Source organism: Dipteris shenzhenensis, chromosome 1 (assembly GCF_047967505.1).
Source record: "Dipteris shenzhenensis isolate YYH24624 ecotype China chromosome 1, Dip_SZ_1.0, whole genome shotgun sequence".
Lineage (NCBI taxonomy): Eukaryota > Viridiplantae > Streptophyta > Polypodiopsida > Gleicheniales > Dipteridaceae > Dipteris > Dipteris shenzhenensis.
In genome coordinates, this window is record NC_141596.1 from 70709787 (window position 1) to 70853965 (window position 144179).

The 144179-nt window shown below is 42.4% G+C and overlaps 2 protein-coding genes across 2 annotated transcripts; both read left to right on the forward strand.

The window, feature by feature from the left end:
* The first annotated feature begins 17797 nt into the window (after positions 1-17797).
* On the forward strand, positions 17798-110543 carry LOC147906312 (uncharacterized). Its single transcript, XM_087377962.1, has 15 exons — positions 17798-18194; positions 18807-18934; positions 19034-19157; positions 25770-25926; positions 26030-26108; positions 26219-26259; positions 26376-26492; positions 40625-40708; positions 40841-40903; positions 72654-72708; positions 73210-73275; positions 80844-80891; positions 109528-109563; positions 109738-109812; positions 110019-110543. Exons 1-15 carry the CDS (start codon positions 18035-18037, stop codon positions 110097-110099), a joined length of 1314 nt encoding a protein of 437 aa, XP_087234088.1. The 5' UTR covers positions 17798-18034; the 3' UTR covers positions 110100-110543.
* Positions 110544-122006: 11463 nt separating this feature from the next.
* On the forward strand, positions 122007-123557 carry LOC147906313 (cytochrome P450 77A2-like). The gene has a single exon (XM_087390348.1). It carries the CDS (start codon positions 122007-122009, stop codon positions 123555-123557), a length of 1551 nt encoding a protein of 516 aa, XP_087246474.1.
* Positions 123558-144179: the final 20622 nt, after the last annotated feature.

Consider the following 144179-nt stretch of genomic DNA (forward strand, 5'->3'; position numbering starts at 1 on the left):
ACAATTAAACATTGTGTATACACCTGAGATCATGATGAAGGCTAGCACCTGCCTACTTTTGAGAACTTTCTTCTACCCTTGCCACTCCCCAAGAATTCAACCTCTCCCTATCAACAAGCATCATGGAGGACCGAGGGCCTAATGAAGAAGTACTAAATGAGGATATGCATCCCAAAGATTTCTTCAATCAACGACACAACAACATGGAGCACCGTGGAGGATCAAGGGTTTGATTATGGAGTACAAAATGATGATCGACATCTTAAATATTTATTCAATCAACGACACAACAATAACAACGATGTCGAAAATGGAAGAAGACACTTTGCTAAATTGGAAATGCCAAAGTACAATGGACGAGGGGATCCTCTGAGATTCCTTTAACTCTTTGATGTAGCATGTTGTGCTGGCAATGACCAATCAAATGAAACTAAAGGTGCCTTGCTTCCCATGGCCTTAATCGACGAGGCTGCAGAATGGTACCTAGACCTTCTCATAGAGGAAAGAGCCACATGGGCACTACTATCCAAGCAATTCAGAAGGACGTTCCAAACCAAAAGGCTATAGGATGACCCCACCCTCCAACTAGGAAATATGGAAATGCACAAAAAAGAGAAAGTTAGAACATACTTCAGAAGAATGAGGAGATCGGTAGTTAAGTGTGGTCCTTGCCCTAATGACAAGTACTTCATTGCATGGTTCATCTCTAGACTCAAAAATTCCATTCACAAAGATATGAAAAAAGTCAGCAACTATGTGCATTTTAGTGACGCTAATGAAGCTGCAATTGACATCAAGGATGGCATGACTAACTATGGCAATGATAGTGATGACTATATATCAAGTCATCACAACAAGAAATCTTACAAGAAGGGAAGCACTTTCACAAAGGATCGCACCACTGAGGATTGAGTGGAAGCCATGGCCTTAAGGGTGAAGGAGGAAATGATGCAAGCCATTGAGCAAAAGTTGTGCACCTCTCAGTCACCCCAACGCCCAAGAAGAAAGAATGTATGGTGCCCATAAAGTATGACCAACCACACGGCCAATGAGTGCCAGTAGAAGTGGCCCAAACCCCAAGGTTATGGTGTGCCATTTGCAAAGTTGTAGGCCATGAAGTCAACACATGCTTCTACAATATGAGGGTTGCATGATCTCGGTGGGTTGCATGACCTCAGTTGCAACCGTAACAATATGCACCAATTTTAGTTTACAAGTAGCGAGCATGTGCAACCAATGTACAAGTGCCACGTCTGAATCCCATCCCTGTGAGGACACAAGTTCCTCAACCACTGAGAAATCCCAATCCTTCACAGTATCCTAGAGCCCTTAATCTTGCTTTAACAGTCCCAATGCAACAACTCATATTGAGGAATTGCAACCGCAACATGAGTTTGAACGTACGTACCTCATGTACTACATGGATGGTGCCAAAGGACTCATTCTGGTGTATGCCAATCAAGTAAGACCAACCACATATCAAGAACCCATCAAGTGTTTCGAATGTGGATAAAACCATTGGATTGTTGAATGCCCACACGAAGGTATCCCAAGTACTTTCCAACTTGTGTGTTAAGATTGTGGAGTTGGGCATGCATGCATGGATTGCCAACTTAGAGCAAAGCCTCAACCGCCCCATGAAGCAAAGCCGGATGTATCCCTTGGAATCATTGGCATCAAGAGTCACAATGTGGCAACACAAGCTATAGCATCCCATCCAGTACTAGTAATAACAAGGAAGCAGAAGGAAGTTGCATGTCAAAAACTAATTTTTGCTTAGAAAGCAAAATGCTCAAAAGCCACACAAGCCTTGCTAGTCCCGAAACAAAGTGCGGCGATGTTAAATACATCTCCCCCCAATGTTCTTCAAGAAGCAAAGGAAGTCTACCCCAATCTTGAAGTGGAGAAAGCTTGGTATTAAGCCTTGAAGGGATGGGTTAGAGATAAACTATAAAAACTCGAGGTAGACCAAAGGGTAGTGAACCAACACCGCACATTATCAACATGGTGATTGAAGCCACCACAAGGGTAAGGGATGTACATGCAATTGGATGGAGCTACCCTAGCCACCTTAATCACCTGCCCCACCATGATGTCAATTGGAACCTTATTGAGAATACGATGTGGGAAAATTTCAAGCGTTGAATAGAATTGGCACAATGTTTCCCACCACCTGAAGACGAAGGTGAAATTTGGTGCTAGGGATGACATAAAAAATGTCACCATCCTATTAGAGCATATAACTCTTTGGCCAATACCTTGCAATATTGGGCGGAGGGGAAAGTGTCAATATTCTTGCAAAGGATCTCTATGAAGAAGGGGGCCTCCCACCAATGAGGAATGCCACATTCACATACGCCTCACCAACCACACCATAATGAATCTCTAGTGCTTAAATTTATTGTTTACAATCTTTGAGGCTTTTCTGCAACTCATTGTTTATGTCTGATGTGGCATGGATCTGCTCATCTTTAAGCAACATGCTTTCGTTTAAGAGCACCGTTTCTTTTTTTAGATAATCACAAGAGAATTGCATTTGGGAGAGGGATAGCTCAACCTCTTCCTTTCTACTCAAGGCATCAGATAGCTGAAGGTCTTTTTCTTATAGGAGAATTGTAGGCCATGCTTTCCTTGAGCTTATGAATCTCATTCTCTACCCTCTGTAACTTGGTTTAGAGTGATCAGATCGTTTGTCTTTCCATTTCTCATTGTTGCTCATTTGATGCCATGCTAGCAAACAATTTTGACCATTGTTGCAATTGCTGACTATGATGCTATATGATTTGGAATGTGGTATTTCCTTGCTTGTATTGAGTATATAGTTTTATCCCATACCCTGACCTTTATCATGAATGGCAACTTATTGTAGAGTGTCACTAGAGATGATTTGTGGTTGTGGCAATGGAGCTGTAGAGTCATCAACATTGTTGACTTGTGATTCTTGAAGAGATACACTATTTGGCCCACTTGTAAAGTCATTGTGAAGCATGGATACCTCTTGGATTTCTTCCCTCAAGTTAAACTATTGTGGCATCAGTTCTAAACTGAGTTGCAAAATTCTTTAGTGGAGTTCCACATTGTCAACCTCAGGAATTTGCTTGGATTGTTGTCCATCCATGTCATCCATACTGAGAGTGGTGGATATGTAATTTGTTAGTAGCAAGAATGTGTATTGATCCCAATCCTATACTTTTTCCTTGCCAAGGAATGTAAGATTTTTTATAGACATGTAAATTTTCCTTACTCCAGTATGATTGAAAATTTCAGCCACAAACTTGGCTGCTTCTCTGCATAATGATCTAGAATCATATCATGGCATATTCCCCCACCTTCTAACTTTGTGATTGGAGCCTTAAGATCATAGAGGCTAAATTTGGAACATTATAGAAGGAAAATGTAAGTAAAAAAGGGGGAAATTGATGGAAAAAATATGGAAAGAGGTTTAAGATCATAGAATCTAAGGAGGGTAAAGCTTAAATTAAATCTACAAAAGTAAAACTAAATAGGAATGTGTTAAAGGGAAGGGTGAATCTGGGGGTGTGTAGGGAGGAAGTGTTAGTGCATTTGGGAAACCAATGAGAGCTTTGAGGATTGAGAAACTTTTGGGGGAGAAAAAAAAGGATAGAGAAGGAAAAATAATAGGAGTCTAGGATAGGAAAAAGGTACCAAAGCATAGTATAAAAGTAATGAGAGTAATAAGGAATAGCAAGTAAAAAATCTAATCAAGAATTTTAATTAGAATAAACCTTTAAGGGGAATTATAAATATAAAAGGGGGAAAGTATAAATTATAAATATAGAAGGAGGAGTGAATGGAGCTCCCACACTTGCGAAGTGGTCAAATGTCATTGGAGACATCCTCATGTCAGATGCAACTACCTCATTGTAATAAGTCTGCCCACAGCCCTTGTGAGCCACACAGATAGAGATGAAGAAGCCAAGAAGAGATGGAGAAAAAAGAGGGTGATGAATTGGTATAGTGGAAAGAGAAGGATGAGGAATTGAGGGAGGAGGGATGGAAGAAAGTAGAGGGATAGTAGAGGATGACAAGGAGAAGAGCATGAGATAAGAGAGGGTCGAGTTGTGAAGAGAGTTTGGGAGGTTGATAACAAAGCTAAACAAAGTGGAGAAGTTGGAAAACAGAGAGAGCACTATACCAAAAACACAATGTTTAGAGAGAGAGAGAGAGAGAGGGGGGGGGAGGGAGGGAGGGAGCAAGAGAGAGCATGCGAGAGAGAGAGAGAGAGAGGCCTCGTGGGCCTATGGGACAAAAAAGTACACTAAAAATAAAACTCATACAAGCCTCAGTGGGTTGAAGCAAAGGGCATTCTAGGGCCCTTGCTGAGTACTAATCTCAGCTAACAAAATCATAATTATGAATAATAATAATCAACTGCAACTGCATAGTGGACTAGATCAATCTATCCAATATAGGTACAAACTGAAAAACAAGTCAATCTTGGTGCTTAGACTCAAAAACAGAATTAGAAACTAAAGCCTGGTATAACGATGGCTCTTTGATGGGCTACGAAGATGTCTCATATCTATGTCTGTCGAGTTGCCTCACGTTGCGGTGGGGGGCATGGTCTCCTCACTCTCTCAACTCTCTGAGCTATGTCCAAAGTGACCCCTCGTCTCTATTGGTCACCCCCGAGGAAAGCTATGATAGGTTGGACCTCAATAGAGTGGACTCTGGGGACTCTCTGTCATGCATGTGGTCTCTGCATCCCTCTCTCGATGCTACTATGTCAGTTGCAAATCCAGATTGCTCTCATGTTGGCTCCTCCTCCACTCCATTGTGCCATGGGGCTGACTCAAATACATAGAAGTATGTAACATGTCACTGTGGCTAGTCATCCTCTATGTCATGTGGTGGTCTGGCCATCCCTGCTACACTCTAATTTGTCACAGTACTGTCTCCCTGTGTCGAAGGATCTCCATCAGATAAAGCCCGATACAGACCTGGTCATGGAACTAGATCAGCCGTCGTGATAAAGGGTTGAAGCCACTCTCCTCTAAGTAGAGACAGTGGTGGCACCCCCGAATCTCATAGTAGGCTGGGTGAACACAAAAGAAATGCTCCTATGTCTTAACTAACCCCAGTGTACATAGTGTGCAGACCCATCGCTCTCTAGGTATACCTGCTACTCTCCTTGCCTCGATCCTCATGGGACAAAACCCACATCTGACCAATGAGCACCCTCGAGATACTGGGGTATGATGATGAATCTCTCTCTAGTACCGATCCATAGATCTTGGCCAATGTGTGGCCAATCATGAGGGTGCGATATTTTCTAGTGTCCATGAGGTCTCCTGCTTTGTCTATCAGAGGTAGAGAGAGAGAGAGAGAGAGAGACTCCACAACTGTGGGATGATAATAGCTTTGTGTGATAAAAAAACAAAGAGACTAGGAAGGACAGTTTGAAATAACGGCCCCTACTAAATGAACTTTTCATGATAATTGTTTGGCCATAACTCTACCTATTCCTTTATAATATTCTTTCTTACTAGCTCCACTACGTGTTAGCACTTGACAAAGAAATGTCAATGGCACCACTTTTTGAACCGCCTAACCATGCTTTGACCCACTTGTAATTACACATTAAGGGCTCAAAGGGAGTTACATGTTAATAAATTGGTAGTGTATGTAGCCAACCAAGCAGGGTCTAAGGCCAAGGATTCTAAAAAATCTAGATACCCTAAAAAATCTAAGGCTAGGGAAATTGGTTGGGAAAAGGGAAATCCATTAATGTGGTAGCTAGGGATATTCCTAATAGAGCCCCTAACAAGGTTAATCAAGATGGCTTAAAGCAAGAACAAAAATGGCCAAAGCAGGGGCCAGTTGACTCGCTCATTTGACATAACCATGAGGAGCAAGTTTTGGAAGAAAAGTTGTCTACCAAAGAACTCATTCCTAGGTTTAGATGTCTCCAACGAGTCAATTTCAACAAGAGAACCTCTTATGTTCCATCGAGAAATTCAAGGACACACAACATGTTTTAAAGAGTACTAAATAATCATTTGGGTTTTCAGCCCACAAAAAATAGGCAATTCATCATTTTTTGTCTACAACAAGGATAATGCAACAAGAAGAAGAAAGATCACAATACCTAAGGAAATTTTTTAACTATTGGGGATTTTGCTCTCAGTGGTACATCAAGTTGTTGATGAGAGCAAAGAAGACTACCAATACCAAAGTAAGGAGGTACAATGCTTGAGTGTCTCCCTCCTCAACCTCCTTAACCTCTTCTAGTCTCTAAAAGGTTTCCTCCTGTCATGTTCACTTGGCATTAGCTTGCCTTAGATAGCAATCTCCATGAGGACCTCATAGTAGCACCAAGATCCAAACTCCCAAGTCTCTTAGTAAATCAAGAATGGGAAAAATCAAAGGATGAAGTGAAGCCAGAATTTCTACCAGCCGCATGGCTCTAAATAGTCTAGCGATATGTTTTTGGTGACCAATTTTCCTTCCAAATATAATAATGACATGTAGATCATAATGTGGTACAAATGGTTGATATGGAGGAAATGGAAGCCATGGATGAAACATAGAGCATTGAAGACATTCCTATTAGAAGTTATTTATGATGTAGTGGAAATTTTGATCTCTATTGGTAGAAATATTTTATAGCAACTTCATCTGATACTCTAGTGAAAAGTTATGGATTTTTTAGGTTTAGACATACCATCATAAAGTACTGTTGAGAAGGTGCACTCAAAATATGCCAATTCTACAAACTAAATTCTAGCTATATGATGTTGAAGATTTTTCCAAAAATGTTAGCCTTTTCATTGCTACTATTAAAGAATTAGGCCAAAAGTTAAGACCTCTTGAACAATTTCCATAGAACTTCAAATTTGTGAAGTGTGGGCCTTCATCAAAAGCATGTGTTAGGGCCATATGCCGATTGATGGTGTAACCCAAGGACTACCACATGCTAGTTATAGGGCTACCATGTGTCCACAATATGAGTTGCCATGTGGCTTCAAAGTGGACTACCCTATGGCTTCAATGTGAGGGATGCCATGTGGGGTCAAATCTTACAAGCTGAGGCTGAAAACATTATTTTATGTTTTCTCTTCATCATCATCACTACAGAGGTGGGTGTCTACATGTGCTCTATAGGGTCATGGGAGATGGGAGGTGGGTACACACACACACACACACAGAGGTAGGGACATGAGGGGAATTGGAGAGTGCAAAGAGGGGGTTCGAGGAGGGTGAGTGTAGCAAAGAGAGGAGTTGAGGGAGAATGAGTCATGGTGGTGAAGGGGAATAACAAGTCGTGGGGTTGTGCAAAACTCCCAACGAGGTGATGTAGGTGAGTGTGAGAGGGAGTGTTGGGTTGGGGTTAACAAACAAGTTGTGATGGGTGCATAAGGAGAGATAAGTCAGGGGTAGCACGAGGATATGGAGGCAGTTTGGGCATTGGCAGAGGTGGAGGTGGAAGCTGCCATTGTGTTTAAGGGACTTGGTGAACTTTATGGATTGAAATTGGCACATTGCTGGTCTTATGGATCACACGAATCACTAGGTCCAAGGTCCTTGTACCAATTAAAATGACTGAGGTGTGCCATCATTTGTTAATGTTGCGGGGCATTCCCACCAATTGATTTGTAAGTTAACTGTCCAGCACCAAGTTCTTCCATGGATTACCTATTCATACAAAGCACCTGCAACCATAACATAACATGTACTAGCCATCCTATGATTATTCACCACCACTATGGGCAATTCCACAAAACCTATTGCAGGCACGATCTATCCATTCATTGCGTGTACCATGTCAGGACTAGGTTTACGTATTACCTTAGACGTCAGGAGATGGGTGCACACCTCATAGGATATGAGGTTATGATTTGCCCCTGGATCCACAAAAGCTTTTGTAGAGAAAATAGTCTAATTGCATTGTTGAAAGTCCACCTGTACCCTAGCCGGGAGCAATAATGAGATCATCCATGGGGTTTAACCCTTCCATAGAGCCTTGCAAATTGTCACTAGCCCTAAGTTTTTTGCCTTGGCTTGCTAGGCTCTAGCTTCTTCTATCACTTGCCACTTCACAGGTGCAACCTCTTTCTTCATTTCTCTTTCTTGATAAATGGCTTGCAACATTTGAAGTGTTAGGGGACCATAGTAGCATTTGATCTTACTACCATTGATGTAACCATACATCTCAACTCCATTAAGGATCACAATTTAGCATGACCCTTGTGGTGTGATTTCCACAACTATATGGACCCATACCACTATATTTCATCTTAAATTTTGTATTTCTTATGCTATAGAATAATGCAAGGTTGCTTTCCCATAGGTCCTTATTGAGTTAGTGGTCAAACTACTTCTTGAGGCAGAATTTCTCGACCATAATGCCATACGCCGCTCTTAACCTTGTCTCCTCGAGCTTTTCCAGCTCTAAACTTTTTGGAATTACCTCATCTAATAATCTATCTCTAATCACAACTCTAATGCTGGAAACCATGAATTCCATTGGCATGACTTCTTTGACCCAAACCGCTAGGTTACAAGGCATGCAATTGGTAGTGCACTACCTTATATGCCATTCAATATGCCCAAAGTGCCACGGTGAGTTTATGTCCCCACTCATTACGACTAGCCTCCGCCATACATGTTAAAATCTTATTTAAGCTCTCAGCTTATCCATTTGCTGACGGGTAGCAAGGTGTGGATTTCCTATTAGATGATGAGGAACTTGCTCTCATCAGTATGAAAATTGTATCATTAACAAAGTGTGTCCCTCGATCAATCACAATTTCAAGTGGGAGGCCGAGGTGTGATATGATGTTCTCATACAAGAACTTAGCGGTCGTTCTCGCATCAGCTTTCTAGTGACCTTGGCTTCTACCCACATTGTAAAATAATATCTGGCCATAATGATATAGCAGGTCTGAGTTCCTTTAGCTGTTGAACTAATTGACCCCACAAAATCAAAACCCCATTTTCCAATAGTTCTATAAGAACTCTTGTTAGAGGCATATAGTCTTGGCTGTAAGGTATGGAGACTCATTGGCAAGTATCGCAGCACTTTAAACTAAGCAGCATTTGCAAAGAGCATGGGCCACCATAATCCTACTTGCATTTGAGAGATCTCAACAACAGAAGTGGAATAGAAGAAGGTGAGAGAAAGGGAGAGCCAGAAGAGAGAGCCACACATGTTTTGGTGGGTGCAAGACACCATAATCTTCTATGTCATCCATATATAATTGTGTTTGGGTATTGTACATAATCGGGATTAAGGTACAGTGGCCGGATTCTGTGCTAGCTGAATAGCACTCATGGAATCACTATGCAATGTCAGTACACCTGTATGAATCCCCAAATCTCCCACTAGCCAATCAAGCCATATCGCCTCCTTGCAACTCTTTATGGCTGCAACATACTCAGCCTCTGTGGTAGATAAAGCAATGCACTTTTGTGCATGATACATCCACGAAAATGCACCATCTGCAAAGGTGAACTCATAACCAGAAGTGGATCTCCTGCTATCCACATGCCCTACATAGTCTGAATCTATGTACCCAAGTACACGCATCTCTCCTCTGCCAAAGCATATGCACATCTCCTTGGTACCCTTCATGTGTCTCATGATACACTTAAGTGCCTCCCAATGCCTCTTTCCTGGATTATCCATGTACCGGCTAACAACTCCCACTGCAAATGCAATGTCTAGTTTAGTAGCATACATAGAACTCCCAACTGCTGATGCATAAGGAACCTTGACCATCATGGCCCTCTCCTCATCTGATTTGGGACTATTATCCTGACTCAGTTTCACATATAGAGGCAATAGAGTACTTATTTCCTTCCCCTCCTCCATATTGAAACGTTGCAACAATTTTGTAACATACTCCTTCTATGAAAGCCAAAGGACTTTCCTACTCCGATCATGCGTAATGCGCATACCAAGTATATGACCTACAGGACCTAAATCCTTCATGCCAAAGGCCTCATGCAACTTGGCCTTCAATGCATCTAGCTCATAAGTGTTCTTGCTAGCCGATAGCATATCATCCACATAAAGTGCCAGGAGTATGAGGCTATTATCCTTAGGCCTTTTAATGTAGGGGCAGTGATCAATCTCACTTCTTCTGAAACCTTGGGACTGAATGAAAGCATCAAACTTCTAATACCATTCTCTAGGCACTTGCTTAAGTCCATAGAGACTCTTTTTCAGCTTGCAAACCAAACATTCTTTGCCCTTTTCTTCAAAGCCTTCTGGCTATACCATGTAACTTTCCTCATATGCAGATCTCCATGAACTAGAGTCCATGGTCATTTGCCATCAATGATCAATTCTTTCAATGAAAAAGTAATTCCCATAGGCCCATATACTAACATATACATGTGCTTATAATAAAGCTGAAAGACAAAATGTAAATGATCATAGATGCAAGTTAAAAGGCAAAATGTAAATAGAGAGATGCATGAATAAACAATTTAACTTTTATGCCAATCACATCCCAATGAAATCTCTTGCTCCTCCCGAGTCACATGGGATCCATAAGAGTGTGCCTTGCTTATAGCATCTTGGCACCAATCTCTTAAAATGTCCTTGTTAATTAATTTACTTGTTGGCCATTTATTGAATGCTAAAGAAAACACCTTATATGTTTTCAAAAGGCCAACAAAGAGTGTAATTTGAAGATGTTATCGATGAAGAATCTCCAACAATTACAATCTTTGTTGAATATTTGAGAACAAACACAAATTTTATTCAAAGATGAAAATGAAGATGAGCTCACTTGCATGTATAAGCTTGTGTTATGTTGTTAAGTCACCAAAACACAATGCATTTGATTCAAAGTCCATGAATCAATGCTACTTTGGACTATCTTGATGAAGAGGGCTTTGTTGAAAAGAAGCTTCATCTACATCAACAAACGTCTTATACAAGAGGAGCAAAGAAGAAAAGGGCACAAGATCGTAGCAGAGGCCAACATAAAAATGTAAATGGGTAGACTATAAAGATAAGAAATTCTTTATCTAGAGCCGAATGCTCCCTAACCTCACTAAAATTTGCTATGTAGCATGTGGGACAATCATTTCTTTGTGCCTTGCTTTATGGGATTACAATAAGAATTATGATTATCACTAAACAATTTCTTGAAGAGCTTTAAAGGAAGCAAGTTGTATTTTACTCATGGATTCATTGAACCCATGAAAGAGCCTACACATATTATATGGGTACCTATGGTTGTCCATAGTTAGACCAAAGACAAACACATACAGAAGAGTACAAGGATTGAGGGGATTGATAGTATAATTGCACCCATTTTTACAACCATACATCACTACAAATAAAGATAGATGAGCACGTTCATTGTAAATGCATTTGCGGTTTTGACTATAATTGTCTACATTATAGCATCCAATTGTACATTACAGTTGCAGCTTTGACTGCAATTGTCTACATTATAGCATGTTTTTTCCCTTATCAAAATATGATTATGCTAGAGCATCCATAGGGAAGGTTGAGAATATCATGTTTTCTAGCACTATGCAATGATATCTATAAATATCCATAGCAAGGAGATGAGATGAGGTAGATGTAGGCATAAATTCTCAACTTTTCAGAAGGATGCCATCCTTCTTTTGGACGTGTCTACTACATGTGAGATGTGTCTGTACAATGGATAATAGAGATGGCCAAGATGGATACACATGTTGCTTGCATGGTGGTGGCCATAGCATGGAAGACTATGTCATGCACCAACCTTTTTGTTTTTTACAATAGGAATCATAGATATAGAATAATATGGCTGGCAACTAGAAGGGACCTTGACAATAGAGGAGCATTTACTTATTCATCATGGGACAACCCACACAAAGTGTGCATCACAATATGTGGAGGCCAAGTAATTCTTCAAAGAGTTAAAGCTTGAAAAGGGGTGGACATAAGATCATTAACCTCTCATCTATTTATTCACCTTCATAGTAGCATAACAATTCTAGGCCACCTGATGAAGCCCCTAATAGGATTTTACTAAGGTTAATAACTCTGTCTGTCTGTCTCTCTCTCTCTCTCTCTCTCTTTGTGCTTGTGATTACACCCCTTTAGTTATAGCCTTAGGGCCCTTTCTATTTTTCCCACGTACCACAAGGCTAACTAGGACATTTGGGAGGATCCCTTTATAGCTACACACATTCAGGACTTGGCTAGCCCCCAGTGAGCTTCCTATGAACTTCAACTTCTATAGAGATCACTCCTTATGGAGGGATTCATAGACCCTCCAAGCTAATTCTTCGAGGATATTAATTGGGTAGTTCCATGTTTCATTATCATGGCATTGCCCTTTGACTCACTTCAATGGTCGCAAAGCAATTTTCTCATTCTTTTGGTTTTTCCATCTTTCTAAGAAGTTTTCCACCCTAAATAAATCACAGATTAGACCACTCCATCCCTGTTATGGCTATCATATAAGCTCTTTTTTCCCCTTATTACTTGCAAAACCAACAACTCCCATTGCTCCAAAATTGCCTGTCTTACTCAAGCACTTCTCTTACTCTTTTTCCACTGCTTATTTGACAATTCTAAAACATTACTAGTCCTTTTCGAGTAAACAGTAGGTCATCACACTAGGTGATGACCTATTGTCTTACCTAGTGTGTTGTATCCTAGTGGGGCAAAGGTGGATACACACACACACACACACACACACACACACACACACACACACTTACTATTCTCATTTTTCTTTTGCATCCATTTAATTTCTAATTTTCCCTTTTCCTATTTTTTATAATTCCTTTTCCTTCTATCTCACAAACACTCCCTAATTTTTCATGATTCCTCCTAAATTTTTTTGAATTTCTTTCTTAAAGCTCTCTCTCTCTCTCTCTCTCTCTCTCTCTCTCTCTCTGTGTGCATCTTTAACCAATTTTCTCCTATTTTTTCCTCTTCCTTCCCCATAATTTTCCCTGATTTCACTTGATTTCACCCCAATTGTTTTTATCATATTTTTAAAACTAACTTCTTTTCCAAATTGTCTTTAGGCCCCTCTTTTAACATCTTTGAAGTCCACATTGAGTTGTTTAAGTCTGTGTTTAAGCTACTATTTTATTGTGACCGTGATAACAAGGGAGGGGTGTTTATGACACCTATCTTCCCAATTAAAGTTAAGTTGGTTCTTACCATGTTTTCTTGTTGGATGGTAGTAGGTTTTAGACTCTCCTCTTCAATAAAAGAGATGCTTATCAAGACTTCACCAAGCTCCTTTTTTTTTGGGCAAAAATGTTTCTTGCAAAAATACTGTTGTCATTTCGAGGTCATTTCTTATCAATGTTCTTACATACTTTATTCCGTAGGTGCTTTACCTACATATTCAAACTCTTCCTTAATTCTATAAAGTTCTCTTTCTATCCTTTATCGTGACTCTTTTGTCTTTTCACTATGCAAAAGGGGTTGTTTTCTTGTCCTCACACACGCACATTGACACACAAAATCAACACAAAGAGTGATCTTGCCTTGCCACTAGCCATCTTTGCGATTGCCTTAGAGCTATTTCTCCTCCCATTTCAACAGTTTTGCCTTTCCCAAGCTGCCTCTTCCATTGATATTCCCTTAGATGCCATGGAATTGACATGTCTTGAATGCAAACCATCTTTTGCATGGCCTTCCTACATGACGAGGTTTGATGCAAACCATCTCTTGTAAGGAAATTCTTGGAATATAAGGCACTGTGTATGGTGTGCTCATGAGTGGCAAAGCACTTCAATAGATTGAGATGACATCTTGGGGGGGCCCTCCTATCAATCCTTGTGTTTACATTGGCAGATTGTCCTTTTGATCGTATTTAGTCATGCTAGTTAGTTTTAGCTACTTAGGCCCCTTCTCCCTTGAATCCCTTGTTTAAACTCTATTAATACACGTATAATGGATGCCTTGAATCCCTTGTTTAGACTTAGTTCATACACATATAATGGATCCAATGTTAGGGGTAAGTAGATTGCATATGTGTAGTATAACCTGTCAAGAGTTTTAGCTACTCTGGCAAATAGATACTAGTTTGTTGTTGCTTTCTTGGATTCCTTTCAATTATGTAAGTACTATGGACCTCTTGTTGTCTCTTGTAGAGCTATTTCAGAAGCTGTAGGTGAGGGCCATAAGCATAATAAATAATCATGTACATGTCCCTCTTGCCCCCGACACACACACAAACAAGATTGAAAATGTATCATAGTACTTTTGACAAAATGCTATCAATGATGCCAATTCAATAGTTAAACCTAGAACCCAATGCTCAAAACTCTAAATAACTAGACTCATGATCCTAAACCTATAATTAGTGAATGTAGAATCCCTGCACTTAGAACCCAAGCCAAGTGAGCTTGGAAAGTATTGATAAGGAGTGGAGCAAAACTCGAAATAACCCAAAACTTGGAACTTCTTATCTCAGAATTTACTCCTTTGATTGCCTTTGCCCCTGCTAGAAAGGGTGAGGGGGTAATGATCTAAGGGCTCTTCCAATCCAAGAGGAACCTAGAACCTAAAACGAGTGAAACTGAAATCTAGAGTAGGTGAATCTAAATTTTGAAAAATATAGGATCCAAAAACTAGATCTTGAAGCGCATGAAATTCAAACTTCCAAAACTTGAACTTGGGATAAATAAGTAGGCAACCTTCTTCTCTTTAGTGCAAATCAAAGTTTATATACTTGTGTGTTTGTGTGTGCATGCATGTGCATGAGAGCATGCACACAAGTGTATGTGTGTGTGTATGTACGCATGTGCGCACACATGTGTGTGTGTATGTGTGTTCATTTTTTGACACTAGGGACTCTATGGAAGGACAATATTTGGAGACCCTGCCCTGTCTAAGTATCATTTCTTCCATGCTTCTCTGCAGCAATCATTCTTTGATTGCCTACATGTACGGGATTTGGATTATCCTACTTTTTTTGTCCTATAATGAGATATTTTGATGTTGTAACTACTTGTCCCCTCTTTTTTAGGGGGACAATCCTACAGTTTCTTGTACGATAATACAAATGGTTTTCACCCCCAAAAAAAAAGGTTGTGAGAGTGTGTGTGCATGTGTGCATGTGTACGTGCACCCACCTATTCACATTCACATACAACAATGCACCTCCATTCTTTAGCAAGGAGACAATCCTACAATCATCATAGATCTATTTTCCTAAACTCCTTAAGGTGAATAAAACTTACAAAGACAATGCTCTATCCTACAATCTCAATCCTTACTACATGGAATTAACTTTAGCAAGGAAACAATCCCACCATCATCACATATCTATTGAATAAATCAGTGAAGAAAACTTACAAAGATAATGCTCTATCCTACAAGGAATTCTCTTTATGGATTGTGAAGTTAAGCCTTCTCTTGTATTCCCATTGGAATCCCCTCCCCTCAAACTTCTTTATAAGTGAACTTACACATCAAATGTTTTGCTACAAATGTATAAAACATGCATGATAGTATGACCTATTGGAATAAGCATGAATATAGTAGCAAACTATATATACAAGTGTGCCAAACCTATCAAATCTAGTAATCATGAAGAAACCATTGGTTGAGTTTGTAATAGTGAACATTATGCCAGAAAAGGAGGCTTTAGTGCTTCCATTGAAAATTTGGTAAATTCAAGGAATTGTATATGTAGATGTATGTATATGTATATACCATCTATCTTCAACCTCTCTCTCTCTCTCTACACACACACACACACACACACACAATAATTTTGACTAGTAAATGTATCTCACATACAGACACTTATTTCTTTACACACACACACACACACATGTATACTTCCCTAATGATGAATTATTCTTCTATGTACACCCAGTGAAATCTCCCCTTTACACTCTTTTTTAAATCACCCCACACACCAAGGCCACTAATCCTCCCATACCTCCACCAATCCCTTCTCAACCCATGCTCTCATTCGCTCCTTATTGCACTTGTGATTTAAACGTTTTCTAAATTATCTAAGAATCCATAAGGTTGTCCATATTCCTAGGTAAAGCGATAACAAGCCGGGGAAAATAGGCATTACCTGTCTACCCAAACATAACTATGTTAGTCTAACACCTAGTTTGTTTGGATGGTGGTGGCTCGTTAGTGGACCATGACCTTGGAACCTGGATAGATTTGACATCATTTTTCAATATTGTGTTTGTCAAACTCAATATTAATAAAAATTCGTAATTTTGGTGGAAATTTTTGTCAAACTCTAGTTGTTGCATTTTTTAACTTAAATGTCTCAAAGATTTTTTTCTTATATGTTTCTCCTTTTTTAAAATTTTTATCCAATTGATGGAATTAATTGTATGGCTCAATTATCGATGACTTTTTAATCTACACAACACACACACACACATGCGCGCGTGTGTGTGTGTGCATGTGTGTATAAACGCACATGCACACACACAATCTCTCTCTCTCTCTCTCTCTCTCTCTCTCTCTCTCTCTCTCCCTCTCTCTCTCTCTATCTATATGTACTTATGTCTGTATGTACTTACCATGAAGCCAACCAAATCATATGGGAGGACCTCTTACAAGCTACAACTCCATGCATTCATGACTTGGTTGGTCTTAGTGAGCTTCCTATGAAGTTGAGCTTCTACAAAGATCGCGGCTTACGGATCTTAAAGGAGGGCTTCATTCGAACTACTCGGCTATACTCAGATCCACCTTCCCTATTCTTTGAGGATATCGATTGGGCAATTCCACGTATCATCGCACTGACTATGCACAGAGAATGGACAGGCCGAGCGAATTTAGAAAAGGTCGCATCTACACTCTATGTGATCTATAGAAGATTGAGTCAGAGGAGCACTTTGCTTTCAGATGCCCTTTGTACTACGAGATTCGAGGTCATTACCACAGTCTCTTTGGGATGGATTCAGACCCCTTTTCAACCTCTTGTCTTACCTAGTTTAGAGATGTTTGACAACTTTCATCTGTGATGCCATATGACATAGAGATCATCTGCTCAAGGTCCAAGATGAGATCATGGTGCTCAGCTAGATTCCTCTTAGAGTGTGATCATTGAGTTTTTCCAACTAGATAGCACGGACCAACATGCCCCAAGGACACGGCTTATTTGAGGCTTAAAGCGAGAGAACGACAGATCCATCATTGTTTTGAGGCATAGACTAGGCTCGGGGATCTTCCCTACCCGATAAGTGCACTTGTCCAATGTAGGGCCACACATGTTAACCATTGCCAATGTCTCATGGGTTTTATGCTATGTAGCTCGATACATGAAAGAGACCTCCTATGGGCTTGACCCGTCCTCCTACATCTAGAGGACCACCGCCGTCTCATAGATCCTTCGGTCTTCGAAGAATTTTAATAAACTCTCTCTCTCTCTCTCTCTCACTTACTCACTCACGCACTCTCTATTTCTCTCTCTTGTAGACAATGACTAATGAGGTGGTGCCCTCTAGCACTCACACACACTTATCTTTCTATGTGTTCGGTTGTTGTTTATAAATTTTAAGTATGTTCTCCTTTTCTTCTAGTTGGGACACAGGAAAGTTGTAAATCACCTTGAGATATTTTAAGTTGTGCCTATACCGCTACTATGTATAAGGAATTGAGACCTTATTTGGCATATCTTGAGACATGAATTGAATCTGAAAAACGTAGCATGGAAAAGCTAGTCTCGATAAATTATGCAAATGTAATTTATCAATCCACATCCAAGTAAAGCCTAACCAAACCCGAAGTACTGAGGTTTAGGAGAGAGTGTAGGTTAAAGAAGGAAGAATATGTGACTGAATGTGCTTTGAGCAGGAAGCTTATATAAGCACGGTTTTAGCCAGCATCGTTCTTTCTCTCTCTCTCTCACACACACACACACACTCACACACAACACAAGACATACAGTGTGAGTGAGCCTACCTGCCTTGCCCTCTGGCCGTCTTCGCGATCGCCTCAAAGCTACTGCTATTCCCATTTCGACAGCTTCGCCTGGAATCGAGCTGCCTCCATCGATTTTCTCTTGGATGCCGTGCAACCTACACGCCTTGAACGACAACCATCTCTTGTATGGCAAGTACGGTGGGCCTTGTGCCCATCACTCGTGCTTACCTTGCCAGATTTTATGACAATTACCCCTACTCGGCGCTTTGCGAAGACATCGGCTTGCTTAGCAGCTCTTTGAAAGATCACTACACGCGAATGGAGGCTGAGATCGTTTCAAAGTCAGGTGACGATTCTCGTACTGGAAATTGTTCAGAATTGTAGGATGCACGGCTTAGGGGATCGTAAGCGACTTCTGAAGGTTGCCTAGAAAATTGGCGGATCTCCCTGCTTCTTAATTGGATACAGTCTCTCTTTTGCGTCCTCTCGGGTCAGATGAGATGAGAAGCGAACGTGGATTCCAAGCTCATTGGTTTGGAGTACGTTTTGAAACCGTGAGATAGAATGCAAGGGTGCATGCATACTATTCAAACCGCGACTGAATAATTAGCCTTCTGCTCCTAATGACGTCCGCGATGGGCATATCGTAATGCAACCCATATATTTTTCCAAAGAAGTAAAGCAACCCATATTCCGCAGCTCTGACTTCGCAGATCCATACAAACAATGGGCTGGACTTATATTGTTTGATCAGCATCTAATTACCTGAAGCTATGCCCGGCCTCTGTATGAGTTAAAACTCTGCGCCTGCCTTGTGATGCTTAAATGCGGGCGGCCTTAAAACGTTCTTTGGTTGCTGTTCATTAGATTTTATAATTACTAGGTGTGTAATTGTCGAAATGTTTTCTCGTTTGTGCACATCTTCTATTTTCATACCGATCTCGATGTCTTTATGCAGGGAATGATCAGGTAGTGTCTGAATTGGAGTTTCTTCCACCTCACAAAATCGACGAGAACCTATGGAAAAATCGCGAGCAGGTTGAAGAGATACTGGGCATACTTGATGAGGCAAACTTGCCCTCCCCCGTAAGGCTTTGAATCCTCAAGCCATGCAGCTTAAATTTATCAGGATATGTCAGCTCTGTGAACGTGGTTCGTCTACTAACAGATACTTGGATATGTCAGCTCTGTGAACGTGGTTCTTCAGCAATGAAAACTGGTCTTTCGGAGATTATTAGAGAATTGACGTCGTTATTGAAGGAAATCGAGGAGTACCAAACCAAAAGCTCTGAAAAAGTTTTCAACATGGGTGAGTCATCGACATGTACCAGAGATCAAGTGCGGTCAACTACAGTTTTAAACCTGAAATCAATTAGAGCTCAAGCAAATGGAATTACTAGGATAATATGTAAGACTTATTCCTGTAATCGTGTTTCCTAGCCACAAGCCGGTCCCAATTGCTGGAATCACGTGATTTGTTTACCTGTAGAATGAGGTCGAGTCGTGTACATTCCACGTGATATGACAGGTTAATTTATGTTTCAAGGTTGCATGTGCCTTGCGTCCTGTTTAATTTAGAGTCTAAAGAGGATGGGCCTAGGATGCCAATTGCTCTAAGAACCCTGTGTAAAGGCAATGGCTGGCTTTGCTTGTATTATGCTGGGCAGGGATTTGCAAATGTTCCTTCTTGTGGAATTGCTTTGTTTCATGACCGTACAGTTTGAGGACTGTGCAGGCATAAATCACTGTCAGGAGGGGGCCTGTATTGAAATTTGCATCTTTTTCTTTATGCAGTTGTAACGCTAGAATTTTTATTACTCCCTTTTACCTTGCTCCCCTCTCTGCACCTCCTTCCCTGTCCTCTTCACTCAGCAAATGGATCATGGCATGTGATCTGTGAATTGATCTATCATTCGCATGTTTGGAATTGTAGACAAAGAGAGAGTAGCTGGAAGATATGAGTTCCAGCGGTGAATGAGACTGCTATACAATAGATGGATGTATGGGCAAGGAATGGAGGACAAACTCTTGTATTCCAAAGTAGCAAGGTTACAGAACGAGTGGAAGTACTACCAATATTAGTAGCATAGACCAGCAACACTAAGAATGGTGGAGGATCCACTAAGCGGGGAAGCGGTGCGCACGTGTCTTCTGTAAAGGGGATGCAGCCACAAGGCAGAGGTAAAATAACCTCAACTAGAAACATATGATTGCTCAGAAACCCCACTTGTTCTAGGTGCTCGTCTGCTGATGAGTCGATTCATCATTGTCTTCGGGACTGCAGGCATGCGAGAGCCATTTGGATGGGAATTGCCAGGGTCCTCAGTCCTTTTGCTCCTTCTCGTTTCTTCATGATGTGGGGATCAGTGGCTTGGTTCTCCCTTTCAGGGCCTCAGATCTTCTTTGAGTGGCAGGATGCTTCTTGGGCCATATCGATTCAACGTCACCTAGTTAAGACTTGCTCTCTGGAAGATTTGCCTATCTCCCTCTATAGACCGGTACATACTGATGTCTATAGACCGTACATACTGATGGGGATACCGCTTGGGAGATACTGGAGCATCACTGCTTGGCAGATTTGGAGGGCTAGGTGTACAGAGGCCTTAGACGGATCTCAGGTCCATCCCTCGCACACCTTGGCCAGTATTTGGGTTGACACCGTTCACACATTGATTGCTAGTTGGGCAAGCATGTAGGGTTCTTCCCGGGCAGCCTCAGCTAGGAGGGTATATTCCTTAGGAAATGGAGGGGTGCCCCTTTTTCTTAGCGACTACAACAGGGTTGAGGTGGCACTTTCAGCCTCAACCTTGCTTTCTTTCCAGCTCATTTTGAGTTTTCTGTTCCCTATTTTAGGGGGGTTTCCTCATGTACAGCATGATGTATTTCTGCTTTGAGCTGGCTCACGTGGGTATTTTTCATACTTAATAGAAGTGGAAAAAAAATGATCATCTCCTCCCTAGGAAAAGCTGCAGCAGCTTGAAAGCAGCAAAAATACCTGCAGAAAAGACGAATTCATCTGCAACAACCTCAAAATGACTGCAGCAGCTGGTAGCTGCACAAGACAAGTCCGCACAGATCCGTACAGGTTCTGGACTGGTGCTGTACAGTAATCACGATGACTGGAAACGGCTCCAGGAGATGTGTAAACACGTGCGCAGCAGCAGAAACAGGCTGCAACAGGTTGATCCGCAGTTAACACCTCAAAATCTGCAAATCTGTAGGTGTTTTTTGCAAAAACAGGGACAGAGCAGCTCCAAGAGCTCTCCCAATGCCAAAACTAAAAGTGGCTAACTGTAAACGAGTTCTCCAACAGGGTTTCTCACGATGAAACTGACAGTTTTCATGACAGAAGTACTTCTCGAGGGTGGGGACGGCATGGGGGAGCAAGAGACAGCCTGTCCTGATACGAATTGATGAGAAATTGAAGAGGTGCACAGCCATCTTCATGCCTGCCACCAAGCACTGTGATGCAATCCAAGCAGTAGAGCTGTTCTTCAAGCATGATAGGGATTCCAGATTCCTATTTACTTTTTGATCAAGCATTCTACAGCCTGGCATCCGCCCACTCATGGACAAACAGAGGTGGTTAATAGTCTTGGTTCAGCTTATCAGAATTTATTGCCAGCATAGAGTTAAAACTTATCTTGGCTAGATGTCCATTGGCAAAAGCCCCTTTGAGGTATGTCATGGTTTTCAGCTTACTTTGCCTATAGATTTGGCGTTGCAAGCCTCTCAGTTCAAAGCTGCTTCTTCCAATACAGCCATTGGCATTGCCAAAGCAGAAGCATTTTCCAAGCATATCAGCTTGTGCATCATACTTTGGAGTAGACTCAGAGAGCATAGGCAGCCTGTTAGTTTTGAAAGCGACATGATGTACTTGTATTGGCCTAAGGAAAGATTGAAGGATAATTCACATGTGAAGGTCCAACCATGCAGATTTGTACTTTTGAACAATTTTTAGCAAGTTCATACCAATTCCTACCTTCTTGATTTGCCCCCTAGCCTCTGCCTCCATCCAATCTTCAATGTAAAATTTCCGAAGCCCTACTATTTCCCACTTCTCTGATTATTTAGTTTCAATTCAGTCTTCTCTTCCCTCACATCTGATTTGTTTGGATTATTAGTTGGGTCATTGGACCAACCATAATAAACTAGTTAGATAGCATGTTTATCTAGTTAAGGTTCTTCGATGGACCACCTTGTAATGTAATGGCCTTGCCATGTGGCCATCATGATGATGCAGGTCACACCAACGTTATGGTAGGTACTCAAGGTTGAGCTTAACTACCTCACATTATAGACTTTCCCCTTTCTAGGAGAATATCCCCTTGATCGTAGGAGGCTCTACCCAACTTGGAGGCTACCTACTTCAGAACTCTAATATCTAGATCCACCTATTTCTTCAGATGTATATGTTGCTCTACGTCCACACCAAAGGGATTTCACAGATGTGGGATGGATCTTCAGCTATTGACCTGACCCTCATTGCTAGATTTCAGGGGTTGGATGGTGGCAACCTCTAGAGGAGGTTTCTGCCCACCTAGGAGAGCCTATATCAATGATCGCTCACTCAAGCACGAGGGTTTAGAAGAAATTCAAGATCCTATCTTAGTAGATGAATCATTTTGATGCATACACTCTTCTGCATTCAACTCGTGCGCTACCAATGGTCTTGAAGCTTTGTATTGAGGGTTTCTTCTCTTGTTGCATCCCCTCTAGGATGTAACCTTAAACACAGTTCCAACCCAATCAATGAAACATAATAAAGATTAATAGGTGACTCACTTCCAAGCCACTCCTGAGCACGTAGGCTAGAGTCCAACTCCTACAAGCCTATGCGCATAGCTCGGGCGTTTCATACCACCAGAACTAGTTCACAAGGAACCTTCAGCATAGTATCTCAAGATCCGCCTTGTAGAAGACATGAGTCTAGGCTCAAGATCCAAACTAGACCATCCAGTGGTGTCTGCACCCTGAATATCAACACAATTGACTTGGCCACTCTTATATAGAAGAATGTCTTGCTTTCTGGAAAGTGTCCTGGTTAAACATAGCCAACTAGCCCTTTGCTAATGTTCAAGTTCTTTAGTCCCGTGTTAGCGTGCTTCCCTTAATCCTAGGGCCCCCTAAGCCTGTTGGATTAAGTCCACTAATCTGAGGATTAGCATCTAGGTACATACGATTCTTCCCCTCTTTTAAGCGTTTACTTTTAAACAAAATTGGGAAAGTTCTTGTGCAAACTAGCAATCGGCTCCCAAGTTGAGTCCTCCTCACATGTATCCCTCCACTTAACTTTGAACTCTGAAATTAACTTATTCCTAAGTTTCCTTTTCTTGAAATCACTCTTTCAGGCTCATGTGGAACATAAGTAAGATCCTCCACCTCCACAAGTGATTGGGACGAAAGGACGCTATCTCCAGTCCCTAGTTTATATGCAACCTCATTAATCTTTTTTAAGATTAAGAACGATCAAGAGCTCCTAGGGGATAACTTTTCTGCCAACTTGGTCTGTTGTGTCTTTGAATCCTTTGGTATTCACAGCTATACTCACATTCCCTAAAAAACCTTGCTGGGCGAAGGCCGTCTATCAGCATAAAACCGTGCTCTATCTTGAGCACTCTTGATAGATTCTCATGTAGTCACTAACATCTCTTACATATTTTGCAAGAAATCTTTAGGTGCATCCAGTTGAACACCCTTCAATCCAACCGTCATTGGGGACTTGGGTTGATATCCATACGTAGGCATAAACCGACTAAAAACCAATAGCTGTACGCTTAGCACTATTGTAGGTAAATTCCACCATTGGGATGTACTTCTCCCAATCAGATGGCCGCTTGGAGACGTATGCTCGAAGAATATCTTCCAAGGTTCTGTTTGCCCATTAGACTTAGCTTGATCATCAAAACTTATACTAAAACTGGTTCCTAACTTTTGAAACACTTCCTGCTAGAAGTATCCAGAGAGCTTCGGATCTCTATCAATGACTATATCACAAGGCAATCCATACAACTTGAACAATTGCTCAACAAACTGATGAGCTAGTTTAGTAGCCCTTTGTGGGTAAAATCTAGCCATCTTCGCCAATCTATCCATCACAACCCAAATAGCATCATGCCATCGTTGGGTTTGTGGTAATCCCACGGTGAAGTCTTTGGAAATACACTCCGATAGGATGTCTAGACGATGCAAAAATCCTCGAGTCCTAGGGCGCTCAGTCTTATTCACTTGGTATTGTTGGCACTTTACCACGTAGTTAGTAATCTTGGGCTTCATCTTAGGCTAGTAAAACGCCCATTTTCCTAAGTCGTAGGTCCGCTGACTTTTTGATGACTTGTGGTTGGAGTGTCATGACATTCAAATTTCATATATAATTTCCTCCTAACCTCAGCATCATTAAGAACATAAACCTTTGTGGCCATGTATAAGGAGTAGTGTTGACACGTTGTGGCCTCTTTTCATCGTGTTCTGGATCTTAGATATGGAGGGCTGTACCTGGGTTCTTCTTCATCAATTTATGATGAAGATAGACATAGTTTTACAGAGTTGTACATCTCTTGAGGCCAACAGGTATCTTTTTCGAACTCTCTTCACTATCAAGATTTACGTGTTCTGAATTTCAAAATTATGAGGTTAAAATCACAATGGTTTGTTTTCTTTCGACAATAAGATTTTGCGCATGTTTCGAGATGCATCTACACAGACAAATGTATCAATTTCTAGAGTTTTACAATTGCTAGAAATTGATTGGAAACTTGAAACGATTCACATGTTATAATTTTTCTAGCAACTATGCTTAGCTCTTTTCTTCAACCTTGAGATAGCTTCCAAAGTTGAACTTTCAAGAGTCATAGTAGCTAGTCCCTGCTATGCGTGATGGAGTCTATGGTTTTCAACCTTCAGAGTGACTATCATAGATTGAACTGCACTCTGTTGTGTTTTTAGAGGATGAGTTTGGGAATGTTCTTGGATTCATCTAGGTATATGCTTCTGCCGTATTAGCGGACATGCAAATTTCACCTTGTGAAGTTTTCGTCCATATTGCAGCCTGCTGGAATTGCGATAATTCTTTCGATCTTAAATGGTGCGTTACCTTATCAGCTAGATTTAGATGCTCGTTTGGGAGAGATTAAAGTAAAATCGTTTAGATTTCACAAGTAGTTGTAGCTTGAATGAAGCGATTTTGGACTACTTTTTGATTAGCCTTCTCATTTAGTGCTAGCCTTCGTCATGGTTGAGTCTGCCCTTCACCTCCGGAGTGCTAACAGAAACTCAATACGAAAACTTTGTATAAATGGATGCTCAAGTATGCGTGGTCGTGTGGATTTGTATGTGTGAGAGCACTTTTTTATCTTATGGTCCACACCCACTGTTGGGCGCTGATGACATCAGTGGGGATGTCATAGTAGCTAGTCCCTGCCATGTGTGATGGAGTTTATGGTTTTCAACCTCATGAGTGGCTATCATGAGATTGAAACTGCAATATGTTGTGTTTTTAGCGGATGAGTTTGGGAATATTCTTGGATTCATCTAGGTATAGGCATTGATAGTATGTAGGAGTAGAAATCACACTAAGCTAGGAAAATAAGGGAATGAATGCACCAAACCTTTCCAAGTATGAAGTACCTATGAGAGAGAAGCTAGGAATGCACTGATCTATCGATTAAAGAATGGGAATACTATTCTTGAAATGGAGGTAGTGTTAAGCTTCACCAAATCTAGAAGCTATCAACAATGTGCATGCACAATGAAGTGTCCTTTTTTATAGTCCTTTGGTGCTAGGTTCAATGGCCCAATGTGTGGTAAAGGCCTACTAGTGCTAGTTCATCTAGACTATGTTGCTTCAGTTTGGATATGCCTTAATAGTCAGCATAGAGTTATTAAAGGTGTTAAGATAACATCAGAAATATATTTCATGCAGTTATGACATACATGCCTCAAGACTTCCGGGGATCGCTTATCAAACAACAGCGTGAGCGATCGGAAAGGAAGCGGCAGGTAGAGCTTGATTCCCTATTGAGCAATGGAGGAAGCATTCGTGACAAGTATGCTCTCTTATGGAAGCAACAAATGGACAGGTAGGTGGCGAAAATACTATACCAGTACTGGATTTTCTTGGAGTGGCAGTCATATATCCTGGAATTATATGTTTTGTGATCCTGCTTGTGATCAAACTTGTAGGCGTAGGCAACTCGCACAACTTGGTTCTGCTACTGGAGTTTACAAGACTATAGTCAAGTACTTAGTAGGAGTACCACAGGTACCTTTCTTCAATGAAGTATTAACTTCTGTCATGTCTTCATGGAATCTCAGGAATTTTAAAAGGTTTTTTATGCATGTGTTTTAAAAAACATTATTGCCAATTTCCAGGTTCTGCTTGATTTTGTTCGGCAAATCAATGATCATCAAGGGTGGGTTCCTCAAAAATTTTTAATGGTTTTCTGGCATTGAATTGTTTCTTCAAGGGGGAGCCTCAGAGCATTTGTAGTAAGAACAGTGGGCATCTTGTTGATTTCTTTATCCACAGGCCTATGGAGGAGCAGCGTGTAAGATATGGACCCCCTCTTCATCAATTGACAACTCTTTCTGTCTCTATTCGAATTTTTCTAGTGCTGTGGTGGAAATCCTTTGATCATTACATTATGTAAGTTTCTTGCTTTCTTCATCAGGCTTATAGCTTTCTCTTATAGTGAGGTTCTGCATATTTTGACACATTATATTTATGACTTGTTTTTGTAGTAAGAGTCGTGCCATGTTGATTAGCTGTTGTGAAATCAAGTTGAAGCGATTGGGTTGTTCTTGTCGTTCAAGTATGCTTTACCATCCTGTCAATGATTGTGCTTCCACCAAAATTACTTCCTCCATGCAGAAGCATGAGAATTATTTCGAAACACAGTTGCAGTAGTTACCAAGGTTAGATCTACAGAACGTCTTTGAGTTTCTCAAGATCCTTTCATCCAATAGAGTTTCCTGGGTGGAACACCAAGGTTAGATTGCTGGGAAAGAATGTATGGTTGGTCCTGCTGCATCCCTGTTTGAAATCTGCCTATTGGGCACATTCACTTACATTCGGCTTATATATCTGGCTGATTGCTGCTCTTCCTACTTTGCAGCATTGAAATGCATCCTTCAGTTGCCGCTGCTGCATATCATCTATGCAATTGATTCATGCTTTAGACAAGCCACTCTGAAGCTATCAATCAAAGCTACCTTACTGGATCTGAATGATTTTTGTGCTTCTCACGCTGCCTATAGCAGGCTATGGCAGGACATAAGTCTGGGCAATTCTAAGCATGAAGGTCAGATGCCATCTTGTATATCTTGTATCCGAGGCGTGTTGAGATCTGTCAGACATAACAGAAAGGCAACTAAATTTGAATAGTTGTCAGCTTTCTCTGTTCTTGTGGTACTCTTTATAGACTAGGACAACACACATAATGAACTATTTTTTAATCAAGAATTGTGTCAAACTAACTTTAAGGCAAGACTCATACGTAAACAATGCAGTGATGGAGCTGTAATGAAGGTAGAAAGGAGTGAAGTTAGTGGCATCAGCACAAGGGTTATTTTAGCAAGAGGGGGATGAAACAAGAGGACTCACCCCCACTCATTTGTACCTGTCAAATCTTCCCCTAATTTATCATGTGTGTGTGTGTGTGTGTCTCTCTCTCTCTCCCCCCTCCCCCTGGAAACCGGCCTTCAGTTTCCGAAAGGGCAGTAAACCATAACAAACTTGCATACATTTCAATTAGAGCCACTTCAATCTTATTACAGCTACTTAGAAATAGGTCCAGCAAAGCCGAGCGCATACTGAAACAATATTCAGGAGCTAGATTGCCCCTGAGTGCAACACCAGATTGGCCCCAAAATCGTTGGCGCCCCTTTCAGTATTTCTTTAATTTATTAGAAGGCAAACAATACAACAAGGTCACTACCTTGCACTTATCCAGAACCTGCCAACTGAATCTTATCGTGGCAGGCATTCAACAAGCTGCAACACAAGCCAATCCCTGGTTTACAAAGGCATCCAGCCTCAATGCATAATTCCATAGCACAAGGCATCCAAAATCCAGCACATATCTAAGTGCATAATCCATGGCCAAACTGGCAACCATAAGAAAAACAAATTCTCAAGCAAGCTGCTCTAGGAATCCACATAAACTGACTAGGCACTGACTAACATCAATCCCTCTGGCACACAAAGTTTACACACAACCTGTTTCCAACAACTAGCCTGAGCCACTCAGCTCTACCCAGGCTATTACCCGTGCCAAACCTTCGCTGTCCAGCTGTGGATATTATAGCTGACCGGAATACAGAAGGAGATCCTCCATGTACAAGCTGGCAGTGCATTCCATACATTGAAACCTTGCTGTCCAAGCTGACACACAGCCCTAGACCTAGCAACCAACTTGCAGGTTCAGAGAAAAACATGAGAGAAAGAATCGATCCCACAAGGGCTCACCCTTGTACTTTGCTTCACCGGCAACTCCACTTTCCAAGCCAATCATTGGCCACAACCTGCAGTCCGTACATCAGCAGCATTAAAGTCATCCGTACAGCAGCAGCATTAAAGTCATCCATACAGCAGCATTAAAGTCGTCCATACAACTTTAATTGATCCATATGAATTGTACGGATTTTGTACAGCAACCTTTCAATCTGTACAGCTTGTATGGACGCCTTGGAAGGTGTGTAGACAGCAAAACCAAGGCAAAGGGGCAGCTTTGGAATGCGTGCCAGCCAGCAAATCAGCCGTACCATCACAAAAAAGACTTTTGCAACCTTAGAGAGAAGGGGGAGAACCACATTTCTGAGTGGGGTGGTGAGAGAGGGGTGCATGCAAGACCATGCACCTTGGGGGATGCCACATGGCTCATTAAAGCCCCTAATCCTCCTTACCAATGACACTATTGGTTTGCCCCCACATTAAAGCTCTAACCCTCTTTTACCAATGAAACATTGGTTTTCCTTGGGCCCAACAATTAGACCCCTCTAAGCCTTGCCTTGACCTAGCATTTGGGCCTAGTGGGTGCACTTCGAACTAGACTAGGGACTTCTAGGAAGTTGGCGCTTCCTCTAGGTTAGTCCCTTGCGGCCAAAATGTCCACGAGTGTAGTTGCACAAAGAAGTTCACGCCCCCGTGACATATCCTCCTCTTGAAACATTGCAAACATCCTTGTTTGCATCCAAATTTTTGCTCGGTTCTACCAAAACTTGTAGCAAAAGTTCCAAGGGCAAAAGCAAGCATTCAATGCATGCAAGCAAGCACTACTCAAGATGCACTATCCCAAGGGACCCACAACTAGTGGTACATCATGAGTACACAATGCATGGAGACATGTATGTTCCTCTCGATGCTTTACCCACTTATGACAATCCCAAAGGACCCATAATTTGTCGTATGTCAGGAACATACCACATACGTTCACAATCCAAACCCCACACATATCCACAAGAATAGCACAGAAAGTGAATTGATACCTTTGCATGCAAGCTTACAATAAATATCATCACAAGCATGCACTATGTGGCAGTGACCGCAGTTTACTACTTCCTGTTTTAATTCTTAGCAGGTAGGGCATCCTACTCCTCGATAGCAGTGACCGCAGTATGCTATCCTTACTAGTGTTGCATATACATGATTTGCAGAGCCCGAAATAGCAAACCATAGATGAACCACAAAAACCTTCCATATGCTATCCTTATTAGTGTTGCATATACATGATTTGCAGAGCCCGAAATAGTAAATCATAGATGAACCACAAAAACCATCCATAGATCACTGCAACATTTGTGTGGAGTGACTAGTGCACTCATGGTAGAGGTCTCGTGGCAGAAATATTGTCAGCAAGTAGTACCTCGGGTGAGACTAGTAGTGTCACCAAGCAACCTCTGGATATCCTGTGAGCTATCTGTATCATGAGGGAGAGGAGGTGCTACCCCCTTCTTGACCATCAGGCAATGCTCCAGACCTACGCTCTGCTGAGCTTGAAGGAGCCACAACCGCAGTTGGCTCAAGCTGAAAACCTCTAGGTAGAGCTGCAACAACTGAGTGAAAGTTGCCAGCTCACCCTCCTCCATCCACATCGCATCTAATATCTTCACATATTGACGAGGGGGGGGGGGAGGGTTGGGGCATGGAGGGGGGGGTCACCCTTCTTCTTAATAGCCCTGAGTTGGGTTGAGCGGGGTACTTCAAAAGGGCTTAGATGGAGCTGATGGATGTCCTGAAACAAAGGGCTTTGTTGCTCCAACCCTGACAAGCAAGTATACATACTCAACCATTGCTTCAGCTTGTACACCATTCCCAATTGAGAAGATGTGTTGGAAATACTATAATAGGCCTACAAAATTTTGGGATTGGAGGAGTAGATCTTTCAGCTACAATAGGAGATGAGAGAACTCAAGCTTTGACTAGCAGCAATGGAGGAGAAAGTCCAAGAAATGGACAGTACTGGTAAGCAAGAAATAGTGTAAGAGGTAATACAAAAATACAATACATCCCCTCTTGCACCATAGGTTGTTTCTATTGCTCAAGAAATGATTACACTAAAGAAGCGTGAAATCGTGGAATATAAAGCAAGATCCAACAATGCTTTGGTTCTAGGAATTGTGAAACTGTTGGATGGATGCCATATTGAAGAGGGTTACGTAGAAGATAAGTTCAACATCCTCATAGAAAAAATACCCAATGTTGGACGGGGTTATGTACATATATGCGAGAAACTACTAGTTTAGTACTATTAGTAAGTGCTAATATTAATAAGTGCTAGATAGTACTATTAGTAAGTGCTAATATTACGGCAACAAAGATAAAGATTCTAAGGTGTACTCATGAACTAAAGGCACAAAAGTTTGGATTATAGAAGAGCTCACTACGAACCAGCTTTTTTGTAATAATGCTAGAGATGCTTCATACACTCCCATCTTAGGGCTTTGATATACAAGCTACTTAATGGGCCCATATAATATACAAGCTACTTAATGGGCCCATATATTTTTTTGGCCTTCTACAGACATTAATCTCTCTCTCTCTCTCTCTCTCTCTCTTTGAGATCTCCTCTCTTGAAGACTTTAATGAACTCTCTCTCTCTCTCTCTGACATATACTCTCTCTAGGATTTTAATAAAATTTCTTTCTTTCTTCTCTTTTCAACATGGGAGAGAGACCATTGGTGGTGAGCTACCTCACGGCATAGAGAAGGAGGGGGACCTGGATAGGTTGAACATTAGCAGTGATCCATCACTTATTTTCTTCCTTGACGCCAGTTCTCTCCAGACCCAAAGCCTCTTTCGAACTCATCTTGTTTGTCCTCAATCGTTCATCGGATTTGGTCCCATTTCTCTTGCTCGCATAGCGATAGTGCGATGTATTCTTTATTCTCATCATAGACCTTGACTTTAGACCTTAGCTTGATAAATAGTGCAATGTGACCTTATTAGGATAGACCAGAGGGGACACTTAGACCTTAGCTTTCATTGCCCAGGAGACTTCGCGGGTCTTTAGAAACCCAGTATAGCTGCTTATGCTTGGGCGCCGATGACGACATAAGTGTTGCTTTGCTTGCTAAATATGTCTTCCTTTTGTTTTTCATAAAAGTTTTTGTTTACCTCTTTTTTCTTCTCTTCATTTTCTCTTTTATTTTTTGTGTAGATTTTTTATCTTTAGAACAACAAAAACTCTAAATTTGTATGATTGGACTTATTCTAGTCTTACAAAGGTATATATTCATTATATCTATTCCCCCCCCCCACTCTTATAGGCCCTTCAGTCTCCATAGATGTTAATATACTCTCTCTCTCTACATTGACGAGCTCGAGACAGTGATGCAGGCATAAGGTGGGGTAAGCTGCTCTCTCGCAGGCACGTTGATCCAGATATTACTTTATGCAGATGACGCGGCTCTCTTGTCTTCCTCAGCAGAGGGGCTCCAGAGACACCCGGATGCACTATAGTCCTTTTGTGAGTCTCATGATTTGAAGGTCAACTTGGGTAAAAGCAAGGTTATAATCTTCAATACATCTCGAGTCGTCATGCGTGATGAGCATTTCACATTTGATGGGTCCCCTGTTGAGGTAGTTTCATCATACATTTATCTGGGGGTAGTCTTTTCCGGACCCACCTTCACCATGAGACCCGCGATGCAGGCACGCCTGAGCAGAGGATATGCTTCATTGGCTAAACTAGAGAGACAGTGCTTCCGCTCTCATTTTCAGGATCCACGGATCAAAGGGTTGCTTTTTGACTCCTTGGTCTGCCCTGCAGGGATGTATGGCATCCCATGCTGGGGGCCAAATTTGTCGAATACAGAGTGGGCCAGGGTGGAGCGGCTATAGGTTCTCATGTTATCACGGATGATCCACGGTAAGCCATCTGTTCCTCACCAGATCATTCGGACAGAGTTTGGATCACCCCCATTACAGCTAGATGCTGCATTTCAGGTCATTACATATGTGTACCGAGTCAGGGAGTATGGGGATTACACATCCGGATGTAGCAGGATACCGTGGCTAGCACTGTCTTCTTCTATGGCACTTGCAGCAGGGGGAGATCAGAGGTGTTGGTATGCACGCCTAGAGAGATGGTTTGCAGGACTAGGGCTCCACATGGACAGACTACCTCATTTCCAGTATAGCATGGATGCTTCTTTCTCTCCCCTCCTATCACACGAGGTCAACCAGGTTATCTGTGAGGATCTACTACAGCTACACACATTCCGGACTTGGTTGGGCCCGAGTGATCTTCCAGTCAAGCTGGGCTTCTACAGAGATCACTTCCTACATATCACAGCGGAGGGTTTCATTAGTCCACCAAGATACACGCAGATTCACCTATCCTGCTTGTTGAGGATCTTCCTTGGACAGTTCCGGGTCTCTTCACACAGACTTCGTATTGAGAGCGGCCGAGCATAGCGGTTACCCATGAAGAGGTGCATATGCACACTGTGTGACATGCATGAGGTTGAGATAGAGGAGCATTTCATCTTTAGGTGTCCTGTTTACTATGAGATCTGAGGGCGTTTCTACTGCCTCTTCAGAGATAGTTATGGGATGTTGGCCCATGTCCTCTCCTACCCAGACCAGCGATACTTGGCTGGTTTCATTCATGAGATGCTCAGACACCGCGATAGGATACTCCGAGCACGGAGACATGAGCAGACTTCTCCCTCGACTGATACCTCTCAGAGCTCTATCACGGAGTTCTTTCAGCCAGATCACATAGACCCCCACGAGGCGAGACCTCGACATGATTGTGACTCGGAGCTTGTGACCCGACAGCTCAGATAGAGGGTTGACTCACATATCACACTTGGGGACATCCCCTCCTTGTTTAGGGTCGGAGCCCGACTGACGGGGTCACAGTGGCCTTGGTTAGACGCAGAGCCTCGACCAGGAGACGTACCAGGACTGCACCTTTGAGGGGGCGACATCGTTCTATTGCTGACCTCATGCCTCCACTTATACTGATGTGCTGTTGATGACGATGGTTATGATGATGTCGACGATGATGCTGAGATTGATATATATAGTCGGGATATGACTATGTTGTACTTAGGACTTAGTATTGCCATTTTGCATTTTTTGCATTTTGCATTGGTGTGGATGCTCGTTTAGTAGCTCCACTATCATAGCTCATTGTATCAGGTTTTTCACAGTCTCATAGACCCATCGGTCTTTCGAAGACTTTAATAAACTTTCTTTCTTTCTTTCTTTCTTTCTTTCTCTATCCCCCCCCCTCTTTTTCCCTTGGAGCCTCAACGTCACTTTATGCACTCCTTGGGAGCTGCCTTGTGCCCTCCCTGAATGGATGTATTATCGGTCTCCCGTGGACATTAATAGATTTCCTTTCTTTCTGTAATATGTTAACATTAGAAAATAGTTATGCTTTATAAGAATTTTGGAAAATCTTCATGCACTCCCAAGTGATGTGTAAGCTAGTCATTGGTCCCATATATCGTTTTGGTCCTCTATGGATGTTAATAAAGCTCTCTCTCTCTCTCTCTCTCTCTCTCTCTCTCTCTCTCTCTCCCTCCCCACCCTCTCTCTCTCTCTCGGCCCATTTGCTCGTCCTTGCTCAACCATTTTGTCTCTTTTCCCACTCAGCATGTCTGTTTGTTGCTGCTTAGCTTGTTGTTTTGGTCTAGTTGATTGTCTTTAGAATCATTTCTCAGTTGTATTTGTTGTGGTAGTGTGAGTCATAGGTCTAACTGTCCCCTCCACTCAATCCCTTCTAGCCTCTCCTAGCCAAGCCTCATTATCCTTCTTCGACTACATCTTACCCCTTACGTAAGCTTCTTCGTTTCTCTTCTTTCTAAAACACAACAGTAGAAGGCTTGAAGAAACAACCCCTCCTCCCCCGCCCCCCCCTCACCTTGGCTTGCTGGCCTCCTACCTAGCTTAGGGGTTAAAATCCAGCCAAGGGGCAGCAAAAAGCAATGTTATAGATATGGATCACTCAAAGCTGGGTGTCTTTAGTGTTTCTACACTAACACTTGCCTAAATGTACCAAGGGTGATAATGGCCTAACTGTCCTGTGTTATCTAACTTCCATAGCACTAGCCATGTTATCTCCATGTATGTCCATATGTGGACGTAACGTTCTCTCCCCCCCCCTTTATTTAGAGAAAATATTGGAGATGAAATTTGGGAATTTGCTTCAAAGAGAATCAAGACTTTCCCAAGGACTATTCTCTTTAGAGTGATTGTTCCACTTAACCTTGAGCTTTTAAACAAATTTGTCTATTGATCCTTATTATCCAAAAATACATAAGTGGACAAATCCTCAAGTCTAATAAGCTCTTCCTCAGGGAATACACTATCTCTAGAACCCACTAGTTACTCTTCGAGTTTGCTATTGTTGTGCTGGTTATATAGCCTATGGATCCTTCAACTGCATACCCCAATCTCCAATGGAAAAGGAATTCAATCAATCTTGTCTACACTGACTAAAGGATTTAGATGCGAAGTGCTTAGTCTGTAGGCCTCATGGTCTTGGGCTCTCCGATTGTGGAGCCAACGTAATGCAGCTCTCACGTTCTGTGGTGGGAATAGGATGCGGGTGGTGGGCCCGAGAAGAGCGGACATGTCGGCCAATGTTTGAGTCAGCCAGTGTCTGAGTTGAGACATTCTAGAGGGATGCCGCATAGGTGTGCCACACCTATGGATCTTTAGTGGGTATAGGTGGCTTCCCCTCAGATAAGAGGTCCCATGCAAAAGTGGGGTCACCTCCATGAAACAATCGGATCACCTCATCCATCCAATGTGAGAGGAAAGCTCGCCTCTTACGCCGCAATCTGCTGTGCCTTCCCAAGGCCTACTATTTGTACGAGATAGGATTTCATCTCCCAGCACTCATCACCATACCAAGGATTCTATGGCATCTTCCCAGCTGGGGAGTGAGTTGTAGATCTAGCCGTGGGGAATGATTTGGTGGCAGCATCATGGATCACTGATACTAGTGTATCTGAGGCAAGAGCGAGGTCTACATTATCTCTCAAGGGAGTCGCTAGCCCGCGAGATAGGTGGTTCATATAAACGAAATACACTCAAACCTGGGTGGGAGTAGGTGGATCTTGTACTATATTTGGCAATGTAGTCAAGATGCTAAATGACATGTATGAGTGATCAGTGCCAAGGGGGGGGAGAGGGATTGGGAAATTGTACTCGTGTCACAAAGGTTGGGGAGCCTATCAAGTAGTCCACAGAGCTGCTGCCCCCTTCGTGCGGGAAACTCCTCCATACCTCGGCCATTGCTGGAGACCATTATATATGATTAGGCTCCTATATCCAATAAACGTCTCCCATACCTTGTCATATATGATGCATCCTATGAGTGATTCTCTATACTGAGCGCTGCTGGGTCTACCTCTGGCACTCCAAGGGGATGTGACTCAAAATGAAGCAGCTTGATCTGTCTATTCCTTGTACGCGCATCAAAATCACCAAGGAGGAGTGCGTCTTCATAGATCGTCTCATATCCCCTCACCCCTTGGCTGCACCGTCATGCACTATTGCCACTTGTATCCTCTCCTTTATCCTTCCTCTCTTGGATTATGACTTAAACCATCTCTATAGACAGCCCATTTTCCTTCCAGAATTAAACTATTGTACGTGTGTGTGTGAGAGAGAGAGAGAGAGAGAGAGTGTGTGTGTGTGCCTCATCTCTTTTGGCATTGTCCTTCCTCTTGTGCTTTCTTGGACTTCCTTGGGCAACTTTTGAGTGCTCGGTTTCCTCAGATTTCCTTTGGCAAGTTCTTCTGGCTTTTTGGTGTACATCCACTCAGACAGGAGTTTGATTTCTTTTTTGTTTGGGTTCGGTATTGGGCACTTTGGACTCTATGGAAGGATCACAATCATAGGGTCTTTGGTGATCCTATTTTTTCTACTTTCTCTTTCTTCAGACACTCTTTGCAGCAATCGCTTTTTGATTGCTTGCAATCTCATGTCTTTAATCATGATGTATATTTGTCCCACAATGAGATTTTCTCTTGATGTATTAAAGCTCTCCCTTTTTGGGATAGCTTCTTTGTAATATAATGACTCAAAGATTCCACAAAAAAAAAAAAAAAGTGTGTGTGTGTGTGAGAGAGAGAGAGAGAGAGAGAGAGAGAGAGAGAGAGGTGTGTGTGCACGCGCTCGTGCGCTCTCATTCCTTTGGGGCCAATTCCTCCGACAGTTCCTTAGGCCCAGTTTTTAGTTTTTAGTTATTGGTTTTAGTTATGAGCAGTAGCTGTCCCACTTTGGGGCTCCCCTTTAAGCTCATTATATGTGAATGGTAACTCCAATGAGTTTGCCTCCTTAGAAGAAAGGATCGGATGGACATGACGAAGAAAACATCTTGAAAAACATCTGTAGTCCTGCCTGCTTTTTGGTGCACTGCGGTAGTAAAATGTTGAATCTGAAACTTTGCATCAGCCACTTTACTCCGTAAATTACCCAGATAACACTTACCATACTCTTTAGTCAAAATCTGCATTCCTGAAGCAAACTGATTCCATGCCTACCAAAGAGTGCAGGGTGAGTTTGGTAATGAGGCCCTCAAACATGACTAAGAAGGGGTGGTGCTGTAAATAGGAATTATTCACAAATGTAGTCCTGCCTGCTTTTTGGTGCACTGCAGTAGTAAAATGTTGAATCTGAACCTTTGCATCAGCCTCTTTACTCCGTAAATTACCCAGATAACACTTACCATACTCTTTAGTCAAAATCTGCATCCTGAAGCAAATTGATTCCATGCATACCAAAGAGTGCAGGGTGAGTCTAGTAATGAGGCCCTCAAACATGACTAAGAAGGGGTGGTGCTGTAAATAGGAATTGCCCTTCCTACCCATCACTTGTGTAGGGCCTATAGCGTTGGGGGAGTTTTGGGACTGAAAGGTGGCCTTTCTTGGGGCAGAATGGCCAAAGGGGAGGCTGGGAATGTAGGTTGGGAATACAGACATAGAATGGCAAATCGGGGAATGGGGACAAAATGGTGAGGAGAGAGAGAGAGAGAGAGAGAGAGAGAGAGAGAGACTATTAACGTCCACGGGAGAACAAGAGGTCTGTGGGACAACATGAAAACCAACTAGTACATGCTCCCAGGGAGTGCATAAAGCAACTCCAATTATTTAGAGTACCTACGTTATGACTTGGGGAAAAACATAGTTGGCCATACATCAGTTTAAGACTGAGAGTCTTTTGGCTTGGATTTAAACTCTCTAATCAGTGGTATGCCCTCACGGTACAGTGCCTATTTTCCATCATTCCTAGCAGCTAATTCCATTGCCTTATTTTTCAATTGAGCTCGTGTAAGTTCTTCATCTATCCATATCTTAGTTCCTTTCAACTTGTAGGATTGTCAGAGAAGCTTGATCGGTAGATCTTGTGAGTTTAGCGTAATGATAGAATGACCTTTAGACTGTAAGGTACGAGTTGCTCTGGGTTCATCACTATCAAGAGCATCATTGTTATCAACCATCCTATCTATATGAGGCATGCTGCTTTGACATGTGCTAAGGTGTCACTGAAAGAGTCCCCCTCTTTGTACCATCCTTTGGGGAGTCCCCCTATTCTAATCTTCAAAGCATTATCATGCCTAGCTGCATGTTCTTTAATCTCTTCTTGAATGTCAGCCTTATTAATCTTTGCATCAAACTCCACTATTACGTTCTTCTTTACGGTCTGTACTTCAATGTGAACTAGATCTTTGACTGTGGAGACTAGGTGGGGAGTAGGGGGGGAAGCCTTGCAAGATTTTACAACCTCATCGATGACTACCTGCCTGCTTGCTAGGTCCTTCTAGAACCTGAATTCTAGCTACTGCATCTGCTAGTTGCATCTTTAACTCTACTTACCTGCTCTTGTAGATAAAAAATCTGTTCATGGTGCCCAATGATGGGTCGGTCTAGACCTCCTTGTAGGTTTGTATGTGCATATGGAGAGGGTGTCATAGCTGCAACGGTGGCGTATCGGGCCCTGCTGTCCGAGGTGGTTGGGGTTGAGAGGGGGGACTTCAAGGAGAGGCTTGGCCATCCCTTGTTGCTGGCCGTGTCTGCTGCTACCCCCTGGGTGAGCTAACCCCTTGGCTGGGCTAAAGATTAACTGCTGGGTTGGGTTAATCTTGGAAGACCTCGTGGGCCTATGGGACAAAGTACATCAAAATAAGAAACTCATACAAGCCTCTGTGGGCTGAAGCAAAGGGCACGCTAGGGTCCTTGTTGACTACTATGCTAAGCTAACTCAGAACTCGAAACTGAAAATTGAGAGCTTAGAAACCAAAACTTGTTTTCGTCACCCGTGGTGGCTCTCCAGTGGGCTGCAAAGATATCTCAGATTTGCGTTTGTCGAGTTGTCTCACTCTGGTGGAGGACGTGGTCTCCTCAATCTCTATATCCGATGGGCTATGTCAAGAGTGACACCTCATCACCTCTGAGGAGAGTTGAGATGGGATGGACCTCGATCATGCATGTTCTAGTCACTTCTCGTGTGTCGTCTCCGCGTCCCTCACTCGGCAGCATTGTGACGTCTCTCCCGATGATTCAAACCGCTCTCATGTCAGTTAGCATCCTCCTCCACCCTGCTATGCCTTGGAGTTGACTCAAATGCATAGAAGTCTATGATGTGCCACTTTGCTTGGTGTACGTCAGGATTTTACGGCGTGGTCCCCTCCTGCTGCTCTCTGATCTTTTGCAATAGTGTCTCTCTATGTCGTCACATCTCAATGAGATAGAGCCCAATGCAGACCTGGTCATGGAATTGGATCAATCGTGAGAGTGGACTGAAGCCGGGCCACTCCTGAAAGAGGCAGTGGTATCGTTCGCGGGTCTCGTAGTAGGCTAGGCAGACACACAAGGAATGCTCCTCTGGCTCGACCTCCACCAGCATGCATAACCTATAGATCTGGTGCTCTTTGGGTATGCCTGCCTCTATCGTCAGCTGATGTGACAAGACCCACACCTGACAAATGGCAATCCTTAGTGCGTGTGAGACTCCTTTGTCCTCAAGGTAGTGGGGTTCGATGATGAGTCCATCCTCCGATACTCTCAAGTGGTAGTGATAGAACTGGAGAGAGAGAGAGAGAGAGAGAGAGAGAGAGAGAGAGAGAGAGAGGTGCAGGAGGCCTTGCGGGCCTATGAGACAAAGGATAAATCCAAAAGTAACTCATACAAGCCACTATGGGCTGAAGCAAAGGGCTCACTAAGGCCCTTGCTGAGAGCTAAAGTGCTAAACTAGTGAGCAACATAGCAAAGTTGCAAATAGCAAATAACAAAATAGTATCAGGTGCTCAAAGCTAATGCTTCGAGAGCATGCACAGGCTCCACATATCCAGGTGCCATGGTGGCTCTTTGATGGGATGTGCGGAGCTCTCGTATTTGTGTTTGTCGAGATGTCTCTCGAGGTGGTGGAGGGCGTGGTCTCTTCGGCCTCTGTATCCGATAGGCCACGTTGAGGGTGACGCCTCGTCTCTGGTGGTCTCCTTTGAGGAGGTCTGAAATAGACCGGACCTCGATTGTGCGTGCTCTGGTCACTCTCCGTGCCGTATGTGGAGTGCGTGCCTCTCGTCTGGTAGCATCGTGGTGGTGACTCTCATTGCTAATCCATGATGCTCTCATCTCATCAAACTCCTCTCCCTCAGCCTTCCCAAGAGTTGACTTAGATGCATAGAAGTTGGTGACACGTGTCTGTGCTCGGTCGATCTCAGTGACCTCTAGCCTCGTCTCCTGCTGCTCTTTGGTTGTATGTGGTCAACATGTAAGGTTGTACCCATGTTTCTTTGTGTGCTTGTGTGAGCTTGTTTTAAATATTTACATTGTTCGCATGAGAGAAAGAGAGAGAGAGAGGGAGAGAGAGAGAGAGAGAGAGAGAGAGAGAGAGAGAGAGAGAGTTAATTCCAGTTTTTTGGAAGATTTTGTTTCTTGACTTGCTTGTTTATTTTTACTTAGTCACCTTCTTCCTTTCTTCTTTATTTCTTGTTTTCTTTCTCTTTTGTTTATTTGATGTGTTTTATAAGCACTGGGTTTGCCCAAGAGACTCCGCGGGTCTTTAGAAACCTAGTATAGCTGCTTATGCTTGGGCTCTGATGACGACATAAGCGTTGCTTTGCCTGCTAAGTATATCTTCCTTTGGTTTTTCATAAAAGTTTTCGTTTACCTCTTTTTTCTTCTCTTTCATTTTCTCTTTTATTTTCTGCGTAGATTTTTGGTCTTTAGAACAACAAAAATTCTAAATTTGTATGATTAGACTTATTCTAGTCTTACAAAGGTATATAATATTTGCTAGGCTTTTGTCTCAGGTCTGAAGACGAATATGTCACGCTTCTTCAAAGATCAGTGAAGGCCTATGTGCTAGAATTCAAACACTTTCTAAAATTTCTAGGGTGAGATGTCTTTTTTCAAAACTTGACATTATTATGATTCTAAGAATGCCAAGTCCTTGGAATCTTGTATTTTTAGTGCAAATTCCTTATTATGATAATAATTTTGATGTAGTTGGGGGATATCTGTTTTAGGGATGTGTTTGAAAGGTCACCTTTTCTGATATCGGCAGAGGAAGCGAGAAATGCTGAAGAATTGTGAGTAATATGTTCCATCACACATGTTTATTGTCGATATTTTCAGCTAGAAAGTTTTAGTGTGGTATGGTTAATTGCACATTTATGCTAAAAACATCCAAAGCCATTTTGTTTTTTCTAAGTGTGAAGCGCCAAGTTGACGTGATGCCACACTTTATATTTGTCAAGTTATGAAGTGACTTGGAATAATATTGTTTTGTTAGTAATGACGGAGCTATGTTCTAGGCAGTTTTTCGTAGTGACTTGAAATCGTTGTCCTAATATATTAGGAATATTTTATGCCAAAAGGATGGTCTTAGTGAAAGCGTGAAGGTCTTGTGTGGAAGGTATATGCCTATCTAATGTTTTACTTCATACTAAATGAATGCTGTTTAATACGTTTCTCATTTGAGACTGATTTTGCATACAATGAATGCTTCTAATCGCAAAATGTTTTGTGTGGCTGTTACATCAGTTTGTGAATGTTTCCAAAGGAATATAGTGCAAGCCTAGTACATCAGGAAGATTCTAAGTTTTTTGGAGGATTCAGTAACTTGAATTTAATTTTAAAAAAGGCGAGTCTGTGAAAAACCACTCATGTATGCTGAATGCATAGACGTTAGAATAAAGTTTGGATGAAAGGGGTTAAGTTGAATTCAGCATACCTAGATTTGCAATTGAATGAGAAATCATAAATTATATGGAAATAGGGTCACCTAAGTTTCCGAGGGGAACAACATATGCATAGAATGGAAAAAGAAGATTGGTTAGTCCCTGAGAGTTCTCTTTGGAGACGTCATCAGCCCACCTAATCTGCCACCCAAGCAGCCATGGTCTATGATGATGAAACATGGAGGGAATGTAGCTTATGAAGGCATGCATGAATTAGCAGACATTTTGGGCTGTCCGATGGCATAGCAATGGTGGACCGTGTGGGCACTTCATCTCAGAGCTGGAAAGCTGCCAACGTGAAGGACGGTGTCTGCAGTAGAATTTGTTAATGATGAATTGCAGCCTCGTTCTGTCCCTTTCAGCTGTCATTGCCATTTGCTAGAGAGATCTGCACTCTTCCTTTAGATTTCGCACCTCTGCCCGTCAATCTCCTCTCCAGTGTGCTCTTTTATTCACAAGTCCGATCCATTACTTTTGAGGATATGGTTGCTTTGCTGTTAGAGACAACAAGAGCTATGCTCACACTGATACTGCATTTGAGACTTCTTCCAAGTGGAACGCTGGAAACCGACCAGCTGAGTCGTTTCTGAATCTGTCTCTCTTTGCTTCCTGCACTCATGGCACTGTCATCTCTATCCTCTCCTGTAACCTTGGTGGGAAAGTTTTCTGGAAGTGGTTTCCCTTCATGGCAGAAGAAGATGCAGCTACTTCTCACGCGGAAAGGCATTTGGGATGTTGTATTTGGAGAAGAAGATGAAGCTTCTAGCTCAGATTGCACAAAGCGCAATGAGAAGGCCATAACCATTATTGGGCTGGATGCTAGGACTTGCTGAGTCTCTTGTACACATTGACTTCAAGTCTACAGCCAAGCAGATTTGGGAAAAAATTGAACGTATTTTTGAGATCACCAATTCTACAGCATTTTTGAAACTTGTTTTATGATCTCAAGATGGATGATGGTCAAGAACTGAGTGATCATCTGGCTAAGTTTGGCAGCAATTGTCTAGTCTCAAATGTGAGCCCGATGACAAAGACAAAGTAGCTGTTTTAATTAAAAGTATGGGTGGTATTTTCAGTTTTGAGCATACTTTAGAAATACTGTGTGGCGGTCACCACTTATGATGATCTTGTTGCATTGCTCCTTAAACAAGGATGATCTAAGTGCCAACAACTTAGACTCAATATTACAGCTTTTGTAAGCCAAAATAAATGGAAGAAAGGTAGAAGAATCCAATAAAAAGGTGGGGCACATTGAGGCCAACTGCTTCAAGAAGATGGATAAAGAGCAAGAGAAGCATCATGCTAATCTTGCAGCTGAAGACGAAGTGGAGGAGATCCTCGAAATATAAGAAATTCAGGCTACTACCGTCCAAGTCAAACTTAATGAGGACGATGATCCTTACAATGATGAATGGGCTTTCTGATTTGTTTTTGAGTGACTGTTTCAATAAGGGTACTCTGCCCTTGGTAGTCCCCCAAAAATGATTGTATTTGCTGAGCGCCTTAGTTCTAGGCTTCAGATTTATGCCTTCTACCCAGTTCAGACCAAAGGGGGTTGACTGAAGGGGGGTTTGTTGGGGAAAGTCGTAACCAAGGTGTGGGAACACTAGGCTTAAAGAGTATCCCTTAAGTGTGTTGTGTCAATGAGTCTGAGTCATATGGGCCACATGTGTGTGGGTCTGGCCCTTGAGAGTGTGAGGGGTTTGGTTAGATTTGTTTCTTGTGTGACCCCATCTGCGAGGTGGTTGAGCGTTGAAGATAAGGCTTGCCTAGCCCATAAAATGGGAACATGTGTTCTCCTTTCAATTCAAGCAATCCATTCCGTGTCTTGTGCCTCCGCATCTCCATGTGCATGCTCTCTCTCTCACCCTCTCCCTGACTCTGATCTCGATCAGGAGTGACCTTATTCAAATCGAATCATGTATTCTTCTGCTGTATTATCTTAACCCGACATGCTTGATGTTGACATGGACAAGAGTCCAAGATGCTATCAAAGACTATGCCACGATCTTGTTGTTAAACCAAACAATTTTGCAAAGGTGGGATTGGCTGGTTGATTTTGGCTCCCATCCTTCCTAGTACTCATGGGTCTCAGAGGATTGCCCTTGGGCATTGGTTCAATGCAATGGTGGTGAGTAAATGTGACCTTGTTCATCTCTTTCCTCAGATTTGGTCAGTCACATGACATGCATTGGCCATTCAGCTGCATGCTCAGGTGGTTGTTTTTTATGTTGGTCACTTATTTCAGTATGCTTTCGCATGGTGGGCTTCGAGTAGGGCCCTGCTTCTAGAAGATCCCTTTAAAAAAGATTGAAGTAGAGGCTGGTACTCCTTTTCTCTGATGTCATCACAGAGGACAGCACATACCCTTGAGTGGATTCCCAGAATCATGTATCGTCTCGCGAAGACAGGTTGCTTAGTTTGGGGCAGAGACAGCCATGAATGGGGATTGGATGATGAGGGACAGCTGAAGCAATGCAGAAAGATGGTTCTGCAGATGGGGGGTAGTAAGGAGAGGAGTAGCAGGAGGTTGCTGGCTGGCGACTTTTCCTGGAGGGAGGAATGGGCATAGAAGAAGTCCTCAAGGAGGGAAAAGGGATGAAGAAAGTGGACAATGGCCAGAGGGGAAGGAAGAGCTGGTGAGGGAGGGGGTGGAGAAGGTGAGAGAGATGTAGGAAGGTGGAGAGCAGAAAACGCGAACGAAGGTTGCTGAAGAAGAGCCCAATATCAGAATTATATAGGCAGAGGAAGTGAGGTTGAAGTGGATGGGCCACCATGTGGCCCCATGTTCATGATGCATGAATGTGGACCGAGTATCTTCTTTCCATGTTGTGCCTACATAGACCAAGTAATCTCTGTGCCCTTCAGTTGCACAAGTGCATTTAGTGTTTTCTAAGGGCCCTAGGCACTTACAATTTTGATTTCAAAGAAACACCCTTTGCAAGTTCCACCTTTTTTCCCGCTTTTGGAATAAGTAGTTCAACTCTTTGAGATCTTCGACATGGTTGCCCTAAGAAACAAAAAACCTCAATTCCCTTCTTTACCCTTTTTTTTGGGGGGGGAGTCATGGAACTGCAAAGATCCAATTATTAGGCATTTTGAAAAGCCAGTACGTAGCTACATCCAAGTATTGTAGGAGTGCCCATCTGTAGTCAACCCATGGAAACCCAATCTCTTTAAAGAGGGGTCTAAAAATAGTAAGTGAGCATTTGTCAGGTTCTTTGGCCAAACTAATTTCTTTCTTCATCAGGTGATATGGCAAACTTCTTGGCACTCCTCAGTCATTTTTGCCAAAATGCTTTACCATTCATGTCTTTACTACTCTGGTAGAGTCAATTGCAAATTTCATCAAATTTTTTTAAATAAAAATTCTTAAAAGTATTTGCAAGGACCTAGGGATGCAAAATTATCAAAATTGGCAAGGTAAAGATATTTTGTACCCTCTTATTCAAGCATGACCTAACCTTCACACAAAAGGAGCACGAAATGCATTGTCCATGTGCACAATTATTGGGTGCGTAATCTTGGCAATTGCCTCTAGGAGGACCTATAACCTTGAGTCTTGCTAGCTTATGGATTGTGTTGCATCTTTTCGTCAATTCCAAGGGATGGATATACATCCCAAAGTCCAATGCTCATCTCGAGTGCATGTGTTGGGCATTTAAATGATCACTCACTTTCTTGCTTTTGGAGAGTGATGTGGGTGGATGTGTGATTTAGATGGCACACTTAAGTGGTTGGGGTTGGGCCTTGCTGATCAACTCCTTAGTGACACCCTAGTATTTAGTTGAGGTGGACAACAAATTTCCAACACTACAAACATGCGTATCTGAGGTAGTAAGGCAAACATATAAAATCAATTTTAAGGAAACTTGGTCTATTCCGTGACAACATGTCGGCTCTATCTTTGTAAGAAATCCTAGATTTACTATATTTAGAAATGTGCTAAGGAATCCTAGATTTAGAAAGGAGACTGAAATAGCAGAGAACAAGGAATATTTGTATTGCTTGGGTGTTTGTAGTGCGTCATCCATACAATTGGGCCTCTCTTATATAGAGAGTGAAGAGTCACACATGAAAAGGTGTGTACTCCAAAGTGTATGTGCATGAAGAGGTCTGTACCCCTTGTGAAGGGTGTGACCCTTGATGAGAGGGTACATTACAATAGGAGTGTCTCTTTCATAGAATGTCTCTTGTGAAGGGTTGTGCCTCATAGGAAGTGTCCCGTCGAAAGGGCATACCCTTCCACAAGTGTCCATTCATCAAACCATCCATAAGTCTAGATATAGAGAAAGGAATATGTCACATATCGTGACATATTCCCTCCCACTCAAAATAAGACCCTGGTGGAGATAATGAATTGATGTAGAAAATATCACGGTAAATTCTGAAAATACTGCTGTAAAATGTCAAGGTACTGCTGTAAGTCTTCATCAGATTGCCAAGTAGCGTCGGAGTCGTCCAGATCTTGCCAAAGAACAAGGAATTCCGTGATAAGTGTCGATGTTGAGTCTCTTGCTGTCGATGGTCCAGAATACGCTCAGGAATAAGGAGAACATAATCGTCTTCGATTTCTGGGACATAATCACCTGCAGGAGGAACTGCTTCATCACCTGGAATGTACGTCTTTAGCCAAGAAATATGAAATGTCGGATGGATTTTACCCCATGATGGTGGTAATTCCAATTTGTAACTTAAAGGTGAATTTTTCTTGACGATCCGGAAAGGTCCATAGTATCTTGGTCGCAACTTAGGAAACACAGACTTAACCGTTTTATAGCGATGTGGGGCTACAAATAATAGCACCATGTCATCGGTGTCAAATTCTAGGTGACGTCTATGTTTGTTGGCAGACCGTTGATACCGCTCTTGCGCTTTTCGCATATGATCCCTGACTTGGAGTAGAATGTCTTGCATTTCTTGAACTAGTTGATCAGCTAGGGCCACTCGATGTTGAAGTACAAAATTCGTTGGTACAATCGGAGTGTGTCCATAAGCAGCTTGAAATGGAGTCATGCTGATGGCACTATGGAAAGAGTTATTATAAGCAAACTCAAGGAGTGGTAGATACTCTTCCCAAGCTGCTAGGTGTGACTGAATATAATGTCGAAGCATTTCTTCCAGAACTTGGTTGACTCTTTCAGTCTGGCCATCTGATTCTGGGTGGTAGGCTGAATTGAACAGTAGAGTTGTACCCAAAGATTCGAACAGTGAAATCCAAAAGTGACTGGTAAACTTAGGATCTTTGTTGGATATGATATTCTTGGGCAATCCATGGTGTAGGAAGATGTGTTGTATAAAGAGTTTGGCTATGTTCGGAGCCTGTGCACTGCTTTTGCAAGCAACAAAGTGTGCCATTTTGGACAATCGATCAACAATTACCATAATCTGAGTGTTACCTCTGGAGTATTGTGGTAGTGTTGTAATGAAATCCATGGAAATACTTTCCCACCTTTCAGTTGGAATTGGAAGAGGCTGAAGAAGTCCTGCTGGAAGTCGTCGGCCAGTAGTATGTTGCACTGAGTAACCTATAAGTCTTGTTGATGCCTGGATGGGAAGCATAAGGAACTACATGATGCTCATTTAACAAAAGACGTTGAACATCCTTGTCATGTGGTACACAGCCGCGATCTTGATAATACAGAAGGTCGTCCGTATAAGAATTGGATGAGAAAATCTTCTGTTCGGAAGTCGAAGGTTGATCTTTTGAAAGAACTTGTAGTGCTATGCCGAAGTCTTTATCATTGAAATACTTCCCTTTGAATGAATTCGGACATCCACAGATAATGTAGAGATTACCATAGCTGATGCTAGAGTTAACCTGCTAAGAGCATTTGCAACTACATTGCGTAGTCCTAGAATGTACTCAATGGTCATGTGAAAGTTGGCCAGAAACTCAACCCAGCGTGCTTGTTGAGCATTCATGACTGGTTAAGTAAAGATATACTTTAGAGAGTGATGGTCTGTCTTGACCACCGAGTCGGCTCCCATGAGATAATGTTTCGAAGAGCGATAAGCATGTACAACAGCAAGAAACTCCTTATGATAAACCGGGTATTGGGTTTGGATATCGAAATGTTTATGGCGGTCAAAAGCAATAACTCTGCCTTCGTGCATCAAGACTGCTTCTGTAGCGATGCCAGAAGCGTCGGTCATGACCTCAAATGGAAGGTTTGGGTCAGCAATAGCTATAATTGGTGTGGTAGTGAGTGCTTGCTTGAGTTGTTGGAAACTATACTCTGTTTCGGGAAGCCACTGAAAAACTACTGTGCTTTTCAATAATTCGGACATAGGAACTGTGATTTCGGAAAACGGATAGACCTTTGTATGGTAGAAGTTTGCCAATCCGAGAAAAGAGCGGACATCATGAACATTCTTAGGAGTAGGCCAGTTTCGGATTACCTCGACCTTCTTGGGATCCACAGAGATGCCTTGAGCTGAAATAACATGTCCCAAATATTCGAGTTGGGTCTTGAAGAACTCACTCTTCTCAATGTTGATGGAGAGAGAATTTGCATGGAGAACTTCAAAAACTTGCTGAAGATGTTGTTTGTGCTCACGTAGAGATTTGCTGAAAACGAGGATGTCATCGAGGTAAACGATGACGAACATATCGAGGAAAGGCCGGAAGATGTCGTTCATTAGTGTCATGAATGTGGCCGGGGCATTGTTTAACCCAAAAGGCATGACCAAACATTCATAGTGTCCATACTTTGTTCGAAAAGCTGTCTTGTACTCATTGCCTTCTCGTATGCGAATTTGATGATAACCTGAACGAAGATCAATCTTTGAGAATTGTGTTGCGTGTAGAAGTTGATCAAAGAGGTCATCAATGCGAGGCAATGGATACTTGTTTTTGATAGTGAGCTTGTTGAGGGCTCGGTAGTCGATGCAGGCAATGCTTTAGACCTCTGCTTTGCTGAGCTTGAATAAGCTTGCACCGCAGTGGGCTCAAGCTGAAATGCTTCTAGGTAGAGCTGCAATACCCTAGGTGAATCTGCTAGCTCACCTTCCTCCATCCACTTGGCATCCAGTGCTGAGTAATTTTGAAACATAACTAGATACCTTCTGGAAACTCAACCTCTGACTTTCCTTTCACGGTGTGCCAGGATCTGTTCTGGAATCAAGATCTCATCCAGTTCCTCCACTTCAGGCTGTTTCTCATCAAGCATCTCTTCAGGCACATCTCCTTGGAAAGGTTTCAACAAACTCATATGAAAGGCGTCATGAATTGTCCGACGCTGTGGTAGCTTCAGCTTGTAAGCTACATCATTGATCTTGTGCAAAACTTGGAAGGGTTCAAAGTACCTCATTTTCAGTTTGGTGTACACTTTATCCATGCATTTCATCTGCCTAAGTCTTGCTTTCTGAAAACGCAGTAACACCCAATCATTGTCTTTCAAGACTAAGTCACGTCGGTGCTATGCTTCTCCTGACTTTTCTGGAGGGCTATTTTTACATTTTGATAGGTTGCATCTAAGCTTTCTACAAATCTGTCTGCTTTTTCTCTTTGGTGTGAGGTACCTTTCTTCCGCCTTCTACAATTTCAAAGGGTGCTTTCCCTGTGGAAGAATGCATTGTATTGTTGTAGGCAAACTCAACCAGTGGCAAAAGTTGCTCCCATTTAGAAGATCCAGGGCAGTAGAATTTGCCTGTTCGGAGTGTCCATCTGACTATGGGTGGAAAGAAGATGAAAAACTCAGCGTAGTGCCCATGTTCTCAAAAAGAACTCTCCAGAAAAGGCTAAACTCTCCAGAAAAGGCTGGTCATACGGGGGTCTCTCATACGGGGGTCTCTATCACTGACAATGGATGAGCCATCCCGTGGTGTTTGAAGATATGAGATGTTGGGGTAAAGGCACTATGGCCACCCCAGTATAGTTAGTACACTTAAGTACAGTTAGTACTTTTATTGCTAAGTACACTAAGTACGGTGTACTTAGTGTTGTAACCTTATCCATTGATATAAAAGGTTGACTGTGTGCTTGGGGAGGTACACACATACTTCATTATCCCCACACTCTTGTGTCTACTGTGTGTGTCGGTGTGCTCTCTCTCTCTCACTCCCACCTCACAACTGGTATCAGAGCCTGAGCTTGCACATCTCCCTCCCATTCGTCCAGCAGCAGCATCATTGTGCTGTGGAGCTCGCCAGCATCAGCGCCTTCAAGCAGTAGCAGCAGTAGCCTAAGCTGCTGCATTTCGCCGCCAGCAGCAGCGATCTGCTACTTCAGCAGGGCCGGCAGCATCCAGCGCTGCCAGCGCCACCAGCGACGCCAGCAGCGGCGGCGCCAGCAAACGCGGCCAGCGTCGCCCAGCCAGGCAACGCCAGCTAGCGGGCCGCCAAGTCGCCACACAGGCGACGCCTTCAGCGGGCCGCCAAGTCGCCACACTGGCGACGCCTTCAGCAGCGCCGCCAAGTCGCCTCACAGGCGACGCCTTCAGCAGTCCGCCATCAGCTCGCCACGCAGGCGAGCAACCCGCTAGCAGCCCGCCAGGCCTACGAGCTCCCGCCAGGAGTTCGCCAACTGCTCCGGCAGCATTACAGGTACAGGTGCAGCCTTCGAGCTCATTGTGAGCATTACTGGTCAAATGCAAGTACAGTGAGCAGATAACAGTCTATGCCTACTGTGTGAGGAAATCCTCAACATTGAATTGCAGAATCAAGGGGCTTTTGTAGCCAGTGCCAAGTATTGGCTTGTATACGCACGCATTGCGTTTATCCTCCTATTTGGAGTTGATTCTTGCAGGATTCGTATGCATTTGTTGACCTACGGGACAGTGGAAGATGCATTGAGCACTACATTGTAGACTTGAGCACTGAATGTGCCAGTCAAATTGGGGGTTTTGCAATTGGATGCATATCAGTGCTGGGGGAAGCAATTAAATGCCTTACAGTGGTCAGTGAAGCGGTAAATGCACTCAAATTCTGAGAATTTTTCTTCCAGTCAAGGGGCTTTTGCCTAAATCCTACTCTAAACTGTGTTATACAGTTTTAGTTGTATCTTGAAGCTTGAAGTTGACAGGTTTGAACAGTCAAACAGTCATTTACTGATTCTGTACTTTCTGGTACAGTCAGGTACTGTTCTGTGTCAACTGTGGGGCTGATTACAGTCACTGTACAGAAGTACAGAGTGTAAAATACACTGCTATTTTTCACTGTAATTGCAGGGCAGATGCTGCTTTAATATCAGAGTACTGCTGATTGTACAACAGTGCATTTAATGATGCAAACACAGTTGCTGTTCGGATACTGCAGCAAGCAGTAAACAGTTATAATTCTCTGTTTGATTGGGAGAAACAGTTGCAGGTGCAGTTCCTGTTGTTCCGCTGCAGGAATTAAATTTTTGAGCACAGTTCAAGTGCCTGTGTGCACTTGGTTTGCAGGGAGTCAGGCACCCAAGTGTGGGTTATATTTCCTGCTGATTGTAATGGCTTCATCCTCGGAGTCCTCTCTTCTTAATATTAAGAAGTTGCAGGGTGCTGCTAACTACCCGATGTGGAAAAAGATGGTCCTGAATGTGCTAATCCTCAGGCAGTTTCATGCTCCTATTATACACAAAGGTGTGAAGCCCACTGGCACATCTGATGATGCTTGGGCACTGGCCGATCTGTCAGCAAAGTCCATAATTGAATTGTCACTCCATGAGAGTGTTGTTTGGAATGTGGACGGTGAAAAAACAGCCTGGGGTGTGTGGAAAAAGCTACAGGACACATATGAGCAGCAAAGTGTAGCCACAAAGATATATTGGTTGCGCAAGTTCTTCAATCTGAAGATGAAGGAAGGGACCTCCATGGATGCACATCTCAATGAGTTTAATTCAATTGTTACTCAACTTGCGAATCAGAAGTATGTGGTGGATGAGGAAACCAAGGGTATGGCACTCTTGATCTCTCTTCCTGAAAGTTGGGATACGTTCACCACAGCTGTAACAAATGCAAACACTTTCATAAGTTTTTCAGACATCACAAGGCTGATTTTGCAAGAAGAGCAGAAGCTGAAAGCTCAAGATGCAGTAAAGCCTAACAATGCCTTGAATGCAAGGGGGAGAAGTCAGCAAAGAGGCAAATCCCAGGAAAGGGGAAAAGGCAGGAGCAAGTCCCGCTCCAACAAAGATGTTGAGTGCTACTACTGTGGCAAAAAGGGACATACCAAAAAGCAGTGCTTTAAACTGAAAAATGATAAGAGAGACAAAGCCAAGGACACTGATGCGTCAGATGCAAAGGCAATTGTACCAGTAAGCAAGGGCAAGAGCAGTGTGAAGATTGAAGAGCTTCATTCTACACACGGTTATGACAGTGAGGGAGAGGTTCTATTTCTCTCTACTTTGGATGCTCATTCTCTCCATGCAGGAGATTTTGCAGACATGCACTGTTGGATCATTGACTCAGGTGCCTCATTCCATGTTACACCTTACAGAGAGTTGTTTGTCAGGTATGCAGCAGGCAGCAATGGAGTCGTGTTTCTAGGGGATAATCATGCATGCAGTATTGTCGGTGTTGGAGATGTCAGGCTTGTATTTGCTGATGGTACTCAGCTTATGCTTCACAATGTCAGGCATGTACCCGAAGTCAAGAAAAATTTGATTTCTACTGGCATGTTGGATGACGAAGGTTTTGTGACCAGCTTTGGTCATGGTTTCTGGAAGGTCACCAAATGTGCCCTGGTTGTTGCCAGAGGTTCTAAGGTTGACACGATGTATACCCTTCATGCTAAAGTATGTAATCATACTGATATTCATGCCACCGAGCTGCCGAATATTTCTATGTGGCATAGCCGGATGGGACATATGAGCATAAGTGGAATGGAGCAATTGGCTCGCCTTGGCTACTTACCGTCTCTGAAATTTTCTGATTTAAAGTTTTGTGAGCACTGCATATATGGTAGACAATTACAGTGTCCTCATAAGAGGAGATTAGGACATAAAGATGCTCAACTTGAGCTTGTGCATACAGATGTGTGTGAGATGCCTAGTCCTTCACTTGGAGGTGCACGGTACTTTGTCACATTTATAGATGATTCCACACGGAAGGTGTGGGTGTATCCTCTTCGATTGAAGAGTGATGTCTTTCCAGTGTTCCAGAAATGGCTTGCTTTGGTTGAGAACCAAACAGGCAAAACACTGAAGGTTTTGCTGTCAGATAACGGTGGGGAGTATATATCTAATGCATTCAATGCATTTTGTGATGCTAGAGGTATTAAAAGGGAACTCCCTGCTCCTTACAGTCCAGCGCAGATGGGCACGGCAGAGCGTATGAATAGAACCATACAGGAAAAGTCCCGCTCTATGATGTCACATGCTGCTTTACCTCATGGATTTTGGGTTGAGGCTGTAAAAACAGCAGTACACCTCATCAATAGGTCACCAAATAAAAGACTGGATGGCAGAGTGCGAGAGGAGCTTTGGACAGGAAAACTTCCTTCCTATAAGCACTTGAGGGTCTTTGGCTGCACTGCGTACGTGCATATACGCAGAGAAGATCGCAGCAAGCTTGATCCTAAGTCTCTTAAATGCATTTTTCTTGGATATGGTGACAGTGGTGAGATGGGTTACCGCCTATGGGATCCTGTGAATAAGAAGCTAATACGCAGCAATGATGTCTTATTTGATGAGTCATGTATGTTTAAGGCAGAAGATAAGCCTTCTGATGCTTTAGAGGTTGACATTGATGACTCGGGACATCCTGTACAATTCAGGCAGGATGTCACCACAATGTAAATATCCTAAGTCAAAGTATAGTTGACCATTTATTTGATCATAACTAAAGAGTCTTAAATGTGTTAATTACGGTATTTTAATGGTCAAAGGATTGACTACGGTCAAAGATACTTGACTCTAGTCAAGTAAACCTGACTGTGGTCAGAGAGTGTTGACTTCGGTCAACAAGACTTGGCATGCGCCAAGAGGGTTAACCCCGGTTAACCAAGATGTGCCAACTTCGGTTGGAGAGACTTGGCTATAATTAAGGCGCCTTGACCTTTGGTCAAAGCTCTTTAATTATAATCAAGAGTGTTGACTCCGGTCAACCAGAGAATATATATATTTATTTGTATATATATTTGTTTAGATGTGCACATGTGTTCGGTGGGGACGCCCACCGTGACTAGGATTAGTCCACAGTGTGTTATTTGCATGCAAAGCGTTAACAATTAATGGGTACCATGGTGGTGCACTTTAATTAATTGTTGCAGGTACTAGGAAGGATTATTTTTCCTAAGCGTAATGGGAGCCTGACAAGCATCTAGGAGGCGGTTCGTGTGACCGAGAGCTTTGAAGACTCCAGAATAGCCCTTAGTGGCATGTAATAGGACTTAGTTTAGATTCTAGACAAGTGGCATGTTGCCAATTTGAATTGAGCTTGAAGCTCTTGTAATAAAGTGGATTATTCACGTTTTGTAATGTGGAGATTTACCAGATAGCTCTACGCTGAACTTAAGTAACAGATTTTCTCTGATGAATAAAGACCTTCGGGGGGGTCCAGCCCGACGATTTGTCCTGGGCCCTAGTGCATCTTTAGAGAGAGGGAGTGAGGGAGAGCTTTTGAGAGCATAAATTCCGTCGTTTATGAGTGGTAATAGCTGTCCTACACCCACGATCCGGTTTCATTGGTATCAGAGCGTAGGCTCTTTGTCTTTCTAGGCAGAGACGATCTGAGCAAGAGAGATTGTTGCAGAAGAGTAACGTATGAAATATGAGCAATACATCTCCTTCCAAGGCGGGAGCGATTAAGGAACGGTGTTACTGTTGAGCGTGCAGGCGAATCTCCAAGAGCAAAGGAAGACCCTGCGATGGAGCGGTGAAGGAAAATCGAGGGCTTATACAAAAATAAATACAGACGCAGTCAATCGGATTGACAGAGCCAGATAACGCCATGAGGCGATGGTCGGCGACGGGGAGCTCCAGCGTTGGGTGATCTTCACGCACAAGTTCTGCGCCATATGACGAGCTAGCGATGAAAACTATCTTGCTGTGAACATATCATTATTGTGGCGGAAGGTTCTTCGGAGATCATCACGCATTGGCGTCTCGTATAACCTTTAGCTATTTGCACGAGCCAGCGACGCACGACGACGACCAGTGCATAGCCAAGGTTTGGAACCTTAGGCTCTTGCTGAGGTGGCAGGCTTGACCGACGCTGATGTGGCAGCCAGCAGGTCCAGCTGACGTGGCATGCACGTGCTGACGCTGACGTGGCAGATGAGTAGTAGGCCTGATGACGTGGCAGTCCATGCTGGCAGACAGCTCAGCAGATGACGTGGCAATGACACGTGGCAGACAGCGCAGTTGCTGACGTGGCTTCGACACGTGGTAGGTGCTGATGTGGCAGGGCTGACAGAAAGCTGATGTGGCACTGACATGTGGCAAACCAGTGGTTAAATTAATTCTGGTTAGTTAACTCTGGTCAGAGGTCTAGTTAACTTGACCCCACCAGACCAGTCTGGTTACTGCAACCAGACTGTGACCAGTCTAGTTAGTCCAGTTGCAGACTGACCAGACCAGAACCAGTCAGTCTGGTTAGAGTAACTAGCCAGTTACTCCATCTGGTTACTGTTCTTTTCCACAAAAAAAAAGAAAAAAAAAAAGAACAGTTGCAGAGACTGTTTCTGCTAGAAATTTTCACTTATTTGTCAGACTTTTACTGTCAGAAAAGTAGCAGAAAAACAGAGAAAACAGAGAAATCAGAGATTTGCAGAAAAAGAGTATGCATGCCTTTGAGGAGTAAAAAGAGGGAAAAAAAAACAGATGCCTTTTGAAGCCATCTGCAGCAGCCAGAAAAGGGCAATATAGTTGTTGATGCTTTGGCAACTGTGTGGGTATATGCCTTGAGCTGACAGCCAGTACTGGCATAGATTGTGAATGCAAAAAACCTCTTGTTGAGGTACTTTTTCTGTTGGAAAAGCAAAGGTAGTGTGCATCAGTTACCTACACGGTGTGAGAAATCTGCAGATCTCAGAATATGGATCAATCACCTATCTAGTGGGATTCACAAGATAGGGATGTATATCCAAGACAGAGAAATGTGCCGCAAACTCAACAAGAATTTGAACAGATGGTACGCACTCGTATACAAGAGCTGGAAAATCTCAAAAGGGATCCCAGGGCTCAGCATTTGTTTCAAGTAGAAGCTATGCCTAATCCAGTATATGACGTGCCAATGCCAGAGGCACACTCTCGTGTACAGCCTGAGAGAGAGAGATCTCATAGATCTCATAGGAGACGGTCCCATAGTAAAAAGAGATCGAGGCATCATCACCGATCTCCTAGTCCATCACCGTCTATCTCGAGTTCGACTTCTGTATCTTCTTCTTCCTTATCAGATAAACCATCCAGGAAAAGAAGAAAACACAAGAAGTCTAGGAAGAGAAAGTCTTCCAAAGAGACCAAGGAATTTAAAGAGGGAGGAAAATCTGTCAAGTTTATGACCTACAATGGACAGTATGGTCATATAGACAAAGCATTGCAGTTTATCAGACAGTTTGATGCTGCATTCGGTACAGAAAAATTTTCAGAATCCTCCAAGTTAAGAATGGTCAGTTTACACTTGACAGCAACGGCTAGTGCATGGTGGAGTGCACAGACCACAGATGGGTCAGCCCCAAGGAAGTGGAAGGACTTCAAGAAAGCCTTCTACCAGCAGTTTATGCCTAAACAGTTTAGAGACCATGTTCTTCAAGACTGGGACAGCTTGCACATGGATGCAGGAGATACAGTGGATGGGTACAACCAAAAGTTTTGGGATGCTTATTTGCAGGTTGCACCTTTCAAAAAGATCTCCAAAGGCACCCAAATGAGAAAGTACAGAGCAGGTCTCACTCCAAGAATTCAGGCAGTAGTGAATGCTTTGGGGGCAAAGAATATTCAAGACCTTATGCATTCAGCTTCAGTAGCGAGTCTTGTGCCGCTACAAGATCCATCTACAGTGCCATCCTTGCATGCAGGACGTGCTGATAAAAAGAAAAATGATTTTCCAAAATCAGAAAAGAAAGAGTATCCCAAGGCTGAAAAGAAAGGATTTCAGCCTCAGAAGCCGAGGGGTACTCAGTTTTCAAAGACTTATAAGGGCAAATCTCTATTTACCCCTGAATAGATAGCGGAATTCCGTAGAGATGGATAATGCTTCAGGTGCGGTAAAGAGGGGCATGTGGCTGCCCAGTGCCCAGAAAAGCCTTCAACTTCAAAGGGAAAAGAGGCAGAGAAGCCACGAGGACCACAAAAGCCAATGGCGGGGGGAATTCCTGATATACTGGGTCATGCTTTGAACCCAGAAGAACGAGAATTGCTGCTATCATGGGGCAAAGTTAGAGACCAGCAAGCGCTAATTTTATTTGATCCAGGGGCTACTGATAATTTCATATCAGAGGATCTAGCCCTGAGGCTGGGAATAAAGACGGAAGAGTTAGGCAGGGCTTTGGATGCCGATCAAATGTTTTGTGGGAATCCTGTGCCAGTTACTCCCTTGATAGGGAAGCTCTGTTTTCATGTTCAGAGTTATGTGGATCAGGAAGACTTCTTCATTTCTCCACTGAAACATTATGATGTAGTTTTGGGGATGCCTTGGTTTCACCGCAAGGCAGTGAAGTTGACTCTTCCTGAAAGAGTGCTGGAGTTTGTGCATAGAGGAAAAAATCAGCGTTTAATTGCCAGGAATAAAGGGGACACTATCCCCATTGTATCTGATGTTTCATGCGGTAAAGCAATAAAGTCTGCAATTTCTGCGTACATGGTTTTTGTAAAAGAAAAAGAGAATGATATGCATGCTGAAATGAATGATGCAGACAAAGATAAGTTTCAGTTTCTTGTAAACTTTAAAGATTGCTTTTCTGATGTTTTGCCAGGGGAGTTACCCCCAGAGAGACCAGAAGATCATCAGATAGAGTTAATGCCTGGTAGTAAGCCACCAAACAGACCACCTTATAGAGTCAGTGCGACTCAGAGAGAGGAGATTATGGCTCAGGTACAGGACTTGCTATCCAAAGGGTTGATTCAGCCCAGCTCGTCTCCTTTTTGTTCCCCTGTACTATTAGTACAGAAGAAAGATGGTTCATTCCGTATGTGCGTCGATTATCACGCACTGAACAAAATGACCATCAAGAATAGATTCCCTATTCCGTGCATTGATGATGTCCTGGATCAGTTAAATGGAGCTTCAGTTTTCAGCAGGATAGACTTAAAGAGTGGCTACCACCAAGTGAGGATACAGCCTCAGGATGTGCACAAGACAGCATTCCGCACTACATTCGGGTTATATGAATACTTAGTGATGCCTTTTGGGTTGACAAATGCTCCAGCCACATTCAATAGAATGATGGATCGCATCTTCCGGAAGTACAGACATTTTACGGGTACTGTCTTTGATGATATCTTAGTTTTTTCTAAGACAGAAGAAGAGCATAGAGAACATCTTGCTATAGTGTTTCAAGAGCTGAGAAATCATCAGCTCTACGCAAACAGCAAGAAAAGTGAATTCTTCTTGGAAGAAATCCACTATCTGGGGCATATAATATCCAAGAATGGGATACAAATGGATCCAGCGAAGATCCGTGCCATTCAGGAATGGCCAGAGCTGAAAACTGTGCATGAAGTTCGAAGCTTCTTAGGCCTGTGTTCTTACTACAGAAGGTTTATCAGACATTTTGCTGATATCGCAGCTCCATTACATAACCTTACTAAGAAAAATGCAGCCTTCACATGGGGATTATCACAGAAGAAAGCATTCAATACACGCAAGGAGAAGTTGACTACAGAGCCTATTCTGGTAGTCCCGGATCTTTATCAGTCTTTTGATGTTGATTGCGATGCTTGTGGAGAATGTGTTGGGGCTGCATTGCATCAGAATGGTCATGTAGTAGCCTATGAAAGCAGGCGACTTCGGGATGCAGAAAGATATCTAGGAATCTATGAGAAAGAGTTATTGGCTGTAATTCATGCCATTCATACATGGAAACACTATCTTTTGGGTGCAGATTTTAGTGTCAAAACAGATCACCAAAGTCTGAGATACTTTTTGACTCAGACCAAGCTTTCCGAGAAGCATATGAAATGGGCAAACATGCTGTCAATGTATCATTTTCAGATTGTCCATACTCCAGGAATTCGGAACAGAGTGGCAGATGCCTTGTCCCGAAGACCCCAGGTCAATAATGTGACTATTGCTTATCATCAAGACCTGGAAGGCATGAGGGAGCAATATGCCCATGATTCTGATTTTGGTGAAATTTTACAGCAAATGCAAGAGGGGCAATCCACCAGTCACTATTCCCTGAAAGATGATTGCCTATGCATCACCCAGGAGATGAGGAAAAAGATTTTGGGGGAATGCCATGCACCTCCCTATGCTGGACATAGAGGAATTACAGCAACAACTCTAGCACTAGAGAGGTATTTCTTTTGGCCAGGAATGCGGAAAGATATACATCAGTTTGTTACTGAATGCCTTACGTGTCAGAAAATGAAGTATGATAGACGGAAGGCACCTGGCCTACTTATGCCTCTTCCTGTGCCTCAGGCACCATGGGAAAGTATTACAATGGACTTTATTTTTGATTTGCCGAGATCAAAGTCAGGGAATGATGGGATTTGGACTATCATTGATAGATTCAGCAAACAAGCTCATTTCATTCGGGTTCGCAAAACCATAAAGGCAGATCATATGGCTAAGCTTTTCATGGCACAAATTTTTAAACATCACGGTATGCCTAAGTCCATTGTTAGTGATCGAGATCCCAGAATGACCAGTCTATTCTGGAGAGCTTTATTTGATAACATGGGGACGAATCTGAATTTTTCTTCTTCTTTCCCAGACAGATGGTCAAAGTGAAGTAGCAAATTCTACAATTTTGGATATGCTGAAATGCTACGTGGGTGACCAAAGTTCAGACTGGGAAAAGTACCTACCGTTAGTAGAGTTTGCTTACAATAATACAGTACATAGCTCTACAGGGAAAGCCCCTTTTGAAGTCATATATGGGAAGGTGATTTTGCCACCTATATTGAGGACCAAAGATGAAATATTTGCAGCTGATCAGTTTGTGAGAGACCTCCAGACAGCTTACAGCCAACTCCAGACAGCTTAAAGGAGCTGCAGATAAGCATAGGAGACAATTAGATCTCAAGGAAGGGGATTGGGTACTTTTGAGGTTTGAAAAAGTTAGGCTCCGCAAGTTTAAAGGCAAACAGAAAGTGTATGCAAAGTTATTTCTGAGATACTATGGCCCTTTCAGGGTTACAGACAGAATAAATGAAGTTGCATACAGATTAGCATTGCCAGAGCATTGGAGGATTCACAATGCATTCCATGTGAGTCTTCTAAAGAAATTTCAGGGACCAGAGCCTACAGAACCAGTATCAGAAAATCCACCAGAAGTGGATGAGCTGGAGGAAGTCCTTCAGCCAGAGCAAATTGTGTACCATACTGTACGTAAAGGCCCTCAGGGTAAGGAGTTTTACAGGTATCTTGTAGAATTCAAGAATTATACGGCATTAGATGCCAAGTGGATCGACGAAGACATGTTATCCGATTATCCACAGCTTTTGGATGTTTACAAGGAAGCTTTTCAGTTGAGGTCAACTGAATAGAAGGCAAGGGGATGTCACCACAATGTAAATATCCGAAGTCAAAGTATAGTTGACCATTTATTTGATCATAATTAAAGAGTCTTAAATGTGTTAATTACAGTCAAAGAGTTATTTTAATGGTCAAAGGATTGACTACGGTCAAAGATACTTGACTCTAGTCAAGTAAACCTGACTGCGATTAGAGAGTGTTGACTTCGGTCAACAAGACTTGGCATGCGCCAAGAGGGTTAACCCCGGTTAACCAAGATGTGCCAACTTCGGTTGGAGAGACTTGGCTATACTTAAGGCGCCTTGACCTTTGGTCAAAGCTCTTTAATTATAATCAAGAGTGTTGACTCCGGTCAACCAGAGAATATATATATTTATTTGTATATATATTTGTTTAGATGTGCACATGTGTTCAGTGGGGACGCCCACCGTGACTAGGATTAGTCCACAATGTGTTATTTGCATGTAAAGCGCTAACAATTAATGGGTACCATGGTGGTGCGCTTTAATTAATTGTTGCAGGTACTAGGAAGGATTATTTTTCCTAAGCGTAATGGGAGCCTGACAAGCATCTAGGAGGCGGTTCGTGTGACCGAGAGCTTTGAAGACTCCAGAATAGCCCTTAGTGGCATGTAATAGGACTTAGTTTAGATTCTAGACAAGTGGCATGTTGCCAATTTGAATTGAGCTTGAAGCTCTTGTAATAAAGTGGATTATTCACGTTTTGTAATGTGGAGATTTACCAGATAGCTCTACGCTGAACTTCTGTAACAGATTTTCTCTGATGAATAAAGACCTTCGGGGGGGTCCAGCCTGACGATTTGTCCTGGGCCCTAGTGCATCTTCAGAGAGAGGGAGTGAGGGAGAGCTTTTGAGAGCATAAATTCCGTCGTTTATGAGTGGTAATAGCTGTCCTACACCCACGATCCGGTTTCACAGGCTGCAAATCAGCCACAACAGCAGCGTAATCAGCCAATGCATGATGCAGGTCCAAATGGACAGCCCGCAGTGGCGGAAGATGTCCTACAGGATATACCACCTTTGGAAGATCTCCCAGGCATAATTCTGCAGCCTGCTCTACTGGAGCAGCCACCTGTTTTAGGTGAGCAGCAGGCTGGACAGCAAGACCAATGGGTCCGAAGGTCCACTCGACAAATGAGGCAGCCAGACAGATTTGTTCCAGGGGCAGATTTTATTATGCTTATAGACTGTGGAGAACCTTCCTGTTACAAGGAAGCCGTGCAAATGCATGATAAAAGGCTATGGGAACTAGCCATGAAGTCTGAAATGGACAGTCTCCATAAAAATGGTACTTGGGAATTGGTGCAGTTGCCTAAGGGCATGAAAGTACTGCCATGCAAGTGGGTGCATAGATTGAAAGTCACACTTGGAGCTAAGCCAAGGTATAAAGCTAGGTTGGTTGCCAAGGGCTTTAAGCAGGAGTATGGTGTCGATTTTGATGAGATCTTTTCTCTAGTGGTTAAGATGACCACACTCAGGATTGTACTTGCTTTGGTTGCATGTGAGAATTTGGAATTATGCCAAATGGATGTGAAGACAGCCTTTCTTCACGGTGATCTTCATGAGGAGATCTACATGCAGCAGCCAGAGGGATTTGCAGTCAAGGGCAAGGAGTCACTTGTATGCAAGCTTAAGAAGAGCCTTTATGGGCTGAAATAGGCACCAAGGGAATGGTATAAGAAATTTGATACCTTCATGAAGTCCCAAGGTTTCAGGAGAAGTGATGTCGATCACTGCTTATATACCAAAAGGGCTGCAAATGGCAGCTTAATCATTCTCATTTTATATGTGGATGACATGCTTATTGCTGGTAAAGCTCGTAAGGAGCTTGATGACCTTAAGAAAAGATTGCATGAGGCCTTTGATATGAAGGACCTTGGTGATGCAAATCACATACTGGGAATGCGGATACGGAGAGACAGGGGACAGCGTTTGTTGTATTTGTCTCAGACCGAGTATATTGGCAAAGTATTGCACAGGTTTCATATGGAAGGGGGGAAGACCCTTAGTTCTCCATTGCCTCCATATGTGAAACTCAGTGCAATGGATAGCCCACAGTCAGATGCTGATAGGGCTGAAATGGCCAAGATTCCGTATGCTTTAGCTTGTGGCAGTCTCATGTATGCCATGGTTGCTACCAGACCTGATATTGCGTTTGCAGTGGGAGTGGTTAGCAGGTATATGGCAAATCCAGGCAAGAAGCATTGGAATGCAGTGAAAGGTATCATGAGATACCTGAAAGGCACACAGGAGTTGTGCATATGCTTTGGCAAGCAGGATGCAAAGGTGCATGGTTATGTGGATTCAGATTATGCTGGTCATCCAGATAACCGGAAGTCTACTACCGGTTATGTTTATACATTCACTGGAGGTGCAGTGTCATGGATGTCAAGGATGCAGCAGTGCATAGCCTTGTCTACCACGGAAGCTGAAAATATTGCAGCCACAGAGGCATGCAAGGAGGCCTTATGGCTATCTCGGCTAGTGGGAGACTTGGGCATTACAGGTGATATTCCATTGTTGCATTGTGACAGTCAGAGTGCTATTCAGTTGGCACACAATCCTGTCTTTCATGCAAAGACGAAGCACATTGATGTGAAGTATCACTTCATTAGAGAGGTAATAGATGATAAGCTGATTCAGCTTGTCAAGATTCACACGGATGACAATCCAGCAGATTTGTTGACAAAAGGCTTGCCTGCAGAGCGGTTTGCACACTGTCGACAGTTGATGGGTATAGGTTGAGCCTCATTTGGCCATGTACTCCATTGTGTATATGCTGTATTTTTCTCATTTATTTTTACTTGAGGGCATATTGCCTTTAAGTGGGAGGTTGTTGGGTAAAGGCACTATGGCCACCCGAGTACAGTTAGTACACTTAAGTACAGTTAGTACTTTTATTGCTAAGTACACTAAGTACGGTGTACTTAGTGTTGTAACCTTATCCATTGATATAAAAGGTTGACTGTGTGCTTGGGGAGGTACACACATACTTCATTATCCCCACACTCTTGTGTCTACTGTGTGTGTCGGTGTGCTCTCTCTTTCTCTCACTCCCACCTCACAATGAGACATGATTAATCTCATCATCTGATGTGCTGTAATTTTTTTCCACACTGGAATAAAGTGGGCATGTCTGCTAAATCTGCAAATTATGGTCCAAATTTCATCATGTCCTGATGGTGTACGAGGCAGATCGAAGATGAAATCCATGGCAATGCTTTGCCAGGGTCTATCCGGAATAGGCAATGGCTGTAGCAAACCAGCTACAAGTGATGTATGTCTTCACATAAGCCTCAATATCTTTCCTTAAAGTCGGCCAGTAGAAGTGGTGCTCCACACCTTTGATTGTGGCTTCCCTTGATGTCCTACATATGGTGGGGCAAGACTCTCCACCAAAACCTTTGGCCTCAACTGCTTTGTGACACAAAGTCTGCCATGCATCATCAGGAATCCATCCTTAAGCATATAGCGCTCATGCTGATGGCCCTCAACCAGCTGATCCTAAATCCTTGCAAAATCATCATCATTGGCATACTGATCCTTCATGGAATCAAGTTCACTGTGGTATGCAATAGTGACAGCTGAAACTTGTGGTTTCTTTGATACTACATCGGGGCATGACTTCCTGGAAAGTGCATCTGCGACAACATTCTTCTTGCCAGGAACATGCACAGTTTGAAAATGAAACATTGAAAGGAAGTTTGCCCCACCGCATGTGTTTTTCTGACAACGTTCTCTGAGTGAGAAAGTATCTCAAGGATTGGTGATTTGTCTGGACATAAAAATCAGCACCTAAGAGGTAATGTTTCCAATTAGAAAGAGCATGTATGACTTTCTCATATATCCCGAAATTCATTTCAGCATCAGTGAGTACCTTGCTCTCGTATGCAACCACTCTATCGTCCTGCATAAGCACTCCTTCTATGCTATTCCCACAGGCATCACACAGGACAACAAAAGGCTTACGTAGATCTGGGAAGATAATAACAGGATCGGAACATAGCTTCTCCTGAAGCTCTTCGAAAGCTGCTATTTCCTTAGTACCCCATCTGAAAGAAACTCCTTTCTTCTGTAGGGCAATGCTATTTCAGCAAAATAGCGGATGAACCGCCTGTAGTACGAACATAAGCCAAGAAAGCTCCGTACTTTGTGGATGTTTTTCAACGGTGGCCAATTCCTTATGGCTTCCACTTTTCCATCCTGACTCCATCCTTAGATACTATGTGCCCCAAAAGTGGACCTCGTGCATGAAAATTTCATTCTTCTTAGCATTAACCAGCAACTTATGCTTCTGGAGCTTTTCAAAAAGAGTTGCCAAGTGCTCTTTGTGCTCAGCCTCATTCTTAGAGAACACTATGATGTCATCAAAGAATGTTCCACTGTGAAGATTCTGTCCATCATCCGATTGAAGGTGGCAAGTGTATTTGTCAATCCTTATGGCATCTCGAGAAATTCATACACGCCAAATGTGGTCGTGAAAGCTGTCTTATGCACATCCTCTGATATGATGGTAGCCACTCTTCAAATCTATCCGGCTGAACATTGCAGACCCCTCTAACCTATCCAAGATATCATCAATCCTGGGTGTTGGAAATATGTTCTTAATGGTTATCTTATTTAGAGCCCTATAATCTATCCACATTCTCCACGAGTCATCCTTCTTTTGCACGAGCAAGACCGGTGAGCAATAGGGAGAGGAGCTGGGCTCAATCAGCCCCTTCTCCAAGAGATCCTTTACCTGGTTCATGATCTCCTCTTGCTCAGCTGTACTAACCTTGTAAGGAGGCTTGTTTGGCGGGCTGCTACCTGGAATTACATCTATGGCGTGCTCCTTAGGGCGTTCTGGAGGGATTTCTTGTGGTAGGGAGTCAGAAAAACATTCATGAAAGTGAAAATGGAAATCTGTCCTTTCTTTATCCGGCTTATAAAAATTAGAGTTTTCTTTTGCTGGTTGTTTTTCAGTTGCAAAAACCAAGTACGCAGAAAGATGCTTTTTCATGACATTTGAAATGGCCGAAGCCAATACAATTGGAATAGATTCTCCCTTGAGTTTAGCATTCAAAACCTAAGTTTTCACCAGGTGAGTCAAAGTAAAAGTTATATTTTTGGCATCCAAAGGTGCTCCCTTCCTGTGGTACCAAGGTATACCCAGCAAATCATCACCCATTCAACGGCATAATATAGAACTCCTTAGTGTCCACGTAGCTTTGAATGTGCATATGGAGCTTCCCAATAACCTGTGTAACTGACTCACTGTGCCTTGGGCAAGCCATATCTGTGTCATAGTGGCCCCATCTCTTTTGCCTTTATGCCCAATTTTCCAGCCAGCTCTGGTGATATGAAATTGGCCCTTGCACCTGGATCAAAGAAGAACAAAGCGGTCTGGTCATGGATTTTGCCCCACACTCGGCATAACTTTGTGGCATCCACATCCTGTATGGCTCCAGTGACATCGGGCATAAGACCAGTAGTGGGTTTGGGCTTCTTACCCTTGTGGTCATCCTTCTTTTCTCCCTTGTTCTCACTCTAATCCGACGAGGGAAACTTCCTCTTTCTGTTTGGGCATTCATGTGCTCGGTGGCCCTCTTCCTCGCATATAAAACATTTGTTGGCGTCATAGAGGGCCTTCTTCTCTTCCTTTGACAACTTCTGTTGAGGCGATCCTCGTTTCTGTCCTGCAACAAATCTAGACTTGATGGGCTGCTCAAATTTTCTGAAATGTTTATGGCCTCCCTACTGGCTTGCCCCTAAACTTTAGTGCTTCTTGGTTGCTTCCCTTGAAGCCCGAAGCCTTCCCTTGCAAGAGGGCATATATTGTAGTGGCATTTTCTATCAACTGAGACATATTGGAGACTTAGGTTTTGGTGCAGTAGTCCCAGATTTCCTTTGGCAGCCGACAATAATACTTCTTGATCTGTTTGGACAGCTTCACACGCCTGTAAGAACTCACGGACAGCAAGGCTTTCCAAAAAATTTTATTGTACTCTTCCAGTTTCTTACAGCTAGCGGCATCCAGCTTGTGCCATGCTGTCATTATATCCACTTCAAAAGTGGTGGTGAGCCAAGCATATGAAAAGACTTGCTTGAACTCAACCCAAGTGGTAGGGGCTCTACCTTGCAAGAGCAAATTAGTCCACCATTGGCGTGCATTGCCCTTGAGAAATGTGGCTGCCTTTCTGACCTTTGATGACTCCGTGAAGTTCCCACCAGCATAGGTGGCATCAAATTGTTGCACAAAAGTCGATGCTTCCAACTTGTCTTGTGTCCCGTCGAATGTCCCAAATATACATCCTGAACTATTTGGCGAGTCTGCAAGCAATCAAAGAAAGATTGCTGCAGAGAACGCTTAAAGAAAGCAAACAAAGAAAAATTGGGATCACTAAAGATTGTAGAAATGAAATGGAAATCAAAAGAGGCCAGAACAACCGTATCTGTTGTCCTTGGAAGAGGGGCTAGCTCCACCCTCACACCTATCCCTCGTCCAGGACAAGATGTTTGGTAGTTGGAACCAGATTTTGAAACATAGCAAAGTTCATCCAGCACGAGTTTCTAGAAACGTATTTTACACACACACTTTTTTTTTTTTTTTTTTGGTGAAAGCAGATGACTATATTAACATAAAATCAATGTACATGACATTAGACTCCAAAGGAGAGCCCAATGAAAGAACTCAAAAACAGTGAGAAAACACTTCAAGGCTAGTAGCATCCAAGTCTCTTGCAACAAAACTATCATATAAGGATTGCTTGAGAGACATTCTGAAGAAATATATGTCTGAGAAAACTGTTGACCCATCCTGGAATGCAGTCTCTGTGTCCAAATGGTCCATAGTACCCAAAAGCGGGTCCAGTGAAAGAAGAGGAGGAATGGAGACATCTGAGATGAGAAGCATCCAAACATCCAGAAGAGTTTCCCAAATCGGATAGAGGGAAACCGAAGCCGCAGCAAATGGGAAACATGAGTGATCAATATGCGAGAGTGTGGGCAAGACCATAAGAGGTGAGGAACTGTCTCGCGGTGATGAGAGCAACGGGGGCAGGAAGAGGGAGCAATGCGACGTGCTGCCAATTTCACCGCAATGGAAAAAGCTCCCACTATACATCTCCAAAAGAAAAGCCTTTGTTTTAATGGCAATTTGGCTTTCCAGATTTTCATGAGTCGTGATTGCTACCAAGATAAAGGCCTATCCAAGTTCCAAAGAGTGTTGGCATGCTTGTCAATCCATGGCGGTGGAAGAAGAAATCTGTAGACCTTCGAGGAGGTCAGATTATGCATTGAAAGCGTATGCGTAGCAGGAGGTAAGGAAGTCAAATTCCAGTCCAGTAATCTGTCCTGTACAAACAGTGGAGGAACCAGAATAAATGGCTGCAACATAGTTGAAAGTGTTTTCCAAATGGACCTATGATGCAGTCCCAAGGAGAATGTCCTGCAAGCTTGTGGAAATGAAAGCATACATCCTTGTTGATCCACAACATCGCCAACAAGTCTTATGCCCAATTTCATGAGATTGTATGCTTTAATAGGTGCCTGTAGAGCGAGAGGCGATTCAAACACCTTGCTCCAATGGATGCTTTCCAAGCGAAAAGAATTACCATGATGAGAAGAAGCACCTATCCATTTAGCATATGAAAGAATTCTCTTCCAATCATGAATAAAAGCAGTAGAAACAGGGCAACCAGGAATTTTCCCGTGAAATGTGGTCATGACTGCTTCCCAGTGATCTGTAATCCAATGCCCATATGCATGGGAGGTCATGTTTCCACACATAGCTGCTAACATAATAGCCCATGGCTGTTTTTGCTGAAAGAAATCAGCAATCATAGTGCTCTTTCTTGCCAACATATGAACCTGGAGATTGATAATATTCAGCCCCCCATGAGTCTTGGGTGAACAAATAGACTGCATTGGGAGTAGCTGCAAAGCCTTTTTGTGAGATTTGCTTTTCCAAAATATCTCCATAGCCTGTGACATATAGGAAGCCAACTGCTTAATAGACCAGGGAAGAAGAGGCAAATAGAATTGCACATATGCCATAATGATGGAGTGTACTATCCGAAGTCGAACATGTAGAGGCCATGTGGACAAATGCCAGTATTCCAGCTTCTTGTTGATCTTTTGAAGCACCCATTTGAGCTGGTGTTGCGGAGTGATATTCCAACCAATGGGGTAGCCTAGATGCCTCACAATAGTATGGGAAGAGATAATGTGGCCTGGCCAGAGAAGTACATGCCAATCAGCTTCTTTCTTAGCTAGAAGTTTTGATATCTGAAAATTGATATGCAGTCCAGCAGCTATACCAAAGTCATTCAGTGCATGCATCAAATGAGAAAGGTCACTTTGAGAATTCCTGGGCATAAAGTATGAATCATCAGCATATGCCTGTGCAAGAAATGATTGTGCCCCTGGAATTTGCAAGCCATGAAGCTGTCCTGTGTCTGCAAGATAGTCCATGTGCAACAGTAACGGATGGGTAGCAATGGCATACAGTAAGGAACTAAGAGGGCATCCCTGTCTCACTGAGCGGGTCATAGTCCAAGTTCTTGACAATCCACCACCAAGCAGGCACTGCGCCGTGGCCTGAGAATAGAGCCAGTAGATAATATGGACGAGCCGAGGGCCAAATCCCAATTTATGCATAGTCAGAGAAATAAAATCCCAATGGACAGTATCAAATGCTTTCGCAATGTCTACTTGCAGAATGAGAACATCTTGTTTAGAATATTTGGCATACTCAATCGCAAGCAAAGCATTGGAGATATTGTCAGTGATCTGCCTTCTGGGGACAAACCCATACTGCCTAGGATGAAGTCCTGCTTGCAAAAGGAAGCGAACCCTGAGGACAATCATTTTAGCGATGAGTTTGTAAATAACAGGCATGAGAGATATAGGCCGCCAATCAGCCATCGTCTCACACAACCTTTTTTTGGGAATCAATTTGACCAGGCCATGTTTCCAGGATGGAGGAAGAGATTGTTCTGCCCAAGCATGATTGATCATTAGAAGAAGAGTGTTCTTGAGATCACCCCAAAATGCACGGAAAAATTCGACAGTCAAACCATCCCAACCAGGAGAGCTGCTTTTACGTAGATGACTCAAAGCATTATCCAGTTCACTAAGCATAAAAGGCTGCTCCAATGCATGAGCCTGTTCCCGAGACAATATGGGCTGGACATGCATAAGAAATTGAGACCTAGCTGCATTCACTTGTATTAAATGATCAGGTTGAAGAGAAAAGAGATGCTGGAAATGACTAGAACATTGCAATTCCAATTCTGATTTGGAAGTGGTCCAGGTGCCATCATCTTTCTTGATCCTGTAAATATCCTCCTTTCGCCTATCCGCGTGGAGACCTTTAAAAAAGGCCTTGGAGGAACAGCCCTTATCCAAAAGGGGTTTCATGCGAGCTCGGATTTGCCACTTCTTTAATTTGCGAAGATCATTTTGGTGAATGATATGAACCGCATAAGCACAAGAATCTTGTTCAGAAGAGGTAAGCTGTCTATGAGAACTGATTGCATCCATTTGCTGCTTGTGAGATTGAGCCCATTTCAGCTTGAGCCTAAGGTTACCCATGTAGCTGTGTCCATAATCTTGAATAACAGCCTGCAAGCGATGAGCAAGACTGACCCAAGCAAAATCCATATCCTCCTGAGCATGTGAGAGGAGGGGACGGACAGCCACTCTCACCATGTTCTGAAATTGCTGATGCAGCAAATAAGCACTGTTAACATGGAGCAGTCGATGACCCAAAAAAGGCATATCATCTGTCAGGCTTGCTATAGATAGTGTCAAGCATACTGGAAAGTGATCAGATAGCAAGAGGGAATGATCAACCCATAGTGTACATGTAAAATCAGCATACTGCTGAGCATGCAGCAAATACCATCTGTCAAGTCGATCCCAGTAATGAGTAAATGCATTGTGATGATATGTATAACCCATATCTTTGTCCCTTGTTGAGAGCCATAGATCTTCTGCATGTAGGGATGAGAGCATATCTTCCCAATGTCGAAGCTCAGTGGGGATCATGTGAGAACGATGAGTGGTATTGTCTTGAGTGGCAGGTGAGTGTGTGTCCCCCCCCCTCACACACACACACACATATTGTCTAATGTAAATACATTTGTAGAGATACAACTTATGTTCATAGTACATACTATAGTGCTATAATGCTAAGATGGTTGGTGGCTGGAACCAGATTCTAAAAACATAGCACATTGCATCCACCACGAGTTTCTAGAAATGTAAATGTCCATGCTCTTTTGCATGAGAGAGCAAACCAGAGAAATTCCGTACGTAATCATGTTGAAACTCCAAGGTGCAATCAAAGTCCAAGGGCTAGTGAGAGAAAAACTAGCTAGAGAGAGAAAGTCAACAAGTGGAACCACATGCTCTTTTGGGACTGCCACGTGGCTCATTAAAGCCTCTAACCCTCCTACCAATGACACACTTTGGGTTCTTTTGGGCCCAACTTTATGACCCCTTTAAACCTTGCCTTGCCCCTCGCATTTGGGTCTAGTGGGTGCACCTAGGAATTAGTGAGTGCGCCTTGGGGGTTTTTAAGTGTCCATGGGTTTATTTGCACAACAAAAATCACATCCCTGTGACACATTGGACAGTATATACATATATACTGTCCAATGTAAATACATTGGATAATAGAGATACAACTTAGATGCATAGTACATACCATAGTGCTATAATAATAAGATTTTGGTAGCTGGAACCAGATTCTGAAAACATAGCACACTTCATCCAGCACGAGTTTCTAGAAAGGTAGCAAGCATGCGCGCGTGCACACACACACACACACACACACATCTACTGTCTAATGTAAATACATTGGTAGAGATACAACTTATGTGCATAGTACATACTATAGTGCTATAATGATAAGATGGTTGGTAGCTGGAACCAGATTCTAAAAACATAGCACATTGCATCCAACACGAGTTTCTAGAAATGTAGATGTCCACGCTCTTTTGTAGCCTGCATTCCGCATTCCATCTCTTTTCTACATTCCCTCTTCTCTTCCGCATCCCACATTCGATCAGTTTTTCGCATTCCACATTCCATCTCTTTTTCGGATTAAGCATTCCATCTCTTTTCGGTGGTCCGATTCTTTCTCTTTTTCACATTTCGCATTTTGCATTTTGCATTCCCTCTCTTTTTTGTATTTCCTCTTCTCTTCTCTTTCCTCATCCTGCATTCCACATTTCGCATTCCATCTCTCTTCCACAACTTTGTTAATCTATTTGTTTATTCAGGTTTGTTAATTTAGTTTTGTTTATTTGCTTGTTTGTCTCTTTCCAGTTGCCCAAAGTCCACAACCACCAAGCCAAAAGTGGCCAACAATTGATCGAGCTTGAAATCGTAAATATTGGATCGGAAAACTATGTCTGAAAGTTAAAAAACATCAGCCAAAAAGGGAAAGCACTCCATTCGAAGTTGTAAATGATGCCAGAATTCATTCAGAACCCTGTTGCAGCCTTCTCACATATAACCTAATGCTGCATCCTGCTTGCCTTATACAGCCTTGCACTATTAATGTTTGCTTTGCAAGGCTGTAAGGACTTGCCCAAGGCCTTGCCCAAGGCCCAAAAGGGGCTTTGTGGGTTCAGGTTAGCCAAGGCTAAAGTAGAGTTGGTAGACAAAGCCTGCCAATAAAAGCGAACAGGGTACGAAGGAGGATAGGAGCAGGCAGTGAGAACGGGAGTAGATTCACACAAAATAGGCACTGTATTACAATTTTACACATCTCCCCCCCCCCCCCCCCCCCCCCCGGGGGGAAAAAACAAAAACAAGCAAACCCATCAAACAAAAAACCAATGTACCTAAAACCTAACATACCTAAAGCGTATATGACACACTTAGAGACTCTAATCTTTAGGTATCCGACCTAAACCAACCATGCCTTAGCATAATCTATGGAGAGACTCAAGAATTCATATGCTTATGTGCAATGTGAGCAAAAAGGATTACTTCATTGTGTCTGTTTCCAGAATTGATTGTCACGTTGTGCCTCTTTCCATCCCATTCTCTGTCCCCTCTTGTATCTCTTCCGTCATTTCTGTTTGCTATTTGCTTGGATTCTCTCTTTGGTGTTTTTTTCTTCCTTTCCCTATGTTTAATGTTTGATGTATACGAGTCTCTTGAAATATTCAAAAGTGTGTAGTTTATTGTAATAAGTTTCTAGTTTTTGAGTGGACGTTGGTAAAATCAAAGCCCGTTGCGCCCGCATTAAAAGTGACAAAAGTAAGCTAAGAATAACCATAAATTTGTTTGTTAGCTTTGCACTGGTTGCTGAGTGGATTATAGAGTTGCATTGGTTGTTGAGTGGATTATAGAATTGATGATCGGGTTACCAAGTGTAGTCAAGAAAATGGGTTTTATAAATTTTAACATGTTTTGAACGCTTAATTACATCTTTTTTACCCAAAGAAAAGAACTTTCTGCTAGATAACTTGAACTATGGATTTCATCTTATAAGATCAAAACTCTATTTTGCAGTCAACAAGATGATGACTTTAAAGAGACCATCATTGCAACAGGAAAAACCCATGAAGTAACTCTCTCTCTCTCTCTCTCTCTCTCTCTCTCTCTCTCTTTCCTTTTAAACAGAGTTGGTGGCAGAGATGCTAAAAAATGGATTCCTATAATGGTATATATGTGATGATGTCCCTAGAAAGCTAAATGAGTAGTAGTCAGGTTTTGAAAGGTAAATTAGCTGTTGATAGCATTCTGCTTGATTGAAGGACCGAGTTTATCACATGATCTCACCTTATAAGGAGTCACCTCCCAGATCTTGGGGCTTGGCAGCTTTAAGCTCCCCTACTGCACATCCTGGTCATTTGTGGCTAATGATGTTGAGTTGTAGTCTTCCTTGTGTTAGCTTTGTGGTGGGACTCCTTGTTTTTAAGATTTGTGCATGTCTCTCTTGCCAAGCTCCTTAACACTTGTAAGAGAGAACTTCCTGGCTTAAGCATAACAGCATCAAAGTTTGATAACTTCATTAAAATATCCTTGGTGCGGTCACAAATATAAGCTAAGTGGTACTTTTGTGCAGGTCATTGTGATAGTGGATTGTGAAGGATCTCTAGTTGCATGGGACTTTCAATTGACTTCAGGAAAGGTGGGAGTTCTTTGTATTGATGATAGTCTTAGGTTTGTTTTTAGATGCTATGTTTCAAATGCATATTTCAATCATTATGCAATTAATGTGTGCAAGGAGTTTTATTACCCATATATGTGTAGATGCGAGCTAAATTTCAAATTACAATATTTGTAAAGCTAAGTAGGCAATCATAGCATTATATCAATTTTGGCTATGCTAGGCAACCTATCGACCAAGTACAAAATAGTTTTTTGAACAACTATACATACATATTTTTGTTGTCCTTAGGTGCACTAGATGTGCAAGGTCCCACAAATTAATGAAGTGAACCTGCAAGTGTACCCACGTAACATTGCATTGATGTTATGAAGGAAACGGCATTCACTAGTAACATCATGGACTTACTGAATTTTCTTACTCAATAATTTTGGTGGGTAACACACCCACATGCATGACATCATAAGAGTGCCATTATTGACACAAACAATTCTTTCCATGGACTAGCTGTGCATGCTTACAAACCATATTTTCGCTAGTTTGTATGCTTGCAAACCATTATTCCCGAGTGCTTGTACTGGTTTGCATGCTTGCAAACCATATTTTTCCCAAGTGTCCCAATGCCAAACATCCAAGACCCTTTTTTGGACATCAGCTATTCCTCCTCTCCATAAGTTAATCGTCACACTCATCAACGACTATGCCCGTGTTGGCCGTCTTGGCTTCTGCTACTTACCTAGGTCGTGGAGTATACACTACCTATAGATCTCCGCTACAACCTAAATTCTTTGTTGCCTGTAGATTGTACTCTAGCTATTCAATGCAGCCCATCAAATCTCACTAGGCTAGGGCCTTAGTGACTCATGCAACTTGCAAATAGCTCGTTAGTTTCATTGCAAGTCATCATTAACGCAAGGAGTGTCTTTGATAAGTGGTTATTGATTGGAACGGAGGATTGATTTCAAGATTGTCTTTTCATGTTGTTTCAATTTATAGGACATTTACTTGCTTCTATTTGCATAGGTTATAGGCATATTATCGAAACGCATGACTAATTAAAATTTTAAATAAAATATATTTATTTTTAAATAAAGTAAGGAGGACATAGCCAACCCAAGGTGAAAGCGAAGCATGTCCATGACCCAAATCAAAGGTTAGTCATTGGGAGCATATTTTTGACTTATTGATCTTGCTAGGAGACATCTCTTAAGTAGCTAAGAGTAAAGTCATAGCTGAAAATGGGAGAGAAAGAGGCTTTTAAATGTTGAAATAGATCTTTCTAATGGCTAAACCAACTAAGCGAAACTAATAAGATTTCATCTAATCCAAGAATGGCAGTCTACAAATGATTTTGGGGTTTTTTAATATCATGATGTTTGTCTTTTATACAAATTATTTCCTTCGAAGATTTTTGAAAGCCATGACACACAATTCGATGTGAAGGCATACAATGTCCATATTGGTCCAAGCAAGCATAATTTAGCAAATGTTGCTCCTTAAAGATTCTCTCAATATCTTTGCTTAAATCACAATGATTTATAAAATATAACTTTCTTATTTTCTCATTCTAAATAGCTTCCAAAAGCCTACATTGTAGGGTTCTTGGATGCCTTTTGTGTCTTTAAAAAATCCTATGGTTTGTTGCCTTTCTTTCTCCGTTCCACCCTCTCCACAAGTTTCTTGTTTTTCTTTTTTTTGGGGGAGGAGGGGGGGCATCTGTTGGAGAATTGAAGGAAACATATTGGATGCTTTTCGTGCTACCAAAAGGCATCTTACCCTTCCTTGTCTTTTTTATAGTTGTTTCTTCTTGAGGGGCATAGGATCCAAATGCTCATGCCAATGTATGACTGAAAATATTGCAAGACATATGTAAATGTGATAAAAGTGATAAGGATATTAACAACTAGGCACATGTGGTAGCGCTAGGTGCATGCTACCACATGGTGGTGGGGACTCTAAGATCTTACAGATGTTCCTATTTTTGCCATGTTGGAACCCTAACTGTAGTATTATGGCATGTACTATGATTCATCTTCCCTCTTTCCAATGTTATTATGTTAAGGTAATTGCATTGGCTTTTCTACTGTAACGCTTTTTGTTTTGGTATTCATGGTAAATGTTATAAAAGTGATAAGGATATTAACAACTAGTTACTAGGCACATGTGGTAGTGCTAGGTGCATGCTACCACATGGTGGTGGGGACTCCTCTACTTGGAGGGGACCGTAGAGCCAAGGTGGTCATGGAAGTTGAACAGCTAGGAGAGTGGCCCGAACCTGTCCCCTCCTCAAAGAGATAGTGGTACCGTCCTCGGATCTCATAGTAGATGGGGCAAGTGCATAGGAAGTACTCCTCTGTCTTCACCTCTATTAGTATGCATAGCTTGCATATCCGCTGCTCTTTAGGTGTGCCTATGGCTCTTCCTGCCTTGATCCTCAAGTGATGGGACGACACCTGAATGACAATCCTCAGTGCATGTGAGACCTGTCTATCCTCTACATACTGGGGCATGATAAGTCTACAAAGCATCCATAGACTTTTTGGGATCTCGATTTCGCCTCCTCGATGATGGCTGTAGGGTGACTATATGATCAAGAGTGGAATGCTACCTCAGGAAACCAGAATGTCGCAATGCTCGCTGCCCATGCCCCTTAGTGTAAGAGCTGATTTCTCTCTCTAATACCGATCCATAGATCTTGGCCAATGTGTGTGGCCAATCATGAGGGTGCAGTAGTGGTCCCGTGGCATTTCACAAAATCACACTTGTCCCTGTTTGTTTGCAGAAATGTACTGATGAAAAAATAGATACATTATCCACATGTTTACTGCTTGGAGTGGTCTTCAAGCATGCTGGTTGTCCTTTTCTGTCCCCCCCCTGTCTTCTCAATGTTGCATATTGAAAATTGAAAATTCGCTGGTGGTGAAGCCTCCCTCTCCACACTTTCTTGCTATAGATATTAACTTTCTTGATCTTCTTGTTTTCCTTACAGGTCTGGAGCTGTTAGGAACCCGATCGTGAAATCAAAATTGAATTCTGACCACTTTGTATTTTTAGGGTTTTTGCTGCGTGGCATGATGACGTGGCAGCCTTGACATGTGGCATGGCCACATGTCAACACATGGGACACATGGCAGCCTGTGGGACAAGTGGAGAGCCATGCATGGACCATGGCACCACTTGTCACTGCAGCCCCATGCAAGCTGCCAAGTGTCCCTCCTCCTATCCTTGGCTGAAGGGGGGGCTCAGTCTATAAAACAGGGCCTTCCCCCTCCCATTCTTGCATACAAAAACTCGTTTTTGGCCTCTCTCCCTCTCTCCCTTGATGCAGCAGCCACTTCTCCACCCTTTGGGACCAGCCAACTCCTCTCCAGGTCCTCCTCTCTCTTGTTGCAGGATTTCTCTCTCCTCTGCCAGTCTTTCTCTCTCTACTGTGCAGAAATTCTCTCTCTACAGTTTAGGTTCTTTCCCTCTGCAGAAATCAGCCTCTTCTCTGCACTTTTGAGACAGCAGCAACATTTCTTTCCCATCTGCTAGCCTGGGAGCAGCCGTGACACTCTCTTTCTAAAAGCATCACTCCTTTCAGATTTTCTCTCTCTAGCCTACAGGCTTCTTTTCTGAGCTGTTTGTTCTCACTCCAGCCTCTTGTTCTCACTCTTCCCATCCAAGGGGGGCTCCAAAAGCATTAAAGACTCCATCTCCAAAGCCTCTTCTCTGCACTTTTGAGATAGCATCAACATCTCTTTCCCATCTGCTAGCTGGGAGCAGCCGTGACACTCTCTTTCTAAAAGCATCACTCCTTTCAGATTTTCTCTCTCTAGCCTACAGGCCTCTTTTCTGAGCTGTTTGTTCTCATTCCAGCCTCTTGTTCTCACTCTTCCCATCCAAGGGGGGCTCCAAAAGCATCAAAGACTCCATCTTCAAAGGAGTCAAGTCATGAGGGGAGTCTGTAATTACAAGTTTGTCTCATTTGCAACACTTTTTCATGTTGTTATTGCCCTCTTTCTAGATAACTAGTCTTGCAACTAATGTTGGATGGAAGTGGTGATTGTTGCAGGCTTCTTCCTTGAGGATTGGGATGTCTAGGAGCTGAAGCCGTTCTAGTCATTCTCTCTATTGTTTATCTCTTTCTACAGTGTTCCTAAGTCTTCCGTCTAGGTCATAGAGTTCAAAGTTTGGGAGGTGCATTGCACCTTGGTCTTGTATCTCGAAATAAAGTGAGCTTGGATAAGGGGGGGGGGGGCGTCTTAGCCCCTCAACTTGTGTACTGTTAGCAAGTTTTGCAAATTTCAAATTGTGTATATCTCTTTATTGCCATACATATTCAGCAAATTGTCAAGCTTTTCCAGATCTCACATTCTCATGCAATCTCTTACAGAATGCATCCATGAGCACATTATAAAATTCTAAAGTTTGTAACTCCCTATCTCCAAGTTGTCAGAAAGCACTGAGTAGTTTACACCCATGAGGACTCCTACATTGGGTGGTTATCTATATTATGTCACATTTATTGATGACTACTCAAACTACACTTGGGTCTATGGTTTAAAGAAAAAATCAGATGTGTTTAGGCATTTTTGACACTTTGTGGCAAAGGTTGAGAATGAAACAGGACTCAAGGTGTAGACACTACACACGTATAGAGGGGGGGAGTATATGTCTCATTTGAGGCTTATTTGAATGAGAAAGGCATCACACATCAACTTACAGTGAGGTTGACCCCTCAGCAAAATGGCAAAGCTGAGTGGAAGAATAGAACTCTTATGGGAGATGGATAGATGCATGCTCACGAGCAAAAAGTTGCCTCACGGGTTTTGGCTTCTTGAGGGTCTCATGTCTGCCAACTATGTTTTGGAGCGGGCTCCGACTAAGGCTTTGAAGACAAAGACTTCCTATGAAGTTTGGCATGGGAGAAAGCCTTCCGTGGAACATTTCTGTGTCTTTGGATGTGTTGCATATGCCCATGTGCTTGTTGAGTTTTGACATAAGCTATCAAACAAGGCACTTAAATGCATATTTGTTGGGTATAGTGCAGAGAGCAAAGGTTACCGTCTCTACAATTTTGCAACACGTAAGATTTTTGTCAACAGAGATGTAATCTTTTCAAAAAATTCGTATACATGCTGAATTTAATATGCCAGCTTCTTCCACATCAGATGATGTTTTTGAGGGATTACGTCCCATTGCTTTGGGTTCCGCATCTGAAATCCATACTAAAAATCAGCATTTACAGCAAGCTCCTCTTGTTCCACATGCCCCGATTCAGCCACCGGCTGATTTAGTTCCTCCATAGGCAGTGGAAGATGCTGTCAGGCAAGAGATTACAGAAATACACACAGCCAAAACTGTTTCGAATTGGCTGCTCCAAACTCTCAGGGAGAGTAGGCTTGATGCTCCTTTACTTGGCAGAACTTGTAGAGTGCAGCAAGACACGAAGGGGGGGCTCCTTCTGTTGAATCAGGTTTTGCAGGTACTCTTCGTGATGAGGAAGAGCGTGATACTTTTGAAGAGGCCAAGGACAATGTGCATTGGATGAATGCCATGCAAGATGAGTTGCAGTCTATTGATAAAAATTAGACCTGGAATCTTTTGGATTTGCCACCAGGAAAGAATGCCATAGGTACCAAATGGGTTTTCAAAGTCAAAAGAAGGTCAGATGGGTCCATTTGACAGGGTACAAGGCACGGTTGGTTGCAAAAGGCTATGCTTAGAAGAAGGGCATGGCTTCCAGGATGACCACTATCAGATCGGTTATTGGTATGGCTGCACATTTTGATTGGAATGTACATCAGTTGGACATAAAAACAACCTTTCTCAATGGAGACTTGTTGGAAGAGGTTTATGTCAAGCAACCTCCTGGCTTTGAAATTTCGGATAATGCACATAAAGTTTGCAAGTTGAATAATGCTTTGTACGGGCTGAAACAAGCCCCATGTACATGGTGCTCCAAAATTGATGCTTTTCTGACTAGCAAGGGGCTTCATAACAATCCAATTGAAAGTACCTTTTACATCAAGAAGGATGAGGGGGATATTTTAGTCATCATTCTTTATGTAGATGACATGCTGCTCACAGGGTCAAACGAAGAAAAAATTGCAGATTTCAAAGCGGAATTGAAAGCTACATTTGACATGTTAGATTTGGGCATGTTACCTTTTTATTTGGGGATCTAGTTCATACAAGAGAGACGTGGCATCATTATGTCTCAATCCAAGTATGTGCAAAAGCTCTTGGATCAGTTCAACGTGCAAGATTGCAAGCCTACTACCACTCCCATGGAGCCAGGGTTGAAGCTTAATATTTATGATGCAGGTGAATCAGTAGATGCCACATTTTACAGCCAGGTTGTAGGATGCCTCATTTAATTGTGAAATACACAGCTCGATATTGAGTTTGCAGTATCACAAGTGAGCAGATATATGCACAGCCCAAAGACAGCACACTGGCAGGCTGTAAAACGAATCTTCTCTTACTTTGCAAGGCACAAAGTCTTATGGCTTGATGTTTCCCCACGGGGCGGGGGGGGGGGGGGTGACTTGTAGATGCATGCTTACAGTGACTCAGATTGTATTATACTAGGCAGTCCACAAGTGGCAATTGTTTCTTTTTGAGACATGCTTGCATTTCTTGGTTGAGCAAGAAACAAGCTAAGGTGGCTACCTCCTCGTGTGAAGCTAGTTACAGGGCAGCTTTCACCGCAACAGTTGAGTGTGTTTGGCTGCTCTGTTTATTTGCTGTGGCCAAGAATCCTGTGTTTCATGGTCGCTTGAAGCACATTGAGGTTCACTATCACTATGTTAGAGAGAAGTTGCATGCAGGGGAGATCATTCTGATCTATGTGTCAACACATGACAATGTTGCAGACATCTTCACCAAAGCACTTCCACGTGAGAAGTTTGAGGCATTTCGCAGTGCTCTGAACTTATCTCCTTTTGGTGATTGATCATTTCCTTGTACATCATCACATTGGCACTGCAGGGGGATGTTAGAATTATTGCCATATTCTAGGTAGTGACCAATGTAATGTCAAGAAGTGGGTTAGGGAGACTTTTCCCTCATTAGAGGTTTCCCCTCCTAACCACAGTTAGGATCCCTAACTATCGTTAGTGGTTAGGATAAGGTTTTGTCACTTAGACAAAACCTCATCTTTGTATGTTGTTTCTATCTCATTTTATCACACGTTTTGCATTGCTCTCACTCTATTCATCTCTCTTGCTTCCTTCACTATTATGAAGTGAAGGGCACACTACATGTTTTACTTAGGGTTACAGCATTAAATTTAGGAATCCATGTTTGCTATTATCACTGATTCGTATTATTTCAGTTTAGAAAGCCAAAGCACAACTGTAAATGAACCCTGGATGTATGAAGATATATCGGCGGTTTTGTGCTTTCTTTGTTGGCTGTTGTGTTTGGGTTTTTGGGGGTTTGTCGTATTGTCTTAATCAGTCAGAAGAGCACAAGTGTAAATGTACCCTGAATGTATGAAGAAATATGGGTTTTGTAGATACTTTGTTGGCTGTGGTGGTTGGGTTTTTTTGGGCTTTGTTATTGACTTTACATTAATCAGAAGTACAATCATATTGCTGCAGGATGTTGGATTTACTGTTGAGTACATTGATGAATCAGGAACAAAAATGGTATTTTTCAAGCATTATCGTTTTTAACAGTTATTTCTATACGAGAGCATACTTAGTCATATCAAGAAGGATGTTAAGCATGTGGAATGGTTAAGAGTAACTAAAAAGAGCTAAGTCATACCTTGTGCTTTTGGTTTCTTCTTGGAAGTCATACTTAAATGTCCAAGCTATAGTACTGTTATCAAAAAATCTAAATTTGTATGATTGGACTTATTCTAGACTTACAAAGGTATATATAGTACTGTTATTAAGCCGTGATAAGTTGGCCCGCTTACCCTTTGGATCTTTTTCCAAAATGCTCATAATTCTTTTTCAAAACTATTCTATGGGTGAGATGGTCTGTGCATTGTTGCATGAAAAACCAATATGGGCTCTCTCTTGATACTCTTGTCAGCCACATGTGTTTTAAATTGGTTTATGGAGTTGAAGCTGTGACAGAAAGGATGTGTGATATCATTCTCTTTGGCAAATAGTGAGAAAAGAAAAGAACACCTTGTTTTTCTGACTTTCAGAGCACTGTGGCTTAGCAGTTAGTGATTGGTTAAGAAGGTAGACAAATCCCAAATTTGCCAGTGCTGTTGTTTTCCCAAGCTGAAGCATCATTCATGGGTTGCACTCAGCCTAGATGTATGTTATGGGGATTTGCTATTTGATTTGAGTTTGCTTGTGTCATTCTTTCACTCTTATTAGGGGTGGAGCATTATGGGGAGCCTCAGCAGGCATCTTTACTTTCCAAGGGTGGCCGGACTTCCTCCATGCTAGGTTCTTATCAACCTTTAACTGTGACCTCTTAATGCTTCAATGACATCATGCATGCTGATCCCTGTCTGTGACTTCTCAGTATCCCCAGCAGATGATATCATTTGGGAGATTGTTTCCAACCTTGTGTGGACGATGTAGGTAGGTCATCAGAGGTGATCTTGTAGATGAGAGATTTAATCACAGATTTGGTCTGAGATAAATCATGGTTCGAGGAGCCTGTGAGACAGATGTTCTGTGGATTCTCAGGCTGCTAGATGCAGCGTTTTCTTCAGAGTGTGGGATTATGGCATTCATGTTGATTGACGGAATATGGCACGAGCTGCATTATGCCTGGCCTCATCAGATGGTTGCTCAAGGTTGAAACCTACCAACACTGTTGCATGCTTTAAGTACAGGCTTTCACTTCCCCTCATGTTGTAATTTGTGGCTTAGGGACTAGCTTTACTCTTCATTCCTTCTTTCACTTGTTGAGATATGACACACTTTCCTTTTTTACTACATTCAATGCTGCAAGTTCAAGCAGTTTCACTTGCTTATCAAGCAAGAGATCATTGCTCATTTTCTCTCACTTGCAATTAATCTATACAAGGAAACAGACAAAGTCAACGAAGATAGAGAGAATGTGGAGCATGCTTGTGAACTTTTTCCATTTCCCTGGTGCTGAAGAAACCGCTAATCTGCAGAAAGTTAAGAAATAAGCTACAAAGGCAAATGGTACACAGACACAGACATGAACCCCATTGGTGGAAGAATATAGTGAAGATGCTCGTGGATGAATTGCTTCCGAAATGGTGCTCTTAACGGGGTGATCCAATGAAGAATTTGTGATCGGAACAAGAGGGAAAGCTGCTGCTTTTATAGGAGGGCTGACTTTACAGTTGACCATTAATAGGATGGCCACCCTGTTTTGTGGTTTGCTTCTCACATACTCATTGCATGTTCGGGCGCTGTATGGATGTCATCCATTTGTTTGTATTCTAGGCTCTGACCTAGTAAGATGTTGTGAACGCTCTCTTGAGGGATGTGAGAGTATGCGAGATATTGGAGCACAAAAGACGATGAGGACACTATGCTCAACTGTTGTGCACACCAGCACTTATTGAAATGCAAAAAATATACAAGCTCTAACACCTGACTTCCATAGCCTCCTCAAAATGCCAGCCAAACAAGTGGGCTCTTACGAGTCAAATAAGTCCTGAAGTACAAGGCAAAATCTTGGGACAAAAAATTCATACTGGCATGTGCTACACTCAACTTGTAACCAATGTTGCTACTTCTGCTGTCCCATAGATCCTGTTGGGTCCCTATGGATATAAAAGATATCATATCATATAGTATTTGATTACTGCAAAGGACAGCTACCCGCTTGAATGTCTCAAGTCAATTTCTCTGCAGTGTATATTGCTAATAATATTATGATTGTTGGGAAAGAGAGAGACCGATCCAAATGTGGAAAGTTGCATTGTGGTTTGGATGATAAGAAAAGAGTTGTACAGCACACAGTCATGTTTTTCACTTCATTAGGGGGACACCCCTACTGGGCACATAAGCAGCTAATACGACTACTTCCCAAATATGTTTGGCATTCCCTTGTCTTTGAGCATAGACCTGGCTGCCTCAACAAGCTGCGTATTCTTTCTCTTAGTGTACGCAGTAGTTACCTTTTGCTTTATGCCTTGTTTGTTGCAAAACCTCTGAATTCATCATTTCTTTACTCACCCCTCTTTCTCTTCTTAAAATTCTGATTTCCTGCCATTTTCTTTTTTTCCAAGGGCCTTGAATTCAAGAGTGTGAGAAATTTCTGATTCCTTACTCAAGAAATACACCCACAGCTTTGTAAAGCATTCATGTATGAAAGTCGAGATATATTTCTCTCCATTGAACGACTCCATGTTCATAGGCTCTACCGAATCTAAGTGCACAAGATCAAGAAAGGGCTTGTGCCTTTTTGCTCGTGCTTTGGGGAAGGCAACTTGTGCACACACGGTGTCACGGGGACGTGAATTTTATAACCGTGACTACCTTTGGCTTGGGGGACTAGCCTAGGGGAAGTGATTATTCTCAGAAATCCCTAGCAATGCATCCAATGCCTAGGTGCAATCACTAGGCCCAAGTGCTAGGCCAAGAACAAGAGGGTCTAATTGTTGGGCCCAAGGGAAACCAATGTGCCATTGGTAAGGAGGGTTAGAGTTTTTAAGTATCTCATTGGTTGTAGTGGGTTAGGACTTTAATGAAGGGGGGCAAATGTGCCACGTGGCACAACCCCATGCACTCTTCTCTCCTCTTCCCTACATCCAACGTTGGATTCATTCATTCTTGTACGGCTGATTGCGCTGCCTTCTCTCTCTCCCTCACACATCCCGATGTCTCTCTCTCTCTCTCTCTCTCTCTCTCTCTCTCTCTCTTCGCACCCCTATGGCAATACATAAGCGAAGAGCTTTGGCCTCACTTCACACCTGATCACACCAGCTGCAGATTGAAATAGGAGGATGGAAAGATATGCCAAAAGAGAGCAGAATATGCCAATTATGTGACCAGGGAATGGCAGAAACTGAAGAACACATGGTAATGATATGCCCTTACTATACTCACATCCGGAAAGCATTTAGCTCTCTTCTCGAGGGACATAACAAACTGGCTGATATGCTACATAGTGGGTCACCCCCAGCTTTAGGAACGTTTGTCTATAAGCTTTTCAAGCACAAGAACTCACCTAAGACATAAAGGTAGTTTCTCTTAATACCCTCCCCTCCAAGGGAGGAGTCTTTGTGTATGAGGATTTTGTATTGCTCAGGTCCCATAGGCCGATTTTTTGGTCTTCAGAGGACGATAATATATTCTTCTTCTTCTTCTTCTTCTCTCTCTAGTGCACGCTTCCCAAGGCGCCTTCGATTACTGCTGTGCGCATTCCATAGCTGGCTGTACAGGGATGCATTTATTGCTGTACGGACCCTTTTTCTGCTGTACAGACTTCATGAGCTGCTGGTTTGGCTGTTTTCACATTTCCCAAGGCCTCCCTTGCTGCTGTACGGAGCATTCCTTTGCTGTATGGGGCTGGTTGGCACGCACTTCGAAGTCTTTTGGCTGGTGAAATAGCCTCTTTCTCCTGTTTCTAGCCTTTGCTCCCATGAGCCTTGCTGTTCTTTCTCCTCTCAGCTCCCAAAATCTTTCTCTCTCATATTCCCTCCCTTTTTCCTCGAGTGGAAGCCATTTCTGGTCTGGATAGGGGATAGGTGCAATGATAGAGCTTGCCCCTCTTCCAAGGGTGAGCGCTTGATGTAATTGCACAATTGCCATTGCCTGACGAATGACATAAATACCGGAAGGGGTGCTAAAGTGTCTGGGGCCAATCGGTGTCCTTGGTGTTTGGTTTCTGAGCAGGGGCACTCTAGCCTCTCCACAATTGTGTTTAATATTTGTCTTTTAGTGGAATTTAACTACTGGAAGTGGCTGGAAATGTTGCAATGGGGCTGTGAATGAATTGTATGCTAAGTCAGTTAAGGTTTACTACCCTTTAGATCTCTAAAGGCCGCTTTTGGTGCTTCCATTGCCAGGATAATCACTATCTTCCCTTTGAGGTGAGCCCTAGTAGTGCTAGGCAAAGGAAGTCTTTGCTGCACTTTTATTACAGCCACACAATTCAGCCACCATGGTTGACTCAGCCAGTGATCGGGAGTCCTACGAATTCTATGACTTAGAATATAGAGACTTGGAACACTTAGAACGGGAGGAACAATGGGAGGCATAGCAGAATGAAGCACATCACCTGCAATTTAATGCGCAACATCATGTTCCCTTTGAGGACACCACTATCGACCACCATGAGGAGGCAGATGAGACAGAAGAACTTGATCCAGAAGCCCACTTCAAGGTGCAATTGGCAAGTGCGGTGGGCACTTTGACACAATTGACCCAGAATCTTGTTGTAATTTTGAATGCCCCTCCCAAGAGCAAAAAGACAGCCAAGAAGAAGCAGAGGAAGTTAAGGCCTACACATAATGAATGCCACAGATGCAAGGAATGGGACCTGGAATGGTCAACCCCACAATGGGGATTGGCAATAATGCACATAGTATAGGCCAGATGATGCCACCTCCCTATTTGCAGCCACCTGTGTATGACAATCTTGCACCCAAGGCAAATTGAAAGAGGGTGGGGCTGCTGTAAAGAGACATTCACTGGGACACAGGACAGGCTGAAAGCCTTAACCTTTTTGCAACAAATTTGATGCTGCCTATGCTCGTGGGAACTTCATGGAGTCATCAACGGTCTGGAAGGCAACCACGTTTCTCAAGGGCAATGCATTTCCATTTTTGACTGATTTGCTCTTGCAAGGTAGAGCCCCTACCAGTTGGGTCGAGTTCAAGCAAGTCTTTTCATCTGCTTGGCTCACCACCACTTTTGAGGTGGACATAATGACAGCTTGGCACAAGCTTGATTTAGCAAATCGTAAGAACTTGGAAGAGTACAACCAAAAGTTTTGGGAAGCCTTGCTGCCTGTGAGTTCTTATAGGCATGTGGAGCTGTCCAAGGAGATTGAGAAGTATTGTTGTGGGCTACCAAAGGAGATCCGGGACTATTGCACCAAAATCAAAGTCTCCAATTTGTCTCAGCTGATAGCAAATGCCACTACAGCATATGCCCTCTTGCAAGGAAAGACTTTGGGCTTCAAGGGCAGCAACTAGGAAGCACAAAAGTTCAAGGGTAGCAAGCAAGAAGTCCCTAAAAATTTTAGAAAGTTTGAACAGCCCATCAAGGCTCGGTTTATTGCAGGACAGAGGCGAGGACTGCCTCGACCGAAGATGTCAGAGGAAGAGAAGAAAGCCCTCTATGATGCCAATAAATGTTACATATGCAGGGAAGAGGGACACGGATCATATGATTTCTTGAACAGAAAGAGGAAGTTTCCCTCGTCGGAGCAGGGTGAGAATAAGGTAGAAAAGAAAGATGATCAGAGGGGTAAGAAGCCCAAGCCCACTGGTGGTCTTATGCTAGATGTGACTGGAGCCATATAGGATGTGGATGCCACGGAGCTATGCAGAGCATGGGGCAAAATCCATGACTAGTTAGCTTTGTTCTTCTTTGATCCAGGGGCCCGTGCCAATTTTATTTCTCAAGAGCTGGCTGGAAAATTGGGCATAAAGGCAGAAGAGATGGGGCCACTTTGTGATGCAGATAGGGCTTGCCCAAGGCACAGTGAGTCAGTCACCCCGATAATTTGGAAGCTACGCATGCACATTCAGAGTTACGTGGACAATGAAGAGTTCTATATTATGCTACTGAATGGATGCAATGTTTTGTTGGGTATACCTTGGCACCACAGAAGGGAGCTCTTTTGGATGCTAGAAATAAAACACTGACTTTGACTCACTGAGGGAAAACTCATGTATTAAATGTGAAACTCAAAGGGGAGTCTATCCCGGTTGTATCAGTCTCGACCATTTCTAATGTAATGAAAAGCATTTTTCAGCGTTATGTAGTTTTTGCACAGGAAAAACACCACGTGAAGAAAGTTCCGACTTTTCTAAGTTGAAGAAAGGGCAGACAGATTTTCTCTTTCAGTTTAAAGATTGCTTTTCTGACTCCCTACCCCAGGAATTACCTCCGGAACGCCCTGCCATAGATGTAATTCCTGGACGCAGCCCACCAAATAAGCCTCCTTACAGGGTTAGTGCAGCCCAGCAGGAGGAGATCATGAACGAGGTAAAGGATCTCTTGGAGAAGGGGCTGATTGAGCCCAGCTCTTCCCCTTATTGTTCACCTGTCTTGTTGGTGCAAGAGAAATATGGATCCTGGAGGATGTGCATAGATTATAGAGCTCTGAATAAGATTAGAATTAACAATTAAGAATAGATTTCCTATACCCATGACATCTTACATAGGTTAGAGGGGTCTGCAATGTCCAACCGGTTAGATTTGAAGAGTGGCTACCATCAGATAAGGAGACGGCCTGAAGATGTGCATAAGACAGCTTTCAATACCACTTTTGGCTTGTATGAATTTCTTGTGATGCCATTTGGGTTGACAAATGCACTTGCCACTTTCAATATAATGATATACAGAATCTTTAGAGAGCACCGAGCTTTTGTGGACATCTTCTTTGATGGTATCATAGTGTTCTCTAAGAGTGAGGCTGAGCATAACGAGCATCTGGCAATTGTCTTTGCAGAGCTCAGGAAGCATAAGTTGTTGATTAATACCAATGCATGAGATCCACTTTTTGGGCACATAATATCCAAGGATGGAGACGGGATGGATCCTTCCAAAGTGGAAGCCATAAGGAATTGGCCCAAATGCATTTTTATTGGGTATAGCTCAGAAAGCAAGGGCTACAAGCTCTACCAGCCCCGCATGGGCAAGGTTTTTGTTAGTAGGGATGTTGTTTTTGATGAGTCTTCATCTACGCCTTTGCTGGACTGTCAAAAACAGCCCACGGTCGATGCCACATATATCTTTGACAGCTTGATGCCTTTGTTTCCGTGAGACTCCCATGATGAGCCACATCTGAGGTTACTCTTCCCCCTTCTAATGGTCATTTACAGCCACATGTGTAGTCTGAAACTCAGCATGATTGACAGCGTGATATGCCTCAGATTGATCAGGATATTGTGCATAGGGCCATTGACCAAGAGAGAGCTGAAATTTAGGGGCCCAAAAGGCTTACCCATTGGCTCCTTGACACTCTAAAAGACAGCAAACAAGGTGCTCCTTTGCCACATGCTAATTTGGTTGCTACAGCATGCAATGAAGAGCCATTATGCCATAAGGATGCCTTTGAAAATGAATGCTAGTTGCGGGCATTCTATGGGCTATTCATAGGTTCCACTCATACCTTGGTATGTGCCTTGTAGGCCTAGTTATAGGCAGTTAGGACACTTGGTACAGTTAGTCTATGTAGGGTTTCATCATAAGGGGGGTTGTACTTTGTACTCATTTCATAATTGCTCGTTTTTGTCTCCATTGCTTCATTTCTTATGCTTCCATTGCTTGCCCTAGTCTACACATATTAGAGGTGGACTAAGCTCGAGTGGAGAAGCTCCAAGTTCTCTTGTTGGTACGGATTATCTCAAGTAAGCCGTCTGTTCCACACCAAATTATTTTAGTTGTCCCCTCATATCAAGTGATTACTTATCTCCATTGAGTCAGGGACTCTGGGTCCTCGACCATAGACCGATGCATGTTACCATGGTTAGCCTTATTTGCATCCATGGTGTTAGCAGTTGAGCTTGATTAGAGGTGCATGTATGCTTGTACTGAGACCACGGCGTACACCCCCCACTATAGCAAGAGATGACTCGTCAGACACAGATACTTGCATTCCATTGGAGAGCCACCATGGCACTTGGATATGTATTTTGAGAACTAGTTTTGAGCATAGTAGTCAAGGAGCTTCGAAACGGCAAGTTTCAAAACGGGTTTCGGGGTTTCAGAAATGTTTTAGGGCCATCCTGAAATGTCTGTTAAAAACGTTTCGTGCATAATAGGGTATTTAAATATATATTTTTTACCAAAATTTTTAAAATTAGATTATTGCCACAAGAACTCCAATACTCGACAAAAACTCGTGAAATATAGTGCACAGACATTTGATTTGTCAATTAGAACTTGAAGTTTGGAACATATTACTAATTTCTAAATCATAAAATACACAACATATCATTGAAGATTCAAGAGCCAATATTTATATTTAAGAAATGGAAAAGATACATGAGTCATGATTCATGTCGCATGACAAGAGGTTCAATCTTCAAGCTGAAATGATGCTAGGTACTCCGATTTGGGGGTTTTTTAGGTGCTCCGAAACCTGAGTTTTGGATTCCAAACGTTTTGGGGGGTTTTTGACGATTTTGGGGTTTCCAAAATGCTAGTTTTGGTTTGAAACGTTTTTGTAACGTTTCGGGGCTTCCCGAAGTGTGTTTCGGGCCAAGTGTGGAACTTTTGAGTATTTGAGTTTTTGAGATTTTTAGCATAGCACTCAGCAAGGGCCTCAGCTCAGAGTGGCTTGTATGAGCTACCTTCTGATTGTACTTTGTCTCATAGGCCCGCGAGGTCTCACAAAGATGGTAATACATCTCTCTCTCTCTCTCTCTCTCTCTCTCTCTCTCTCTCTCTCTCTCTCTCTCTCTGAGATCACTTCTTACATATCACAACGGAGGGTTTCATTGATCCACCAGGATACACGCAGATTCACCTACCCCCCTCGATGAGGATCTCTCTTGGGCAGTTCCGGGTCTCTTCACACAGACTTCGTATTGAGAGCGGCAGAGCAGAGCGGTTACCCAGGGAGAGGCACATATGCACACTGTGTGACATGCAAGAGGTTGAGACAGAGGAGCATTTCATCTTTAGATGTCGTGTTTACTAGAGATGCGAGGGCGTTTCTACTGCCTCTTCAGAGATAGTTATGACCCAGACTAGCGGTGTTTTGGTGGTTTCATTCATGAGATGCTTAGACACCGCGAGAGAATACTCCGAGCACGGAGATAGGAGCAGACGTCTTCCTCGGCTGATATCTCTCAGAGCTCTATCACGGAGTTCTTTCAGCCAGATCACATAGACCCCCACGAGACGAGACCTCGGCATGACCGTGACCCGGAGCCTGTGACCCAACAGCTCAGACAGAGGGTTGACACATAGATCATACTTGGGGACATCCCCTCCTTGTTTAGGGTCGGGCTCTGATCGACGGGGGTCACAGTGGCCCTGGTTAGACACAGAGCTACGACCAGGAGACGTACCAGGATTGTGTCCTTGATGGGCCGACATCGCTCTATTGTTGACCTCATGCCCCCATTGCCTCATCCATTCTGATTTTTCGCTGCTGATGATGAGGATGATGATGATTATGATGATGTTGATGATGACGATGATGCTGAGATTGATATATAGTCGACTATCGACATGACTATGTTGTACCTTAGTGCTACCATTATGCGTTTTTTGCATTCTGCATTGGTGTGGATGCTCGTTTAGTAGCTCCACTACCACAGCTCATTGTATCAGGTTTTTCACAGTCTCATAGACCCATCGTGTCTGCGCTCTGGTCCTTCGACGACCGCTCGTGTCACTCTGCGCTCCACGCCTGCACTGCGTCACCAGAACCCGTCGCAACTCCCCGGGTGTCCGTCGTCACGGCACCCCCGTTCTGGTCTTGCTGTAGTCGCCCTATACTATTCGTTAAATGCACGCATGAACCTTCCGTTGAGGTAGTCCATCGCCTCGCCGGTTCGTAGGCGCGTCAATACGTTACGGGAACCCCACGTCATCTCGCAGGCCCTTCAACGTCGACAGTCAGGGACTTCAATCCAGGCGCTGTCAGCAGCTCCGTCACGTCGCCTCCTTACCCCCTATCTAGCTTGCGTAAGCCACCGTTGAACCACTCGCCACCAAGCCCATGAACTCGACCTTCCTTCAGTACGTCACCCGTCCCTTGCTCTCTCCACAAGGCTCTGATACCAATTGTCACCAACTCTCTCTATTTGTTCTCACATTCGATCACGGGAGTAGCACCATTCAATGCGAGGTGGTTTGTGGGTTTAACGGAGAGTTTTGATCGACGCTCATGTAGAGTTTCCAAACATACGTGAGGCTTTCGATGCGATATGTGGTCTGGACGCAGAACAGCGTGATGGCTAGACGGTCGACGGGAAAAAAAGATTGTTAGTGTTGCGTGATTAGTCCGTAGGTTGGCGAGGACAGTGTAATCTGAAGGATACGCGATACCAAGAGAAGTCTTATTATTCATGAGCAGGCAGTACGCGGAGGCTGCAGGATTCGGAGACACCGATTGGGCGCAGAGGCGCAGGACTTGACCAGGGAGCTTTCTTTGATCTCCCTTAGCTTTGTGTTGTTTTTTTTCTTCTTTAATTAGCTGGGTGACGCGCTACTTCCATAGACAGGACATCATGCATGAGGTTTTAGTGTGGTAGTAGGGACGGGTTATGCCTGTGTGGTTCAGTCGGAGTTAGTTTGCGGGAATTTCCCTAGTATAGGGAAAAGCGCTATTTGGATATATGCCTGTGTCAAATGCGTAGTTAGTGCAAATTTGAGATTGCAGGTATTCCCTAGTATAGGGAATTGTGTCAGAGTGTCAGTACACTGAATTGTGTCAGCTTGTGATTACAGTGTTCTAGAGGTGTTAAAAAAAAAAAAAAAAAACCCCCAAAACAAAACACCTATTGAACTGAATGGAAGCAGAAGAAGGGGCTTCCAGGAGGGACCCTGGTGAATCAGGAGTCTGGCCGACCCAATAGGGATCGCGCCCAGTAGCTCATACTTTATATGGCAGGATTGCATTGCTGGAGGATGCCTTGCAACAGTTGTTAGCGCAGCAATTACAAGCCAACGCAGGGCAATCTGAACTTAGGAGAGCGTTACAGAGTATGTCTGCCAGACCTTCTCGAGAAGAGAAGGGAAAGGCTCCAATGGAACTGGAGTCTAGTGTCCATACGGTCGAGCCTAGGAAGGCTAAAGTGCCAAATATTGCAAATTACAGACCGGAAAAGTATTCTGGCCGGATGAACGACCGTAGCTCCGATGTCATTGAGACCTGGTTACACAAATGGGACGAAGCGTTCGCCATTTGTGAAATCAGAAATGACATCAAAAAGATCCGCGAGGCCACCCACATGTTCAGTGAGGCAGCGGATCGGTGGTGGATTAAACAACAAAAAGATGGCATAGCATCCACTACCTGGGAGGGGTTTAAAAGAGAGTTCAGGAAACACTTCTTACCTCCTGACGAAGCATCCCGAGCTTGGGATCAATATAGGAACCTTCGTCAGAGAAATTTATCAGTGGCAGAATACACTGATAAGTTTCGAGAGAGTGTAATGAAGGTTGATGAACCCCTGCCTCAATCAATCCAAGTGAAAGATTTCATATTTGGATTGAATGATCGAATAAAAATGGAAGTTCGGGCTAAGTACGCGAACACTCTAGATGATGCAATAGCTATAGCCCTGAACTATGAGGATGCCAAGGGCAGCAAGCCAAGTGGGTTTGCACAGGTCGGAACCCAGTATGGGTATCCGAAGAAATCTGGGTTTAAGAAGAAGTGGGCTAGTAGAGGGAGTGGTTCGCAGCCGAGTGGTCAAGCCAAGCAGGCGAGACCGGCTGAAACTCCTAAACCAAGTACCACCATTGGAGTGAAGAGGAAAGTAACCCCAATGGCAGCTCGGGCTTGGTCTAAGTCTCCCTTGAACCCAGAACAAAGGGAAAAAGCGAGGAGAGAAGGCTTGTGCTTTGGTTGCCTTCAACCTTATCAGTGGAGAGATTGTCCACGTAATAAAGATCGTCGGATGGCTAAGATGGTGATCTCAGAGTGCGACGTGGAGATGCAGGGAAGTCCCAGAGCGGAAGAGATGCAGATTCAGCTAGCGGGATCTTTTCAGAGGTTAGTACCTTGTTTGTTCTGTGTGTCTGTTGCTAAGTTAGTGACGAGTGCACCTGATAACATCCTATCTAAGCCCGCAGCAACGGGGTATACAGCCTTCAATGATACGGAGTTAATTAAAATGAAAGGGCAAGTGGCCAGTCATGATGTCATTGTGTTGTTTGACTCGGCGTCAACTCACAATGTGATTAACTCCAAGCTCGTGAAGAGGCTGAAACTAAAGACAAGTCCATCTGACTATGCGTATACAGTCAGGATGGCCGATGGAAGTTCAACTGAAGTATGGGACCAAAGGGTTACCCAGTTGGAGCTTCGGATTCAGGACTATGCTGAGAAGCTTGATTTTGAAATGACCAAGCTTGCTCATGCGGATATAGCCCTGGGAATGGCGTGGCATTCTAGGAAGAATCCAGCCATTGATTGGAAAAAGCACGTATATCAATTCAAGATGAATGATGTGCTTTATGTCTTGCGAGGTGAAAGAGATATACCTCAGGGACCGTTGGTTTCCGTGATGGAAATCAGAAAGGCTCAAGTAGAGTTTTTGTACCTTTGCACAGCATCGGTAGAGTCGGTGGATGATTCTTCGACTAGCACTGATGTTACGCAAAGTGGTGAGATGGCCAAGCTGGCTAATCTTATAACAGAGGAGTTCTCTGAATGTTTTAGGGATGAACTACCTTATGGGTTACCTCAAGAGTGGAAAGTTCAACATAAAATTGAACTGATCCCGGGGGCAGAACCTATAAATAGACCTCCCTATAGAATGAGTTTTACTGAAGAGGCAGAGGTGCGTAGACAATTGGAAGAATACCTCAAGTTGGGGCAGATTCAACCAAGTTTCTCACCTTTTGCTTCGCCAGTGATATTAAAGAGGAAAAAGGATGATACGTTTCGCCTCTGTATAGATTACAGAGCATTGAATAATATCACTGTTAAGCACAGGTATCCGATGGCTCGGATTGATGATTTGCTAGATGCATTACATGGAGCCGTGATTTTCAGTAAGATAGATCTTAAGTGCGGCTATCATCAAATCCGGATTAGAGCCGAGGATGTGCATAAAACCGCTTTCAGGAGCAGGTTTGGTCATTATGAGTTTTTGGTAATGCCTTTCGGACTTACCAATGCTCCAGCGACCTTCGTCATGCTTATGAACGATTTACTACATCCGTATATCGGAAAGTTCGTAGTACATTTCATAGACGATATCTTGATATTCAGTAAGAGCGTTACTGAACATCGTGAACACTTAAGGATGGTGTTCAGTACTTTGAGGAAAGCCAGTCTTTATGTGAATAAAAAGAAAACTATACTGTGTATGGTTAGGCTTGAGTATTTAGGGTTCATAATTACTCCACAGGGGGTAGAAATGGATCCGAAGAAAGTGGCTGCGATACTGACTTGGCCAATCCCTCAGAGTCTGATCGCGTTGCGATCATTCTTGGGATTTGTCCAGTTTTATAGAAGACATATCAAAGGATATTCCGGAATAGTATCGCCATTGACTGATCTGACCTCAGATAAAGTACCTTTTTGTTTGGGGACAAAATCAACAGGAAAGTTTTAACACCATAAAACAAGCTGTGGTCATAGGACCGGTGTTAAAAATAGTTGATCCCCAGAAACCGTTGTTCCTAGAAACCGATGCAAGTGGCATTGCGGTAGGAGCAGTCCTCCTTCAAGAGGGAAGGCCAGTAGCCTTTGAAAGCAAGAAGCTTCTCCCTCTCAAAGGAATTGGCCAACTCATGAATTGGAGTTGTATGCAGTTATCCATGCTTTGAAAACATGGAGACATTATTTGTATGGTTCAGAGTTTTATGTGGATGTGGATCATGATACTCTGAAACATTTTTTGTAAATAGCGTGACTTGAGGGGCCGCCAAGCTAGGTGGGCAGAGCTCATGCAGGAGTTTAATTTAACGATTCGGTACCGAAGAGGAAAAGACAATAAGGTTGCTGATGCGTTGTCTCGCATTATACACAACCTGAGTTTCACGGTATTAGAGAGTGCTCTAATGACCGAGATCAGAGAAACTCAAAAGGTGGACGAGTTTGTCCAGAGCTTATGACCTAAGGGTCATGTGTTAAAACCCGGGGAAAATGAAAAGGATGACCTGGCATCCAGAAAAGACCAAACTTATGCAAGATATACCATAAGGGATGGTATGCTAGTTAGAAATGGCAAGGTTGTAGTACCTGGTCAGAATGATCTCAGGCAGAGAGTCATTCGACAATGCCATGATAGCCCGTGTGCGGGACATCCAGGAGTCGAGAAGACATATGATCTCGTGAAGCGAGATTTCTTTTGGCCAAGGATGAAAAAGCATATTCATGAGTATGTGACACGGTGTTTCTCGTGTCAGGTAAGTAAGGCCGAGCGGGTGAAGCCACCCGGACTTTTACAGCCCTTGGAAATACCACTAAGTAAGTGGGAGAGCATTTCCATGGACTTTATTGTAGGGCTACCTGCAACACAAGGAGGATATAATTCTATCCTTGTGGTGGTTGATCGTCTAACCAAGATGGCTCACTTCATTCCGACTAGAGAGTCTGTTAGTGCCCCGCAAGTGGCGGATTTGTTCATTAGACATATATTTCGTCTGCATGGATTACCTAGATCCATAGTGTCAGACCGAGATGTCAGATTTACCGGTCATTTCTGGACAGCGGTATTCGAGACACTGAGGACTGAGTTAGGAATGAGTAGTGGGGATCATCCTGAGACGGATGGTCAGACGGAGAGAGTCAACCAAACTTTAGAGGATATGCTGAGGGCATATGTGTCATTGAGGCGAAATACATGGGACAAGTGGTTGCCATTGTTGGAGTTTGCCTACAATGATAGGAAGCATTCATCTACTGGGTTCAGTCTGTTTGAGCTGAACTATGGTTATAGGCCAGCCAATGCAATTATAGTTGGAGTACCTCAGAAAGTGCCTAGTGCCGCGAACTTTGTAGTTCAGATGCGGGAGATGCTAGCACTTGCGAGAGCTAATATCCGCCAGGCTATGGATAGAGCCAAGGTGTATGCGGATGAAAATCGGTCTATAAGAGTATTTGAAGAAGGAGAAAAAGTTTTTCTCAGAATTCCGTCGCACTCGAAGTCGTTGACTTCAGGAGAGTGTGCTAAGTTATCACCTCGATACTGTGGGCCGTGGTTAATTCTAAAGAGAATAGGCAGTGTAGCCTATAAATTAGAATTGCCACAGGGGTGTAAGGTGCACCCGGTTTTTCATGTTTCACGCTTAAAGAAATTTTTACATACAGGTGACTCACTAATCGAAGGTGTGGTTTTGTTTCAGGAGATAGAGGATATTGCAAGGCACAAACCAACAAGAATCCTGGACCGAGGAACAATGCAAATACGAAATCGAAAGATACCCACGGTGTTGGTTGCATGGCATGGTCAGCCTCTATCCGAAGCTACCTGGGAATCCGTATATCAGTTGCGGAGAGTGTTCCCAGACTTTATCATCGAGGAGGCTGATGTCTGAAGAGGGAAGGAATGTTACGCTCTAGCCGAGGTAGCATGACCTCGGAAGAATCAGTCGACATTTCCCTTAAAGGATCTATCTCTGTAATATATGTGTTTGCGCTTCATGTAAATGATCGAGAGGGATTTAATGTCAAGGTCCTAGGTGAGGGCTGATAGCACCAGACTAGATAGATCTAAGACCAAGGGCCTAGTGCTAAGATTGTGCCTAGGGGCAAGGAATTAAATGCATCCCAAGAGAGGGGTGAAATGTTGCATTAGGAAGGCCCTATATAGATGACATGTGGCATCTAGATCTATCTAGGGAATTGGGGTTTGCTGAGGCTAGAGAGAGAAGAGAAGAGAATGATTCAGGTGATTTTGTAACGTAGATCTCTGTCTGGCTCATGAGTCTTAGCGAAATATGGCTGGGAGGAAATGAATGGTGCTACTCCCGTGATCGAATGTGAGAACAAATAGAGAGAGTTGGTGACACAGAGCACAATTGGCAAAGAAGATCCAGCTGGAGGGAAGAAGAAGGGCCATTAGAAACGTCCAGCTTCGCCGATTTGATGAAAGGGGAGGCAGATAAACCACCAGGCTTCCGTCGATGAAAAACACGGGTAGGAGGTACAGTGGCAGAAGGAGGCGTCGAGGCGGAGAAAACAAAGGAAGAAGACTGTGTAGGGGGCAGTACAGGCTGTACGGTCGTCCGTACAGGCTGTACGGAAAACCATACAGCAGGTATGAGAGGCTATACGGGTAGGTCGACAGGGCACGGGAATTGTAGGGAAGATGCAACTGGAAGCGGTACGGGCGGCTGTACGGAAGGCCATACATCTGGTGGCAGCTGTACGGAAGGCCGTATAGCTGACGACAGCTGCACGGAGGACGAAGGAGTCAGCAGGGACGTGCAGGGGAACGATACTGACGGAAGCAGAGAGGAGGACGAAGAGGTCTCCATCGCTACACCTCACACACACACACACACACACACACACACACACACACACACTCACTCTCACATATGTATACACATTCTCTCTCACACACACTTTTTCTTTTTTTGTGAAACCAATATATTATGAAACATTCATTTACATCAGGGCAGTGCTCAAGAAAAGAGCCAAAGCCCTATCCATCAGAAATGCAGAATACTCTCAAGAATATGATGACATCTTGGACAAAGAGGTGAAGCAATCCTTCTTTCAGCCAATTTCACTCCCACTAGAAGAATACCAACAATGCATCTCCATAGAAAGAGTCTCTGCTTCAATGGCATTTTCAACTTCCATATCAATTGCAATTTACCTTTCCACCAGGCTAATGACTTATTCAAATGCCATAGAGAATTAGCATGATAAGCAATCCAAGGAGGAGGTAATATCAATCGATAAGCCTGTATAGAAGTCAATAAATGCAAAGGCCGAGAGGATATTCTTGGACTTGAAGACTGAAGGTGCCAATCTTGAATCCTGTCTCTTACATTCAATGTTGGAATCGGGACCAAAGGGAGTAAGAGATCAGCAACAGCTTTCCAAATAGGTCTGTGATGCATCCCAAGATTGTATTGTCGACATGCTGCTGGAAAAGAGAGAATATGTCCTTGCGTATCCACCACGTCATCAATGAAACGGATGCCCAATTTCATAAGATTGTAAGCTCTGATTGGTTATTGTACAGCAAGGGGAGAGGAAAACACAGCACTCCAATGAATGCTTTCCATTCTGAGTGAGGAGGCTATAGAAGCAGGATGGGGAGATCATTTGATGTGAGAGAGTACTTGCTTCCAATCCTGAATCAAGGAAGTAGAAAATGGACAACCAGGGATTTTACCTTGAAATTTGCCAAGTACTACTTCCGATGGATCAACTAGCCAATATCCATAAGCATTTGTGCGCATCTGACCACACAAAATTGCCAACATGATAGACCAAGGCTGCTCTTGTTGAAAAAATATCTTGAGCATAGTGATCTTTCTTGCCAACACATGAAATTTAATGTTTATTATATTCAAACCACCATGCATTCTTGGTGAGCAAAGCAATTCCATTTTGAGCAACCTTAAAGCTTTTTTATGAAGCTTAGTTTTCCAAAAAATCTCCATGGCTTGAGACATAAAGGAAGTGAGGTCTCGAGATGACCAATGTAATAGAGGAAGGTAGAACTGGACATAAGCTAGAACAATGGACTGGACAATTTGAAGCCGTACATGCAGAGGCCAAGTGGAGATCTTCCAATATTCTAATTTGTCCTGAATTTTGTTGGACACCCATGATATTTGATGCTTATTTCTGATTTTCCAGCCAATGGGATAGCCCAAATGTCTTACTATGTTTTCCAGAGAAATAATCTGGCCGGGCCACAGGATAGCATGTCATTCACAATGCTTGAGAGGCAAGAGTTTTGATTTCTGAAAATTAATTTAAAGACCAGCTGCGAACCCAAAATCTGAAAGGGTATACATCAAGAGGCGAAGCTCCAAAGGACTGTTCTTTGGCATGAAGAATGAATCATTTGCATAAGCCTGTGCAATGAGGGTCGTGAACCAGAAATCTGAAGCCCCACTAACTGTCTAGTATCAACCAGATGATCCATATAAAGAAGCAAAGGATGTGAAGCAATGGCATAGAGCAAAGCACTGAGAGGGCATCCCTGTCGAACTGATCGTTCCAGAGTCCAAGACTCAGACAAATGATTCCCTATAAAGCATTGTGCAGTGGAATCTGAGTAAAGCCAATATATGACATTAACTAGCTTTGGCCCAAAACCAAGTTTAAACATGATTTGAGAGACATAATCCCAGTGTACCGTATCAAATGCCTTCGCCACATCCCCCTGCATGACCAAAACATCTTGAGCTGAATATTTCGCATATTCCATTGCGATGAGAGTATTAGAGATATTGTCATGAATATGCCGTCTTGGAACAAAACCATATTCCCTGGGATGAAGTCCATCATGAAGGATATCCTTTATCCGATGTACCAATGTGATAATTCTTTCTATCTTAAATGGTGCGTTGCCCTATCAGCTAGATTTAGATTTAGATGCTCGTTGGGGAGAGACTAAAATGAAAATGTTTAGACTTCATAAGCAATTGTAGCTTGAATGAAGAGATTTTGGACTACCTTTTGATTAGCCTTCTCCTTTAGTGCTAGCCTTCATCATGGTTGAGTCTGCCCTTCACCTTCGGAGTGCCGATAGAAACTCAGTACAAAGACTTTGTATAGATGGATGCTCAAGTATGTGTGGGTGTGTGGATTTGTATGTGTGAGAGCATATTTTTATACTATGGTCTACACCCACTGTTGGGCGCTGATGACGTCAGTGGGGATGTCATAGTAGCTAGTCCCTGCTATGCATGATGGAGTTTATGGTTTTCAACCTTGTGAGTGACTATCATGAAATTGAAACTGCACTATGTTGTGTTTTTAGAGGATGAGTTTGGGAATGTTCCTGGATTCATCTAGGTATATTGCCTGGGATGAAGTCCATCATGAAGGATATCCTTTATCCGATGTACCAACATTTTGGCAATAAGTTTGTATATAACCGGCATCAAAGTGATGGGCCTCGAGTCATCCATTGTCTCACATAGAGGTTTTTTGGGCACAAGCTTAACCAGACCATGCTTCCAAGCTGAGGGAAGATGTTGATGCTGCCAGGCTACATTAATGAACTTCAAAATTGGACCCTTCAATTCAGCCTAGAAGGCTACAAAAAATTCAACCGTCAAACCATCCCAGCCAGGGGATTTATGTTTACCCAAATGCTTTGAGAAAGACATTTCCAGCATTGTAGCTTTTTGCAAAGAAACAATAGGAGAAACAAGCTGTGTAATCTGTTCTGAGCCAATGCAACCTGAGGTGTAGAAGAAGAGGGCAGAGAAATAAGAAGCTGAAAATGATCCAGACATTGTTTTTGTAGCTGAGATAAAGTCTGGGTCCGAAGACCATCTGGTTTCCTGACCCTCGTGATAGATTGACTTTGTCTATGTGCATGTAAATTCCGAAAGAAAGATTTCGAGGAACAACCCTTATCTAGCATAGGTTTAACTCTAGCCCTGGTCTGCCATTTAGAAAGCTTTCGTTTATCATTGGCATCAATTATGGAGGAAGCACAGGACAATAAATGCTGCTCAGAAGCAGATAGAGACCTTTGACGGCTAATCTGTACCAAATACTGCTTGTATGATTTTGCCCATTGGATATGCTGTCTGGTTTCTGCCATGTACCATCTTCCATATCCCTTAATGACATTTTGAGTACAATGTACAAAAGAGTTCCAAGCAAAGTCCAGATCCTCCTGAGCATGGGATAACAATGGCCTGCAAGCCAGTCTGATCATTTGCTGGAATTTTTCATGAGAAAGATACAATTGATTGACGTGTAAATGTCTGACTGGAGAGAGCGAGCATGAATAAGATAACATCTATCAAGCCTGGCCCAATATTCTGTAAAAGCATTATGATGATATGTAAATCCCATAACTGAAGGGTGAGTTGCTGTCCCTAAATCTGCAAATTGAAGCGATGAAGTCAAATGTTCCCATTGCTGGATTTCAGAGGGCAGTATATGGGATTTGTGCGTGGTATTGTCCTTCCAGTGAGGAGAATTATTGAAGTCGCCACAAAGTAGAGCATTTGAGGACCAAGGATATTCCTTTATGGAGTCCCACATTTGAGCTCTAGAAGCTGAATTTTGAGAGGCATACAAGGAGTCGATTTCAAAAATCTCTCCATTGATCATACATTGGATAATCATCCATCGACCACCAAGATCATTATATGCTATCCAGGGTTGCAGATCATGTCTGGCTAAAATGCACAGCTCAGAGAATTGTTCAGATCTTGCATAAAATATATCATATCCTGAAAAGAACCCATGCTGGCCAGCAAAAGAATGCTGATTATGCTCTTGCAGACACACTACATCTGGATGAGTTTTATTTATATAATGCCATAGGAGCCTCCATTTATTATGGTTGCAGAGGCCCTGTATATTATAAGAAATACATTTAAGAGAAGCACGCATGAGAATATGTACAAGAGATGAACAGTCCTCAAAAAGAAAGGGAGGCATCAAGCCTCTGCCATTGCCACAGGGTCTTGCTGACCCTCAGCTCCAATTCTCTGACTAAATCATCTTCTTCACAAAGTGGAAGACCCTCCTTGACTGCATTAACCCATGTCTTTGAGATGGGGTTGCCCGAAGAGGTAGAAGGTTGTCCTGGAGAAGGAGCAGAAGCATCCCAATTACGAGATTGGAGAGGTCTTTGTTTGAGAGGCACCGTCTTCTTTGCAGTCTGCCAACCCTCGTGAGAAGATGAATTATTTTCCACTAACTTACTTTTTACTTTATCCTTATTTTGAGCTGAATTGGCCTGGCTCCCTGTATGAACTGAAGGCTTTACTCCTTTAGCTTCAGTCTTTTCCACATATGTCTTCTGGCCTCCTTTATGAGATGGCAGAGGAATGGCTGCTGGGGGAGGCGGATGAAGGATAGAGGGACACTCCGAAGCTAGGTGCCCAAACTTGTGACAAGAGAAACAAGCTCCAGCAAAAATGCCCCATTTTAAAGTGAAATATTTCTTTCCCAAATTAACACCCTCAATCTCAACCGCAATAGCAGAGGGGGTTGGTCGATCAGTATCCCATAAGATTTTTATTACCTGTGGGACGAGGGGGACTAATCACTTGTCCCAATGTCATGGCTAAGCCTGGAAGCTCTGTTCTCATGTCATTTGGAAAATCAACCACTTCAACCCATACAGGGCAATGATGCTTGATGAGAGTCTGATAGTCCTTATTAGGGGACCAGGGCATGATGTGCACCATTTGACGACCAAAAAATAAAGGGGACATTTCTAGCATCTTTTGTTTTGTCAAGGCATCCAAAAGATGAACTTCATAAAATCCTCGGGAAAATAGACTCCTACATAGCATCCACCTAGGAGAGAATTCACCCATTGTCCCACATCATTAGCCAAGGGTATTTTGCCTGGGAAAAAGATGATAACTGCAGTTTGAGAGAGCTTCTTCAAAGGATGCACAAGAGAAGGCAACTTCATCTTGTAAGTGAGTTCCGGAGCAGGTAGAATCCATTCTCTTCTACTTTGTTGAAAATCATCATTCAACATGTCAAACACATAGGAAGCATCTTCAGATGAAGGAGCTATGGGGGGCGAAGTTTCCCTTAATTGTCTTTTAGGTTCAGGAGAGAGTGCTCTCTTGACATAATACTTGCTTGTTTCTGCCATGGAGGCTAAGGGATTCAGCAGGTACCAAACGGAGAGAGGCAGATGGGTCACGACGATGACTGACAGGCTGTACGGACTTATGGACTGACAGGCTGTATGGACGTACGGAGAAGCTGACAGATTGTACGGAAGGGCTCACAGGTTGTAACGGGACTGACAGGCTATACGGAACAAAAGGCAGGTTGTACGGAAAAAGTGACGGGCGTACATGAAGACTGACGGTGACGGTTGCACAGAATATTTGAAGGGCTGTACGGACGCAGGGAAGGTAGTCTAGTAGGGCTATGCAGGCATGTACGAAGCTCAGTTCAAAGACCCAAAGAGATAAGCCAAACGGGTGTACGGGAAGATCTGACGTGCCGTACGGGAATCTTATGACGGCCGTACAGATGTACAAATGGGGAGACAGCGCCATGCGATCCCTTACAAGGATGAACAGCAGGGGCAACGATCTCTCACACCTGCGCAGCTCTCACACACACACCATCAGACATGATGCGCGCGCACACACTTTTTTTTTGTGGGAAGAAATCTTTTATTGCTGTAGAATAATTACATTCATAGTTACTTCAAAAACGAAGTAGCTACTACTCAACTGAAGATCTCAGTTTAAGCTGTATACACATCCTGATCAATCAAACGAGTCTGAAAGTAATCATAGAATGATTGTTGCAGAGATCGTTTGAAAAAAAGAAAAGATGAAAAAAGTGGATCACCAAAGACTCTATGATTTCTGTCCATCCATAAAGTCCATAGGGTCCAATAACGCATCCATACAAAAAATAAATCAAAACCCTGTCTTTGTGGATGAAAGCCAAACAACCAGAAAAATTTGCCAAAAGTAACAGTAGGAAATCGCTGTCGAAGCCTCTGTCTGATGAGAGCAATGAGATCAGAAGTATTTGGACAGGACCAAAAGATATGAAACACTGATTCAGTAGAGTGATGGCATCTGTGACAAACAGCTGAAACAATATGTCTGTGTGCGAGTAACTGTCCAGATGGAAAAATGCCAAGGAGAACTCGCCATAGGAAAAGCTATTGTCGAAGAGGGACTTTGTAATGCCAAAGGAGGCGCAGCCTTTTTCGCCACCACTTCATTGGGCGATCCATATGCCAAACAATATTTGCTCTGTGATGACACTGTGATATGTGAGAGCTTCAAAGGGCGGACGTATAAGGAAGGAGAGCGTAAAATCCAATCCTCAAGCCGATTCTGATGCTCCAAATGAGGTATCGGCAAGTACGGTTGGAGCATTGTTGAAATTTTATGCCATAAAGGACGATAGTGAGCTCCCAAACCATACTTGCGAGCAGCCATAGAAAAAGATAAAATTGTGCCATCATCCTGAAGTACATCACCACAGATGAAATGCCTTTGAAGGAGAGAAAATAAGAACGTCTGGGTTCTTGTATGGCCAACGGAGGGTGGAATACTTTAGATCAAAAAATATTCTCTACCCTCAAAGAGTTGCCCGATAGAGAGTCCCTGCCATGCCATTCCAAGTGGGATAAGATGTGTTTCCAATCAAGAAGCAGACGAGAGACAAAAGGGCAGCCTCTGATCTTGCTTTGGATAGAGCCAAATAAAAAATCCCACTGAGTAGGGTGCCAATTCCCAAAGGCAGATGTTTGAAGATGTAATAAGAGAGAACGTATCATGAAAGCCCAGGGCTGATCTCCTTGCATAAACTTTATCATCATTTTCCCTCTGTGAGCAAGTAAATGCATTTGAATATTGAGAATGTTTAGACCCCCGTGCATCTTTGGAGAACAAAGACGATGCATAGAGAGTAATCTGAGACTTTTCTTGCCATGTTTTGAACGCCAGAAAATTTCCATGATAGCTGACATAAATGAAACCAGATCTGCCTTAGTGAACATAGTGAGAGGCAGATAAAATTGTATGTATGCTATCAAAATGGATTGTGTGATTCACAGACGAACATGTAATGGCCAAGTTGCAAGCTTCCAATATTCAAGTTTTGCCCTTAACTTTACCAGCAGTTTGTTGTGAACGAGTAAGTCCCCAGCCTAGAGGATAACCAAGATGTCGAACGAATTGAGAAGCGGGGACAATTTCTCCAGGCCCCAGAAGGTTGTGCCATTCCTGTGCATGTAACGGCAGCAATTTTGATTTCTGAAAATTTACCCGAAGGCCAGCAGCCAAACCATATGTGGAAAGAGCGTGCATAATCATGGATAGATCAGGCCGAGTATTTTTTGGAGTAAAGAGTGAGTCATCAGCATATGCCTGAGCAATCATGCTGCGACTGCCAAGAATCTCCAAACCGTGCAACTGGTCAGTGTCCAAGAGGTGATCCAGATATTGAAGCAGTGGATGAGTGGCTATGGCAAAAAGTAAAGCACTCAGGGGACATCCTTGCCTGACAGAGCAAGCAAGAGTCCAGGATGGAGAAATATCGCCTGAGAGTATGCAGTCAGCTTCACTATCTTGATATAACCAAGCAATGAGTTGCTGCATTTTTGTGCCAAAACCCAATGCTTGCATAGTCGATGAAATAAAATCCCACCGAACAGTATCAAAGGCTTTGGCAATATCAACTTGCAATAACAAAACGTCCTGCTGTGTGTATTTGGCATATTCAATTCCAATGTAGGCATTAGCAATGTTATCGGTGATATGCCTGCGCGGGACAAAGCCATATTGAGCAGGATGCAACCCATCATGTAAAATCCCCTTTAGCCGATCGACAATCATTTTGGTGGTGACTTTGTAAATTACTGGCATAAGAGTGATAGGTCTCCAATCTGCCAAAGACTCACAAATTTGTTTTTTGGGAAGGAGTTTAACAAGACCTCTCTTCCATGTGTCCGGCATTTTCTGATTTTGCCACGCAGCATTCACCATACATAGCAATGAATGCTTCAAAATAGGCCAGTATGCTAGAAAAAATTTGACTGTTAAACCATCCCATCCAGGGGATTTCCATCTGCCACATGATTTGATCGTATCTGACAGTTACCTCTCAGTAAAGGGTTCCTCCAATTCCAAAGCTTGAGTGGAGGAAATGATAGGAGAAACATGTTGCAACAGTAAATTTCGTGCAAGCAAAATCTGTTGCGAGGGAGGAACTGCAGAGCCAAATTGCTGAGAGAAATGATGCACACAAATAGAAGCAAGCTGTGACCGTGAAGTAGTCCATGATCCATCTGGCATAAGCACTCTGCAAATTTCTGTTTTGATTCTCCTCTGATGTAAACTTTTAAAAAATTCTTTGGAAGAGCAGCCTTTATCTGTAAAGGCTCTTTGTCTTGCTCTAGTCTCCCATTTTGCCAGTTTCCTGTGATCATTTAGTTTAAGACAATGTATGGCCTGGCATAGTGTTGTGTGCTCATGCATGGACAATGACCGATGATGACTGAGTTTAGTGAGGTCTTGACAAGTAGATTTGGCCTGAGCAATGGTTTCCCTCAGGGTCTTCATGTAAGACTTGCCATAAGCTCTGATCATCGCTTGCATTTTAGAAATAAAAGAATCCCAGGCACCATCAACATGAAGATGGCTGCTAGAGGAGAGACAATGAGCTGCTTCAATAACCATTGCCTTGAAATCAGCATGTTGCAAATAACTGTTGTTTATAATTAGATGTCTCCTGTGTGGCAATCTATCATCTGGCATATTATGAAAAGCTAACCGCAACCATAGTGGTGGATGGTCTGAATGGACAAAGGCATAGTCAATCCACATTTTGCATGTGAAATCCCCATTTTGTTGGGGAGCAATACTATACCAACGATCCAGACGTGCCTGATAGGCGGAAAGAGCATTATGTTGAAAAGTGTAGCCCGGTGACAAAGGCTATAATTCCTTCCAAAGGTCAACCAGATCCAGATGCAGAAGTAGTTGAGACCATGCATGCCTTTCAGGAGATAACATATGGTCATGTTTGGAGGTGTTGTCTCCCTGTTGTGGAGCATTATTGAAATCCCCACATATGTAGGCATGAAATCTCTACGGATATTGTTGCATGGCTTCCCAAATTGCTGTTCTTTCTCTAGAGGACTGAGGTGCATAAACTGAAGCAAATTCAAACACCTCTCCTCTAATAATGCATTGGAGAACAAGCCATTTGCCTTTGTTGTCATTTAATGCAATGACTGGTTGAAGCTCATGTTTGATCAGAAGGACAACCCCTGAGAAAGAGTGCTCCCCAGCATAGAAAATATCATATCCACAGTAGTGTCCTGTCTTGCCTGCATAAATATGTTGGTTGTGTTCTTGTAATGCCTCTATGTCAGGCTGAAATCCGTTGATGTATAGCCACACAGATTTCCATTTCCTACTGTCACAGATGCCCTGAACATTGAGTGTAAAACATTTGATGTGAGCAGTCATATGTACAGGTATTTATAGTAATGTAACAACTATTTACAGCAGCAAAATTTATGAGGTCAGCCTTGCATTTCTATCTCAGGGTCGAGGTCTCGCCCCTGAGAAGAAGTAGCTGCCTGAGAAGTATACAGCAAAGCAGTAACCTCTTCTTCAGGGAAGAGTGTTCTGCTGGCTGTTATTGCAGCCCATGTAATCCCAATTCCTGTATTTATCTCTGGGGTATTTCCGCTAGAAGATGCACCATTCCAAGTGCAGGGGGGTGGAATTCTTCGAGCAGAAATAACTTTTCTTGGACTTTGCCAGCCATCAATTGAAGGTTGCTGTCCTTTGGTCGAGGATTGAATAACAGGAGGTGAATGTGAAGTGAGATTCCCATTGGGAGCCACTGGAGCTTTGCCTTTATCCTGACTCCCAGCAGGCTGTCTACTGCTTTTATTTTTGTTGGCCACTGGAGTGGGAACAGCTTTAGTAGGCATGGAAACTGGCAAAGTGGCACGAGGCATTTTATGTTGATTCATTGGACACTGTGAAGCCATGTGTCCAAACTTTTTGCATTCAAAACAGGCCCCTGCAAATAAATCCCATTTGAGTTTATAAAAAGCACTTCCCATGTTCACATTATTCACCGTGACTGAATAAGAGTCCGGTGTGGGATTGTCAGTATCCCAGAGAATGCAAAATCTCTTTGAGTTGCCATTTGGCCGTGGTGGGCAAACCACTTTACCTAAAGATGCTGCAATTTTAGGCAAAAGCGAGGCCATACATTGGGGGAAATCAACAACTTCAACCCAAACCGGGCATTTGTGTCGGATTAAAGCCTGAAAATCCCTTGTGGGAGACCATGGCAAGACATGCACCATTTGCTGCCCAAAAAAAAGAGGTGAATGTTCCAAAAGCATTTGTCTATGGATCTCATCCACCGTGATGACCTCAAAAAAGCCCCTGGCTGCATAGTGTACTTTACGAACAAAAGAGCCAGCCAATGTGCGTGTCAGCCAGTTGCCTATCTCTGCAGCAGGGGGCATCCGGCTTGGAAAAAATAATATGACTGCATTCTTGGCATATTTCGTCACTGGATCGACAATTTCATCGACCTCAACCATGAGGCCAACTGAAGGAACCGAGTCTTTCCACTCTTTTCTCGTATCTGCAAATCCTTCATGCATTACATCATATACCAATTGAGCCTCAAGAGTCTCATGCATCGGGTCATTCTGACCCTCAACCTGCTTTTGCTTCTTGCAGGGAGCCGAACGCTCCTTTTGAAACGTTTTTTCATATGAATACTCTGCCATGACTTTGAAAGAAAGGGAGCTTGAGAATGAAGTATCTGTAAAAGAGTAGTGAAAGCCAAAAAAACCAGTCCCAAAGAAGTATTCACAGGAAGTCCACCAGAGAGGATAAAGAAGAGTATAGTTGGGGAGGAGATAGCAGAGGGAATTGTAAAAGTTAGGCTGGAACACTAGACTAGTAGAGAAGACAGCGGGGCCCAAAAGACTTTAAGGATTTGTACGGCAAGAAGTACAGGAACTGTACGGAGGGGACCAGCGTATGGAAAAAAAATGTAAGAAAAAGGTACCAGGATGTGTACGTGAAATTGCAGAGGAGAACCAGGAGTGACGCAGATGTACGGGAAACGTACAAGCGTACGGACGCTGTACGGCTACCGTACAGCTGTACGGACGGGGCTGCACAGGGTAATCGAGGAGGATGAAAGAGACAAGCGGCGTAGACCTCACTTGGATCAGACGAAACACCTAGGGAAACGTGAAAAAGTTACGGGCCTGTAGGAAAGCGCTGCGAGCAGAGTAAGAGCCTGTATGGAAACGGCCGTACGGTCTGTATGGGTAGCCGTACAGGTGGTACGGGATGCCGCAGAAGGCACGACGGGCACTGGATCCTGGTAAGTTCCTCAGCTCTCCTCGACGCTCCTCAGCACCTCACGCCACACCACACACCACACACACACCAGATCTGACACACACACACACGCGCGCACGCGTGCACACACACACACACATACACAGGTCCTCCAGCTCTCCCGCTTAGCTTTCGCCACCTCCATGGCCTAGGCTATATATTGGCATGAGGGATTGGGCCATGGGCATTCATTGATCAGTACTTGCAAGCGTAGATTGGCAGGGCCTTTTGGGCCGCTGATGAGTTTCATCAATCATAAGAAAGATTAGAGACATGAATAGACAGTTAATCCATCAGGAATAAAGAAAATGTGACAAAAGAAGCACTCCATGAGTGGGAACATATCAAAGAGTTTCCAGGTTGGATGGGGTTGCCTTTTTCAAAGACATCAATAATCACAGTAGCTAGAAATAGGCATTTGTAAGAAAACATGTACTGACTGCTGTCAATGAATGGTTGTGTGCAGCCTATGCTCCCCTACCAACGCTATGGGTCCAATCAGGTAACTGTTCCTGCTTTTTATTTTTTTGGGTAAAGCAGGGGTTCGCTAACAGATGATAGTGAGAACTAATCAGGACGAGTAATATATGTCTCTGTCCATGGCAGCTACACAAGTGAAGATGCTGGTATCTTATTGTGATTTTATGTAGTGTTCTAAATATTTATTTCGTAACAGGGAAACTTCTATTCGCCTTATGTGGGTTCTTACAAGCTTATTTGGGATAACACATACTCTACATTTTATCGTAAGGTATGATCAGTTCTCTATACTGTACTCTAGAGTTGGTGTATCAAATGGTCCTTTTTTGTTGCACAGGAAAAATATGCAGAACACTGCACACTGATTGGTGGTGGTTCTCGCCCTCGAGGAATGGAATTTCTTGTGTAGTATTTGTGATGACCTAATGAAATCCTTTAATTGATTTGAATGCTTATCATTGGTGAATTCTTTGGCAGTCCTTACGCTACAAGGTGGATGCTATCCCTCCTGTGGTTGAAGCAGTACCACAAGAAATTGCAGTGACAAAAGAGGCCTAATTTATTGGCTATCTGTTTTCTATTATATTTTGCTTGGATCGTGGGTATCAGGCCGAATAGTTACTTCTCAATGTACATTGGGATTCTTTGAATTAAAATTTCTTGGGTGTTTTAGACAATTCTTTATCAGAGGCATAAGGACTGTCCACCTTCTTTAGGAGCCATATCATAATGGACAATTCTGAATGTAACATAGAGAGACGATAAGAGTATCAGGCAGGGACCACAGCTACCCCTCCTTGCATCCGAGATTGCCTCTGCAGTTTCATTCTGTTAAGGGAGTTCAAGAAGCTTACATTGTGAGAACTACAATTTTTTCTTGAATTTTGATGGAATATTCCAGCTGGACTTTGGAAAGTATTATTTTAAATGAGACTCTCAAGTAAGTGAATTTTTCCAAAGGCAAATGGCATTTACAAGGCTGAATATATTTCTGCAGTCTTCTACAACTCTTAATTACAATTATAGATTACATGAACTGCGTAGTCTTCTTCTTAGGGAGTATCCCTTATCCAATGTTTCATTCGAGTTAAGTCCATTTGCAGTGGTTGCGGTGCCTTCAGGGGCCTGCCTAGCTAGCGGTCGAACTGATGCACGCTCGAAGACACCCACCCGCCTCAACCACCAGTCTAGAACCCTACTTGCATGGTTAAGTTGATGGTTAAATTTGTGTGGGATGGATGAAACCTTGACTGTACTTGTACCGCTTTTTTTTTCCTGTGTTGTGCAAGAATTGAATCGCTGCCTGAGTGCAAGTGGATTGCCATTTCAATCCACTTTGTGTTGACAATGTGGGGGATATTTCAGTGGTCGCGAGGGGGATTGTTGCCTCTTATTTATTGTGCTCTTTTTTATTTGGGGGGGAGGGCATACTCACAAATTAAAAGTAGCAACACACTCACCCACACTACTTTTGAAATGAAAGTTGATCTGTTGATTTGAGAGCTTTGCTTTAGTAGGTAAAAAGGCAAAGCTCGAGGTGAAGCACATAGGCTATAAATTCCATAGCCACTCATGTTTGATCATTTGACCCAATGCAAATTCGTATTCTATTAATTTTCATGGACAAATTATTGCCTCATTTTATGAAGCCATTTTGTATTTAACATGGAACCTTCCAAGACAATATTATATATATGATCGATTCTTGTGTGCATCTTTAGTTTGAGATGCTTTCGAGAAATCATATTGTTGCCACCTTTTTCAAAGCGTGGAAGTGATGTCACATCCATCCATCCATCGGAGTGTACAATAGGCAAGGGATAATTGAAGCAACAAAGAAGATGCACCATTGATTTAGTTGAGGTATCCAAAATTAAGCAACTTGTTTTGGAACTTTAGTTGCACCATTAGCTAATCGTGGTCTACTTGCCCATGTATTGCACGAGCATGAACCAAAGGTTGCTGCTCATCTGAACAAGCAGCGGTTCAGGAGAGTCTTTTGCAAGGATGGAGAAAGAAGTGGCTACAGGTGAAGTAGGAGGTAATCAATGTTTTTGTACCACTTAATGCTTCATTAAATAAAATAGATTAACTATGCTCAATTTCTTATGGATTGAGCTTTGCTTAGCTCACAAAGAGCTTGTGGTTCAAAGAAAGTCTCAAAGTATTGGGCATGGAAAGTTGTGATACAATGGAGTTTTTGTGGATGAAGTTTGGTTGAATTTGTATTTTTGAGGATTTAGATGCTTGTAAGAAGCTCATTATTCATAGCTTTGTCAAACCAAATCCTTGGAGTCCACCCTATTGCCATACAATAGATTTTAAAAGATTTGTATAATCCTCTTTGACTCCATCTTTTAGATTAGGTAACATGGTCCTAATCATGTGCATTTATACGTAATCATTAGAGGATGATTAAAAATCAATGCACGTCACAACAATGCTTAGTAGGCATGTTTAATGCACCTTTCATAATACTCTTACAATCTTTTCACAATGATAATTTATTCACGTGTTAGGCTTGGCGAGTGAGTACTTTTGCAATTGTTGGTATATATCTAGACTACATATAGATAGTATTTCTTAAGGTGAAAGAAAAGCAAGGTGTGGCAGTTGTAAATTATAAAGGAGGCGCAAAAACATCCATGGTGCCCTCTCAATGAAAATACTAATAAAATTTCATTTTATAATATATATATAAGATAGTAATCACTTGTTAAATCTTGTTAAAATACAAAGTACATTATAATTAACATGGGGCAAACTATTTATCTCTACTCGTACAAGTGGGTAAACACTACTTTTCAGATAGTTTTTTTCCATGCATATATATAAGATAGTAATCACTAGGCAATATAGGATTCTAGTTAATCTTAAATAGTTCAAATAGTTGTTATATGCTAAAGCTTTTCTATACTTAAAAAAAGCACAGGTTATTTATAAATGCAAAGAAGGATGACACTCTTAAGTATTTTCTACATTCATTTAATAACTTGTAGGTGCTAAAAGAAGTTTAAAAAAATTGTGTTGTTGGAGAGATGAATTTTTAACCTTGTCTAAGCCTTCATTTTGGTTAAAAGTTATCATGCTTTGTTGGACTAGTCCTTGTGTTTGCCACGAGGCCCATGCCCATCCTGTGCTCGTGCTTGTCGACCCATCCCTGGCTTTGATATGTTTCTCCCTAGGTCCCCTCACCATCGTTACTGCTATGCATGCGAGCTCATTAGTTGTTCGTGATGAAGGTGAGATTAGTAACTTTCCCAACACTGTTGCATGACCTCAAGAACGCCCATCCTACACCATTGCGACCATTCTCGATTAAGTAGGAAGACTCTTTGTACTCCTTCGAGTCACCCTGTTGATTCCCAATGACACACCATCATTGAATGCCACATTCTGCAAAGGAATTTGGCTTTTAGTTAGCTTTCGATTCTTCCTGTGGGGTTGCTTGGCTTCCTATTGCTTTGCCTTTGTATGGCGTGCAGGTCACCAACAGTAGTCCTACCACCAACTACTTGCTAAGAATGCCAAGATTGTGCATGGGATGTGTGTTGGTAAGCTCTCGTGCCAAGAAATCAACAAGGTCCTCCAGCCCTCTTAAATTTAGTTTGCAGCCCAAAAATCCACCTCCCTTCGGAAGTTGCATCCTCTTCTACCCCAATTGGAGCACCCTCACCACCTCCCCAACTTTTTATCCTCCCTCAAAGGGTCCACCAACCCTCCATCCAAGGCGTCCAAGGCAAATGCATCCTCTCCATACATGCTTCCATAAATCGTCATCTTCACCTTGTAGCCTCCTTTGCTAAAAGTACTACTCATTCGAATATAGCAAAGCGAAGCTTATCGATTCTTGTATTAGGAGAGACTTTTCGCCTTCACGCATATTATGTATGCCAAATTCTACAACTTAACGTGGTCGCTTTTACATCGAGTGAATCTTTGTTAGAGAGGACATCTCTTTCTTGTCTAGATGCTGCAGACAAAAAAATATTATTAACAAATTATTAACTTCTTTATGCACATTAAACAAGTAGACATTAGTGCGCAAAGGCATACCACCCAATGAAGACCATCTAGGGAATTGGAAAGTAAGAAGTCATCCATGAAGCAATACAAAAATGTAATGCATCTCCAGTGACATCGCTTTGGTTTCTAAAGTGCAAAACATGGTCAGCACTCAAGTGAAATCTATGAAGAACACATATTTCATTAATTTTGGACTCATATGTCTACATTTGGACTAATCCTAAAACTCCTTCTCAAATGGAAAGTTACTTCATGAAAATGTCATTTAAGAATCAAAAGTCTACTTTTTGGCACTGTCATTTCCACATAATAAATTTCACAATCTCCCTTTATAACGTTGCACTAAATAACAATTTAAATTAATAATTTAATTACATTTAAATTAACAAAACTAATTTAAATGTATGAATAAATTATATGTATGCATGTATGTATGTATGTATGGGCCATGCATGACATTAATTTACCATAAGAGTCTTCTAAAATCTTCAAGATATCATAATGGTATTAATAAACACCTTTTGTGAGTTTAAAGGCTCTAAAATTTGGTAGATATTATGTCACATAAGCCGTTGCACATGCACGGATGGCATGTACATGCCCTTGGTTCATCAATGGAAGGCCATTGGTACATATGGTAGGACCGGTATGTTGTACTTACCAAAAGTGGCATGGGCATGCCCTCAGGGATTTTAATTGATATGTATCAGTGTGGCATTCATGCTGCGGCTGTTGATGGAGTGGAGGGAGGCATAAAGAGAAAGAAAGGGAGGGAGGTAAGAGAGAGAGGAAAAGGAAAGGGAAAGGAAAGGAAAGGGGAGGGGGAAGGGAAGGGAAGGGAAGGGAAGGGGAAGGGAAAGGGAAGAGGAGGGAGACAGAGAGAAGAAAAGAGGAAGGGGAGGGAAGGGGAAGGGGAAGGGGAAGGGAAGGGAACGAAGGTAGGGTGAGAAAGGTGGAAGGGGAGAGGAGGGGAGGGGAGAGGAGGGGAGGGGAGGGGAAGGGGGATGGGGAGGGGAGGGGAAGGGGAGGGAAAGGTAGGGAGGGGGGCTCCCTAATGCATACTCTGGCGGCCGCGGCCATTGAGCATCTAAAACAACAACAAAGGAAAGTAAAATTTGAGAGGAGGGAAGGGGGAAGGGGAGGGGAGGGGTGAGGAAGGGAAAGAGAGGGGAGGGGGCTCACTAATACATGCTTTGGTGGTCATGGCCATCAAGCCCCGACGGGAAAAAAATTCATAAGGGGGAGGGGTAAAGGGAAGAGAAGAAGAGGGAGAGGGGAGGGAGAAGATAGAGGGAGAGGGGGGGAAGAGAATAGAGGGAGAGGAGAGAGGAAGAAGAGGGAGAGGGGAGGGAGGAGGGAGGGAGAGGGGAGAGCAAGGGAAGAGAGCGAGAAGAGAGAGGAGATAAAGAAGAGGGAAAAGAGGGATGAGAGGGGACGGGACGGAAGAAGAGAGAGGGAGAGGGGAGGAGAGAAGGAGAGGGGAGAGGAAGGGGAAAGCAAAGGGAGGGGAATGTGAGAGTCGATATATAGGCCACGAAACCCTAAAGTTTTGAATTTTCCTCTCTTTTTTCTCTCTCCCTCTCCCTCTCCCTCCCTAGAGTTCAAGCGTCCCATTGTCTCTCCTTGCCATTCTCTCCCTTCCCTCTCCTAGAATTCAAACTTCTCACTCCCTCCCCTCTAAATTAGGGGAGTGGGAAGTTTGAATTCTAGGAGAGGGAAGGGAGAGAATGGTGAGTAGAGACAATGGGACATTTAAATTCTAGGGAGTGAGGAGAAGAGGGAGAGGGAGAGGGAGAGGGAGAGAGAAAGAGAGGAAAATTCAAAATTTTTAGGGTTTTGTGGCTTATATATCACATTCCCCTCCCGCCGTCTCCCACCCCTCTAATATTCCCCTCCCCTTTCCCTCCCTTCGATTTCTCCATCCTCTTCCCTCTCCCTCTCTCCTCCCCTCTGCCTCTCTCTTCTCCCCTCTCGTCCCCTCTTCTCTCTCTCTTCCCTTTTCTTCCTGCCCCCTCTCCCTCTCTCTTCCCCCTCTCCCTCTCTCTTCCCCCTCCCTCTCTTTTCTCCCTTCCCTCTCCCCTCTCCCTCTTCTTCCTCTCCCCTCTCCCTCTCTTCTCTTCCCGTCCCCTCTCTCTTCTCCCTCCCCTCCCCTCTCCCTCTTCTTCTCTTCCCTTTACCCCTCCCCCTTCCAATCCAAAACACAAATCAGGCGGCCGCCGTTGTGGTTGCCAAATGCACACACAAAAAAAAACTTTTTTTTGGGTGTGCCCCTAGGGGCTTGGCAGTCACGGCTGCCAGAGCATGTATTAGTGAGCCCCCTCCCCTCTCATTCCCTTCCTCACCCCTCTCCTCCCCTTCCCCCTTCCCTCCTCTCCAATTTTTCCTTCCTTCTATTATTTTTTTAGGCGCTCGGTGGCCGCGGCCGCCAGAGCATGCATTAGGGAGGCCCCCTCCCCTCCCCTTCCATTCCTCACCTCTCCCCCTTCCCCTCCCCTCCCCCTCCCCCTTCCCCTCCCCTCCTCTCCCCTCCCCTCCCCTCCCCTCTTCCCTCCTCTCTTCATTGTGTTGGCCACAATGTGCATTAAGGAGGCCCCCTCCCCACCTTCCCATTCCCTTCCCTTCCTCACCCCTCTCCCTTTCCCTCCCCTCCCCATCCCCAATCCTATCCGTCCCTCCCCCTCCTCTCCCCTTCCTCACCCTGCCCTTCCCTTCCCTTCCCCTTCCCTCCCCCCCCCTTCCCCCTTCCCCCCCCCCTTCCCCCCTTCTCTCTCTCTCTCTCTCTCTCTCTCTCTCTCTCTCTCCCTCTCTCTCTCTCCTCTTCCCTTCCCCTTCCCCTTCCCTTCCCCCTCCCCTTCCCTTTCCCCTCCCTTTTCCTCTCTTTCTTACCTTCCTCCCTTTCTCTCTTTCCCCCTCCGTCAACAATCACAGCGTGAATACCACACCAACACTGATCAACTAAAAGCCTTGCGGGCATACCCATGCCATGTGGACAAGTGTAGCGCATTGGTCCCACCATATGTATGAATGGCCTTCCACTGATGAACCAAGGACATGACCATGCATGCATGTGCAGCATCGTGTGTGATGCCATATCTACCAGATTTTAGAGTTTTTAAACACTCAAAAGGTGTTTATTCATACCGTTATGATATCTTGGAGATTTTAGAGGATTGTTATGGTAAATTAATGTTATGCATGGGCCATACATACATACATACATTAGAGGACTCTCATGGTAAATTAATGTCATGCATGGGCCATACATACATACATACATGCATGTGTGCCCACGTGCACACACACATCCTCTTATTTGATTGCTACTTGACACACATGGTCAATGGAAGGGAGTGTGTGCCTTACCCTCACGATCTCCAAATTATCTTGAGTGAAACACACATGTACACACACATATTATCTTACCTGTGTGAAATTGACACATGCTTGGTCAAAGGTGATATGTATTCTATTTTGCATTCTTTATATATGGCTTTTCCCTTAGATGCATTTTAACATAGTAATCCTTCTTGCCAATGTGCCAAACCCCTCACTTGACGCTCTCACATTCGCATGCCTCCCTAGGAAGTTGACTTCCTCTTTGTACCTCTATATAGGTAGTAATGGTTGGTGTCCCTTAAAAGATTTCATGGTCTATCCTGAAGATTCTACAACATTGAGGTTGCCCTTCCTAACTATTCCAATGGACGTGATATGGCTAAGTAACATATCGTGACAATCAATTGGTCGAGTCGTGGAGATAAGGCTCATTCACATCGATTGTTCACAAAGTGCATGGCTAGGTGGTGCGTACTATTCCATTTCTTGATGAAGATGGCTGTAAAACTGTTGTAGCTTTTGGGCTTGATGATAAAAGAGAAAAGACTCAGATGCTAGGAGCAGTTTGCTCTGGCCTTTCTTTTCTCTTGTAGTCTTGCTCCCGCATTGTCTTTCTTCTCTATGTTCATCAGTAGTATCTGCACCTTAACATTAGCCTTGATGCTAGTAGTATTGTCTTTCTTCTCTTGCATTGTCTTCTACTATGTGTTCATCAGTAGTATTTGCATCTTGTGTTCATTAGTACTATCTACATCTTGATGATAGCCTTGACCAGCTCATTACATACAACGTTGGTTGTTATGTAAAGTGGTGATGCTGCAACTCGATATGGATTTCAAAAATACAGATCAAGGGTCTCCCTCGCATCAGGTCATGCCTCAATTGTTTGCCACACTGCTCTCCGAATAAGTCAAGTCTAACATGCACACTACTAATCTAAGTGCTCACTTGTCATCCCACTAAGCTTCTCATCTAGATCACAATTCTTACATGCATCCAAAACCATATTTTGGGACACCTGATAAAGATATATATCTATGTCTTGATCACTTTTCTAACCATCACTGGTTTGATGCACAAAAAGTGGAAGAAAGGTCCATCTTGGAGACAATCATCCACCTCTATTAAATGGAAACCTTGGTGGTGTATCCATACATTTGGATTCCAAGCTATGAGATTAAGTCCATTTTTGATTGCTTTATGTTCCAATACTTGCCACAAATCTAAAGCTAGTTATATAATCATGCTCATTAGAAGATTCAAGTCCTTTTTTATGGCAAGCAGATGATCTTGTTCACTCAAGAAGGGACCATTGTACATGGATTCATTTACAAGTTGTTAGTTATACCCCTTGCGGTAGGAATGATTATACATATTGAGTTCAATAGTTACTACACTATCAAATGTATGGACATGCACTTTAGATTCTGTAGTCGCTGGAACAAAGAAACATGGTCAATGGACTCCCATTTATCAAGTAAGGGAACTTTTGTAAAGGATGATGTTATGGAAAACATCATAGAGATTATTTTTCCAAGAATCATGACATTAGAGCCAAGGGAATGGTATTCAAATTGGTGAGCATTGACATAGCAAGCTTGGTATACGACTCATGTGTCATTACTCAATGGTAGTGTACAAGAGAAAGATGCACACTAAGGACATGCTTGATAAGTATTGGGAGAAACTAGGTTGCACAATGATCTATTTTTTTGAATCAATCCCCTAGAGTAAAAGCATCCAACATCTCAAGATCTTTGGCTCAACTATCTATACTCAGAAGAAACTATCCAACTAGCTTACTTCTTTTCTAAACTCTAAGTAACTGATTTATTCATAATATTTTCCTTGTGAGATTGTAATTTGTGTATCCTTATATGACACAAAGACCATGCTTGGGGACCATTGAAGTATAGTTCATTAGATTATCATCACCCATGGACATATGGTGGGATATATGTGTATATGTTGTATGCATGGGATAGATGATGAGAATATGGAGGACTCTAGAAGGGGCATAAGTCATAGTGTGAATAGTCCTTATATATTTAAGGAAAGGCACATTTGGATTTAGTGTGTATTGTACCATGTTATTTTTGTTAGTAATAAGAAAGAGTATGTACATTTGTATAAGCAATAGGTTGGTGTCTCTTCCTTCCTCTTCATTGTGTGTGTAGAGCATGTGAGCTATGTGCTCACTCAACATTGTATTAGAGCATGTTTCTGGAAGGATATTACCTAAATAAGTATTGGAACAATTGAAGAATTATCCAAATGCATGCTATATGAGCAAAATATACCAAGACCCTATTGGGCATAGGCATATACAATACATAAGCATATCTTGTGCATCTATTGTGTAGAGCATAATTGACTAAGGGGGTTCATAGTTCTAAGCCAACAATATTCAACCAATGTTTAGTCACTTGAGAGAGTTTGGATCACTAATGTAGGCTCATTTTCTAGATGAATTCAGGCATATTGCCTATAAAACCTAGCCAAAGGAAATCTACAACCATCTCCAATAACATTGAAATTTTTTTACATTTGCACTATCAAATTAACCATAAGGTGTAAAACTGATAATGACAATGCAAAACACAACCAAGCATCAAATGCAAGAAGTTGAAGTTGATGTTGCTGCACCAATAATCAAACAACCAAAAAGCTCAACTTATCAAGTCAAAAGGTCACAAAATAAATTGGGAGATGGACAAGCATGAATAGTGGCAAAAGCTATGGAAATTGATACCTTAACATTACTCAAAGCGACACTTATAAAAAAATGGCAAAAAGTGTTGGATGAAGGCTACGATGCACTCACGAAGACCTTACTAAAAAAAGAAGCACATTAGATGCAAGTAATGCATGTAAAGGAAAATTGAGATTAGATGGATCAATTAATAAGTATGCACCTATATTAGTGGCCAAAGGTCATGCATAAAAATATATAGCAAACTAGTTGGAAAACTCATAGAACTCTTGTCTTGGAAACACACTTTTATAGGCTAATAATACAACTCTCTCCCATCATTTCGTATGGCCTTGGACACTTATGGGCTTCTTAGACCATATTGGCCCATTGTTTGAGACCTACTTTCCATAGTGCAAAAACTGCTAAAATAACATTGTCATGGTCTCCTTAAATCTATGTTCTTTCTCAATTATTTAGATTAGACCATACGAGAATTTAGATGATTTTATACCATCTTCAAATATTCACCAATGGGTAATATTCATTTGTTTCCTTTCCATGGCCTAAAACTAGCTATAGGCTGGTTCATGCACACTTGTACATGACCGATTGTGACTAGTCAAATGTGTATGTGTGTGTACTTTTTATGTTTAGGGTGTAAAAACTTATATTTCCCTACACCCCTCCCTCTTCCACCCCATAGATGTCAAGGCCCCCCTAACTTAAATGTAAGATTGGGAAAAACTAACAAAGGGCTCCCACTCCTAATGTATAAGCTTATGCCTCATCTCAAGAAACCCCCCTATTGTACACTCACTTGATATCATAAGTTTCCCCTAGTGAATCCGGCCTTGTAAGAATTTCACTTAAGAATATTCTCTCAAAAAAGGGGGGGCATAGATTTTTTTTTGCAAATTAGCTCAAACTTATCAAACTTGGCATATTTAGAACCTATTCTTTGAGAGGTTTCCGATGATATATACCATGATGGGGTTTGGACATGGGAATGGAAAGATACAAAGAATGTTCCTTTCTTGTACAAGAAAGGAACATTCTTTGTATCTTTCCATTCCCATGTCCAAACCAATGTACAATAAACAAGATGTACGAAATAAAATACCACTACCCATAAGAAGAAGAAATATTCATATCTTTTCTCATAGGATTGAAAAAATTCTAAAGATTTTAATTATGTTCGTCACAAGATATAATGTATAAGCAAGATAGCTCAAAATTAGGAGGTATTAGGAATATTCACATAGAGTTTAGCCTATGTCTTAACAACATTGGAAAATATATTTTTTAAGGAATGGAAAATTTCTCGTGTATCGGTTGAGTGGTAAAGGTAACATTGGTAAATCTACAACTTTGGTGCAATATTTGTAAGAATTTGTCTATGCCCACAAATGTATAGTGACACAGTTTTTCACCCGGGCATGATTCAAAATAGGTTTCATAGTAAGTCTCGCTTTAATAGTTTTGAAGTATCCATAAGTATTCTACATATAAATATTTTTTTGTTAGTATTGCTCATTCATGACTAGAGCCACTCTATAAGTATAATTTAGGCCTTTGAAGGTTCCTCTAATATCACTTGATTCTTGTATCCTGAAATTAGCATAAATTATAGCATAACTAACAATCAAAATAAGGTTTGTATTTGTTGTTCTACATGATAGTATGTCCCCTAAAAATTCATGATATCACTTAATCCTTGTATCTTGAAATCAACATAAATTGCAATATAATCGATAATCAAAATAGGGTTTGAATTTAGGTCTCCTAAGATATCACATATAAAAAGTATGGTTGAGTAAATTGGAACTTTTTAGACATGTCAAACAATGTGCAAAGGATCCATTTTGCCTAAGAATTAGCATTCACAAAATTTAATTTTGAGTCCATAAATCCTAGTAAGTATGATTATCTAACTCCAAAAGCAATTTAAACATATGTATTATAGTTATTGTTAGACTATGGAACTTTAGAAATATGAAAAAACTCATTCTAATCTAGAAGTATGGCCATTTTATCTAAAATATGAGAAAACAACTTGAAATTTTGACCTTAAAATTGTCAAAGTCATAGGAGTGAGTTCCTACCATAAATAATTCCAGTACCGTTAAGTAGATAAATCAAACCCCAAAATACTTTATATTAGACTCCTTACAATAATCTAGAAAGCGGCCAAGACAAAGAATTAGTTAAGCCAAATAATCTACCATAATGACTTAATAAGTGATCATCACTAGAAAAAGTGAAACTATGTGAGGGGACGACTGAGGAAACAAAGAGCTTGGAGAAGATTCGAAGGATATGACACCGCCTGCTTCCTCGCCCTCGCCCATTTTGCACTACTTAGAAGAGCTCTATTCTTTGCATTCCGAGTCCATATCAGCCCTGGCGATATGGCACAGCTAGGCGTATTATTAATGGCTTCCGATTTGTTCCATTCCGGCAAATGTAGACTCGTAGGCTGTTCTTGCTTGTACCAGCTTCCGTTTGTGTCTATCCTATTGCTAGCTTTCACATTAATTGTAATTCTTCTGTTTCCTCGAGAAAGAAAGAAAGAAAAGCTCCCTCCGGGTCCTGGTCCTCTGGGCTCATTTATATGCAGCTTCGTACGTTTCCGTTCCTTATCCAATACACGACTTAAGGATTTGCGGAAAAAATATGGGCCGATCCTGACTTGGTCATGGGCACTGAAACGCCCAGTTGTGGTTATCAGTTCAAGTAAAATCTCTCACGAAGCACTCGTCAAGCACCACTACGTGATGGCTTCGCGCCCTGCGGCTGCTTTAGATTGTCGTCAGGATGATACACGTTGTTGTTGCAAGAGTATGCTTAGGAATGCCCCTTACGGTTCTTACTGGAAAGAAGTGAGAAGCACCATGGAGAATGCCTTTTCTGGTCCATACGGAATGATTGGTGACGGCCTGACTGGTGCCCATACAGCTGAGCATCTGATAGAGACTCTTCGCATGCAGGCCGTTCAGAACGAAGGGATTGCCGTGTTGAGGTCTGAATGTCGATTACTGGTATTTGGGCGCATCGCAGAAATGTGCTTTGGCAAAATGATTGATGAGAAAATCCTCTTACAGCTCATGCATCTGAAGCTTCACGAAAGTGTTGTGCCTCAAATGGCCTATAACAACCTGTGTGCTTTTTCCTCAAGTGGACTTGCACCTTCTTGTGGAACTTATTTCGCAGAGACAACGTTAGATGCATGCATGACGATCCTAGAGCGGCTGCTTGAGGAGACTAGAGTAGCTACGATCAGTGGCCAGTTGAAGGGGCCAACGTATGCGGGAGGCCTTCTTGAGCTGCAGGAAAGTCAGAAGCCACTCGCGAGGCGAGATGTCTTATGTCTTATCTTGGAGTTCCTGACGGTCGGATGTGACGCTATTGTGAGCAGCGTGGAATGGGCGATGCTGCACTTGATTTCGGTACCTCGACTGCAAGACAAGCTGGTCAAAGAAATCGAGTCTGTGACGATGTCAGGCAAGTTTCCCAAAGCGCTTGAGATCGAAAGGCTGCCTTACTTGCAGGCAGTGGTGAAGGAGACCCTTCGGATGCATCCGCCTTTCCCCTTCTCGTTCCCGCATGCACCCTTACAAAGATGCACACTGAACGGATACGATATTCCAACCAGTGCGATAGTCTTGTTTCACCTGGACGCAATCGCCCACGACCCGGATGTATGGAACACGCCAGATGAATGGATACCTGAGAGATTTATGGAGGCAGACGAGGGGGACGAGAAGAATTCGATTCCATTCGGGGCTGGCAGGCGCGTTTGCCCAGCAAGAGATGTGTCACTCAGCTTCATCAGTGTGCTGGTCGCTCATCTTGTACACGCATTCCAGTGGAAGCCAGCGCCATCTTCTTCTCAGTCTTATTTTGCAAATCATAAGGCTGCATCCGGCTTGACGGCGTCTCTCTCCCTGCGCAACTACTGATTAACTAACCAACTAGTAACTGAGGATGCTAGAATATTTTTGGAGTTGTTTTCTTCTTTCCATCCATGCCTTCCTTCAAATTAGTAGGTTTGGATGGATGGTCATTCCAGAAGTCATTGTGCAAATTCTTTCTTAGTCACTCTTTTTATGCTTCTCTTATGTGTTTGGAATTTGCATAGTTAAATAAAGAAGCTCACATTTACCAAACTTCACTTTTTGTAATTGGTTCTTGTTTAGCTTCAATAAGAAACGTGGAGTGTTCAAATACACTTCTTTATTCATGGCCCAAAAAGAGATCATTTCATAAAGTTTCCATCTTGTGACATCAGCCATGTTTTTGAAGCTCATACAATTTGATTCATTATTTAAGATTATAGTGCTACCTAATTGTCGTTTATCGAGAGTTTAAGAATTAACTTGTTGTATCATTTCTCGAATATATACTTGATTTGATTTGGAACCACAAGGCATGCCATCTATGCAATATTAAAAACATTACTTTTCTATGTTTTTTACTACTCATTTAAAAAACATATTTTAGGAGCACGGATAAAAGAAAAGAAACGTTAAGGCATGGTAACTTGTCTTTCCTCCATTTAGTATGCATTTCAAAGTCCCCAATAATGGGTCTAATAAGTGTGATAGAAGTGTTTAGATAAGTGGCAAACTAAGTGTCATAAGTGGTCCGTGTGATGGTAATCATATCCAAAGAATATATACTCCATGGATTAGAAGGATCAATGGCTTGTTATGGAAAAGACAAATCATGATACAATTATTTTTAATAAATGCTAAATCATCCATAAAATGAGTAGACAAATAGAAGGATTTAAGCATTTCTACATGCTTATGTTTAGATTATTTTTGAATAAGTTATATTTCAAACCAAGCCAAGTACAAGTTACATCGAAGGGGTGAACAAGAACATCCGATTGGGATACTCTTAGTGAATAAAAATAGGATCTCCCAATTTGGTACAGAAATTATCCAAAATAAAGAGGTTAAGGCCTCTTTATTCAAAGCTATTCACTTCAAAATCCCACAACTTTTGTTCTAGTCTAATAGAGTCTAGAGTCAAGTTGATAAGGAGGGAGGAGTGGAGCTACACAAGAAAAGGCAGGAGAACTAACCTTCTGGGGGGAGTAAAATGAGAATAACCAAGTTGTGCTAGTTTCTTTATGAATTTGAATTCAAACGAGGTAAGGTAAAGGTAAAACCAAAGAGGTGAACAAGAGAACCCATAGGGATACCTTTAGTCTAGGTCCAACAACATGGGCTAACCTAAATGATACAAGAGTCAAGCAGGAGGTGGTTGTAACTGGGAAGGTGTCAAAGCGATAAAGTTTTTAACCTTTTCTATTTTAGTGAGGTAGAGACAACCATTTTTTAGGAAGAATCCCTTGAAATCTAGTTTAGTAACAACTTTGCAAAAGTAAGAGAGAGAATCCATGAGACTTAAGGTGCCATGGTGGGTAATGGCTTCATAACATTTTGCTATGTTAGCAAAATAAAGGGAGTGGATCTCTTGGGTAGGCTAACAAGGAACTATAAATTTGAATCGATGCCCCACAACATATTGGTGTAAATTTTTATAGGTGGCATGGAGTTTATCTCCTTGAATGGAGATCATGTTTTGTAGTTCTTTGAGGCCTTAAGCAATGACGTCATTAAGAGAGGAGAAGGTACAGTTTGTGCATTGGTAAGCCAACAAAGACTGTGTTTGGGTGCCTTATAAGTACACATGAGATAGGGAAGGTTACTAGAACTATGAGGAAGACTAAGGGAATCAAGACTGTTTGTAAGGGATTTTAGTATGATAGATGGGAGGTCAGTTAGAGGTGAAAATTCGAGTGAGTTTATTCTAACCACGGTGAGTTTTTGTAAGTCTAGATATTTGCAAAGGACAATGGGAGTTTGGGATGCTTTATATGAGGATCAAGCCAATGATAAACACATGGTTTGAAAGCCATTTTACTTCATCAAGAAAAGTTTTGTTTTCTAGAATGGATTGTAAGGTTGGGAAAATGAAAGAAATAATTTCCAAAACAATTGCCAATGGGATAGTTGTGATTCATAAGTGGTATGATCCAAGTTGAGAGTAAGATAAACATCTTGGAAAGTAAGAGTAATTGATTAAAGTGCAGCATGAGGATCTAAGGGGTTAATAGGAATGTGATCGAGGATGAAATAAGTTGGGGTCCGAAGTGCAAACATGTAAGTGACCATCAAAAGTTTTAAGAAAGGGTTTAAACCTTTTAAGTGAAATACATTGACAGGTGGAGCTAAAGGATTTTGCTAGGAAGGTGAGTTTTGGTTTGTAAAGTAGAGATCTAAGGGGTGGAGTATATCTCCAGCTAAAAGTAAAGGAGTTAGAAGTATGGAGAGTGTCAGAATCAGTGTTAAAGTGTAGCAATAGTGTATCTCTAAAAAGAGACTTAGGGGGGATTCTAGTTAAAATTTTGTTAGCATAAAGAAAATGAAAGTAAATAGAACTTTTTTTATTTTGGAATAGATTGAAAATGAAATAAACCATTATTGAGTAGTATTAAGGAACATGCCTCGTGGCCCTCAAATGGAGTGCTCTATAAAAGAAAATAGGTGGGAGATGATCAGTGTTTATCCCAGTCGATGAAGTAGTGTGACATATCATTATCATCCGGTACTTTTCTTTTAGGAGTAGAAGTTGCGGAAGACTCCGTTTGGGAATCTTTGACATGCGAGGCGAGAGAGGGTTTCATAAGAGGGTAGATGGGGTAAGTTTGTGAATCTTGGGGGTGCATTTTGGGGGGGAACTATGCCTTCTTTTGGGTACAGGGGGAGTGAGTTTGGCAGTAGAGGAAAGGGAAATAATGTTGAGGGCGAGGGAGGGACCTGGGAGACCGTTGAGAAAAGAAGAGGGGAGGGAGAAGTTGACAAAGGGAGAAAGGGATTTTGTAGTTTCAAGGAGTAAAATCCTAAAGTGGTAAAACGGACAAGGGAGAAAATCACCTCTTTGGGTAGTTGTGACATCCAGTTTAAGAAGGCAAAGAATTTTGCTTGTAGGGAATCAATAGGAAACAAGAGATCCAAATGGTTGAGTATATGCCAAGCCACATGGTCAAACCATAGGATAGAAGATTTGCATGACAAGTTTGTTTTCTTTATGAGACAGGTGCACTTTATGCAGGGCGTGAAGACATTCCAACATTTTTTGACATAATAGTTATCATCTTTGGTAGAAGAGTCGGCATCACTTCGAATGGCACCTTTTGAACAAAAGAAGACTTCCTTGGTGGAACCACATTTAGAATGGTCGATAGCATTTAGGAAGAAGTGGGAATTAAAAAAGTAATTTGAATTTAGATGCTGACATCCCTAGTAGGCATCTTGCTTGCATTGATCCACCTCTTTTGAAGAGAGGTTATAGATGAAGGCAAGCGAGGGTGTGGAAAAGGGTGCGAGAGAGCTAAGGTTATCCAAGCACAAAATTTTGTGATTCACCACTGGAACCTTCATTTCTATTTGTCTATGAGGAAGAAGGGGAACATATGAAGCAAATTTTTAAGCTCTCTACTATCGAGGGGTTTTGGTGGTTGAGAGAGGGACTCAGAGAATGTTTCGAAGGAGGCTTTGTCTTCAAGGGAAAGAAGGTCAAGATTAATGAAGTTGTGAAAACTGGAATTAGTAGGAGCTATCTCGGCAAGGATGGGGAGTGGAAAGGCACCGTTGAGGATGACGATGTCATTGGCGAGGCCAAGGAGGATGGTATGATAATCATTGAGAGCTTTGTGTCTTTGAGATTGATAACGGCTAGGTTTAGAGCAACTTTTTCAAGTCTAGTGAGGGCGCCATTGCTTTCACTTTGTGAGAATTTGAGAAGCTTGATCCAATCATTAAGGGAAAGCGTTCTAATGAGCAAAGGAGTGTTCTTTGCAAGAGCCTCGAGATCATGCGTTCTAATGAAAGAAAAGAACTCGGACTTTTGGAAACATGAGAGTACTGCTTGAGTCGCCGAAGAGGGAGAGGGGAGAGGAGTGTTGAATGACTTGGACTAGAGTGTAGTATCCCTAGAGTATTTCTGCAAAAAAAAAGTGAATTAGTAACAAAGTTTACGAAAAAAACCAATTTTAAGAAAGGAGTCAAGAGGCTAAGAAGCCTTGATGACCTAAGTGTAGACCTAAGTGTACTATGTGCAATCATCCAGAGGTGCAGGGGCAATAGATATGTGTGTGGTAGACAAGAAAGGAGTCAAGAGGCTAAGAAGCCTTGATGGCCTAAGTGTACTATGTGCAACCGTCCAAAGGTGTAGGGGAAAGAGATATGTGTGTGGTACATGGATGTTTTTATCGAAGGTATAGAAATATTTTATTATAATATACTGGCGAAATTTTTCATAAATTATTTTTAAAAGTTTCAAAGAATTGGCGAATTATATCTTTTGTTATAATTTTTGTTTCAAAACTTGGCTAAATATTCTAGAGCATTTCAAAAACTTTCGATTTTCACAAATATACTAAAAACTAGTTATATTGAAAACTCTATCTTTGCTGTTATGCAAAACATAAAATTGTTTAAGGATAATGAATATCCTTCAAATCCAATGGGGGAAGAAAATTCTCAAAGTCTAGTTTAAATAGTCCAAAAAAGCTAATTATAGCTTTTTCTTTTACAGCTTGACTTTCAGAGTGCTAATGCTCTATCATACAGAAAGCTACTAACATCATAAGAACAAGAGTATAATCTCAAGCTAAGATCTAAGTTATCATCTAGTTTATTACGAAGCTTATTCTTCAAGTAACTGAGAGTACTAAAACACCTTTCATCCTCAATTGAGCCAAGAATAAAGGTTTGACATAAATTTGCAAGCTTGAAGTACTCAGAAATGTTATCTTGTAGGGATGTACTATGAGAGAGCTCATTCCAAAGCCGAACCATTGAACCTTGCATTTGAACATTTTCCATTAAACTACTTTGCTGGTGCATGACTTCTCCAAAAAGGGAAGCTTTCCAAAATCCAACAAACCATTGTACTGTATATTGTCCATGTCAATGTCCCATCCAAAGTGTTTTTTGAGAGCATCCAAATGATTCTTTAGACCTGCTTTGATACTTTCATAAGATCCATTGACCCAAAAATGTGGAAATATGATGGTAAATGCTTCCATTAGGTCATTTCGTGGAAACCTACTTTGATCTCATCTACCACTGCACTTGCAACTTCACTAAGGGCATTTTTCACTGTTTGTACTTTCTTTAAAAAAGCCTCTTTTTTAATGTATTGTAGTCTTTTATGTCGTTTATTTTCTCTTGTCATCCTGAAAACCTAATTGTTTGCATGAAGGCAAACATATCCTTCCTGGTCACATGTTAAAAGAGACGAATCCCCATCTAGGTCTATTAAACTTTTCCAATCTTTAAACAATTTCTCATCTTGAAAACTGGAGCTTGACTTCTTATTGTATGCTGTTGTTATACTCAAATTAGTGAGCTTTATTGCCTTGACATATTCATTGATATAAATATCCTTCGATTGAGACATTTTACTCAACATATTCATTTTGTCTAAAAGTGGAATAATTTCACACAATCCCAATATCGAATCTATGTTGGTCAGTTTATGATACAAAATATCTGCCTTTTCAACCTCTTCTTTTGCCTCCATATGCATTAAATAGACCAAAGTCTTGTTTTCATCCCATAATCTTTTCACTGGCTGAACGAAAGATATCCATCTAGTATCCACATTCTTCAAAATCTTCCTCCCTTTTGTACCCACCGCTTTTGTAATAACTCTAAATTGATTGTATCTTTTGACTCTTGCAAAAGTAAGAGTAGCTTTTTTTAATCAAAGTCCCAATTCGTTGTACTGATGGAAATGTGGACATAACTTTGTAAGCTAGATTTGTGTGATGAGCCATACAATGTATCCCAACATAGTAAGGAGAATATTTTGTTTCTATTTGTACAGAGACACGATTTCGACAACCTTGCAAGACTGAAGCACATCACATGCAAAACAAACAAGTCTCTTAACCACCTCAGACTCTGTCACGCCTCCATACTCTTTTAAAGCTTGGATCAAAACTTGCACTAAGTTATTAGCATTGGATTCTGAATCAAGTTTGTGTACATGTAAAAAATATGGTTTTCTCTTATTGTTTTCTACCATGTACAAATGCATTCCCAACCACGATGTAGTATCCACAGCTGTGTACTCATCCAATGACACAACACTACTCCTTGACCAATGCATACTTGCTAAATTAGGAACATCAAAAAATTAAAGATATGATTGGTAACCCAAGAAGTCTATTAGTGAGTGGCCTTGCTTCAATATTTGCATGAAAGTTGAGAATTGCACTATCTTTTCTCTATCAACCTGATCATTGATACATTCCCAATGCTTTTTCAATGATCCTTCACTTTTATTTTTGCTAGACTCTTGTGCAAGCAAGAACTTATTGTACTCAATCTCATTTTTGAAGTGGCGGTTATTTTCCTTGTCCCATTCTTTGATCACTTTCTTTTCATTACTTGTACCTTCTACAGTCTTGTAAACCTTCCCACAATGCTTCTCAATCGTATCAATCTTCAATTGTAATCGTGCCTCCTTTTTCCTTGCCCATGTGCATATTTTACAAATGGCCCACTTTGGTGCATCCCCGTGTCCACTTGTTCTACGTCTAACCAATGATATTTGGCTACCCAAACTTCTTGAAAGTAATTGCTAACTTTTTCTCCCAACTTGCAGCTATTATGGTTTTCATTTCCAACCTTATAACCTTTGTGTTATTTTTAGCCCAGAAGGAATTCCATAAATGCATCTTTGCCTCATTAACATCATTTGCAAAAGTTGGGTTCCTTGCCCATGCTTCATGAAACCGAGCCAAGACATTCCCAATGTTGCTCTCTACCCATAGCATAACATCAGTGTCCCATTTTGTGATCCCTATAAGGTGTTTCCTATTAGGATCCAGTTCTACTTGATGCCTTGTATTTAAAACAACTTTGCTCTTTAGAGTATGCAATCTAAAAGAGCTTTCTATGGTCATCTCCATCTCCTTTGTACTCATGTTATTTATCTCTGCAAGAAGCTCATCTCAAAGGACCTGATTGACATACTTTTGTTGTGCTTTAGATAACTCAAAATTAATAGCCTTACACTTAGATCCTTCCATCCCTAAACCATATGCAAGATCAAAACAAAAGAGCATTCAAAAATAGTTTTAAATTTAAGAAATTGAACAAATTTATCATAGCCTAACATACATGAAACTGGTATCAACTTATTAAAAAAAGAAGGGTCACATCACATCATGCATACCAAACAATAATGCATATGCATATTCACAACATAAACTTTTAAAAAATAAATAAGCATATATTTCTTTAGGTTGTTAGCTACATCTAAGGAACTTGGTCCTAGGTGGTGGTACCTCTTAGCCCCCTGCCTTATGAGCGCAGGAACCAGACACCACTTCCTGAACCAAGCCCTTCTTTCATGTTTGAAATCATAATACTACACTACATAAAGCATGCCAAACCAATTTCAACTTACTATTTTCAACTTACTATGTACAAAGCACCAATAAATACATTAAAAAAGAAAGAGCACATCACAAACAATGATGCATATGCATATTCACAACATAAACTTTTCAAAAATAAATAAGCATACATTTCTTCAGGTTGTCAGCTAGATCTAAGGAACTTGGTCCTAGGTCGTGGTGCCTCTTAGCCCCTTGCCTTGTGAGCGCAGGAACCAAACACCACTTCCTGAACCAAGCCCTTCTTTCATGTTTGAAATCATAATACTACACTATAAAAAGCATGCCAAACCAATTTCAACTTACTCTATACAAAGCACCAATATATACATTAAAAAAGAAAGAGCACATCACAGACAATGATGCATATGCATATTCACAACAAACTTTGAAAAAATAAATAAGCATACATTTCTTTAGCTTGTCAACTAGATCTAAGAAACTTGGTCCTAGGTCGTGGTGCCTCTTAGCCCCCTGCCTTATGAGCGCAGGAACCAGACACCACTTCCTGAACCAAGCCCTTCTTTCATTTTTGAAATCATAATACTACACTACATAAAGCATCCCAAACCAATTTCAACTTACATTATACAAAGGACCAATAAATACATTAAAAAAGAAAGAGAACATCACAGACAATGATGCATATGTATATTCACAACAAAAACTTTTAAAAAATAAATAAGCATACATCTAAGAAACTTGGTCCTAGGTCGTGGTGCCTATCAAATTTACCACTGCAAGTGCACAAACCTGAGCAACGAGAAGTTTTAAATGTATGTAGCTTATAGAGGACCCATGTATATACACATATCACTCCAATAAATATCTCACAAGAACTACCAAGGATAAAGTACTGCTCTTAACCATGATGAAAAATTTGGGAATACGCCAAAAAGTATTAAACATACCTCTTCAGCCATGGCAGTGTCAATGGCTCTCAAAGTCCAATTGCCATTATGTAATGAAGAAGAAGGTATATTTATCATTCTTCTCAATGGAAGGCAACAAGCCACCACCGAGCTTATTTTATCAAAGCACTCGACACCACACACCATCATAGCTCTCCATTTCAGATTGATCCAAAACATCATAAATGAGCACCCAAAAACTTCCTCAATATCCTGCCTCGCCAGTCCCAGAACCACTATTCAGCTTCCCAACTTGGTAACGAAATCAACAATAATGCACAAACATGTAGGAAAACCGTGAAACCCTGCTCGTTTGCACGAAGTTTGAACCAAAAGGAGCAATAACGTCCTTGATTCCCACCTTATCTTCAGTCGTGTCAGCTCTGTCATCCCTGATCTTCATTTCATGCATCTCTTTAGGCAGCTGTTCTATGCTACTAGTTCCTGCCTTTAGCGCACTCGCCAAACTGGTACCGCCCAATTTTGGTGCAGATACAGGCCCCAGACTCACAGGGGCCATGTGCCGCTCTGAGTTTTGCCCAACCCCTGAACTGCTCGAAGCCTCTCCAAAGGACTCTCCTACCTGTCTTTCCAGCTCCTCCTGTTCTAGTTTAACCCTCTTCTTGCCACTGTCTCCAAGCTACAATCAAAACCAATCATTTATCATGCAATAGAACAAAGCATCGTAAGCATCCAAACTGTAGCACAGGGCACCACAATTTAGAAACACTCTGCAGAAAGCCTCAAACCCAAAACGCAAAAAAGGCAGAAGGGCTAGATACATCCACTGCCCATGTGAAGCTATAGAAGGGCTCTTGGGGAGGGAAGGCATTGACTTAAGGAACACAAAGCAAACGTGTAGGGAGCTATGGAAGGAAGATTGGGTCGAAGATCTCCCAATCAGGGAAGGGGGGGGAGGCACTGTGATGAAAGCTGAGCAAGGAAGAGTTGTCCAGATGGGGACCATTCGATCGGAAACAGGGAGTTGAAAAGATGTGGGCTTGGGAGTTGAACTGCATACTAAAATTGTTTATCTTCTTCAAGCATTGTCCTTGGCATTGAACCTGCATCAAACGGTGGTCTCAGTACATTGTAGCCCAAACACAGATTCTCAATCTTCAATCTTGGGGTGCCGTAAAATGTGGGTATGATCTAAATCTCATTTACATCACATTTGCGATCACAAAGGGTCATTGATTTGGCAAAACAAAGTTTTGTGATAAAACCAAAAGCACATGGCTACCAGTAGCAAATGTCTCATATCACACACTCCCTTGGCATATCCTTATTTATATAATGTGAATTTCCAATCCATGTTCGTGATTGCTTGGGTTCACAAGATTGACAAGGGCATTGATGGTTCTTATTTGAGAAGCACTAACACATAGGATCTTGTAAGAGTTGACCTAGACAGATGCTATATCCATTAGCTTACATTGCTACAAGAGTGTGTATGTATATTATCCAAATATATATAAATAAAATTTCAAATCTCAAGCTCAACCTTCAAGAAGAAAAGCATCTATGCTTTTATCATCTGCCAATACTAAGAAAAGGAAGTCAACCTAGAAAACTAGGCCTATTCATATTCTGCTTACAAAAGAGATTGATATATAGAAAAGGTTGCTTGCTCAAAAATCCACATGAGGACATACCATCAAACCAATTCCCATCTTAGTAGTTGTGCTGGAATCATGATCTGGATGCATATGCAGTTTACTCTTTTAGTATACAAGGTAAAGTACATTATGGAATGGTCACAACCAATAAAATGTTACTCAGTTGAGGGGGTTCCTTGGCCTTACCTCCTTTTATAGGAGATTCATTAGGCACTTTGATAAGATAGCTGCTCCTCTTACTGACTTGCTATAGAAGGATTCTTTTGGATGGACATCAGAGCTAGAAAAGAGCTTTTAACTCAAGGTTGCTATGCCCCTATACTAGACACATTGGATTGTTCAAGACCTATGAGAGGGTGAGGCAAAGCTTTATATGGAAGGGACTATGGAAGGACATATGCAATTATGTACAAAGCTGCAGGCCCTGTCAACAACATAGGGAATTGAACCATAGGCTAGCAGGTCTTCTCAAGCCTTTGCCCATTCCTGAAGTGTTATAAAAAGAAGGCCAATTAGCCACCACTAGTCTAACTATCAAAAGCTAGCTCTCTCCCACATGTGCCAGATCACAGGGCCCACCAGGAAATGTACATCATACCTGAATTGTGCTGATAGGCATGAGACATAACTAAAATACCCAACCCAAGGTGAACTCTAAAAATACTTCATTGCACACTCTTACTTGAAAGCTGACACTTGTAGGGCCTTGGTGCAAAAGATAATCTCCATTGCATATGACAAACTTAGACAAATTTTCAATCCTCGGCATCATGAATGACAATGACTTTCTTGCTCCAATGGAACCCAAATGCAACACTTACCAAATGCTAATTCACAATCCACCCCACTGATTTCAGACATGGTTGTATCTCCACCAGCAACACTTGTAGAACCTACTGCCCCCTTGATGGACATATCCATGGTTGTATCTCTAGCAACAACACTTGTAGAGACTACTACTCCCTCGAGATGGACATATGGCATGGAGAGGGCTTGCTTTAGTAGAGACTTTCCATCATCATTCCATGACAACAAGAGAAAAAGCAATGGACAGCCTCAATTCAAACATGTCTCTCTCAAAAAGAGGACAAAATCTTCTCCCAAAACATCCCACAAATTTAGTGTTGTGTAGCTAAACTAAAGATCAACTTTAAAATACTTGCTAAGCGGAAGAGGGAGCTCTTGGAATTTGTGTAAACACAATACAAATTTGTAAAATGCACATCTTTCATGCAATACCAATCACACAAACCTCCATAAATACTATTAATTGACATGTAGGTGAGAAAGTACCAAAGCAACGACCCCTTTTCAACACCTCCATTGGTGCTAGTGCTTGTTGCCTTAGTCATTGTGACATCACTACTTGCTTTAGTCATTGTAACATCACTATTTGGGAAGTAGTTGGGTGCTTTTAAGTTATGGTAAGGAGTTGTATTGGGTGATCTAGGGATGGAGCAAGTCCAAGGAGATGGCGAGATGTTTGCATGCTCTACAAGCACCCATACTATTTCCCAATGAGGTCCTACCTATCCTAGTTAGATCATGGTCATGCCATGCTAGCATTTGAAGATCCATTCTGCTCTAGGGAGTCCATGGAGTTGCTAAAACACCTCTAGATGATGTTCAGATGATGCCACATGTCATTTTGATACTTCTTGGGAGTGTTCCAAGCTCTACAGTTGCTCCAACTTCTCTCCAAGGTCTTCCAAATAGCCAGGTACTGTTCCTAGCAACCCATGTAGCAGCCAAGAAAATGACTTATGCTCACCATTTGAGATAGCTAATACCATAGAGTTCCTTATACTTTGATGATTCCTTCAATTCCTATCAATTCATTCTTTGTTTCCTCCCTCCAAACTTGCAATTTGTGACATCTCCATCTCTCACATTCAACCTTCAATAGCTCCTTTCAATTCGCCAAACAGCTTCTAAAAATTGGTCAGTTTTTCCTCAAGATCCTTGACCTGCAGTTCTTGGAGTGGGTACCAATGTTGATTACCTTGGTGATTGTCTCTTTTGTTTTTAATGTGTAGTCCCTAGATGAACTCTTTCTGTAGGCCATAAAAGCCTTTCATCAAATGTTCGGGCGACCTCCTCCAAACTACTACTTGAATCCAATGGACGATGTTAGATGCTTAGGATTCCTTAAAGGTCCACAAGGCTCATGATTGATAGTTATGGGAAATCTAATACAAAAGTAAATATATTGCAGCTGGTTGAAGCACCAGGGTTATGTTTTGATGCTTAGGATTGAAGGCTGAATCAAAGAAGAGTCGGGTTGACATTCGAGTAAAACTACTATGCAAAGATGTACACACAAAGGTAACAGGAGGGGAGAACCAATTGAGGGATAGAGCTGTAGTCTTGACTCAGGGATCACGCAACCAGTTGTTTGAGATCATGGCAGCTAGCGTCCATTGAGATTGCATGAATTGGTTGGGTCTCAAACTCTCTCTCTCTCTCTCTCTCTCTCTCTCTCTCTCTCTCTCTCTCTCTCTCTCTCTCTGTCTCTCTCTCTGTCTCTCTCTCTCTCTCTCTTGTTTACCTTCCAACTCTTGGGTCTCAAAACTCACATGTTATGTTCCCCATCTCTGCCTGCACACTTTCTATTGCCTCTTCCTATGCTATCCATAGCACTATTTAAAGCATGTTTTGCAAGAAAAAAGAAATGTCAAGCTGGCTAAGATTCAATGGGAGCCTATCCTATAACTTCTAGAAGTAGACTACAACCCCATTACAATTTCAAAGGGGACCATGAAAGAGCAAAGTTTCGTACCTCTTACAGATGCAGATTGGAAGCCATTTTGTTTCCAAGCAGGTCCTTTAGCAGGAGCTGTCATCACAAAGAGAGGGCAGATGGGTGCACTTTGCACTTCTTGCTGCTGTAACACTTCTTCCACCTCGCTTTCTAATGCATGCATTGTGTTTTTTAGCACCCACCTTGCTTTGAGCATCAGCTTCAATTGGCGCATTATAACTTACAGAACGTTGTCAGAGAGTTCTAATAGAAAATGGCACCAACGTTTGCACTTTAAAGTAAGCAGAAGGGAAGAAAAGGAAGATGAGCAGAAATAACGCTTTGAGATATGAGGCAATGAAAAACAAAGAACTGTAGTGCAGCTCATACCTAGAACTGTCAAAAAGATAAGAGACAGTATCTGGCAATAGGTACAAGGTGCTTCAAAGAAAATTCAAGGGCACCATGCAGGCACTAGATGAGCATGGCTGGCTGATGTTGATAGATCAAAGTTTGTTCCTTATTCTGGAATGGCCATTGCTTACCCACTTCGGGAATGGCCATTGTCGTTGTGGTTCTATAGGCTCTTCTTCATCTTCTTTGTCTTGAATCCTCCCAAGCACCATTGGGGGAGTTCGGGGGGGAGTTCGGTCTGCTATTGGTGGCGGTACTAGATGGATATCTTGGTCCTGGTTGTCTAGGAAGGACGCATCCTCCTCCAATTAATGCGGCTATTCTAAGAAGACCACATCGTGACTTACAATTACCTTCTTGGTAATAGGGCTATAGAGATGGTAACCCTTCGCCTCTTCACTGTAGCCCAAGAAAATACACCTCCGGCTCGTCAGCTCCCATTTGGTCCTGGTAGCATCAGGGACATGCACAAAACAGTCACATCCAAAAACTCTGAAATGTGCAGCTGAAGGTTTCTTACCAGAAAAGGCCTGTAGTGGAGTCATCCCATTCACAGCCTTCATGTAGCTACGATTGAGAATGTAAACTATAGTGTTACATGCTTCAGCCTAGAAAGTCTTTGGCAAATCTTTCCCTTTCATCATAATCCGGCCCATTTCACAGATGATGTGCATCGCGTTTTGCTACTCCATTTTGCTGTGATGTATGTGGCGGGGGTTTTTGCCTCATGATTCCATGACTTTTGCAGTAACTTTCGAATTCAATTGATGTGAACTCTCCACCTCTGTCTGATCTCAGCTTCTTCACCTTCCTCCTCGATTCTTTCTCGACCATTACATGCCATTCCTTGAAGCTACTGAAAGCCTCGTCTTTCGTCTTCAGGAAGTATATCCATATCCTTCTACTGTAGTCGTCGATCAGTGTCATGAAGTAAAAGGAACCACCCAAAGCTTCTGTCTCCATCTTTTCGCAGAGGTCCATGTGAACGAGCTCTAGAGGAGCCTTTGCCTTACTGGGCTCTTTAGGAAAGGGATGCCGATGCTGCTTGCCCATCATGCTTGCTTCACATACATTGGGCAGATCTAAAATTTTTGGTAGCATCAGGGACATGCACAAAACAGTCACATCCAAAAACTCTGAAATGTGCAGCTGAAGGTTTCTTACCAGAAAAGGCCTGTAGTGGAGTCATCCCATTCACAGCCTTCATGTAGCTACGATTGAGAATGTAAACTGCAGTGTTACATGCTTCAACCTAGAAAGTCTTTGGCAAATCTTTCCCTTTCATCATAATCTGGCCCATTTCACAGATGATGTGCATCGCGTTTTGCTACTCCATTTTGCTGTGATGTATGTGGCGGGGGTTTTTGCCTCTTGATTCCATGACTTTTGCAGTAACTTTCGAATTCAATTGATGTGAACTCTCCACCTTTGTCTGATCTTAGCTTCTTCACCTTCCTCCCCAATTCTTTCTCGACCATTACATGCCATTCCTTGAAGCTACTGAAAGCCTCGTCTTTCGTCTTCAGGAAGTATATCCATATCCTTCTACTGTAGTCGTTGATCAGCATCATGAAGTAAAAGGAACTACCCAAAGCTTCTGTCTCCATCTTTCCGCAGAGGTCCATGTGAACGAGCTCTAGAGGAGCCTTTGCCTTACTGGCCTCTTTAGGAAAGGGATGTCGATGCTGCTTGCCCATCATGCTTGCTTCACATACATTGGGCATATCTAAAATTTTTGGTAGCATCAAGGACATGCACAAAACAGTCACATCCAAAAACTCAGAAATGTGCAGTTGAAGGTTTCTTACCAGAAAAGGCCTGTAGTGGAGTCATCCCATTCACAGCCTTCATGTAGCTACGATTGAGAATGTAAACTGCAGTGTTACATGCTTCAACCTAGAAAGTCTTTGGCAAATCTTTCCCTTTCATCATAATCCGGCCCATTTCACAGATGATGTGCATCGTGTTTTGCTACTCCATTTTGTTGTAATGTATGTGGCGGGGGTTTTCGCCTCTTGATTCCATGACTTTTGCAGTAACTTTCGAATTCAGTTGATGTGAACTCTCCACCTCTGTCTGATCTCAGCTTCTTCACCTTCCTCCCCGATTCTTTCTCGACCATTACATGCCATTCCTTGAACCTACTTAAAGCCTCGTCTTTTGTCTTCAGGAAGTATATCCATATCCTTCTACTGTAGTCGTCGATCAGCGTCATGAAGTAAAAGGAACTACCCAAAGGTTCTGTCTCCATCTTTCCATAGAGGTCCATGTGAACGAGCTCTAGAGGAGCCTTTGCCTTACTGGCCTCTTTAGGAAAGGGATGCCGATGCTGCTTGCCCATCATGCTTGCTTCACATACATTAGGCAAATCTAAAATTTTGGTAGGTCTGCAATCATTCCACTTTTATGCATCTCCTTCAAAGAACTAAGGTTTAGATGACCAAACCTCTCATGCCATAGCTTAGTGTTCTTCACATCCACTCGAGCACTGAAAGCTGAGAGTTCGTAAATGTTGTTGCATCGTGTACCTTTACCAATGACCTTTCCTTGAAGATCGTGGATTTGTGCACCATTCTTATCGAATTGAACTTTGAGGTCCCGATCCGTGGTCGCAGAAATAGACAACAAGTTCCTCTTGATATCTGGCACATAAAAAACATCGGACAACTGTTTTACAACTCCATCTGACTTGAGAGCAATCGTACCTTTTCCTTTTGCTAGACATTTTGCATCATTGCCGACTGCTACCATGATGTCATTTCCTACCGGTTGTAGAGAGGTATACCAATCCTTCCGACTGGTCATGTGGCACGATGCATCACTGTCAATGATCCACGGTTCACCCGCAGGTACATGAATTGCCTCTGTGCAAATCTCCTCAATTGCGATGAATAGCTCTATTGGTACTGCCTGCGCACTATTGCTGGACTCTTTCTTTACTCCGTTCTTCTCATCTGCAATCTTCTTTCGGCACTAATTCTGCTTGTGCCCTGCCTTGTTGCAATAGAAGTACTTGATCTTCTTCTTTCTCTTTTTATCATCAGAAGAAGATGGGTTGACGCATCTCCTCCGCCAAAAGCATTGCGCTGAAATGCTCAAAGTTGAGGGGTAGATTCACGTTTTGCATATTCAGCACCGTAACAAGACCGTCGTAATTTGGTGGGAGAATCCGTATGCACCTTCATGCTAGATTCTCACTGGTGATGGTGATGCCAATCGCAATCATCTGATCACACAAATTCTTCACCCTGGTGATGAACTTCTCTGCCGCTTCAGACTCAGACAACTTCTCGTTCACGAGTTGAGTCTCCAGATTCTGAATTTGCGTCTGATTTGTGGTCTCGTACTGATTTTTCAAGACCGTCCATGCCTCCTCCGCTGTGGTGACATGTTGAATTAATGCCATGATGGAATCACTAACACTGCAGACAATAGAACACAACACATCTACATTTCTTCTTGTCCATGCAAGAATCTCATCCGCAGTTGGTACTATCTGTTGTCTTGCATTGGCTGGATCTGGTCTCGTAACCAGCCTCACATCCACCCCAGTAGTAGTGTCCCAAAGCTCATATGCGCTTAGGATGGTCTTCATCTTGAACTTCCAGAGTGGATAGTTAGAGCCGTCCAACTTTTTGCTTTTGCCGAACGGTGGGATTCACAGTCTTGCAGGCTGGGCCATCTCTCACAATTTGTTCGCAAACAGAAACACACTACCAAATCTTCTTACTAGAGTCCAGGCTCTGATACCATGTAAGAAAATAATAATATGTTTGTGCTCAACAGATAACAGGATCTCGTACGCAAGAGAGAAAACAAGATGGTATGGAGAATCAAAAATTTGATTACTATAGAATTGATACAATAGATGGCACTGCCTCCCAACCGTGCGCTCTTGTGAAAGAAGCTTCGATGGCATGCTAGAAACAGTAGAAGACGGAGGCTGAATGTTAAAGAATCAGGGTTCCTGTAGCCAGTGATGAAATGGGCTTCACGAGCTTGCTCTTATATAGCCACCAGTCATAGTCAGTTAGGCTCAATTGGGTGACCGACCCAGTCTGCCCAAAACGGTCGACTGGGGGTCAGTCCCAAAATAGGCCATCGACCATACTATAGAACCGGTGTGCAATACAAAGCAACTAACCTACGTACTCCGTTCGGCCCACAGCCATCCGGGATCATCTGAGGCTCCAAACGGGCCTCGCAACCCAACAGTGGGCTACCTTGGGAGATGCTTGGTCTACCCTCAATGCAGTCAATGTGGAGGTCCCTCTCTGTTGCTTTGATTTGGATGACATAATTACAATCCTTAGCTTCTCTGATTTTCTCTATGACAACGCATCTTTTTCCTTTGGCTTTCTTATTGAGGCAATCTACTCAGCCACCCTATCAATGTAATCTCTTTCTTCTCTAAGATATCTATCCCCCCACTCTTTAGAGGAACAGGTAGGGTGTCTTGTTCCAATTGAAGCTACATGACCCATGTGATGAGACATTTTGACTATTGGTCTCAAATCTCCATCATGTATGTTAACTTTTCTATTATTGTTTGTGTGTGTGTGTGTGTGTGTGTGTGTAAGACTTGACAACACCCCTTTGCATAGTGAAATGACCAAAGATTAAAGCTAGAGAATGGAAAAGAAAGAAAGCAAAACTTATTGCATTAAAGTAACTTAAGTTTTCAACAAATAGGTGAACCCCTAAAAGTTACCAATCGGTCGGCAATTTTGTAAAAATGATTTTGCACAAATTGCATAAAAGTAGAGTTTGTACTAGTCCTAGCAAGAATCACTTTAATTGAAGAGGGGAGTGTCATTAGGGGAGATTTGGGGTCTCAAAAGGGCCCCTAATTAGTGTTTCCTAATTTCAAGGGATTAGAGAGCAATTTGAGGTGTACCAATGAGAGTGCTCTGAGGTGTGGGACAATGCCATGTTGAAGTTGACAAAAGCATTTAATTGTGTGGAGACCTCTAACCTAGAGTTTGGACCTATGATCTTCACTCCTAGCCCTTGATCTAATCTTTAATCCAAGGGATACATTCAAATTTGAGGTAAAGCACTCCCAGCCATTAGATCAAGGGGTAGATCTAAGGGATACCATCAAAGGATAGAAGGATGAAATCTCTACCCTTGATCAAAACAAAGATCTAATGGACAAGATGAGAGGAAAATGCACTTCAATATGGGCCCTAGATTTGCTAGTAGATCCAAGGGAGGAGATGAGTGTAAATGGCGCTTCAATTTAGGCCCTAGATTTGGAAGTAGATCAAGGGATGAGATGAGGGGAGAAGGCACTTGAATCCAGGACCTTGATTTGCAAGTGAGAAATCCAAGCCATCCAAAATGCGCTTCAATCCTAGCCCTCCAAAATGCGCTTTAATCTCCACCCTCCATTAGGTTCCTCCATCTCATCCATTAATCTTGGACTTGAATCAAGGGCCCATATTGAATCCCACCTTTCCCCTCTTAATGAAGCCTCCCCAAAGTCAAAATTTGCCTTTTAGAGCCCACCAAAGTGCATCCACCATCCACTAAAGGCATCCTAGACCTTTGATCTATTCACCATCACCTCCATCCAAAGGCTAACGTTGCCCAATTTCAAAATAAAGGTACCCATGTCAGTTGAGTCAATGCTACGGGTCCCTTAGCCCATGGGTTACCATAGTAGGTTCATTTCTAATTAGCTTAATCCATTTCTCAATCCATTCCTTATGAGGCTCTTTTGAGACCCCAAATCTCCCATAATGGTATACATTCCACCATCCAACAAGAAAAATGTGGTGAGAACCCACTTAAACCTTAGTTGGGAAGACACGTGTCATAAACACCCCTCCCTTGTTACGGTGTCACAATAAAAATGAGAACTTAAGCATAGACTTTAACAAACTTGATGTAGATTTTGGAATGAGAGACTGCTTGGGGTAACAAAGGTAATGAATGTGGTAACTGTGAGTTTTAGGGGGAGAGTGTATGACAAAGATAATGAATTTGGGAACATTATGGAGAAAGAAAGAAGATGTATGCAAGGAAAAAAAGGGGGTTAATGAACTCACTAAGATGGTATGTGGAAAATTATGAGAAAAAAATTTTAGAGAAGGAAGGGGTAGAAAAAATTAAAAATTAAGCTTTACAAATCATATTAGGAATAAAAGGTCAAGAAACAAATCAAATTAGGAATAAAGGGCAAGAACAAGAAATGCATGTGAGGTGGAACTTTCAAGACTATGGATGGAGTGTGGTAACAAATAGATTAGTCATTAGAAAAGTTGGGGCCAACTAAAAATTAGAAGGGTTAGAAAGGTTAAGAGAATAGAGCATTAGTAAGGGGAGGGAAGAAAGTCAAAAAGTAATAATAATAAATAGACAAACAAGAAAGACTAATTTAGAGTTTCTAAATAAAGGGTTAGGGAGGTAGGAGTATTTATAAAGAAATAGTAATAGGGAATAAAGGGTAATAATAGTGTATGTAGTAGTGTAATGGATTAGTAGGTTAGTAGACTTTTAGAGCAATAAATGGGGTTAATATAATGAGAGTCATATACTAGATTAATAGGTAAAATTTTAGTTACTAAAAACATTAGAAAGTAAAGAAAAGCAAAAAAAGAGTTAAGGAAGGTTAGAATGGGGATAGAGATAAAATTCAAGGGGGAGAGAAATATAAGTCAAGAGGAGGAAGAAAAAGGATTAATATTAGAAAAAAACCGCAATCTTAGAAAGAGGGGGGGATTTAATAAATGAAGAAAGAGGGGGAGCGAGACCTCCGAGTCCATCTAAAGAAAGGAAGAACATGTCGATGGCAGCATTAGAATTGTGAGTGATCGTGAGTACTAGATAGTAGACTTGACATGGTAATGAGTGCAACCCTTGACCAGTGGAGCGGCACAAAATCTTGTGGCAGCTTTGTCAGAATCAGCCAAGCCAATATGGGTGGGAGGTGAGCACAGAGGTACGCGGGCAGTGGGACGGCTATTAGAACAGCTTTGTAACAATGCATTGAGGAGCTCCCGTGAGCATGGGGGGTAGAGTGGTACTAGGTGGGGAGATAGAAGTCAGTTCGCACAGGCGGGAGGGAAAACTAATAGCAGACTAAGGCATTAACATTGAGGCGATGGTAAAGAGGTGGGGAGCAAGGCCATTTAAATAGAAGGGAGTGTGGTCAGTCAAGGGGGTTGGGCCAACAAATAGCTAGGGAGGTTAGATATTGGGGCAGTGTGCAAGGTGTGTACAAGACGGGGGAGTAATCGAGTCATTAGAGTTGGGGAGGAAGGGAAGAGATTAGTTGGGGGGTTAGTTTGGGTGGTTTAGGGAAGAGTTAACGTTAAGTGGGGTAAAGTTAAGTTAGAAACTAGGGGGTTAAATAGATTAATACAGGTTTAGTAAATAATAGGGATAGAAATAGTAATTAAAAAAGG

Bases quoted from the DNA above. Each gene is read 5' to 3' on its own strand.
- LOC147906313 (XM_087390348.1), top strand. From the start codon at position 122,007: ATGGCACAGCTAGGCGTATTATTAATGGCTTCCGATTTGTTCCATTCC.
- LOC147906312 (XM_087377962.1), top strand. From the start codon at position 18,035: ATGGCAAGTACGGTGGGCCTTGTGCCCATCACTCGTGCTTACCTTGCC. The intron at 18,935-19,033 runs GTAAGGCTTTGA...TGGATATGTCAG, and splicing joins AGGCAAACTTGCCCTCCCCC to CTCTGTGAACGTGGTTCTTC. The intron at 26,493-40,624 runs GTAAGTTTCTTG...CTTTTGTCTCAG, and splicing joins TCCTTTGATCATTACATTAT to GTCTGAAGACGAATATGTCA.